The sequence below is a fragment of the Musca autumnalis genome, unplaced genomic scaffold, assembly GCF_047663935.1.
Source record: "Musca autumnalis isolate F117 unplaced genomic scaffold, ASM4766393v1 scaffold_3, whole genome shotgun sequence".
Classification (NCBI taxonomy): Eukaryota; Metazoa; Arthropoda; class Insecta; order Diptera; family Muscidae; genus Musca; species Musca autumnalis.
In genome coordinates, this window is record NW_027411866.1 from 69,752,601 (window position 1) to 69,896,779 (window position 144,179).

The 144,179-nt window shown below is 35.1% G+C and overlaps 1 protein-coding gene across 1 annotated transcript; it reads right to left on the minus strand.

The window, feature by feature from the left end:
• Positions 1-17,110: 17,110 nt before the first annotated feature.
• On the minus strand, positions 17,111-99,554 carry Cph (BCL11 transcription factor chronophage). Its single transcript, XM_073979559.1, has 6 exons — positions 96,851-99,554; positions 96,211-96,701; positions 26,934-27,086; positions 26,678-26,866; positions 26,368-26,616; positions 17,111-20,973 (listed from the first exon to the last, which is right to left on the minus strand). The coding sequence occupies exons 2-6, from the start codon at positions 96,245-96,247 to the stop codon at positions 18,479-18,481; spliced, it is 3,123 nt and encodes a 1,040-aa protein (XP_073835660.1). The 5' UTR covers positions 96,248-96,701; positions 96,851-99,554; the 3' UTR covers positions 17,111-18,478.
• Positions 99,555-144,179: the final 44,625 nt, after the last annotated feature.

Below are 144,179 nucleotides of genomic sequence, written 5' to 3' on the forward strand. Positions count from 1 at the left end.
CCGAAGAGTTTGGTACCAAATAGGTTTCAGACAAGGGAACAGCCTTTCGTGTGACCTCTTCAACATCCTGCTAGAAAAGGTTATACGAGAGGCAAACGTCAAAAGAAGTGGCACAATCTACACTAATAGTCACATGTTACTTGCTTATGCTGATGATATAGACATCTTGGGCCGATCAGTAAAAGAAGTAACTGATACCTTTATAAAGGTCGAAGGAGAATCTGCTAAAGTGGGTCTGGCGGTAAACGGTGAGAAGACCAAGTTGATGGTGTCGACGCGCAATGTGTCCATTGAGCTCGGACCGACTGTGCAAGTTGGTTCCTATAATATTGAGGTAGTAAAAGACTTCGTCTACCTCGGCACCTCCGTAAACACAACAAACGACATCAGTTGTGAAATAAAAAGAAGAATTGTATTGGCCAACAGATGCTACTTGGTTTAAGTAAGCAGTTTAAAAACAAAGCCACATCTCGTCAAACAAAAATAACGCTCTACAAAACACTGATACTACCCGTGCTGATGTATGGCTCCGAAGCCTGGGTACTTGCGCAAGCAGACATGGCAGTGCTTAATGTGTTTGAGAGAAAAATTCTTCGAAAGATCTACGGACAAATCTGCGTTGACGGTGAATATCGACGTCGCATGAACCACGAGCTGTATCTGCTATACAACGACATCAATATTGTTAAACGTATCGAGATGCAGCGATTGCGTTGGCTAGGCCATATCATAAGAATGAGCGATGATGAACCCGCTAAAAAGGCGTATAAATACGGACCGCTTGGCGGTGCACGCAGAATTGGCAGGCCAAGGAATAGATGGCGCAAACAAGTGGATAATGAGATGAAAAGGCGCGGTATTCCAGAGTGCGAAGCATCAAATAGAGAGGAATGGAGATCTCTTCTTAGTTCGGCCTATAGAACAAATGTTCTGTAATGGGCCAGCTAAGTAAGTAAGTAAGGCACCAATAAGTAATTTTAGAACTGACATTTAGTCTGGACCTAAGTTTTTGCATATTTTGACATATTTGCTAAACCATATGCAAGACTTTGTGTCCTAAATATCCCATCGAATTGGCTAATAGTTTGTATTAAGTATTCGTTCATCACAATTTTCGATCTGAAATTTATCGGTATAGGTCCAGGTCTTCATATAGCTCCCATAGAACCGTACCTCTCGATATCCAGTATTTTGAAGGTTGTGGCCTCAATATCAAACTGAAATGGCTGATATTTTGTATTCAGTCTTCGTTGGAGGTAAAAAAAAACTTTCCACCTGAAATTTGTCGTTATATGTCCACGTCTTCAGACAGCTCCCATAACCAGAACCTACCGATTTTCTGTACTTTGAAGGTTATGGCCTCAATATCCCTCCGAATTGGCTAAAATTTGGTATTAAGTCTTCATTGGGGGTATTAAACTTCCCATCTGAAATTTGTCGGTATAGGTCTAGGCGTTCATATAGCTCCCATACAACGAAAGCTCCCCATTTTCGGCATTTGGAAGATTGTGGCACAGGTTACAGATTTCTCTATTTTATTGACTTGTCTGAACTGAATTTCAAACAGAAAAATGTACACATAAACATTTTCGAAGATATTATTGAAATATATGTAGCATACGAAAATATGTGAAATACAGAAATTTTCCATATGCTAAAATAATATTTGCATATATGCATAATTTATACATTTCGCATATTTTTGCATATGTGATATATTTCCATTGGAATTTAATTATAAGCCAAAAATATGCAAATTTTACAAAAATAGGAGTTGCATAAAATTCCGCTGTCTACATTGAGCTGATATTAATCTGGGTGCTCTCATTGATATGAGAGAAGGCTCCATTGTCCCTACTGGGATGTTTGTGGAACAATTATATACAGTACATTTTAAGAAATATTCTTAAATTTGAAAATTGGCGTTGTTTAGCAATTTCTGCTACATATTTAAATTTTGGACAATTGGACAGGTAATATGATAGGGTTCCACGGAATTTGTAAGAACTGGGAATTTGTCTGTCATGATAGAGACAATTTGTAGCATGGGAGGAAGATGTGGTTCTCTTCACAAAACTCATTATATCTTAGGTAGTAGGACCGTTACCAAGCACACATATTATTGCAATTTTCATCAGAGGAAAGATCGTTAGTTTATTTTTCATATATAGGCGACTTTGCCGGTATATTTCCTCCAGGGATTCAAATATGGACCAAAAATAAAATGTTTTTATTTAGCATACAAAAGTAATGGTCCATTGCACCCGCTAAGTAATATCAGATCATCATCAAAAATTGTAGGCATCTTCTTCGGCCTAAACCCCTACCTCGTGCAAAATTTCGTGACTATTGATCTATAATTGCGACCTCTAGTATGCTTTTGATTACATTACAAGCAAAACACTGGATATATTAGGCTGTAACTCTGTTATCTGACCACATAAATCAACATATGTAATTGGCATTAATTGAAAGGGCAAGAGTTGTCCTTCCAAATATTATTTATGTGGGCGGAATGTGTGGTCCAGGAATAAAGATATTACCGGTATAGTAACAATTTTCACAATTTTCACACAAAAGTTGTTGTCCATTTAACCCTCTAAACATCATCCGATCACCATCTCAAATTGCAAACTTCTTCTTTGTCATATAATCTTACATTATTTAAAATTTCGAGGCGATCGGACTATAATTGAGACATACAGAGACGCTACAAAATCGGATAAAAATTTTTTTTGTCCATTTCACCCGCTAAATATTTCTCGATCATCACCAATAAGAATAGAGATCTATTCTGGCCTGAACCCGACCTCCATACAAAATTTCGTGACGATCGGTCCATAATTGCGGCCTGGAGCGTGTTTACAATTTATAATGGACAGACGGACGGACAGACACACATCTCAAAATCGCTTTATCTCGTCGAGATATGAAGATTGGTATACCACATTGGGGGTCTCCGACGAATATTTCGCGGTGTTACATGAATTTTTACCAAAACAAACTTATAATACCCTTTCCACATTGTGGTGTAGGGTATAAAATTTGTGAACACTCAAAGTCAGAATTTCGATTTTAAATAAAAAATGGAATTTTTCGCACTAAATCCGTCATTTTTTTAAGTCTCTCGCTTAAGTACAAGCTTTTTATATGTATAATAATCCCACAAAAACATATGACGATTGGATCATCCTTTTTCGAGATACAGTGGGCACCGCATTCAAAATGCCATTTCGAGAAAACGACGGTGTTACATACAAATCACAATGAATTTTCTCTTTCTAACGCTCATATCACAGCTATTATTTGTCCGATCGACTGGAAATTTTTGCAACATTTGCTATTCTACCTACACTTTCAAATGAGCCAATAAACATTTTGAGATTTTGTAAAAATTGTAAGTGGCCATAACCCCTTAAATAAATTAGTTCGTGCCTATAGTCGGTAACTATTATCCAATTGGCATGACACAAACGTACACACTTCAAACTATAACTAATATACCCTAAAATCGCATAAAACTCATTTTTATTAAACTTATTTTTATTAAATAGGCTTTTAACTAATTATTACAAAACTTTCAGCAATTTCGAGCTAATAATGATAGACAAAACGGCATTTTTTCACCCCATGCCGACTTCTGGCAAACTTTATATTTTGTTATCCCTAAAGTCGGGATCAGCAAAAATTGCAGAGTTACAATAATATTTTTAAAACATAATTTCTTTTTCTTGATTATTTTGATTATTCTCTACCAACACAGCAACAATTCTGTTGATCATTTTGTCACTTTAATATAAATATAGACTTTATTATGTTGACGTCTCCACTATTTTTTAAGAGGCATGCATTTTCGGTTGTGGTGGAATACGCTTACCGACAACGAAATTTTAAACAAAGTTAGCTGACACTATGTTTGAAGATTTTTTGTGATTATTTTCATATCTTATGACAGTAATTTTTAGTTGTTTGAGTTCCAATACAAAAAATGCCGACTATTGGTACATGTCGGACTTAGGTGCATTTTCCCTACAAAAGTTATTTCTGGGTATCACTTAGAATCGCGTTCTGAATCAGTTTATGAATTTTGTTGACCCAAAGACGATATTATTGATAATTATTGGATCGAGCACATCGACAACTTCTTAAGCCCAAAAAATATTTTTCGCGTCCAAGGATAATGAAAATCTGGGTAAAAATCGAAAAAACCTTTTTAGAGTTTATCAAACTCTAAAACTCTTCAAATCATGGTCTTGCACAGAAATTTAGCACTGATATCTGGCTAGCTGTTTACAATTAATGGTCCAAGAGGTAATTTTATTTTTGTGTAATAATCGTTTTAACTTTGGAAGTCATATTTTAATCGGCAACATAGAACGCGTTTTTCTCTAAACTGAATTTTTTGCTACCCCCTTTGAGTAAATGAGCGATATGTTCTTATATACATCCCCGAAAGGAAAGGGGAGTCTTCCCTCATATTTATTGGTGCACGCCGATTCATACTAGCTTCATGATATGAGACTTACTTTTCATTGGCTAGTCCGAACGGCGTATTTTATGACACCACTTGAAGATAAGTTTTTCATGAATATTCAAGAATACTTTCATTAAAAAAAGAAAAGTCTAATTTTTAGTACCAAATATGTTCATATGTACTCCTAAAGGGTTAAACTTCTCTAAAAGAATAGTGTCATTGATTAATTCTAACGGTAGTCTTCAGGAATAACACCAACGTAGAGAATTAATTAGTTGATTTTTAATGTATAAGTCAAGTGAAAGCAAAACATTATCAAATTAATTAAAGTTATATTAATAAAATCTAGTATGAATATAGAATATTAGTACCAAATATGTTCATATGTACTCCTAAAGGGTTAAACTTCTCTAAAAGAATAGTGTCATTGATTAATTCTAACGGTAGTCTTCAGGAATAACACCAAAGTAGAGAATTAATTAGTTGATTTTTAATGTATAAGTCAAGTGAAAGCAAAACATTATCAAATTAATTAAAGTTATATTAATAAAATCTAGTATGAATATAGAATATTGAATGAATGTTGTTATGCTGCTGGGTTCATTATTTAAAATGTGTGTTTTCTAATGGTTTCTGTATAGCTTTTATACCCCACATCACATTGTGGTAAGGAGCATTATGTCTTTGTGCATTTGTATGTGACATGCAAAAGGAAACGAGATAGACTCATAGTTCGTTTTGGGGATGTACATAGAATAGCTTTCTAAGTCGATTTATGCATGTCCGTCCATGTATTTTTGTGATCAAAGTGCAGGTCGCATTTATTGTCCGATTCAGATGAAAATTGGGGAAGACCATTTTTTAGCCATAGGAAGAACGCTATTGCTTTTGGTGAAATCGGTTCAGATTTGGATATAGCACACATATTTCTAGACCGAATTCGGTGCCATTTTCCAAATTCCAACAATATTGGACATAATTTGCGTGTTTAGTGCACCAAATACCTCATATCGGGCGAATATATATATATGGGAGCTATATCCAAATGTGAACCGAATTAGTACAATTTGGCACACATATTTCTAGACAGAATTCGGTGACATTTTCCAAATTCCAACAATATTGGACAGAATTTGCGTGTTTGGTGTACCAGATACCTCATATCGGGCTGGAAGCTACATATATCCAAATTTGAACCGATTTTCACCAAAAGCAATAGCGTTCTTCCTATGGCTAAAAAATGATTTTCAGCTGAATCGGACAATAAATGCAACCTTCACTTTGAGCACAAAAATACATGGACGGACGGACATGCATAAATTAACTTAGAAAGCTATTCTATGTACATATATCCCCAAAACGAACTATGAGTCTATCTCGTTTCCTTACAAATGCACAAAGACATAATGCTCCTTACCACAATGTAATGTGGGGTATAAAAACTATACAGAAACCATTAGAAAACACACACTTTAAATAATGAACCCAGCAACATAACAACATTCGTTCAATATTCTATATTCATATTAGGTTTTATTAATATAACTTTAATTAATTTGATAATATTTTGCGTTAAATTCAATGTAAAACACTTGCTCTCAGTAAGAACTCACTGGCTATCTCTATAGTATACACACAAATGTTTTGGTTTTTTATTGAAAGCCAGAAGAAAAAACAAGCACATAGGTACATACAAAATTCCAAAGAAATACATAACACACTTTAATAAAAGAAAAACTGATTGAAATAATTTGTAAATAGTTACACTTTTAAAAAGCAAAAATATATAGAAACGTAGTTGAACGCTTCTCCTTAGTTGTGAAATAAAACAAATTGTCCTCATAGTTGAAATCATCAGCGGGGAATCGGCATCTAGAATTAAATGATTATGTAATGTAATAAATAAATATGGATATGCCATATTTCAAATATACATAAGTATGTATGTATTTACCAATATTAAATGCGATTTCTTCCTTGTCCAATAAAATAATTCCATTCAACTTTCCGATTCAATTATAAAATTTATTGGGCATTTAATTTACTAAAAAGCACAATTTCTTTAAGAAAACACAAAACACTGATTTATTCACTCACTTTACCGTCTTGACCCTACAAAGGCATCTAAAACACTGAAGAAAGAAAAAAATATAATTCATATCATTTCTTCTTTTCTTCTTCGCCTGCTAAGTTGGTTAACAACAACAAAACTAGAAACACACGAGTTTGACGCATACCTGCCACCAAAGCCCCCTTCCTCGCTTCTACGTCTTCTATTATACAATACACACAACTCTTTATTATAAAACAGCACTCCACAGCCGCGAGAGCACTATTATTACTCTCGTTGACAAAAATCCTCTCTCCACCCATGAAAAAGAATGTTCTAACATAAAAAATATGTTTTACCCTAACATATCAAATTGAGATATGTTACAAAATGTTGCAAACATATAGTTGTTTGGACCCAAACATATTATGTTTGGATCCAAACATATATTTGTTTGCAACCGGTCCCAAACATATATTTGTTTGGATCCAAACACATTTCTAACATAAATTTTTCTGCGGGTATAAGCAATTAGGACCTATTGATAAAAATGTCTGTTCGATTTATTATCTAGAAGTATTTTTGTCACATAAACTAAACTTAATATACACAAGGTGCGTCAATGTTTTAAATGTCAGATACGTTTAAATGTGAAAAATTTATAAAATTAATGAACATGAACGAAAATTCCCCGTGAATTCCCCCAAAAATGCGTTGCTTCAGTTATTACTCGTGCTTTGTAAAAGTATTTTAAAATACACACTGTTGCAAAATCTACGTAATGCTTCAGTTTTCTACCTGATTTGCAAATGCGGAATATAATACTTACGATATTTACAAAGCAACTGACGTTTTGGAAAACAGGCGTACTGTATTGCTTTAACTTAAAAAGAATTTTTGGTCCAACATTGTCATTATTCAAAAAACAGTCGAAATATGTTCTGATGCTGTCTAACTTTTAAAAGGTTAAATGTAATTAGCCAAAGTCTGTACATTATGTAAAACAAGTTAATCAAATTAATATAGGAAAAAGAGAAAGAATATCGAAAATAGTAGATTCATGCAGGTTCTGGAACATACCAAATTAACACGATTTTTACTCGAATGCCAGATTATTTATGTTTAGTTCAAACAAACATTTATGTTTGGTTTTATCTATGGTGTAATCATAAGTTGGCGTAAATAGACCAGCTGATTTCATACAATCTGCCAAATTAATTGTTATTATGAAGTATACATATCATATAAAAAAGTTTTGTCTTTACTTGGCCTTTTTAAATAGACATTGGTTCAGACATTTAAAAAATAATAAATAAAATATATATAAAACTAATAAATTGAGGTTTACAAAGTATTTTTGGACACCCTATCCCGAATATGTAATATGATTATTCCACAAACATCCCATAAGGGACAAGAGAGACTTCTCTTATATCAATGAGTGCACCCCGATTCATATTAGCTCAATGATATGGGACCTACAGTTTATCGCCGAGTCCAAACGGCGTGTCTAAGACACCACTTTTGTAGAGAAGTTTTACATGGCTGAAATACTCAGGAAATGTTGCCAACATTACTGAGGGGTATTTTGCCACCGTTGAAAAGTGGTTGATGTTGCCTGGCCGGGGAATCGAACCCACGACCTTCTGTGTGCAAGGCGGGTGTGCATACCATTGCACCACGGTGGCACCCGCATATGTACACACAGAAAAATATATGTTAGAAATATGTTTGGATCCAAACAAATATTTGTTTGGGACTGATTGCAAACAAATATATGTTTGGATCCAAACATAATTTGTTTGGGTCCAAACAAATATATGTTTGCAACATTTTGTAACATATCTCAATTTTATATGTTTGGGTACCAACATATTTTTTATGTTAGAACATATTTTTCATGGTTGGAGAGAGGATGTTTGTCAAAGAGATAAACAACAGGGCTCTCGCGGCTGCGGAATGCTGGTTTATAATAAAGAGACGCAGAAGTTTTGTGATGTGTATGCGTAAAACACGTGTGTTTCGTGCTTTGTTGTTAACCAACGTAGCAAGCGAAGAATTTTGTCTTTTCTTAAAGAAATTGTTTTTTTTTAGTAAATTAAATGTCCAATACTATTTATAATTGAATCAAAAAGGTGAATGGAAATATTTTATTGGACAAGGAAGAAATCTTATTTAATATTGGTAATTACATCAATACATTTTTCATATACATACATAAATACATACATACATATGTAAATTTGAACAAGTGAGCCAAGGCTATAGTCGGGTCGGGGCCGACTATGTGATACCCTACACCACTTCCCCTGTGCATAAGCTTTTGACTGCTAAAATTCAAAATATTAAAATTAGCGCCTTTGCTCTGAATGTCTTCATTAATACAGGTCAATTTTATTGAAACGCGTTTAAGTGCACCGTCAGAATAACTCAAATAAAAAATGGAAAAGTGGGATGTATGCCAACCATCAACCATCACATTCCGACCCCTGAATAATACCCGACCATTACCAAAATCAATAGGTTTATTCCTCTGTGGGACCCCCATTAACACCCAAAATTTCGTGACGATCCAATCAAAATTACGACGTGTAGCGTGATTACAAAAAATTAAAAAAATAGGACTTATTACCGACTATTGCTATATCTCCGTTATTTGGCCACATACGCCAACATGCTTTACATCACTGTAAAGATGGGATTTTTTACTTTCATAGTCGGACTTTGCTTTTGGAAGGTCCCCAACCAATGCTGTGCTATTCGTCATTATTATTAAAATCGCAAATATGAGAAGTTGTGTTTTAATAGCGGCTATTGCGATATTTCCATTGTTTTACCACCTACGACACCACCTTCATCAGCAGGTTTTGCTTTTGATATACCCTTTATAGAAGCGGAGATATTCGTTTTGAAATAAAACGTTGACTTTTTCTCCAAATAAGTTGTTTGCCCATTCCGACCCCTGAATATTATCCGACCATCACCAAAATCAATAGGCTTCTTCCTCTGTAGGACTCTCATTAACCCCCAAAATTTCGTGACTATCCGATCAAAATTGCGACCTGTAGCGTGATGACAAAGAAATGGAAAAATGGGATGTATTAACGACTATTGCGATATCTCCGTTATTTGGCCACCTACGCCAACCTACTTTGCATCATTGTAAAGATGGGATTTTCTACTTTCATCGTCAGACTATTTTTTAAGGAGGTTGGGTTCGGGCCAGAATAGAAATGATTAGTTTTGCTGATGATCGTGAAATGTTCAGGGAATGAAATGGACCAAAAACAAAATTATAACCAGTTTTGTAGCGGCTCTATAGGTCAAAATAATAACCCGCAAAATTTTAAACAAAGTTTGAGTTTATGATGATGAAGAAGCGTACAAACCAACGTGAAGATCAGATAACACTTAGCGGGTTAAATGGACTGAAACTTTTTTGTGAAATTGGTAAAAACTTCAATAACGTAGCGGTTTAACAACGGAAGTAGTAGTACTACATAAGTGGGTTTCATTACATTTTAGTTTGTGTGAACTAAATTTTCCTTTTCTGCTACAAAAATGTCTTTGTCATGCTAGGTAACTTTTTGGTTTTGGTCATAAGTATTATACAATTCATCTCTGATATTTGATAATTAAATTTTCACAATCATTGAAAAGAAGTTCCGTGGAGAGCGATTGTCCAGGGATGGAGGTATAGGGTATCCCATGGTCGGCTCCGTCCGACTATAGACTTTTCATACTTGTTTTGGTATATATAAGTATGGATCTACGACCATTATTTCGATGCGTTACAAACTTTTTGGCCAAAACCAACTTATAATACCCTCCCCACATAGTGGTGTAGGGTATAAATATGGATGTACCTTTGTATTTATTACATTATATAATCATTTGATTCCAGATGCCGATTTCCGGCTGATGATTTGAACTTTGAAGAAAATGTGTTTTATTTCACAACTAACGAGAAGCGTTCAACGATGTTTCTATATATATATAAATATATATATATATATATATATATATATATATATATATATATATATGTATATATATATATATATATATATATTTTTTTTTTTCTTTTTAAACGTGCGACTTTTTATAAGTTATTTAATTCATTTGTTTCTTTTATTAAAGTCTGTTTTGTCTTTCTTTGGAATTTTATTATAAATGTGTGTATATATCCAGTGAGCGCTTGCTGAAAGCAAGTGAGCACACATTTCAATGTGTTTGTTTTTTTTTTGGCTTTTGGGTTTGTATTTGTTTGCACCCAAACATATAATTTGTTTGCACCCAAACATATAATTTGTTTGCAGGACCAAACATTTGGGACTGCTTGCAAACAAAAATATGTTTGCTGCAACATATGTTAGAGTGACCTTTTTTCTGTGTGTACATACATATATTACGTGTCAATTGACATATAAAGTGCACCCAAGCCATAATACACATCCGATAGGTAACTAGATGTATAAAATCGTATTCAGTAAGATGTCCTATTTCCAAAGCCATGTGCTTTGAGTCGAATTTTTGGGAAAGTATCAACCAGGGTTTCGGAGTCGGAGTCGAGCAATTTTGCTGGACTCGGAGTCTGAGTCGAAAAAAATAACTACTCCGACTGCTGGCAATTTTTTCTACATTATAGAAATTGTACTACGAAAAGCGATAGAAAATAATCGTCGATAACAAGTTATCGGTGATGTAGCAGAGCGTTTTTTGCTTTGGTTTGAATAAATCAGAAAAAAATATCAGAGCAAGTTGTACACAAGAGTTATAGTTTTCTAAAATGATAAGCTCAGTGGAACCATTTTTTGATGACAATGAAAAATATATAACTAACGTAGTATCTATCAGGCGACACTTAAGAGATAAATCGAATTCTTTAGAATTTCCATCAGTATTGTAAGTTTGTTTGGTTTCCAACATTCATCAATATAATTGTTAATTTTTTAGGTTTAAAGCCTATTTTCGGCTTCCAAAAGACGTTGTTATTTATATAGTATAGGCATTAAAAATGACTTGAAAAAACCCACAGATCAACAGCAATACAGCCACTCCTTAAAGTGTGTGCTGCTTTAACATTTTTTGCAGAAGGAAGCTTTCAAAAATCCCATGGCAATGACTTTAACCCAAGGATGGCTCAGCTCACATTGTCAAATGTGTTAAGTGAAGTTCTGGAGTTAATAGAGGAAAAAAGCTAATTTGTTGTCGCCGAAAAATGAACTTTATGGCGACAGAATTTGACGTCGTCGGGCGATTTTTGCCATGCGTAATGGAAAAATTGCAACTGGCAACGCGACACGGCTCTCGTCGCAATACGGAATCGACCCATAAATTCGGCACACCAAATTTTTTCAAAAAAACATTTTTTATTTGATAAGAAATCTATAAGAAAGCATATAAGCGAACGGTAGTTATAGGACGATTTACAGGATATTTATTATCCATTGAATTGTAGACTTTTTCAACTCTATTTTGATTACAAAATTCGTGTGGAAAATATTTTTTGGTCCAATTGATCCTTTATTATACCCTACACCACTATGTGGTAAGGGGTATTATGTGTTAGTGCATTTGTATGTAACATACAAAAGGAAGCGAGATAGACCCATAGTTCCTTCTAGGGATATACATAGAATCACTTTCTGAGTCGATTTATGCATGTCCGTCCGTCCGTCCGTTCGCAACATACAGGTCGCATTTGTTGACCGATTTCGCTGAAAATTGGGGAATACCATTTTTTTAGCCGTCGGAAGATCAAGTTCGAAGATGGGCTATATCGGTCCAAGTTTTGGTATAGCCCCCATATATATTTTCGGCCGATTTCACGTATTTTCTGTAACACACACGCTATATATGTCCGATTTCGATGAAATTTGGAACGTGTGACTGAATTTGGTCTAAAAATAAATGTGCCAAATTATATCGAAATCGGTTCAGATTTGGATATAGCTCCCATATATATGTTCGCCCGATTTCACGTATGCGATGTACCAATCATGCTATATACGTCCGATTTTAATGAAATTTGGAATGTTTGACTGAATTTGGTATAGAAATAAGTGTGCCAAATTATATAGAAATCGGTTCAGATTTGGACATAGCTCCCATATATATTTTCGGCCGATTTCACATATTTTCTGTACCAAACACGCTATATATTTCCGATTTCGATGAAATTTGGAATGTGTGACTGAATTCAGTCTAGAAATAAATGTGCCAAATTATATCGAAATCGGTTCAGATTTGGATATAGCACCCATATATATATTCGGCCGATTTCGCGTATTTGCTGCTCCAAACACGCTATATAAGTCGGATTTCAATGATATTTGGAATGTGTGACTGAATTCGTTCTGGAAATAAATGTGCCAAATTATATCAAAATCGGTTTAGATCTGGATATAGCTCCGATTTATATTTTACATATTCACAGTGGTGTAGGGTATCATATAGTCGGCCCCGCCCGACTTTGATCCTTTCCTTACTAGTTTTTTGCAAGCAAAAGTAAAATCTATGACAATCGATTTATAATTGAACATTTTACGTCTTCTATATAAGTCCTACAAGACTTCTGTCAGAAGACCTACTGGTCTTCTCACAAAGGTCTACTGGTTTTTCCATCTTGTCTTTTGTGAGAAATCATCCTTGTCTTCTATTAAATGACCTGTTGGACTCCGTCGAAAGACATTGTGGTCTCTTCGGATATCCCACTGATTACTCGTACACTGTGACACCAAATGGAAGTCAAGGTCTGGGGATAAAAAATTCCCTTTGGGAATGAAAGCCAATATTGAGTATATTAAGTAATCCAAAGGATCCCAAAGCCGATATTTCGGAGTTATGGCGTAATGATTTTTTTTTTTTTTGATTGGCCCTGATAAAATGCTTTATAATATTGTTTCATTATTTTGAGATGGCATGTTTTCAGTTAAGTAGAATAAATAACCTTTTTGCAAAATATTTTGCCGTTATATGTAGCTCAGTTCTACATGAAAAAATTCTACAAAAATGTTCCTCCGAGAATTTTATGTTGGTTCCAAAAACCGATATTGTCACGTTTTCATTGCCCTTTATCAGTTTTACCCTTTCCTTTCTCAAAAAATCCCTATGTTTATGTCTTTCGGTACATTTCGTATAAGTTATTACCTATGTACGAAATACGGATGGTTATTACGAGTATGATTATGATTTTTTTACAACCTGATATTCCTGTATCATATTTTGAAGAACTTTTACATAAGATTACATAAGCTTTTACATAAGATCAATATAAGACGATTCCATAAAAATCTAGTAAGGACAGCAAAATCTAGAAACTCGTTGATAGAGTTTACTTTTCAATTTTTTTTTGTCCAAAAATGTAAATTTTTACTTTTTCTTTCAGAAAGCATATTTAGTTATACTCTTTCAAATGAAGAAAATACCAAAAAAACAGTCTCGTAGTTTCGTAATTTTTACGAAAAATGGCTTTTCAACTGGGGGGTCATCATTAAGGCTCTAGAAGCACTGTAAAATTTTGGCTTACATCCATTTTAAAACCTGGACATGACTTGCTTATAATTTTGGCGGCATGCAGTTTTTGATTTGTATTGCCCTTCATTTTCATATATTTTGAAGGCGTAAAGATTTTAGCACGGGGACAAGTTCCTTCCAGAATATACTTAAGAGAAAAAGTAAAACTGACAAAAACTTTCTAAGTTGTATTTTGTTGCTATTTTTCAATATAAGATTCAGTAGAAATAATATAAATATGAATGTTACCTTATATCTATGTTCTGTAGTTAAGTATTAATGAACATTCTATAAAATATGTTAAGAAAAACAAACAGATTTGCCTATATGGGCCTAAATATAGGAAAAAGTTAAACATTTGTCCACATTTGATTCGTTTTTAGTGGTATAGGAATTTACCCTCGGAGTCGTTAAAAAAAACTGGCCTGGAGTCGGAGACAAGCCAAAAATAACTCGACTCGGCAACCCTGGTATCAACGACGCAAAGCGAGGCCTTGCTGTTTTCCAAGCACGAACCAAATTGGTGTTTGTGAAAATCAAATCAGATTTAGATATTGCTACCACATGCATTCCATGTCCGAATTTTTCAAGTTGGGTATGAAAATAAGTTCTCAGTTGTGTGGAAATATAAATATGAGCACTTAGTTTCATTAATTGTTTTACCCTTGGGTGGTCTCGTTTTGGCTCAAAAGTTTATAACACATCGAAAAAATGAATGACTTTCTATGTATGTATGTCCGTCCGTTTATCCATCTAACCCTTGCACAGTGGATCCACCCATTGACCAAAAATAAAAAAAATGAATGTCAAAATTATGGTACAACATCTGGCAACTCTGACAGCTATGACATAGACCTTTTTCAACATATATTAATTTTTCTTTCATTCGAACGCGATCTTCTTAAAAATAGCTTCAAAAGTCAGAACATTTGACTAATATCTTTTGTTGTGAGTACAACCTATATTTTAAGTGCAAGTAAATGTATTCAAAATATCGCGAAACTAATACGTATAGCAAAATATTATAGTGGATTTTGAAGGGGGAGGTAATAGCTTAATTTTCAATAAAAAATAGTGTTTTAGCGTGTTGTGGAATTCTAGTTAGCTGCATATTTTCTTAGTGTATTTTGTAATGCCAATTCGATCATATACTTAAATTTGACCTAAGGTTTTAGTCATGATGCCCACCAGTGCCCACCACGGGAATAATTTCCCAAAGTAGCTCATATGTTTGAGATTATTCAGTATTAAAATCAGCTGCCATCTAGTGCCAGACTATAAAAGGTGGGCCGCTGACTAAATCTGCCCTAGAATAGGGTTTCTATGGATATATTGGCGTATAACTCTTTTATCTGACCACCTACATTAACATAATTTGTATCAGTGGCAAGATGAAGAAATCTTCTTCCAAATTTGTCTTACGTTGGCGGTACGCGCCTTCCAGGAAGAACGCTATAAGATCTATATTAAAAATTTTACGAATTTTCAGACAAAAATTTTGATTTTTTTAATCCGCTAAATTAGTTGGAGATTGTATTGTTTTGGAGATTATTTTGTTTCCCCAAGCCTATTTTTGCATCATAAGATAATCGGGACCTTTGTTCATGTCAGTTTGTATTAACAGCGTAAAACAATTCTTACCGTATACCCCCTCCCGAGGGGAAGGGGGGAGAATGTTACGCTAGTGGTTTCTTAAAACACTCTCCGCAGCAGCACAAAGCTGTAACCAGCGCATTGGCTTGATATTTACACGGGAAATATTTTTGGCCACTTTCTCCATACAAGTGGATCCACTGTGCCTTGTAATTAAGCTACCGTTCACAATATTGAGCGGATCGTCACGAATTTTTAGTGTTGATGGGGGTCCCAGAGAGGAAGCCTCCTGATTTTCGTGATGATCGCATAATATTAAGGGGTCGGAATGGGCAATGCGACCGACGAGCCATACGAAATAACACGTAAACGTAAACTTTTCCATGTAAATTTGGGTTTATGTATTTCGAAAGGACTGTCTTTTATAGAAAGAGAATGTCAAAATCACTCACTTGCTTTGTAGCTGTCGAGTAGAATGTAAACTCGCAAATAACACCGAAAATCTTAAAACTAATTTATGCAACACATTCTTGAAACAAAATACATATTTTATAGACACAATTTAAGGGCTGTTTCATTATTTTTTTTTGAAGAAATCAATTAAATAAAATAATTTAAAATACCGACACATTTTATTTTCTCAAACAAAACAAATCACACACATTTCAATGTTTGTATGTATATGTGGATTTTGTTTTTATTTCTCATTTGGCTCTCATTTATGGAACATAGTTGTACAAATGTACATTCAAATTAGTAGTATTTCGCATAGGATACGTAACGGCAGTCGCACGATAGTTTGCGAAATACATGAACGCCTTTTTAGACGGAAGTGAGTGACGGCTTTCCTTTCGTACGGTTTTTCGTGCGACATACATGAACAGGCTGTTAGTTTTATTCGTTTTTGCGCATTCCTCGCTACAAAAACTTTTGACATCAAGGAAAGACTAACGCTGAATTTGCTTTCATGGTACCCTGGAGTGGACTTTACGAACATTGTTGATTACAGAGACAAACATTTTATACAAAAAAATAAAAACTCAAACTAAATTTTTGACATTTTCAATATTTTCTATTATTTTCATTTTTTATTTTATGAAATTTTAACACATACATATATAAGGTTTTTCGCTTTTAGATATTTTTGTAATAAGAAACTCTTAATTCACTACTTACTTCTTATGGAATAAATAATAATTTTATTATTAATAAATACATTTATAAACTTGCACAAATATGCAAACGTTGTCTTAGTTTTGATTTCAACGTTAGAGCGAACGCGATTTTAATTACAGGGTCGGTATTTTACAAAGAGGAAAATGAGGACACCGACTATCGTACCCCTTCTCTTCCCTGTGGAAGAAAACAAATGGGATAGAAAGAGTGAAAAACAGGCGGATCTTTGGAAAGAAAACACAACAGTCACCTTATATTTGGGATATAAATGGGAAAATAAATGAAGAACTCCAACAGAATTTTAAATTTCAAATATTTGTTTATTTTTGTAGTATTATTACTATTATACGTTTATACTAAAATCAATTTTTATTACAATATAATTGTGTATACAGAGAAGGTGATAGATAAGTGCAATGTCTTCTTCCGGTTTACTTTCAACATCTACATACATATCCAATTAGATTTATAATTTAATTAAATATAATTACGAACTAAAAAGGCAAATAATAATATTTTACAAAAGGCTTAGTTTAAGTGGGCCATGGGGGAGACAGGGGCACAGGTAAAACATAGAAATCAATCATAGTGGCAATATAACATTCGCCAGTAGGAGTGACTTCTTTTTATGGACAATCAGGGTGCAAATGCGTGTGGTTGACCTCCTCCGGCCGGCCTAATTGACTCCCTTTTCATATCAGAAACAAGGATAAAAAACAATTCCGTGCATATCCGAATATGCACAGCATGTGATCGCAAACAAAATAGATAAATCAATCAATCAATAAACAACACAAAGGTAACGAACTAACGATTATAACGATGATCACAAAACAAGATCTGCCAAAAGCAAACATTTACATGTCAGTCTTTTGGTGGGGTTTGTCGGAAGTGAAAGGGGAACATTTCGTTCACATATGGGGTTTATAAGCTAAGTATGTCTTCCTATGCCTTCCACCAATGATGGAAGGCTAGAGTGAGGACTACAAATTATGGATTCTAAAGTTTTTAGATTTGTCTAAGTTGATTTAAGGTGTTCAATTAAATTTAAATATGATACAGTTACAATTACTACTTAATTCGAATTCACTGGATTACACTGGGGAATAATGTTAGCTATATTTCTTAGTTGCAGGAGAATGATAATGGAATGAAGACAGACATTTTATCGCAGGTAACTGATCATGTCTTCAGCCAATTCTGCTGGAGGTGGAGGAGCACAACAGGGATTAGTGAGAAAGAGACGATGGATGTATTGCTTTGGTATATGTGGTGGCGTCGACAATGGTGATGATGACAGCAGCATTTACACTAGTTGCCCTGATAAAGACGATGGTGGGTTGATAGATGTATGTACAAACGCGCGAAGGATCATTCTTTTTTAAAGAGACCTCTGGGTTTGGTGGTAATAGACGTATTCACAATATGCGACATTATTATTACTATTATTATTTACACGGGTCATCCCAACATTGGGTCTATCTTTAAAAGATACGCGATAAAATTCGATTCACAGTTGGGAGGCGATGTTGGTGGTGGTGATGCTGAGCATGCGTCAGTAGGAGATGCTGTTGTTCTTGCTGTTGCTGCTGATGCGGCGGCGGTGGCGGAAGAACTGCAGTGGGCGAATTGAAGCAACTGGTAGAGTTGTTCCAGTTTGGGTAAAGTCATGCCTCGTGCTTCAGCGATATTGTGTGTTGTGACGAGAGACTTGCAGAGGCATTAGAATCATTATCGCCTATACTGCTGGGGAGGGATATGGAGCCGGGACCAAGGCCGAACTGTGGTGGAAAGGAAGCGTTTGTCGGTGGAGATAGTTGCTGAGCATTGGGTATGTGATTTTGTAGTTGCACGGCAGCAGCAGCCTGGGCAGCAGCTACAGCGTTGGCTGCATTTGCAGCAGCAACTTTTCCCTGATTCACCACACATTTCCGCATGTGTTTTTCCAGAGTGGAGGGTACACTGAAGGGCATATCACAGAAACGACAGCGGTACACATCTTTACCCATGCGGCCATGAGTCTTCATGTGGCGTGTCAATTTGGAACTTTGGGCACATGCATACGAGCAAAGCTCACATTTGTATGGTTTCTCACCAGTATGGCTGCGGCGATGTACAGTAAGATTTGAGCAGTTTTTGAAGACTTTGCCACAGAATTCGCATGTGTCGTTACGTTGCCGGCTTTCCTTTTTCATTAGGGAATTCTGAGCCAGTAAAGAATTGGCAGAACCCAGGCCCAATGGTTTCAGTTTTAAATTCTCAAAAAGGGCTTCATTGCGGTGTAGCGCCTGCATGTTCCACCAGTCATTACCGTCCATTTTTATCCGTTTCGATATTTCAAAAGGATTTTGGAAGGGATTGAAAATTGGAACTTGGGAGGGTTGGGAGTTCCCATCTTGTTGAGGTGGTTTCTGGAACATATTTTTAGCAAATTCTTCGCGCAAACGCAATGCAGCGGGAAATCCATTCATTTTCTCATTCATTTGATGCATTGGCGAGCTGGTAGCATTGTTATTGTCGATGTCTTTGGAAATGTTTTTGAAGTTGCCAGATTCTTGTAGAGCCTGTTTGTATGCCTCCGAGTACTGTGCAATGTTTGACAAGCCAAATTTGTCCATTAGTTCACCAACTAATGACGTGGAACCCGTTGCAACTTTAGGGCTTTCTGTTTTCATATCCATTCGGTTATTGCTGACACTTAGATCTTCTGCTTCATAATCAATTTCATCTTGTTCCTGGTCCTCCAGATCGTCGTCATCCTCTTCCATGACATCTTCATCTAGATTTTCTTCTGGATCCTGCTCGCCATCAGAGTCCCCCTCATTAGTGTCTGCAGAACCAGCATTGCTGTTTCCATCCTCGGCAGGGCTTCGATGAACACGCATGTGTTTCATGAGTTTTTGAATGTGGGAGCATTCGAATTCACATGCGGTGCACTTATACGGCTTCTCGCCAGTATGTGTACGTTGGTGGATAATGAGGCTGTTTTCGAAACGAAATTTCTTATCGCAATATGAACACGTGAAGACAGGTGCATTTGTCGTTGAATCCTGGCTGGGTTTAGTCGGAGGTGTCGAAGCAGATCGGGGCGTACTATTGATGAGTGCACTATTTTCACCTGTTAGTGTTTCACTCTTCTCGGGTGGTGTCAAGGAATGCGGACGAGTATTATTTGTGACCGGAGTGGGAGGAAGTTGATGAGAGGGTGAAGGGCTCGCAAAATGCGGCGATTGCTTTTGTCGTGGACTCGGCGAGCTCGAGTTAACAATGTTTCCAGCTCCAGGACTTGTTGTTCCTGCAAGCTGACGCAATCGCTGCGAGTAAAAATCCATCTGGGGCTCAATGTTAATGGAATGATTTGTTTGAACGCTGGAGTTTGATCCCTGCTGGCCGGACATTACGGGAAGTGAAACCGGGGTTGACGAACCTCGATGACTACTATTCGAAGATGCCGGTCGGGGTTCCACAGCTCCCCCTGACGATATATTAGCGTTTTGATTAAACTGGGACGTTGGTGTGTGAGGAGCAGCCAACGAATTAGCTGCAGCAACTGCGGCCGCGGCTAAGTTTAATCCATGGTGACGGAACTGTTCAGATACTAGTTGTTCCATGCGATAATGTTCTGCATGAGGACGCGAAAAAAGTGGATTTACACCAGGAACTACTTGTGACTGACCAAGTCCAGGTGGAAGAGGCATTCTTAGCAAGTTGAAGGGATTTGAAGAATGCATTTCCGGTGGTGGCAAAAGAGGATGGTGGCGCATGCCAGCTGCGGCTGCCAAATTCTGGGCATTTTGCATAGCTGTCAAATTTGATTGGTGCTGTTGCTGTTTTTGTTGCTCTGCCACAGCGGCGGCAGCAGCTACGGCAGCCGCTCTGTGTTGCAATTGTTGTTGGATTTGTTGCTGGTTGTTGCTATTGACAACTGGTGACACCGTACATATGGAGTTATTAGCACTGCTGTTGTTTGAACTATTGTTGCTTGCATTATTTTGCTGGTGCTCACCACAAGCTAAGCCTTCGCTCGTCGACTGTGAAACTTCTCCCAAGAGAGAGGTTTCCACATATATCTTGACTCCGTGTGAATGCTGTACATGCTGAATTAAACGCCAGGCCGAGCTATATCTCGTCTTACACGTCGAACATGTGTAATTGCTAGGTTCTGAAAATAAAACAAGAAAAAAACGGTATTAAGAATATATTCGTCTGTAAGTGATGATGAAGTCTCCTAGAGATTAAAACGCAAGACAAAAGAAAATCACATAAGCCATACTGCCTTCCCACAGATTGAACGACTATCTTCGTTGTTTTATGCAAATGATTTGCACAACCTATCCCTAAATTAAGCACTCTTCCATTCTGTACGAAGTTTCATTAAAATAATTAATAGTGTGCGAAAACGCAATCCACTGCTACACTCATATAGATCACAACACAAACACACACGCACAACCACGCGACAATCGATGTTCGTCGGTCGCTACGAAAGCGCACCTTTAACCATGAAGATGCGAATCATCGTCGGATCGCAATCATACCATATATTGATGCAGCCAGCAGCAATGGTTTCTCTTTCAATTGTTGTTCAATTGACGTTCATCTTCGTTGTTCCCTTCCCACCCTCAGTATTTTTAATTGTTTATTACATATATACATGTTGTTGGTTTTGTTCATGTGCCAATGCATGCATTATGAATGAATCTTAGGTGCGGACGGTCTACTCTCCACAATGTGTGGGCCGTAACAAAGAATCCCAATACCATTTTAAGTCGCCTTAAGATTCAGTCATTGTTGCAGTTGCCGTCGTCGACGTTCTCGTCTTCGTTTAGGTCGTCATTATTGATGTATGTAAGTGCCCCCTCTCTCGCTCATCTAGCTTTAAACGTGAGCATGTATTTCTTTAGACAATATCAGTAATGTTTAAGTTCGCCAAAATAAACGTCACGCAACACACCTTGATTCTCAGATCTAGACTGGGCACATCCAAGACAATTATCGCGCATATGAATGGAATTGTCTTCTACCCACAGCATGGCATGGAATAACAGAAACACTGCATTACATGCCGCATTTCCGTTTTCCCCAAGCCGCATTTTGGCTTCCAGTAACAAAATCAAACATTATCAACAGTGTGACAGTGCGGCCGAGCCTATCCCTTCCTCCTTGTCTTTGACTCCACGAGTTGTGAAGAATTTTGGTAGTCGCTACGCATACAAATGACCGCCATTGGATGCCAAAGCTAACTGAAATTGTCTAAGCGTAACGAATGCCAATAAAAAAGCATTTTAAATAATCAACACGACAACATACCAAAAAATGACATCCCTTCCATTTTTGCCCCATATGTGGTTATTTGGGATGATAATGTTAGTTTGTGGTGTCTCCCAAATGAATGTCCATGTGAGACATGAATGCGTTGAATGGGACCCTGAGAGCCTTACAACTGTCAGCAACGCAACAACAACGCACCGAAAGAAGCAATAACAAAGAAGCTTGGTGTTTATGCTTCTAATTTGATGGCCTCGCCATATGTTGTTCGAAATGAAAAATTGCAAATTTTGTACCATTCGATTAAGAAAAAATTCGCAATTTTAAAAACCGAGCGAAACTGTTACAGTTAAAAAAATAAATTTCCCATGTAACCGACCGCACGTAGAACAAATCATCACTTTCACCCAACCACAATAACAACCCCATGAAAGATTTTTTTTAACCGTCAGGAGGGGGTTGTAAGTTTACAATTTTAATTTTACGTGTCTATAAGCGTTTCTAAATAACATTTTATCTCAAGTCGTACGTGAACAGCTGTGAGAGGATGTAATGGTCATAGAAAAGTAAACGGAAAGGACAAATGAGCCAACATATGCATATCGAATAACTACTCTAGCGCGAGGCAACGTAACATTAAAACTGACTAGTTTGCTTTTACTTTTCAACTTTGTCTCGTGGACGCATTGTCTCGTAGAAAGGATCTATGTTATGCCATGATCCCTCTGAAAGACTTGCACATCTATGACTACAAATGCAAATGACGCCGAATTAGAGGTAATCCTGCCAAAAAATAACAGAAGATAACTCGTTGAAAAAAAAAAACAACTTCCTGGCTTGTTTGTACCTATCTACCTGGATAAATAGTAAGGGTTGAATGGGAATAACAAAATGGGTTAAACAAACAGCTAGCTAATGGCGTGTGTATATATATCACTTTTACTTTATTATTAATTTTCCACAAAAAATGAATTAAATTTACGCCAAAAAGAGATAAATAACGAAAGATCAACATTTTCGGGTTCTGCACAATTTGTCGCATGCTTAGCACGAGCCGACTATTTGCCTATTAACCATTCCACAGGAAGTCCTCTACATACACATCAAGGAAGTCCTCTACATACTCAACTTAAAAAGTAGTGTAAAAAAGACGGGCGACTTACGGTCTGGTGCATTTGCAAAGGACTGGGAGCGTATTATGCAAGCAGAAGATATTATTATTTGGGGCTCTCTGCAGGTGCCCGGTCCTAGTGAGATTATATTCTTTCATTCTGGTAGCTGATTGTGACCACTGAAATATGAACATCGACTTACATACACACATATGAATTTAGATTTCTTGCCAAAACAATGTGTATAAAGAAGAAGAAAACCCAGCAACAATGACAGAGACCTACTGTTTTTGGCAGCTCAAGACGACGTAAACAAATAAACAACAACCCTTTGAAAACAACAGCTAAGATAACAGCGAGCGTCCATAGTAGTACTCCCCCATTCCACTTATATGCCTCACAGGGGATAAGTGACCGCATTTGACAAGAAAACCATAAACAATACAATTGGCCGCCCGCTGATATGTTGTCAAAACCCTTCAGTTCATGATGTGATAATAATGTCTATTCACTCTTCGACGCTTTAACTCGTTGTTCGCCAGCAGTTTCTTCATCCAACCGTCCATCTCAAATAAGGATTTCGTCTGTTTTTTAGAATTTCATAATCTAGCTAACATTCTCTTTTTTGTGTGTTTGCTTTCAAATTTTCGTGAATAATCCTCTCACTCCAGACAACAAAGGACGTTAGAAAGTAAAAGTGTTACAAGCACACATACAAATGTATCTATGTATATAATATGGAAAAGGGAAGACAGTAAGTACGTGAACATGCATAATCACAGAATGGATACATGAACGACTACTATTCTTTCAAAAAATCCAAATGTCCCTCTTAATACTGATAAAGTCGATATCCGCTTGTATTTCACTCCCACTAAGAAGAACGTGTATAAATTTATTTCTAAAATCATCAGCTTTAGTCCTTTTTACCTGTGGCCTCCTTCTGAAGCAGGATTTATTCGTGGGTTAAAAACCAACCCACCCCACCTGTCACTCGACAATCGAATAAACCCTTTTTGATTATATTTATACTCGGGTCATACATATGTGTGTCGCATATGTTCATCAGATCCGATTTTCAGTTTTTATTCGCTTCGTCAGTTTTCATACAATAAACATGACAATTTGCGGATTACGTTCGCTGTGAAGGTGAGCCGATTTTATGAAAATGCGAGAAATTACAATTAGAGATGCCAAACTGATGTCCAGTCAATGGGTTGGGGAGAGGCATGTACATATAATACATAATTACATAATTACAATTGAAACCACAATTCATTTAAGCGATCTGATCATCATCACATTCAACGGAATAAAAGTGACAATTGTCACTTTGCCTGGCTACTTGACATGGAATTGTAATTACGCCGGAGACATCATTGTTTGTATTCAGAACAAAACAGTGAATGACATCATATGTCCTTTACTGTGTCAGGAGTAGGAGTTTGTTTTTAGAGAGAGATAGAGGAATTTAATTTCGTGTTTAAGTGAGTATAGGAATGAGGATAAAACTGTATGTATGTTTGAAAATAAATTATCGAGCAACCGTGAAAAAGCAAACATAAACTTGACAACGTTGATATAAAAATGTTAAGCTTTAACTAAAGGATAAATACGAATACAAGAAAACAATGCCAACATATGTCGGTCCTTTGGTTTCTTATCAAAACTGAAAGTGATTCAGCTTGAAGAACTTTTATGAATGCCAGCATCAGTAGCAAGCCATAGCAAACGTCCAGACAAAAGTTGATTAGAATTCATAAGAGCCACAGATTTACTTTAAGAACTTACAATGGCATGTGTATTTCCTTTAGTAGTCAGTCAGCCAGCCAAGTCTTAAGTGTCTTCAATTGAAGGTCATCCAAGCAAGAATGTAATGACAATCTAAAGACTGAAAACAATAGGACCTTGTAACCACGCACTGTACTTCCCCCACACATTGAATGTGTGTGGAGATCTTTAGGATTCGACTTTTACTTCTCATCTACACATTAATGTTAATGTCAAATTCTTTCGTCCAGCTTTTCTTTGTGTTTATTGTCATCTTCCAATTCCCCCTGTTGCAGCTTTACTCTTTTGTTCGGTCAATTGTTCGAATTCATGACGAATAATTTTTGCGCAATTTACTTTTCATTATTTGACGTACATACTCGTATATGTATGTATGTGCACGCAACCCTTTTAGTGACAATGTAACAAACTACTTAAAATTATTCATACTTTGGCAGTTTTATGTGTGTCCACTGACGTATGTCGTGACAACTCGGCGCGTGTCCCTTTTTTTTCTAAGAAATCAGGCAAACGTTTTAATGATTTTTACTGACCTCTTGGCCACAGTCCATTGACGCCCAGTTGTTTGACCAGTCACCTCTAATAGATTTTCATTTAACTTTTCCTGTGCTATGAGGAAAGGAACACGCATAGGTGTAAAATGTTAAAGGTCACTGAGTGAGTAGCTTGTCAAAATATTATCAGAATGACCTTCCAGCATCCACGCCACGTCCGAGTGAATGGTCACTCTTTGTTGTTAAGGAATTTATTTTCCTCCCTTTGTTATGGAGAAGCAACGAAAGGGTTGAAATTTATTATTCATGTTTACGTTGATTTGTATACCGGAAATGTTTGATTTTAATAGTCGAGAATTTTGTTTTGCTTTGCTTCAATTGCGAACATTCGAAAAAACACCCCATGTTTGCACAATAAACGTGGGGACAAACGGTCATATAGTGAATGACATGTTGATGTCAGCTTATCTTTGGGCTTTTGTCCTGGTGACAGCAACGATTATGAGGCAATAAGGCAAAGTTCCTTGTTCGCTTTGATGTTGCTGATGGATGGACTGTTGTTGATATTTCAGCTTTTTATCAAAGGACTTTTGCTTTCGGTCAAAAATGGCATTGTTCTAGGCAAAAATATGTATATTTCGAGTTGCAGCATAAAACACACGTCACAATGACATTACAACAGACATAGAGAAAGGACATGAAAGTCTGAGCCACCTCTGGCCCGAAGGTCTGTATACACTCATCTGCAATACTCACTCACCATCGGAACACATCAAAGCCTAGGTAATGGTCATTGTGGAATTTTAATTAAATTATGGTAAGGCATTTCTGCATGGCGTTCTCCCAAGCCCCCTTCTACAAAACTATACATGATAAATATCAGTTGCTTACCTGTTTGCAGTGTATTGGATTCAGCATCAACAAACTCGATTTTTGGTCGTTTAGTCTTAGGCTGGCAATCATCGTTATCGTTGATGTTATCATTGCTGTTGCTATTGTGACACTCAACGGTTTCAGTATCGTTATCATCACGATCAAGTTCCTGCTTGATCGATGTTGTTATGGTTGGAAGTTCTTCTGTGGTAGATGTTGAGGATTTGGTATCTTCTGTTGCCTCCTTAGGTGTGGTATTGTCATTTTCTGTATAATACAAATATGTCAACTTGGGTGCTCTTACTTTACGATGCAAAATAAATCTTACCATCTACAAGTCTTTTGGGTGTACTTGAGGCACCGTCGGCTAACATGTCCGCTGGGCTTGGTGGTGGGGTATGAATGCGGGAGCCTGCCGATGTTTTGCGCACATTAATATTTGCCGATACCGATGGTCTTCGATTGACAACACCCAACGGCCTGCCATCTTCGGTGTCGGCTCTATCATTCGATGGACCTGTGGAATACATAGCTTTTTCAATACAAATCTGCACAAATCAATAGAACTATTACTGAAAACTTACCTTGATTTGAACATTGGCCATAATTTTCCTTATTACATTGCAGAACTTTGTGTTGTATAAATTTTACTATGTCGGAGAGAGCAAAAGCCTTCTGGCAGGCACCACATGTGAGTATATCCTGAGCTGTGGCATCACCTTCGGTGGAATCTGAATCTGCAAAAAAATACCATATAATACCATGTCAGTTCTTGTAAAACCACCATAATGACAGATGTGGATATCCATGACAAAGCAATAGAAACAGTTACTGTCTGCCATGGAACCCATAATAAATTATTCAATAAATTTTATCTTAATACGCTTATGGCCTGACCTCTAAATTGGCAATTACCAAAGAAGAAAGAAATTTCCATTACATAAATCTGGCATAAACATATGAATATTCCTATTTTGGTTTTTGGTTATTGGGCGTCTTTCAGTCTCACGCCACAACATTAGCGGGCTTTATGGTTAAACTCAATTTATAGCACAGCATATACGCCTTATCCTTAAGCACACATGCTCCCGAAACTAACTAGCGTTTTCAGTTAATGTTGCTCGATAAATTTTGCAAGATGCGTGCAAGTAATTAATTCCCCGCAAATACTTGTATTGATTAGCTTTGCTTGCTGGTAATGAGATGCAAACTATTATAGGCAGAACTTGTGATGTTGGAGTGCCGGAAGCCGTAGCGAATAGTTGCTCGATTTGCCCACAGACTTAATCCTCTGCCCAGCCCATTAAATCCAAACCAATTTATCCTGCGGAAATTTATTCATAACATTGCCACAAACACTCAAACACACACACATAGATAGTTATATCACCACATTTTCATCAGAACATGAAGGCGACAATCGAAGGTGTTTGTTGTCGGTCCAAACAGTAGCAAATAAATATTGGGCAAACTTATAAATTCCAATCAATGTTTATTAATGGACAATTTACCCAATATCTAGTGTGATATGCTAAAACATTTCGTCCTTTTCATTCTATGACCGTTCGCTGAATCCATTGTTTGTGTGTTTGGGATACATAAATGGATGAGTGTGCGTCCGTATGTGAATCGAGGGGTTGTTGTTTTCATGTCCTTTTTTCCATCTTTTATTCGCACTTCGGGGCATGTGCATGTCTATATGTGTTAACATAGCATAACTCTATAAATACAATTTCCACAAAGTTTTCCTGCAGCTTTGTTTGACTTTTGGTTTAGTACTTGTGTCCACATAAAAGCAGGACGACCCACCCAAGACGCAGGAAAAGGACTCAACATATGTAAAAGTTTTGTCATTGTGATCCCATGATTGGCCCCATAACTGAGGGCAAACACTTTGGCACATATTTTCGACTTTATAAAAAATCACTCACCAGCACACACAACTATACTGACCAACATAATTTACGCAACTTCTGTCCCCTGACAAACAAAACGAGGATAATCACATTAAGAAGCGTAACAATAATCCAGTTGTCAATTAGGTGCTGTAAAACACCAATACAAAAAAAACTCAAGAATTATAGACAGTGATGATGATCAATAAAAAAAACGACAACAACCACACACAAATAGATACATACGGATAAACAAACGGACATATAATTTGATATCCTGAGGCTGTGTGGTCGGTCTGTGCTGGCCGTTCTTTCTGTGGTGTTTTTTATACCAATCTATTTATTGTTCACATATTTTTTGTAGTTTATTGTGTGTCGGTGTAAATTGCCATATCCTGGGGGTGACAACAAGGGAACACAAGAACAAAAAACATAGTTGACTTATTAATTCCTGATTGTCTGGGACGAGCTCAACGATTCAGTTAGTCAATCAGACAGCGATATGTTGCGGGGATTGTGTTTTTATTAGTTAGGGTTTATTATCATCATGTTTTTGGTGATTATTGTTTCATTTTTTACAAAAAAAGTACAAATAACCACATCGTGAAATATAAACCGCAATTCATTTATTTGTGGTGCGCGTGTGCTCAGTTAGTTTTATTGATTGGGCGTTAAATAGCCAGGGGACATCGAAGTAATTAATAAGGACATAACATATTGTTAACTAATTACTGTTATAAAAAAGGCTTTTGAGACAAGTAAGGCGGACTAATGAAAAGCAATAATTCTTTAGTAGAAGACATTTATTTGACCAATGGGTAGTCTAAATGATAATTTTGTAGTATGTATTCGTGTAAACGGCCACGTTGATTGGCTAGTGACACAAAGGAATGCAGAATATATGAGTTAACAGGTAAAAAAGAGGAGCGATCTTAAATCTAACCACCTATCGTATGTTTAAGCGAGACAAAATATAGTTCTTGTGTGCGACAAACAAGCAAGAACAAAGTTAACAGTCAGGTTGTTTCTGGCAATAGATGTGCCAACCGCAGCTGATGTTTGACGACTTTAAGTAAATGTCAAATGTCAGACGTCCACTTAACTCTTTTGGTGTTATAACATCCTGACTTCTGTACCGCATTGAATTGTGTCGATTTCTATCAACCCTTTCACCCTCATCGCGTAGCCAATGTATTTTATTAGCAGTGAATGGAACATTTGTTACGGCACTTCTAATGCGTGATATTAGCAACGATTACCGAGATTTGGCTATTGTGTCATTGTTTGCCAACTGACTGTTCAATATTTGTTGTTGAATCAATGAATACGATACAAGTAACGTATGAGGTGACTTAATCCGAAAGGCTTCAATACTGAAGTCATATGGTTTTGACTGTGTCATACGCTGTCCCGGCATATTGGCCAAATTTTATATTGTGGCCTACGAATGACATATGGAAATATGTACATATGTATACTTGTTCTGCAAACGCCAATCATAAACGACTATGTAGACGAAAGTATGCAATTAATGCGTATCAATGTGCTTCACATCAATTGGGGATAGAGTTTTATCGCGAAGAATATATCGCCCTCTATATTTCATGCCTATCTCTATAACATATTATAATAGTTTTGTCATAATTAACTTTATTCTGCAATATTACCAAGTAAGGACTAATTTATGCTATTGGATGTATTTTGTACAACAGCGAGTGTTTATTATAGCCAGCCCACTGGCACCCAAAGTATGAATGAACATACATTCCTAATAACACCATTCGCCATTAGCTGGCTGCCAAGCCTCAAATTCACATTTTACGATTATCCTGAACTGTGACTTATTTCTTCTTCTTTGTTTTTCTCACCGCCGCTGTTACTGTTGTCTTTGTATAAATTGGATCATTGCTAATTACTCCACGTACTTGGATACGTCAATCGTTTTGGACAATTTTGAGTGAGTGTTGTTTGTAGCCAGGTCAAAATAGACTACACACGTGAATTATCCATAAATCGTATGTATGTAAGCGTTGTCACACACACACACTCACCCCTATATTTCCATCCACAAAACCAGTAAAGTAATTTGTCTTATTTGTTATTTGGCCATATCCCATATTTAAAAGAACGTTTTCCTATTGTTGTCTTAAAATTTTGTTGTTTGTAAAAATATTCCAGCTACACAACCATCCGAACAAAAAACATGTGAAATAAAACATTAAGCTTATCTAAAAAGACAGACAGACGTGTCCCCCACCTCTGCTCGTCGAACGAAACAAAATAAAACGACTGTGCAAATATTTGAAATAGCGGGCCACAGCTTAATCACTCGTGCATTTGGTAGTTAAAAGTGGGGAGCCTATGTCCAAGTAGAGTTCAAAATTAATATAGGACCTTCTTTTGACACTATCAGTGGACATTTGGATTATTTCAATTCATCTTAGTACATGTCATTGTAGCAAATGTGAAAATGTTTTACTTGCTGATTCAGAAAGGGTTATGGCCCCGATCAAGGCACTTTACACAAGGCGCATGTTGCTGATAGGAACAGTTAGTTAGTTCACCCACAAATTCCGCCTAACCCCTGGTTGGTGGTAGGGAAACGCTGTTGCTTTGCAAACCGTTCTTATCAGGCGGTTATTTGGTTTGTAGTATATTTAAGCATATCAGGGGCAGGCATATGTCCCATCCAGCCTGTACATGGGCTTGGATATTTGGGTTAAACACCTTTACGATATGTGAATGTTCGTGTGTGTGATTAAAGCGAACCGGTACGTCCAAACCAAATGACACAGATAACACCACCCGCATACAGCTGACAAGTCATATGCAAATAAACGACTTTGCGGTATGATGATAATTGTAGAAGTAGACTTATCGAAAAACGACGGTGTGGGGAGGTTGCTGACAATGTGACGATACACTACAATACATTGTGGAGTCACTCTATTTACCTGATAAGACACCATTGTGAGTTCAGATATTCCTGTGCTCTGAATTCATTCAGGATGGTCACTGGGAAAACACACATAGTTATATGAAAGGTAAACAAATTAGCTTAGGCTAACTTAGACAATTATTGTAACCCCACAATATGGAGTAAATAACTCTGGGCCGCATGCACGCACAACCCATTAAGAATGAACATATCAATTCACTTTTGTATTCAACTGTCATTATGTTTTTAATTGCAACTCTTTTTATTGTTGAATGTAAACTTACGACTCAGTGAACGAAATCCTTGATCCTCGCTTATCGAAAGCATTTTGGTGTACATTTTGCATAAACGACCACGATAGGAATAAAATGACGATCAAACAAAAAAAACTTTCTGTCTTTGAATTATTTATATTATTTTGCACTTGCAGAACAATTATCTTTATTTGCGTTTTTTAAATAGTTTTAATTTTTTTAGTCTCACAAACATATGCTAAGCATAATCTGCAATATTATTCAATCACTTCGTCTTATAATTGATTTGTCAGTTATTACACATAATAGAATCTGTAAAAATCGAAATTATTTTAGAATTTTTCTTTTTGTTGGTTCACTTTTTATGTTCGTATTAAAATAGACAGTGTTGTGTGGTTCTTTGCCGAGTGTCGAGTGTGTTCACCCCACAAAGACTTCACGTGGACTGACGATAGAGTTTCTTGCACGATGCCTTGTCGGTCCTGTTGACTATTTTGACGGTGACTGAGACTCACACGCATAGAGTGGCTGACCCTAACGTTTGAACAAATAAAAAAAATGTGAGTCCTCACCAATACACGCATACACAATCACACCATAAACATTCTAATGTTTTGTAGTCTCCCTTATTTGTTACCGGTTTGCTTACAACTGCCACTGAAGATCTCTATAGCCGTAGCACACAGACACACACAAATACGACTTTGTAGTGAGTTTGCAAGGATGTTGATACAAATCAAAGCACAATGGGGATGAAATCGGCTATTGTATATGAATTGGTCGTGTCGAGCAATGCTCTGCTGCAACAAAATCATTGACCACCATCAACAGAGATGCTGTGAACGGACTCAAAATTCAAATAGGAATTTGAACACATTGAGATGATTGTCTATGGAAGGAAATTTAATGCGCAGTTGTCTTGGTTTCTGTGGAGCAGATCATTTCGCTCACTTACAATAAGTCTGGTACGCAACAGCTTTAAATAGAGTAACTATTTTTTACATACATAGGGTAAGTGCAACAATAGTCGGCACTTTAAGAGTTTGCCTAACTTCAATCCTTCGCCATTCCGAGACAATTTGATCAAATGTAATGAAATAAAGCTTATTTGCTTTGAAATTTAGTTTACTTTCCGATGACATAAAGAAATGTTGAATTATTTCTTTTAAAACTTGTGAAATTTGCAAATTTGTTAGAATAGTGCTAGTAGTCGGCACCATTTTCCAATAGTCGGCATCACATGTTCCAATAGTCGGCACCTTGTATTTTAGTATATAAATGTTCTTTTTTATTATTTTAAATAACAAAAAGCACACTTTAACACAAATAATACATATTTTAACCGTTATTGCTTTTAAAAAGTAAATAAAATAACGATTTTGTTAACATTTGGAATTCATTTAAAATTGTTCGTTTTAGATTTGTTTTAAATATAAACTAAATTATTTGAAAGGTCAATAGTATCTGCAGTATTAGTTCATATTCCAAATAATTGTGCATCATAAAAGTAGGAAATTGTAAATATATTGCATAAATAAATTAGTTGGTGCTATAGTCGGCAACTATTACCCAATTGCCGGCATGGCACAAATGTACGCACTTCAAACCTTCAAATCACTAAAAAGTCATTATTTTAATCAAACTACTTTTATTAATTAGACTTTAAAGTATTTATTTAACATTTTTGTACAATTTTGAGCTAAAAATAACGGACAAATCGCGTGTTTTCAATCTCATGCCGACTTCTGGCAAACTTTACATTTTGTTGTCCCTAAAGTCGGCATCGGTAAAAATTCCAGAATTAAAATAATTTTTTAATAATTTGTCTTTCTAAAGTGTTCTTTTGACTATTCTCTACGAACACAACAACAATTTTGAATTTTTTACTTTGAATATAATTACAGGCATTATTATGTTGACGTCTCCACTATTTTTTTCTTAAGAGACATGCATTTTCGGTTGTGGTGAAAAACACTCACCACCAAAAAGTTAAATTTTACACAGAGTTAGCTGACAATATTGCTTAAACATTTTTAAGATCAGTTTCATATTTTGTTATAGTAATTATGAGTTATTTGAACTAAAATACGAAAGGTGACGACTGCTGGTACATGCCGGAGTTAGGAGCACTTACCCTACATATGTACATACATGTATGTATATTCAAGCGTACTTATGTATATGTATGTTAATAAATATATAAAAAAGTTGAAATCGCTTTTAACGACGGTCATGGGACCGGCGGAATCCAGAAATTCAACACTTTTAGATTTCGTCGTTATAACCGATATGACGTTATAAACCATGACGTTATAAGATATTTCGACGGTATAAATAAATACGTACATATATACAGCATGGTATTAATAAACCGGACATTCGTTATTCCTGACAACGAGGTAATACGGGCACTATAAAATAGGCTGGATTACTGAGATTTTACTATTCGACAATACGGACATAACTTTTCTTTTACATTTAGAGCATTTTTTACTTCGGTTTTAGCAATTACAATTAAAAAACATTAATATACGCCTACCACGAGTGACATTATCATAGAAAATCGTATAGTTTTGTTATCATTCGGCAATCCGAACAATTCGATAACTCGGACACTGCCGAAACATGTGGTGTCGGATTATCGAGATGATACTGTTCATATATATGTATGTAGATTCACATACATTTAAGGTTTACAATAAGAGAAACTATATTGGTACAGAGTGTTGTCGTTCATGGACGAACTATTTCGTGAGTGAAACATATACAGTTCATTCGTTTATATCGTTCATTTAGCTCATCTCGTTCGTACATCTCTTATAGTTTAATAAGTTGAACAAGTGAATAACATTTCTTGAGGTCATTTCAATCTATCTCTCCTTTACGTAAAAATGAGAAATGTCATTGGGTAGTTTTTGATTTATATTAATTAAAAAGAATACATATATTATTTTCAAATAAAAATAATTATTGTTTTATAGTGATCGGAAAGTGGATATTTGAAACCTTTATTTTCTTACCTTTAATACAGATAAATTGACTATTGATGATGAGAAGAGCAAATGCGAAAGACAATCACTGAAATGTAATATTGAACGAAAATGAGCCAACGAACGAAATGAACGACCCCGATCCTTTTGGTGAACCAAATGAAAAAGATTGATCCGCTCAATGAACAAGATTGCTCAACACTAATACTAACGTTATTACTCCGTTAAGACCCGGAAAAAGAAAGAGGTACGATATAAATTGTCAGAATACTGAAATGGACAGTACTCTTTGATATGAGTCAATTGTTCCATTGCCCTTTTTAGTACGACGGAAATAGTTTGGCAGACTATGGTGAATAAGTAAAGTAACTGAGATCTAACGAAAATATATTATAACATCAGTGATATACTGCCGTCTAGTTTATGTAAACCTAAACTCCAAAATTATTCAAATAGCTTATAAACTGCTGCACTATGTTAACTTATATTTGTATGCAATTATTTATTTTGAAAAATATGTGTATATTTTCCAAAAACAGTGCATAATTGGAATTTAGAATAGAAAAAAAGTTACTTCGCAATGGAATGGCAAAGTTTCGCGCAGGTACTAAATAAAAAAAATAAAAAATAATTCCAAATTCAAATGGAATGTAAAATGAAGTTACAGTTGCAATTTTTAATGTACTTCAAATGCAATAATAAAAACATGTGAAAAATTATTGTATCTACAGCTTTGTTTATTTGTGTCTATTTAATTTTGAGTTTAAAGATGTACTATTTCGGTTATGTTCTGAGACACACGTTTACATATCGTCACCATAAATGTCCGAAGACGTAACCCACAAAAACAAAACTTTACAGGAGAAGCAAAAACGTTAAAAATGAAAAACTGTTTTATAGAATATCAATCTTATGAGGGGTAGTTTTGAATAATGTATTTTAGCTTTATGTATCAAATTCCATCAAAGAACGAATTTCGATTTACATGTGGGTTACGTCTTTGGGCATTTCAGGTGACGATATGTTTGTACATACATACATATTTATACCCATACGAGAACGACATTTGTTATAGTAAAACATTATACTATTTTTTAGATCATCTCATCACGTGTATGTTGTTGATCATTTAAAACTGTCTCCGCTCGCTCTTCAATTGGCGGACTCAGTCTCATAGACAGGAAATGTGAACTGCCTTCAACATTTCTAACCTATCAATACATCTGAATCTCTACTTTCAAGTGCTTCGAAATTGGAGCTCTTTAGAAGAAGGTTCCTGCAAAATTGTTGTGTTTTGTTTGCTGTTAACCAAAACAGTGTCTATATTTTAAGCTAGGAGACCTTAAAAAACACAAATACACAATAACCCTTATTGTTAGTGGACGTTTTTTCGTCATTTTTCAAATTTCCTAAATTGTTTTGTTGATGTTTTCTACTCGTATTACCGGGTGATGTTACAGCAAACGAGTGAACCTAATAATAGTAGTATGCTATAAAAAATACAGACACATACAGATTCACAGCTTGCTTGGCACGCATGCAGATCGTTCATTGTCTTCGGTATAGATTTCTTTGTTTCCTTCAACGTCTCCTTCTTTTTTAGTTTTCGTTTTTTTCTATCAGGATAACGACTACCCATCATGACCCCTGAGAATGTACGCAGACGCTGTGTGAAGAAAGAACAACAAAAACAACAATTTAAGCAGCCCATCATAGATATTCCCTTTTCTCTATTCTTGTATTACCCTTGGCGTTTTTTTATTAAGATTTCAATTAATAATGGAACGAAATAAAAAGCAAAGAACAGCAAAGCTGCGTTATGGACAAATACGTTCAATGTTTTGAAAAAGGATGCTGCTAATGTCCTGGAAATAAATGCCTCAAAAGAACGTTTATCCTTTCTGCTGGGACTTCAGACAGTACCCATGTGTTTAGAGATATTCACGTATGAGAGAAGTCTTGTCCTGTATGTGTGTGCTGGCCTAATAGCGCTTTTGTGACCCCTTGCATAATGTCTTAGGGAGCCTCTGTCATTGTACGTGTTTATCCTTGCGAATCCAAAATATTGCATTTCTTTTGTGTGGTGTTTTTTAGGGATCATTGTTTTTTATTATTTCCTTTGTATGCTTCGTTTTTTGGCAATGTATGTTCAAGGAGTAGCACAAACGGGTGACTAGATGGCTCATAACGAAATTGCGTTACACACAAGCATGCATCAGCAAATTCTCACCCCTCAGAATGCGTTGATGTTGTCTTGCGTGATACACACGGAAAATTATTACAACAATAAGATTTGGAATGAATCTTAGGAAAGGACTGCACACGAAATTATTACGAGTGGCGTCCGTTTTCAATCACATCCGTAACATCATCGCCTAGGTAGTGGTTATTTAAGACACCCAGTATTTTTTATTTTTGGTCGCATCCTCCCTTTGTAACGGAATTTTTTATGCAAATACGTGTGTGTATTTTTTTATTCTTGTCCTACCACCAAAGACAACAAAGGTAAGAAAATTGTTTTTTAGGGCGCCTTCGGATGCATATGTCACAAGAAGTGTGTGTGTTTTTCTTTTTATTTTTTATTCATAGTTTCTTTGTCTTACGTTTTTGTGGGTAAAATTTTCCCAGGGTCTGTTAAAAAGACACACGTCCTCCCCTTGAGAAGGGAGGGTAAGGGAAAAATGTCATGTGAGTGCTTGCGGAAGTTTTGCATAGAGCATATCTTGTGTTCTACAATACAATGCATTTATTTATTTGGGTAGTAGAAGCAGCAGCAGCATAAAAAACAGATACTCTGACAATTGCTCATTATCCTTTGGATGGTTGAGCAAACAATTGTTCTCTTCCTTTGCCATAATAAATTGCATTGATTTTGTATTTTAATATCGTGCATATCTGTCATGATAAATGTTGCTTTTTTAAGGAGGCTGCGGCTGCTTCTTTTCTTAAAAAATAAGACAGTTGGCAAGAAAAGGCGCATTTAATTTGTCTACCCCAGGTAAACCACCCAGCCCGCCAGATGTATTATATTAAAAAATGCGCCTAAATAAGAATAAAATTGTTGAAAAGTAACAGTCTTTTCATGGGCATACGATAAGGTGAGAAAAAGCGTGTAATTTTTGGTTGATTTTATCTCAATAGATGTCTTGGATATCAAGTGAACAATTTGAAGTAATAGGGGATATGCAAATATATCCCTTGAAAAAAAACTGAACGTTTCTTCACCTTACTTTCGATTAAACCAGTTCCTAAATGTAATGTTAAACCAAACTGTTTATTGGTGATTGTCGGTTGAAAAATACCCTCCCACAAATATTAATTTAATCCATCATCAAAGTCTTATAATTAAGACGCTTTTGTAAGTTACATTATAGGAAATTGAGAGGGATTTTAGAGCTTCTGGCTTGATTTATGTATAGAATATGTATAATAAGATAAGTGTAGTGGTTAGCCTCCAGCAAGACAACATCCATTTATAAACGGTTTTCTTATATAAACCAATATATGGAGCTAAATGTCACTACATATTCATGTCGGCTACCATGTAATACTCTTATATTATGACATTTCAGAATCCAAAAATGATTCCCAATTATGCTTCCTGCAAGAATCTTAGAAGCAAAAGTTTGTGCACAATCAAGACGACGGCGAATCAATTGAAAATGATTTTTATAAATCGCTCATTTACTCAAAAAGTGACACATCTCAAAAAATGCAGTTTCGATTAAAATGCGTTTTATGTTGACTTCCCAACTTAAAAAGATTATTACACAAAATTAAAATTAAATAACTACTGGGACAATATTTTGCAAAGAGCTAGCCAGATATCAGTGCAAGTTTAGCATGATGTAAGGTGTTTTTGTGCTTTATAAACCAAAAAACGGTTTTGTTGACTTATGTATGTCGACTTCCAAGTAAATCCTTTTAGAAATATCAACAGGAAAATTTTACACAATATAAAGTAAAGGTCGTAAAAATAGAAATTGCTAACTCAGAAAACGCATTTTTTGAATTATGCCACTCTTTGTGTAAATGAGCGATATGTATATTCTTACAATGTTAATGATAATGTGTTAGTTGCGAATATACACTAGGAAACTATATAATTACAGTCGACCTTCTCTATAACAAACTTCCCTATAACGAATTTTTCTCAATAACGAATAAAAATTAAAAACACAACTTTTTCCAACTCGTTTTCACCTATTTGAATCTCCCTATAACGAACATCCTTATGGCGAATAGTTCTCTATGACGAAGTTTTTTGATGCACAAGTAGAAATTCTCACACTAAATAATCTCTATAAAGAATTTTTAAAAAACGTATTCAATTTATTTTACTCTATAAATGTGAAACAAAACACATTCATCAACGGTCTCTTTTATTCAAGTTCAAACTAAAAAGGAGAAGCAAAACTCATTCATCAACGCTCTAAGAATAAAAATTGATTAAAAATACGTTACATTTCCAATGAATACTATGCATAGTTGAATTTCATTGATTAAAAATTGCTGTTTTGCCATTTTGGCCTGGTTTCTCTATAATGAATTTTCTCTATAACGTAGTAATTCGTCGGTCCCCAAATGCTACGTTAAAGAGAAGTTCAGTTGTATAGGATTCTAATTTGGCATTAAAAATGTATTTAGAAAAATTTCCAATATTGGCTTTGAGTAAGTACGTATATTAGGTCGGGGCGATTTGAAAACCTTAATGGGCCCTTCGCGTTTCTTCTTCCTGGGATTGAACTGAGCAAAAAAGTCCACTAGACCATAGGTCTACGGTGAAAATCGAGCCTCCCGATTTTGACTTTAAGTTTTTAATCCACATTTTTTGGACATTTTGGCATATAACAGCCAAACCATTGAGATTTTCGATCGAACACAAGTTCAAAAATTGTAGCCAAGATAGTAATTAGGAACTTTCTCTCTAATACATCGCAAAAGCATTGGAACGCTCCTTCAGGCAGTTTTGGCATTGAGAAGGTGAAAACTTTTTGAAAAATGTCGATAAATGGCACTGTGCTACAAAAGTTTACCAGAAAAAGATTCAAGCATTCTGATGCAAAATTATATCGTGTTGGGATCCATGGACAACGACAATGTCTTTAGTTCGTTTGGGTCACTTCGTTTTATTTTTTATAACGGTAAAAGTAGTGAAAATCTGGATTTCTTACATCTTCAAATGTAAACGGACATATCTTCTTTTTTTTTCAAAACGGATTTCTATTGATCATTCTTCCTTTTAAAGGAGTGAATAATATCTTTCGAACAGGATATTATTTTTTTTTAAATCGGTTAACAAATGGCTAAGTTATAGTGGTTTAAGTCTGAAAAAGCCCACAAAAAACTATAACTGAATTTCTCATAAAACATTTCATTTCTCAAAAACATTATATTTTTGAAAATTATCGGAAATTTAATTAATTCTCTTTCGAGTTGAGATTATTAGACCTATTATTACATTGAAAAATTAGGAGTCTACCGAAGTCCCACGCATTCAACCATTACGCTACGTTCCACGGGTGATTAAGCCGATCATCAGGCGTATTGAGTGTGGTTTTTTGTGGCAGACGAAGGCAAAGCTTGGGAACTAGTATATATATCGCACTTCATTAGATAAATGCATATGCGAAATTATGTCAGTTAATTGAAACTCCAAACTTTTCCTATAGTCCTGCTTGGTAATCCCATTTTTCAATGTTCACAAATACTATGGTAAGTTTTATTCCTACGTCATTAGTAATTGCTCTCCTATATCAGAAGATTTTTGATCATCATGAGAAATTCAGTTATAGTTTTTTTGTGGGCTTTTATAGACTTAAACCACTATAACTTAGCCATTTGTTAACCGATTAAAAAAAATATCTTGTTCGAAAGATATTATTCACTGCTTTAAAAGGAAGAATGATCAATAGAAATCCGTTTTGAAAAAAAGAAGATATGTCCGTTTACATTTGAAAATGTAAGAAACCCAGATTTTAACTACTTTTACCGTTATAAAAAAATGAAACGAAGTGACCCAAACGAACTTAAGACATTGTCGTTGTCCATGGAAACCCAACACGATATAATTTTGCATCAGAACGCTTGAATCTTTTTCTGGTCAACTTTTGTAGCACAGTGCCATTTATCGACATTTTTCAAAAAGTTTGCACCTTCTAAATGCCAAAACTGCCTGAAGGAGCGTTCCAAGAGAGAGAGAGAGAGAGTTCTTAATTACTGTCTTGGCTACAATTTTTGTACTTGTGTTAGATCGAAAATCTCAATGGTTTGGCTGTTATATGCCAAAATGTCCAAAAAATGTGGATAAAAAACTTAAAGTCAAAATCGGGAGGCTAGATTTTCACCGTAGACCTATGCTCTAGTGGACTTTTTTGCTCAGTTCAATCCCAGGAATCAGAAACGCGAAGGGCCCATTAAGGTTTTTTTCCCTTCCATACAAATCGCCCCGGCCTAATGTATATGCGAGAATACAAAACAACCCTCTCGGACTTTTATCAACCAGTTTAGAAAATCGTTGTTCATAACTGTATTATTCTACAACTGATTATGGTTAAAATATCATATAGAGTTAACCAAATTGAGTAGAATATATTGACAATTTGTTTATCCCTGCATTATAATCCAAATTGATTGAATAATCATCTAGAGATCGATCAAATTGAAAACAAAAATATGTTTGCTTCTTTAAAAAAAAAATAAGTCGGTAAAAATAAGCTGCATTTTCTAAATTATGTTGCAACATCTTATAACACAAGCTGGTGTTGATTAACTGAACATACACGAACATTTAATTCACATTGTTGTTGTATAAAAAAAATAAGGAGCATGAAGGAAATTTCCAAATTACAATTTTCACCTAACAAAACAAGAAAGGAAATACCTGTTAACCAAAGTATTTTATAATTCCAAAATAATATACACTATAATGTTTATTGAACCCTCCTTGACTTCGATCAAATATGTTAAATACTAAAATTCTTTGAGATAATTTAACTGTCATCCGCATCGCAATTGTATGCGGGACATATGCAACTATGCAACACGCTCGATATTCTTATAGAGTAACATTTACGGTAGTGATCGCAGTGTGACCCGCATAACCCTTTTCCAGCTGTAAATTGATTTGTTAGGCAAAATAATGTCATCAACACTACAAATTTTATACAATTGAATTAGACTGTTTATCGTGACTAATGGTGATAAATGAATTGCCGGATATAGAAGTATTTAGAAAATGATATTCATGAAACTATTAAATCAAAATAATCGAAATTTCATTCCTAAATTACATTTTTGCTATTGCTCTACACAGTTGTTCAGTTTTTTGCTCTACTTATGTAAGCTGCATCTGTGTATTTACTAAAACAGTACTACAGGTACATAGTTTTCAAGCTATTGACATAATGACGAAAACAAAGAACGGTAACTGCTGGTTTTACTAATTTGTGTGTTCAAGTGTTGACAAAACAAAAACTGCCCCTTACTGTGTGTGGACCCTAGAATAGACAAAAGAATTTCGCTACGGAGGAGAGTTAGAGTGCCGCCTCTGTCTGAGACATAACACAAGTGTCCTTTAACTAGCGGCAAATGAGAAAGGATATGTTTCTGGCAATATTTTGTCGAAGGCGTTGACATTCCCTGTTATTTTCATTTGACAAGTGGAGCAAGTGTTCTAAGATCTTGGGCTCTCCCGTTCGGCCGTTCTGATCTTACATTGCCGATTATAGAACTGGACGCATTTTATTATGGTGGTTTATCAACAGCTTGCTTTGCAAGGGAATGTGTTGGCTACATTCAGAGATTCACATACGTTTGCAGCATTTTGAGGTTCACACCCGTTTGATGGATTAGCTCGATAATGGAAACGTATTTATCAGAGCATCACATGTAAATTCTTCATGCTGGACACGTAGGCAGCCAACGAGAAGTCTTTGTCTTCGTCAGCACCAAAAGGTAAACAAAGCACACACAACTAAATATTACAATGTGGAAATCTCTGACTGTCCGTTTGTCAAATAACATAACGTAACGACGATGCGTTGTTCAACTAGATTTTACATAAATATGTCACATAATAATTGTCAGGTACAGCTTAAATTTTGAATGAAACCAAACAAAACGACATCAACAGAGGCTGGTAGATGGATCATTCGTATTGGCGATCTCAGCGCATGGCCAATACACGAATGGCCATGTATGGATGGACAGACGGGCGGACATCAGCATGTGCATCATGTTTCATTGTTTGTTTTAATAACTGATGAGTAGTTCGTTGCACAATCGGTTTTTAGCCGCAGGGAGTTATGGAGAAAGAGTTGGTATGATTCCCCTGAGATAGTGTCTCAACACAATGGTCAACGTGATTGTGACAACCATTACAAATAAACACTAAGAATCTTTATCTTTTGTCTCGTCTTCTCTTTGTCACATTCCACAGAAATTACGTTACAAAATTTGCGTCCTATCCCATTCTAAAACTGCTTAATACTCATTCATCATTTGTCTTTTTGAATTCGTTGGAATAGATTACACAAAAATATGTGTATACGAAGGAGAAGTACATATGTGCTTCCAACCAAAATATTAAATTTGATTGATTTTAAGATATTGCTCATTTTGTTAATTGCGTGAGAAATGGCTGTAATAAAGGGCCACAAAACAATGTGTAAATAAAATATTGCTAACTCGAGACGGACAGAAAAAATATGGAAATAAAATCATGGTACCTCAAGATATTCTCCAAATACGAGCACACGAAACAATCGAAGATTTTATTTTCTAAATGCTGAATGCATTAGTAGTGCACATTTTTCATCTATCCTGGAAGACAATACCAGTTCGTGAATTTTTGAACTTCCAGCATTGTCACAGTCTTTGCACTCATATCTGTTGTAGCTACTGGACGACGGTTGGATGAAGCTTGTAAAAAATACAACATTTAGTTCTCTTAGCCACTCTTGAATTGAGCCTGAGACAATAAGAGCCATAAACAGCCGTGAGAAATAAGATTTTATCACCATATATTGCTGCTGCAGCATTGCAATTGACCTTTACACAGATAAACAGAAAGGACAATATCACATTCATTTGCGACAAGTACTGCCAAAGGAAATTATTGCTGAATTTGTTTGAATTGTTCTTAATCCTTTAACGATTGTCGATTTTGAGACTATCATCAAACCATAATTTTTTCTCACGCTCCTTACCTTTTAACATACATTTTCGCAAGGCAAGTGTAGCTATGTGTAGGTAAACGAAGTGTAAAAATATCTTCCCGGCAATTGCTCAAATGATTAACGGTACAATTTAGATCAATTGTTTGAAGTGTTTATTCCATCAAATCCATTTGGAGTACAGGTACATGAGCGCACCCACACGAACACATTTCAACCACGAAACAACCCTCAGTCGATCATAAGAAATAGAATTTGCAAAAAACGCTGAGCAGATTTAATGCCAAACAATAGTTCATCACGGCAAATTCCATTAGATCGACGAACACAAATTCAATAGAAACTAGGATGACGAACAGAAACAAGCTACTGAAAAGAAATGGCACCGATAGTTGAAATACAATTTGAAATTAAATCCAAAGAAGGAATTAGGTTCGTTTTTTCGTCCTATAAGAACGCACCTGTCTTGTGTTCCCATGATTGTATTTTGGAATACGAATTGTCATCAAATCATCAATGACACGGTATGCGCATAGAACCGAAGAAAGTGCACACATGTGTGTGGGTCTGCTTGCACATTACTTGAACAGAGATTGCAATTGTTTGGAGGTTATTGTCCTTTAATCCTAATCTCAGTACTTGCTCTATCCACTGACTCATTCATTCTTGTGCCAGGATATTTTCTCATGAAATTTGATGCTACTAAGATCTGAAGGAAAGACTCTTCCTTGCTATTGTGTAAGGAAGAAAAGTATTTGAATTCGACATTCATATCTTAGCAAAGATCATTCGTACACCTTGAGAAAAATTTGGGGCCTCAATAAACAAGTATGCAACAATTCAAAAAATACATATGTGCAATTTTTCGAATCAACTAAATCTCAACCAATGTCCACAATTATAGGTATAAATACGGGTTCATCATATTACATACGATATTTCCCTAAAATTCTCCGATATAACTATAAAAGTTGATTCAGAACAAATTTAAATAAAAAAACATAATTTTGCGGTAGTCTTGAAAAAATACATTAGTTTAAATTACATGTTCTGTTGAACGAACCTAAAGGGAATATCATTAATTCAATAAGTAACGGATTAGGTTGCGTTCATTGTACTCATGTGCTACAGTTCTCACCGTGGGACTATCCCAAGATGGAACATTCATTCACTTGGCGACGATTTAACTTATGCTGCCAAGTATCGGTATAGTGTTGGTCATGTTAGCAAACATAGCCACGTACAAATGAACAACAAAAAACTATAAATAATTTGCAAAGTAAACGCTATTTTCACCTTAACCAAAAACCTAATAACTGTTGTGAACAAGTCATAAGGAGGGATACAAAGAGATGTGGAAAACAGTAGATGTAATAAGCCATAGGCAACAGTAGTCACAGCATAGACGCAGTAGCCTTATGTACATACATACATTAGTAGTGTTAGAGAAATGTACAATAGCATTCGGCAAAGGGAATATTTAGGTTGTAAACATCCAGCAATGTGGAGGATCATCATCAGTCGATTTGGAAAAGTGCACGGCTAGTTGTGGTGTCCAAACATAACAATTGTGAGAATGTTCTCATGGAAACACGATTACACTTAAGAGCAATATTTAGTGCAAGCACCTCGCGGTCTCGTGTCTTCGTCCGTCTAAGTGAACCAAACTGAACTGCATTACAGCACAGTACGGTGAACTGAGTGTACATATGTATGCCCTGCTGGATGGATGAATGAACGACTGTATTACTGCATTTGTAATGTGGTGGCAGTAGCATGTCGTGTCCAGAAACTGAACGCGAACCCAAAAGCTGTGGCATTAGTTGCTTGCAGCTTGGAAAAGTTCAAAGCATTAGAAAATCAAAACAACTTGTGTTTATTTTGTGCATCTCCAACAAATGGATCTAGCTGGCAACATTCATAGGTGTATGTGTGTGTTTTATTTGGATAGGTCGTCTAGCTAGCTATGTACCCACGTATGTCGATCTCGTGAAAATGAGGTGCAGTCTTACGATAGTAACACGGCTCGAGCAACTGCAGCGGGCTTCGGCCATAGCTACATCATTATCATCGAGATAAATAAAAAATATTCGCTTTACATTGCCACGTTGATAAAATCATGTGGCGGTGGCCACTTTGTCGTTTGGCGTAGGCGCCCTTTGAGCATTCGCAAAAACTGTAGAGTAACAAAACTGAAATTGGCTCGGATGAGGGAGGCAGTTCTAATTGTCGGGTGTCGTCTCCCATGTCCGCCAATCACATGAGCCCATGTATGTATGAGTGCATCCAAACGTCTCCTGATTCCTTCCATTTATTTATGGAATATTTTCTAACTGAGTAATCATAAAAAATGAATTCATTCATTCACGTTCTTTCATTCATCACCAAAATACCAGAAATTGACAGCTCTCGATCCCAGGCTCTCCAACATACTATGCATGTATGTATTTACTAGCGAGCGGACTTGCTTTGCTTAGCTCATCGACATGAAGTTAGTTTGCCATTCTGCAGCTAACCTCTCGGTGCAAAAAGAGTGCAAAAAAAACCAATAGTTTTTCTATGGACGAGGAGGGAATACTGAATGCTCCCGTCAGTGGTTTTAGTAAGCTAACAGGCAGAAGTAGAGGATCTATTGCAAATGCTACGTGTAGTACATGCAGTGAGCCAATTAATTAGCAAAGATTCTCACGACCTCAAATTAAAGAAACCCCATAAAAAGTCGACACAACACAAAAGCCAACAACTCAAGTCCGATGGAAAACGGGACGGTTGGACGAAGACGAAACAGACACTGTTTAACGCCACAAACGAAAACCTGGCGACCACATTACCGCTATGCCATACATACCTTCCGTTTTAAATTCCCTCTGTTCTTCTTTCACATATGCACTACCTACCAGGTAGGAGGCCAAATACTGTAAGCGGAGGTGTTCCACGCTTTGTGGATAGCAGTTGGAAGCTGGAAGTTGGAGCTTTGATTATGTTTTAACTTGGTCTCTGCTATTGTTGTTGTCACTGAGAGATCTGATTTAAGGTGAAATTACGAATAATGAGTATTGCCATACTAGACACTAATAGTAACATCAGCAAACCAAATAAAACCACTAACAAAAACAAACTCACATTCCCGTTCACTTGTTCGCGATTGCAGAGGGTGGAGTATGCATTTCCTTGGAGTCTTCGACATTTCATTGAAATGCCTAATTGACTATCGTGTTTATTCACAGACATTTAATATACGAGGGCTGAACGAAGTACTACGAAATATACATATTAGCATGTTGTCCTCATTCCTAAGGACTGCGGAAATGGTAGCAAACTTCTATTGTAATTCGCGTAATTCGCTAATGTCACAACAAGAGAACATACAACACATATATTAAAACGTTTGTATAATTTAACCACCCTCGTAGTTGTTTCAAATGTAACAAACAAAAACAATTCCTTAGTAGTTCGCCCTACGTGGTACACTATCTCTAAATGCGGTATCATCATCTGCTCCAGTGGCGAACAATGAAATCTCACTACACCTGACTAGTTTGTTGTGTGGTTATTTGGTCAACGAAAGGGCATTGTGTTCCCACACTGTTCGGAATGATATCACAAAAGGTAAGGGCGATAATAGTTGAAAAAGTTATTGGTGACAACTGTACCAAGCATTTAAGTGTCCGCGTTTTTCATATTCATTCATTTCTTGTGAGGATATGGTACAATCATCGAAACATATAGATCGCACAGAATACTCCAGTCTAAAAGCAACATAGGGACAGGACAATGGGCACAAGCAGATACACATGTTTCAACTTAACATACCGACTGATGTCAACGAGGATCAACCATACGGTAGATCCTCTTCGTTTGGCGTTGGTGTTATCCATACAAGTGTTTAAATGTGAAGTGTCGTTACCGTCATGTGCCCTTCACCGCAAAACCACGAATTTTAATAATAATTTCGAATTGTGAGTTGAAAATGACTCACAAAATGTTTGCACTGAACTCACAGCCAAATCAGTCGTGTCCATTCGTCGTGATTACCTTTCAATTTGTATTTGCGGTGGAGCATGGATTGCATTGCAGCGAATGGATAGGTGGACTACTGCTATATGGATGGTTAGGTGGATGGATGGATGTACATCAGACGAAGATGACTGGATGAATGAATGTGCGGCCAAAACATGTTGTCACTGTTTTAAACGAGACCTACTGTTTTCAACATATGCTGGTGAAGAGGTTCCGCTTTGTTGCAATCGGAGTTAAATATGAATATAACTGATGTTGTGTTCATTTCTAATCAGTTGTTACCACATATCTATGTGGTACGCGATTAATCTTACTTTACGTTGTTGGAAAGTTAACACACAAATGAAATTTTTGAAGGTCCTTGTTTTTATGTATAAAATTTAAGCAACAAAACTGTTGTCAGTTTTACTCTCTTAATAGTTTAACTGTCCGATATATGAAGTCATAAATGTATGGATAATAAATGTTTTCTCATCAAGGTTTTTCTTTAAGTTGACAAGTTGTATGAACTAACAGACTCCTTCTATACACGAATATAGTGCATTTGAAATCCAATGATTTTCGGACATCCAATGCCACCTGTAGCGTTAAACATTTTAAATGTGGAATTTTACTCAAACATCGACACAAGCACAGACCAAAATATCCACTCCGATTGAAATTGGTCCAAATTAATGTCAACAAAGTGAATCAATTCATGTCGTCATTACGCAAGGGGACATATCATTAGCAAAACAACTACATCACGAATGACATGTAGCGGCTTCATCAAATCATTCACTTCTAGATAACCGCGAATTGAAGATCGTACGCATCAATTCTTGATCTTATGCGCTAGTGTGCCTACTGCTCCATTGTCGGCAAAATGCCGCCTAAACAAACTTAACTGCCATGTTCAACTAAAATTGGTAACAAGCTATTGAAATGTCATTAATGTCCAAGCTTTGATTGAAATGAGATGATCAACATATGGTGGAATCCTCTCAAATGTGAGACAAAGAATAAACGCCACCACAGTATTTTCCAATGACAGATAAGAGAAACATTGAACAATGTCCATGGCAGTTGACCAAAAGTAAATAATTGTCAATTGCCTGAATTCATTGATTACATCAGTAGACGGACTCTTCAGTTGATGATAGCGATTTGGCAGTGGCTAATTTCGAATGGACCATTCCCATATACGTAGGTATGCATGTATGTCCTAATGTCAACAGCATAGATGGCTTGCATAATGTAAATTAACAACTGCAGTTTGAATGCAAAGACACCACTGCAGGTATTCTGCAACCCAAGGAATGGGTAGAAATTAAAACATGAATAAATTAACCATTTGAATATAGGCAAAAAATCCTACATGAAAACTAAAATTCCTTTTTAAATTTCACTAATTAATACATTGTGCATATATGATGATCTTTCACCTGTTAAGGTTTGACATTACCATCCATAAGATAATCGCTTCTTGGCGTATTGCCCCAGTCGCGAAAACTCCCCATTCTACTCTACATATTTGGACTTACCGGCAATTGTCATTTATGTTACTGAATCACAGCGATGGTATTTTTACAAATTACGGATACCGAATACCACCAGTATCATATTTACCAGTATCATATTTAGTCACCCAATTCACAATCTCTATAGAATCATTTTAAAGCCAGATTTTATAAATAGATGACACTGTTTTTGTGATGTTTGTGTTTTCTGAAGAAACCTTTTAAATGTGTTATAATGTTGAGTAATCATCCATTGAGTGGTCGCATGCCACAACAGAACATCAAGACCACATCATGACATTTATCAATGTGAGTTTTATATTAGGGTTATATCTTTTCTTCATTTTTCACATACATATATAAAAATACTACCGCGTTGCCATGTGCGTGGAAGCATTAACATCTCAAATTATGCAGATTGTAAGAAAAATAAGATTTAAATTAAATTTACTATTCAGTAATTCGTACTTTGATTTATTTACGACACATGCATATACGAGGGGAACTAAATAAGTTTATAGCAATGAAAACGCAAATATTTAGCATCAAACATAGTTTTATTGTATTCTTAAGTAATGATTTATACACCAATTGTTGAAGCACTTTTTCCACTCCGATTGAGACACCTCAATGGGTTTGAAAGCTTTTACAGCATTTTCTGACGATTGCTGCTATTTTTCGGGCTCATACGCATAGTTCTATGATTCGTCACCTGGATCCAACTTATAAAAGTCTTTTGAAGTTCCGTCATCATATTTCTTGCACCGATCAACACGGGATCTAACGAATCAAATGTTAGTTGGTGGAATAAATGTCCAAGGATGCCTCTATCTCACGGTATATAACATGGCGATCTTGCATTATGCGTTCACGACATAACGGCCGTTTTTAGACGACCCTTACGATCTTGTTTTTTAGCGAGTGTCGGACACGATTGAATTACCAAACCAGTTTTTCGTAGAGCCATAGGATGGTCCTTTATCGACATACAAATATTTAATTTGTCGTGATTATCCACGAAGAAAGTTGTGCAAAATGATCGGACGAAAATGGTAACAAGTAAATTCCATATTTTTTTATTTTTTTAAGTCCCTGTAAACAACACAAACTGTCCTGAGTACGTTTAGGCTAAAAACTGGCAAACTTTCCCAAAAAAGTCAAATGGCGTCTGGCAACACTGCGTGATGCCTATGCCAGAATTTTTTTTAGTTTCCCTCGAAAGTATATCTCAATTTTATACTTTTGCTATTAGAGCATAATCACGAAAAGTTCCACTGCAACACATGCCGACTTGTACTGCATCTTATGGAACGTTATGGACGGTTGAACCAGAATCGTCATAATTTCTTTAAAATTTAGACTTATTTAATCAATTTTTATATATGTATATTTATTTTTTTTTTAATTTTCTATTCCATCTTAGCCGGATACTTAAATAAAATGGGGTTAATTTAATCATTGATTCAATCCTTAATCAATTGCCATTTCTATTTCTGACGTTGCATTTTTTTTTATAACCCTAATGTGCATACATATCGATTAAATGACAGATTTAGACAATTTGCATTCGAACCACACTTACACACTTTTCCAGTATGCAGCACGTAACCCAAGACGAGACTTATCGATCACCGCTGCTGGGGAGCAAAACGTAAACGATCTCTTATCTTCATTATGTTCGAACGAAGGAAAATGAATAGGGAAATTTGGTCTACTTCACATAAAGACTTTTTCGTCGTTGTCATAACCATTAAGTAGCTGAAGGTGAATGGACCGTTTACACAACAGACTTGCTTCTGAAATGTTGGCAACATATGAAGCGGGCGGGTGTATGTATACTATTTACCCGAACAATGAACTTTTGTGGTAATTACACTCGATATATTCTGTGGTTGATGTCATGCTGAAGAAAACTACTGATCGACGAACGATTCAATCGATCCTACTCCGATCAATAGCCAAATACTAACTATGCTATGTTGTTGCAGCAATATTGTGGCGAGTATTATGACGGTTGGCAGTTGTTGCTTGCACTGCATTGCATTGTTTGACTAAATCTGTAAGACGCTTCGTAGTAAACAAATGTGTGTATAGGTTCGTATATGAATGTGGTTAACCAATGTTGTCAATAAATTCTTAAAAATGTCTCATTATTCATATTTACCACAACGGTGGAGTTCATGGAACTTACAATTATTGTCTAGTAGAAATCAATACTTCAGCGTGGGTCTCCTGTAATCACTTCCAATGACCGCTGTTCTATGACACATACGTGCACACGACCACTGCCCATCTTAGAAATTGTGGGAATTCATCTGAATTGAAGTAGACTATTATTATAAACTATTAGTGTGTCTCAGTAGTTTTGAAACCTAAGAGGGACTGGGTAGCTGTAAGAATTCCTGTCCGATGTGACATCATACCACATTCAATATACAAATGAGTCTCATTCGTTGAATGGGTCTTTTGTTTGTTATTCTGGTAAATTTGAAGGCATGAATACATATGCATATCTGCCTAAACTTAGTCATGGCAAAGTGAATTCATGTACCTTTGCCAAACACGACCAAAAGACGAAACCAACAAACATTCATGCTCAATTGGAAAATTCATCTATCTTATGTCCTTGGAGCTAGCTGAGAAGGGGTATGTTTGTATGCTCAACTTGCGCGTTTGGTGACAAATGAACAAAGAGAACCCACAGGCATAGTGAAAATCATTTTAACTGTGATAAATGTCGAAAATTCGACACTCATTCACCATTCAACAGAACCACCATGACAAATTTTCACACTAAAGAGCATTAGTTGGTGTACGGGTGAATATCGTTTATTGTCACTGTACTGCACCCAGACTCTGGATCCAGACACAGTTGGCTTTCGTTAAACTATGTCCTGGCTAAATTCGAGAGGAAGGGTATTGTAGCAAGTTCGAAAGTTTGAGTATCAAACCCCATTCACACAAAAATTTATTTAAATGTCAAACATAGGTCTTTGCATGAATACTTGTCCTTGCGCCATGCGGCATTCAATTGATATAGGTGGTATTGGAGAAAATAGCGACAACAATTAGACTCCTTTCCTTTATCATTTTAGTAAATCATAATTCGTGTAGCGAATCAATTTCAATGGCAAGTCCACTTTCGAGGACAAGTGATTTTGTGTACACCAGCATCTTGCTTACGAAGGAGCAGCCCATTGTTGTCATGCATATGTCGTACAACGATATAAACCTACATTCATAGATACTTGGCATGTGGTTACTGTTTTTCTATTTTATAAAAAAGTCGTAACTTCTTTCTAGTCATTCTATCTTCACATGAGTATGCGGTCCTTCCTAAAGTATAAAAAAGTATATACGAGTATTATTATCTTGCCTTTGAAAAAGATACATGGATGCTGAATCCTGAATCCCGACATCTTCGTGTTTTATCGCAAACGTATCTGCTGTAATGGCTTTCGTTTGGACTGGCGAATCTTCAAAGTTAGAAGGCAAGACAAACAAAAATGCCCGGTCGAATGTCTGAAATGAATAAATGTATCCCCGCAGACCCCGCACATACGAGTGACTATATCCTTGTTGTGTCCAGAAAAGCCACAGCAATTGCAAAACCCAATGCCAACCATCACAAACTCCTCGATTCTCATCTGAACTCTTAAAACTCAGGCTCAATACCATATACGCTGCCATAGCCCACTGCCCATTGACATTTCCCTCTTTCACTATTCCCCGTTCGACATCAACGACTACGAATGGAAGGAAAAGTTACTCAAGCAAACAAATGTCTGCTTTCATCTTCCTCTGGTGCTCCTCCACCTTCTTGGCTTTCCACTGCCAGTACTACTTCTTCTCTTTCAAATTGTATTTCCAACGTTTTTGTTGTTTCTACTGGTTCTTCAGCTTTTTGCTAGGATACTATTGCAACATATTGCCATAAAAGTTTTCATTGTGGCCGCAGGGTAGTTAAATCTGTTATAGAGTTTTCATTTGTATATATGCTACAACCGCACACACACACACTCAAAGCAAAACACTCATGGACATGAGTTGCCTTTGCTTGTTATTGCACAGGACAACGGATATTCAATGTATACACACGCACACGTGCGACCAGACTAACACACACTCGCTCACATACAACATGTAACATTTCACATGCTCCATATCTCCAGCACGTTGAAATGCTATCCCCACCACATTTGACATTCCAACAAAACTGAAAAACAACAAAATCAACGGACAAAAGCACCGGCTGCTGTGTCCGTCTCCTATACTACGTACATACATAGCCTGAACGGGTGGAAATGATGTTAGCGATGTTAGTGCGCCACAATGTCTGCTCCAATACGGCGACCACGGCGAATGTGGAGATGTTAGTATATTTCAACAAATCACACACACTACTATGACCAAATACATACATACATATGTACATATATACACATATTGATTTTAACAAGGCACACTGTTTTTTACTAAAATGGTCAACATATCTTTGTAGAAAAACAACACACATTCATCCATACAGACGTATGTATATTTGTATTCCCATCTGGGTATGTACAAATGTATATTTTAGAGGACATGTGTACTAAGTAGACTCCGCCCACACACACTAAAACCCAGACATATTGGTATGACCAGTTTCGTAGTTTCGGAAAAGCTTCTATTTCGTAAATAGGAAATTCGTTCGATAACATTAAATTGTTGGTTGTAGTCATTAAGGCATCACCAATTCCGCCACTTTTTGCTTACTACCTATTTAGAAATAAGAGATACAAAAGAATATCTAGAGCTATCGCAGTTGTAGAAAAAATGCTAATTATTTCATTTTATTTTGTATCTATTATTATGCCGCAACCATAGCCTATATTGATAAATATCCGATGAACAAATGATATGTTCATATGTATGTGTGAATGTGCATGCATACAAATACATACATATGTATGTATATTATATGCGTGATTATTTCGTATTTGTATGTCGCTTTATTAAAACCTTCATCACATCGCTGTGGAAAGCTATTTAGTGTAGTGGGAATTTATTAATGTTATTTAAAAACAAGTAAGAACGGCGCACAGTGGTTCAGGATCGTTTTTTTCCTGGTCAAAATTCTGTAACTTTTGAACGGATAGAGATATATTCATAATTCTTTTTTTGTTAGACAGATAACACAATCAGCTTTCAGACGAATTATAAGCGGTAAAGTTCGGTCCGGTAGTTGCAGAGAAATTCACGGTCAAAGTTAAACTTTTGAGTTTTTAACTATTTTTCATCAAAATATGAGTGTTTTTGTGGTTTTTATACTTTCCTATGTATTAAAGATGGTCAAACACCAACAAATAAACAAAATAATTACCAAAAAAAACTAAAAAAAAAAATTCGAAAAAATGTCGAATTTTTTTTTTCAAAAATTTGTAAAAAAAAATTTTACAAAAAAAAAATTAAAATTTTTTCAAAAATTAAAAAAATTCTCCTTTGGTTTTAATAAAACTTATATAACTCGTATAAAGACTCATATACTCAAAAAAGTATTAATTTGTGTCAAAAAACTGCAATTCATATGGAAACAGTATAGAAAAACACACATTTTTACCCATGTAAATTGAAAAAAGTGTTAAACGGACGGAACGGGACGGGTACAAAAGTATATATGGGCTGGAAGAGGAGAATTTCGGGCATCTTTCTGTGAAAACAGAACTTTGTTCCATGTTGTTCCACAAAAGTTCTAGGCCACTAAATTTGGAATTTCATAAAATTTAGTACCCGAGGAAAAATAAAATAGATCATGGTAATTTACTAAAACGATTTTTAAAGGCCACAATCCTACCTACCTTACAAAAGAACAATGAATACAATAGCTGTTATAGTTTCAGAGAAATAACTTCCTCTTTCTACAGAAATTTGCAAAAATTACGTATTTCTCAAAAAATGGGAAAATGCTCGTCTTTAGGGGCACGCCACACCCACACCTTCCAATATTTGGGCCTAATTTTTTGGTTTCCTTAGTTTCAATATGTTTACTATCGAATCCCATATAGAAATTAAATATCTTTGACAAAACAAAATTTTGATTTTTGGCCAGGAAAATCGATTCCTGAATCATTGTGCGGCGTTAACTTCGGCCGGGCCGAACTTGTTATACCCTCCACCACAAGTTGTATTGAAGTAAAATGGAATAATTAGTTTCCTTTCGTGTATGAAGAAGACTTAATACTAAATTTCAGCAATTTCGGTAAAACAATGTGAGGCGCCATTCTATGGGGGCTATTTCAAAACGTCGATCTATACCGACCAATTTCTGACGGAAAGTTTTTAGGCTCAAAGAAGACTAAATACCAAATTTCCTATATTTCGGTAAGAGAATGTGGCTAAAAATAAAAAAATACAGAAAATCAAGAAGTAAGCTTCTATGGGGATATATGAAGACGTGGACCTATACTGATAATACTCTTCTGGAATATTTTATAACTCTTGGAAGACGAAATAACGAATTTCAGCCATTTCGGTTGGATATTGACGTCACAATCTTTAGTATTACGAAAATCCGGAGGTACCGTTCTATGGGGGCTATATCGAAACGTGGACCTATACCGACGAATTTTAGTCAAAAATGGGGCAATATGAAAGCGTGGACCTGTACAGACATATTTCTGGCGAACAGTTTTATATCACATTGAAGACTAAATACCAAATTTCAGCCATTTTGGTGGAATATTGAGACCACAACGTTCAAAATACCGAAAATTGGGAGGTACCGTTCTATGGGGGCTATATGAAGGCATGGACCGATACCGACAAAGTTCTGGGGGAAAGTTTTATACCACCAACGTAGACTAAGTACCAAATTTCAGCCAATTCGGTGTGATAATGAAGCTAAAACCTTCAAAATACCGAAAATCGGGAGGTACCGTTCTATAAGGGCTATATGAAGGTGTGGACCGATACCGACAAAATTCTGGGGGAAAGTTTTATACCCCTAAAGAAGACTACGTACCAAATTTCAGCCATTTTGGTAGGATAATGAAGCTAAAATCTTAAAAATACCGAAAATCGGGAGGTACCGTTCAATGGGGGCTATATGAAGGTGTGGACCGATACCGACAAAATTCTGGGGGAACGTTTTATACCCCTAAGGAAGACTACGTACCAAATGTCAGCCATTTTGGTAGGATAATGGAGCAAAAACCTTCAAAATACCGAAAATTGGGAGGTACCGTTATATGGGGGCTATATGAAGGTGTGGACCGATACCGACAAAATTCTGGGAGAAAGTTTTGTACTATTAAAGAAGACTACGTACCAAATTTTAGCCATTTTGGTAGGATAATGAAGCTAAAACCTTAAAAATACCGAAAATCGGGAGGTACCATTCTATAAGGGCTATATGAACCGATACCGACAAAATTCTGGGGGAAAGTTGTATACCCCTAAAGAAGACTACGTACCAAATTTCAGCCATTTTGGTAGGATAATGAAGCTAAAATCTTAAAAATACCGAAAATAGATACCGACAAAATTCTGGGGGAAAGTTTTATACCATTAAAGGAGACTACGTACCACATTTCAGCCATTTTGGTAGGATAATGAAGCGAAAACCTTAAAAATACCGAAAATCGGGAGGTACCGTTCTATGGGGGCTATATCAAAACGTGGACCTATATATCCCATTTTCTATACCAACCATCCTGCAAGTAATAAAAACTTCTGTACCAAATTTTGACTCTCTATCTTTAAAATTGCGAGCTGTATCTTGATTTCAACAGACGGACGGAGGGACGGACGGACAGACGGACATGGTCAAATCGACATAGAGTTTTATGCTGATCAATAATATATATACTTTATAGGGTCTCCGACGAATATTTCCAAACGGAATGACAAATTTAATTATACCCTCCATATGGTGGAGGGATGATTATTAAGGTCAAAAAGGTTTTGCAAACATTGAACATTTTCTAATTTTCGTACCACAACTTCATTCCGAAATTACACTGTGGAACACTGAAAATGCAAACAACGTCTAATGGGCATTTTCTGAAAGCACATATTGAAGCTACAAACACCCTAGTTGGGGTTTGTGTTCTTAGATCGGGTTTGGATTTTATAGCCTCATTTAAACCGGGCTAAAACGACCCACTTTTACACTATTGTGTCTTTATCTCAGAAACTAATAAGAATTTTACTTTGCGCTTTTCAGCAATATTGTAGCCCTAAAGTAGAAGTACTTACGTGTCAAACAGAAGAACTAGGAACAATGGCATCTAGCGCATCAAAATCGATAAAATATATAAAAGTTTACATAATTTCTGCAATTATGGTCAGTAGCAGCTTAACGGTTGGGAGTTGAACCAAGTAACCTTTCCCCAACAATGTGCTCAGCAATCCTTCAGAACATTCTGAAACTCTAAAATACTTATTTCATGTTGTTTAGGCCGTATTTCTTACCATACTTTCTACAAAACCTATTTCAAACAACGTTCACAATACCTGTTTATTTTCAAATTTGGGATTTCAATGCACTGTTCATATATTTAACAAATTTCCTTTGAAAAATGCTAGAAACAGCGTAACAGAGACATTTTACAAGAATGGAATGTTCTGGAGAGTTGTGAATTATTGGAGCGGATATTTCTTCCAAAGAAAAGTTAATGAAAAATGTAACAGTTTTGGAGATATGATGTGAAATATACGAAATAAAAGAATTTTCAGATATATTATGAATTTTGAGGCAACTAATGCAGTTTTTCGAGGTGATTATTTCTCCAAGCATTTTCTTCATGCTCTTAACTACAAGTTTGGTTCAAAGGTTGAAACAAGATTCGAATTAATTTCAGAGATATTGCCTCGATTTACTCTAAAAAGTCAATATTTAGCCATGTTTAGAAGAGGCCATAAAATCTAAACCCGATCTAGCAACACAAAACCCAAATAGGGTTTTTGTGGATTGGGTCTGTTCTTTCATAAAACCAGCATTAGAAGTTGTTTGCACAAAATTACCTTGAAAATATTGCACAGTGTTATTATTCAATGTGTTGTTAAACAAATTGCACACATATTTACATTTTTTTATTCATAATTTTGTTTTTTTGATTTTTGTTTAAAAATTAAAATAGGTAAAAAAACTTTTTAAGTTAAACGGTTTTATGTTAAACATACATTGCAATGTTTAAGATAAATGTACTAAAAACCAAAAAATAATAAAATAGATACAGTCGTGGGAATTATAAACATATGCATAGACTAGACTAAAATAAAACCGTGGGGCACGTCAATTGTCTACAATCGTTGATTAAAATGTTTGTTTTGTAATGTTACACTATAATAAGGCAGTTGTTCAACCGACAACGATGGACGTGTGATGGACGACTATTTCTATCACCTTCACTTTCTTTAGCTCATTTTGTTTTATACTTTTCTTTCGCTTTTTGAAGCCTTCGTTTACGTTGTGTTGCAGTTTCTGTTTTATTTGTGTTTGTATTTTTTATATATTTTTTTACCATTTTGTTCCCACGAGTAATGGACATTTAAACGGTCGACCCCCCAGAGGTCCAATAATGGGGCAAGGCTATGTACAACAAGATGCGCCTGAGTCTTGAGGGGAAAACGCTAACGACATATCATTTTTATCCACCCTAATGCCATACAGTTCTCGGCGCGTTTTAACCTTTCACCTTAACTTGGGTGGTGTACCGCTAATGACGTATCATTTTTAGCCAACCTAACGCCACACAGTCCTCAACACGATAAAAAATCCTGACTTGGGTGGTGGATTCAGGCTGGATTAATCAGATACCTAAATTACAGATGTAATTTCTAAATTTAAATCATAATTATACGCCATTTTAAGTATTGAGGTTGTATAGTGCACTGTATTCTTCTTGTCAAGCCCTTTTATTTGATACCCATATTGGTGGGATTGATAAAAAAATTGTTATTCACGAGTAAAGGTCCGATCAAATCGAATGATGTAATTAGGCCCCTGATTTGACAAAATCGCTTGAACAAAATGTCTACTTTTGCATTAAAATGTTTACCGATCAGTAGGGGAATTCTATAACTCAAAATTGGTCAAAAGAAAACGCCAAATTATGAATGAATAGTGCCAATAAAAGTTGACAACACTGTTGCTATCGGAAGGACTTAGTAACAACTTGTTTTGTTCGTTGTCTTAGGCGGTGTTTAGACTATCCATCAATGTCATATGAGATATCAAATTTGCTACCTGCGTTTGTTGTACACGTAGTGTGACCACTATGAAAATTTTCATCTATCAAAATGATTTGGCAACTCATATGTAAATTTTTCATTTAGGGAGCGCTCTATTCGGCCATGTATTTTCGTATGCAGTTGAGAAATAAATTGTTGGAAGAAAAAAAATGGAGCACATACATAGGTAGTGAAAACGAAAATGTGAGATTAAAGTTTTTAACAAAATAAATTGTGTTTGTTGTGTGATTTATATTTTGTGGTCATACGAAATTGTATGCTAGTGTGAACGCAAAAACTAAAAGTGGTATGGACTTTGACGAACATAAAGGATTTCGAATGGATAAAAGAATTGACAGTTCATATGACATTGATAGATAGTGTAAACACCCCTTTACCGACAAATTTCGTTAAATATCGAAATTATAAGCATTTTAATTTTAACGATTTTTGTCAGTAAACAAAAATGATTTAGAGAATCCCACTACAGATATCCCTCATTGTCTTTGTAGATACCTATAGCGGAATTCTGTAACAATTTTTTTTTCGTTGCTGACAGGAACCGGTGGAAATAAAAACGCAGCAGTCGGTAACTTATCGAAAATATTCGGTATTAATACAAGTTATGGACACTTAAAAATTACACCCACTGAGATAGTCGGTAATTCTGTAGTTAACTAGTTACAAAATAGCACTGCAGGTACTAATTGTACCAGTGCTATCCTACACTTTCACAGCTCGTGCATAATGTAAAGATCCTAGCTTCCGCCGTTTCATCTGGTAATTGATGATAATTCACTCATACATTTGCATGCCTATATACTGGTATGTGGATCTCAGTATGTCCTCTCATATATTCAGTTTTTGTGCAGTATTGGCAAGTTAATGTTATGTTATTTGAACGATCACTAATTGTGGCTTCGATATCTAGATGTTGTTATTGTTGTCGTCGTTATATTCATCATCATCGTCGACTTTATTGCCGTTGACGCCTCCCCTTTTTAAGAGCGTGTTTGCCTTTTTATATAGCCCCAACGACGCTGCGAGCACGTAAACTGATAACTTATGTCTGTCTGTATGTCGTACGAATGTGGATGTGGGTATGTGTTTATTCTGACGTCTATTGTGGCCGGTGCTTGCCATTCGTTTACTCGTTAACTGGTCTGGCATTTTGTAGTGCCGTTGCTATTGTTGTTTTTGACTTTGCTGTTTGTTGTTGTTTTTATTTACTCCAGTCGAGAGTGGATGTCGAATCTGGTTTGTCGTTGGATATTTTGCGTATACAGCTGAGCGCATTCAATATTTCTGTTGTAGTTGTATAGTGATTGCTACGCCTTTCTCGATATCTACTACGGTGATCCAGTGGATAACTCCACTCTCTTTCGTCGAAGCTGCGTCATTTGGGTGCGCGCATTCTTATGAGCTTGACTGTGTGCGTACGAGTAGTGTTGGTTTTCACGATCATTCCCATTGAAATCCTCGCTTTTGTTGTTCTGTTACGAGACGACGAAGTACGAGCATACACCGGAGTTTAATCCGAATCAATTCAATTGTGTGTATCGTAAGTGTGCACGTATAACTTGCAACCTCTTGCCAATGGTAGTATCACCTCCTCATGTGGACGTCTCTCACAATCCTCGTACAAAGAATTCGTTCCGCTATAAAAGTCATGGACAAAGGTTTTTTTGGTTGTGTGACAAGCTGACAAACTGGAATTTTTATTGGCGCTGTTGGATTTATTTGTCTGGCGCTTTTTTAAGCGCGTGCCTAACTGAATGCTCGTTGTCTAAAGCTAAAAAACAAGTGTTAGCAAGATCAACACATCAACATTTGCTCATACACACGTACGTACATATATGCTGATCAATTGCAAGTTTTGTGTTTCGTGCAAACAGGCATGCTACAAACCCTTTGCAAAAACAATCCATTCGCATGTAGTCTACATGTACAATTATCCGCACCAATACAAGCAAGTGCTCAAGTATGCCTTAAGACTCAGACAGGCATCATACCATCCTCACCACTTCCAGGTTTACTCACTTGTTGACGTTGGTCTCAGCATTTATAAAGCTCTAGTCTCCCAAATGCTCGCTGAAATGCAATAGGTATTGTCCGTGAGTAGGAATATTTATCTATATATTTGTTCAGCAGGCAGAAACAGTTTTCATTCATTTTGCCAATAATGGACCAACCGATCGCAAAATGAAAAAAGCTGAGCAATATAAACAAACATATGTACGTACATATAAGATAGATATGTACGTGAAGGTAGGAATTTGATTGGCTATTGTAGATGTGCCACATTCATACATATGTACATGCACAATATCGTGAAAGAGGGATAGGTGTCTAGCTGTGAGATGAACACAATCTATACGAATATTAAAACCTCAGTATGGCAATAATTCATTCAAAAATCTGCATAAATATTTTTACAGAAATATGTGTATGCATATAAAAGATGTCGAAGCATGAATCTAGACATACATATGTATATATTAGATCTTTAGCATTTGCAAAGGGTCATCAGGGTATAAACATACAGTTTGTCAACCCGTTCGTTGTTCAATTTCCAATTTCCATAAAATAAATGACTCTCTGAACGACATATAAGAGCAGTTATCGAATAAATAATTATGACAGGCCAGCTTCTCTTGGTGGAATTTTTCATTCATTGTGAAGTTTATTTTTGAAGAACAATTATTAAAGGCATTTGGGGTTCTTTCCCTCAAACACCACAGTAATTAGATAATGAAAGTCCTAACTACGCCTCAGAGAAATAAAGAAATTTTCAAATATTGGGAGCTCGAGTGAGCTCCCGTGCTTGAGATGTCGACACCGTTTGCGCTTAACCCAACCACTGCGGTGGTTCCATATGGAACCACTTTTAGTGTTTTACGATTCAGCGAAAAAAAACACTATAAACACAATATTTTGATATTGTTGAAATTTTTTTCTAACAGTAAACACATGCAGCTAACTTTTTCTCATTTTCGTTTCGGACATACGAGTTACAGGTTCTAGAAGCAAGTTAAAAGTGTATAAAAAAGAATTGAACAAAAAAGTGAAAAATGAGTTCTCGCAAGTGGCAAGTGAAAATTAAAGATATTTCTACATATTTTTCAAACAAAATATTAATACATAATGAAAGTAGACAAAAAAGTCACAATATGTGAAATATAACAATTTCAAAAAAAAAAAAAATAGTTTTAGTTTTTAAAAAAATATGTTAAAAAAGAGTGGTTCCATATGGAACCACCGCAGGGACACACTATAATACTGTCAAAACAATAATATTCCTATTTTTTCGGGTTTTAAGTGTATAAAAGGGATTGTTTATATATTTTTTGGACACTTATACCCCCATTATTATAAGTCTTCTTTTGTTATAGTTTGGATTTACCGAACAGATTTATAGCGTTCCGGTTAACTTAGAATTAAAAGTGATGATTGAATTTCAAGGAGGAGCTTCAAGTCATTAACTTTCAATGTGAAAATTATATTTTTAATGCCTCCAAATTAGTTTATTTTGCATTTTCAAATCCATCAGATAGTAAAAGAACACATGTAATAATGGCCCATAAAGATTTTATTTCATTTTTATTTATTATATATATACAAGATATACTAGACTTTTTTGACACTTTGAGTGATTTTAACATTTTTTTTATTTGATCCGAAAACCTTACTTGCTAACCCGTGCCACCAGAGCGATCTTTGTGTCCATAGTAATTTGTATGGGGCCAAATTTGCATTTTCACAAAAATTTTCTAAAGGCCGTTTTTATAGCCCAATCGATGTTGGAAGAGGGAATCGACGAAGAATTGCCCAATGTTGAAAATTCCGATATATCGCAGGTTCCATCGGAATAAAGAAATAAATAAATATTCCGTCAAATGTGCCAAACTTGAAAGACCAATTCAAATGGTCCAAGTCTGCATTTTATGCCACGAAGCCTTTTTCCCAGAGCTTTGGGGATTGCAGCCAAGAAGGTCATTTCTTATTTAAACAAAAACGATTTGAACAAAAAGATGTCAAAACTAAAATTCCATACGTCGTTCACGTACAAAGTGCTAAAAACGCGATGTGGCCTTATGAATTTATCCATGTTTCGAAAAATATCACATTTTCAGCCAACAAAATTGATTGAAAAGCGCAAAATTCGTTTTTTCCTCTTTGTTTAATTTGAAAAATCTTTGAACTCAAACACTTTTACATAAGCTATATTATATTTTTATTTTATCAATAAAACTCTTTGATTTACGCAAACAAAATAAACATAAATTTTATTTGAATCTTTTTATAAGAAGTCCCTGGGGTGGTTCCATATGATACCGGGCAATAACGGGTAAACGGATAACAATACAGGATTTTCATTGTGATTTTCGGACTCAGGAGGTCAAAATTAGTTAATGAGAGAATTTTCAGGAAAAAATCGAAAAAGAAAAATGTCTTGGCAGGAATTGGGTTAATTATAGTACTCTGTTAAGAAATCCAAAAATTCTTTTGCATAATATAAAAAAATGTCTTTATTTCGAGCAATAACATACGCAGTGAAGGTCAATCATTTTGAACATTTGCTTTTAATTTGTTTAGTTTTTTTTTTTTGATATTTGAAATTTTGTGGCAACAGGCAATTTTGTGAAGGATAAAAGGAACATTAAAAATATCCTTGAAAAATAAAATCAAAAGTGAGCATTTTGGCAGGCGCATATCTTCTAAACCGCGAAGAATTTTAATTTGGGTTTAGGAGATATGCGCCTGCCAAAATGCTCACTTTTGATTTAGTTTTTCAAGGATATTTTTAATGTCCTTTTTATCCTGGAATGCAATAATTTATAATTATTATATAAAGCCTATACTCTCATCTTTAATATGATACCAATACCAGCATCGTACGACGAGTACAAGTATTTAAAATATTTTTTTTGAAAAATGTTGACCTTTGAAATTTGTTTGACCTCTAAAAGGTCAAAACGATGAGGAAACGAAAAATATAAAATACCATTATACTCCATTTTTCCTATACTTTCAAACGTATATAGTCCGGTTCAAGTGTAACAAAATTTTTTGAAAATTGTCGGATGGTGTAATCAATAAATTTATAGTATTTTTCCACAAAAATAAGAGAAACATTTTGCAGCTGACCATTAGCAGATGATTAAAAAACAGCTGATCGAACTTGCTAAATGTTGCTGGGAAAAATTCTTTCAGCAACTTTTAGCAATTTCTCAGCAAACAACTGTCAAAATTGTTCTCTCACTTCGCTCTCTTTTACTGAACTTTTGTGTAAAAAGACAGCATTTAGTAACATTTCGTAATAATTGTTACAAATTATCACGTAAAAAGACACACCTAATATCAAAAATGTTTTCATATTCTGAAACAACTAATTTATTAGTGGAGAAGATATGACATTGCTTTCAAAGAGTTGAGTTTAGTCTTGCTTTGCAGACACGCTTGATGGAGTTAGAAAAACTTCTCATGTAGATTGATTCTTTGATCACTCTTATATTTATTTTATTATCCTGCACAACAAGAAAAATATCTTATAAATTAAACTATAAACATACATATCCAGCTTAATCTAATTTGAATTGTAAACAATTTATAAATATAAACATATTTTGTTATACCTATCATCGTCTTAATTAAATATAAATAAATTATAATTAAATATAAATAAATAAACAATACATCTGTTACTTAAAGATATACACACTGCTGATACATCGGGTATTCCAGAGACGTATTGTTCCGATAAGAGGGATTATTTATTTCCTCGATTGGATCTCACAAGTTGTAACCAATCGAGCCAACGACTGGTGTTTGTGTATAAATATTTTTTGTTGAAAAAGTTATTGGCGGAGAATATCCGCAAACAAAAACCAAGGGAACTGAAGAGATTCTTTGGCGAGAACGGAAAATATAGTTTTCCCTGCCTTACCCCTTAGCGAGCAATGCCAAATCTTCTCCACAAATAAATTTAGAATATTAAAAAAACCACATTGGACTTTAGCCAGCCTATTAAAAAAAAAAAAAACAAAACAAAAGGAAAGGAAAGAAAAAATTGTAACAGTCACACCAATAAAAACGCCACCAATAATGTTCTGTATTAGGAATTTTAAAACGAACGACGCACACTGGTCGAAATCACTGGTCTAGCGGCGCGAAAGTCAAAAATCGAACGATAAAATTGCGAAATATTTTTCATTGTATCGATTACAGACACTTTGCAGACAAAGATTTTGTTTTTTCATTTTTGTTGTTGTAAATATTCACTCAGTTATTCACTATCAAACACAAGAGTTTTTGTTGCATCAGATTTTAAAAAATTATTGCAAAAAATTAACTTCATATTTGTTTAAATGATAAATAAATTCGTAATGAAACTGGACATAATTTATTTTTAGTTAATAGCAGAGGGTGTGATTTAAATTATAAAAATTAGTTTGGGGTCTAGAGGTACTTAGTTATAGAGCAATAAATTTTCAAAAAAATAAATTTTTTAGTGTTTTTGTGAGTTGTACGCGCTTGTTCTATAGAGTGCATCTTGTAAACTTGGCCGAACTTAGGTTCGACTATTTTTTGGGGAATGAAATTGGACTCTCTGGATACGGAATAACCACATTACGGCTGAAAATATCTGCAAATCTGTTGATGACTGCACTTTTAAAATAAGGGATTTAGCATGAAATTCATACAAATTTAGCTGTGCATTTGTATGGGAGCTAAATCAAAATATGGACCTATCTTGAGAAATGTTTGCAAGGAGGAGTTCTACCCCCGGGGACACTATAATACCATATAATAGCTAAATATGTTATTAAATATGGGATAACAAGTAAAAATTCAACGAAATATTTTGTGACCACTAGGAACCCTAAGTACCAAATTACAGCTAATTTGCTACGAAATTGTGGCTTAAATCCTCAAAATACCGAAAATCGGAAGGTACAGTTATATGGGGGCTATACCAAAACATTAGCCGATATTGTTCATAGTTGGCCCATTATTACCTACAGGTACAAGCTGTGTTTGTGCAAAATTTCAGTGACGTATCTCAATTCGTTTGCAAGTTATTAATTTCGCTCCGCTAGATCAGTGCTTTCGACCACCGTGCGACGGGGCGAAAAATAATAAACATATTTGTTTGCTGCATTTTTTCTCCGTGTAGAAGGTGTGGAATATGCTAACTGAAGAATATAACTTTCTAGTAAACAAGGTTTAATACCAATGAGACATTGATGTTTTCTATCCATTCAGAATCCGAAATACAATTCCATTTGGACGATGCGTTTACAAACAATAGGGTGACAAAGTTTTTTATTGGAACTCCACCTTCGGCCCCATACATATTACTATGGAAACAAAGATCGCCGTAATATTTCAATTATAAGGTTTTTGGATCAAATCGAACAAACTTAGGTTTTCCAAACAAGAAAAAAATATTTTTTTATCGCCCTGGTGTACGCTCTGCGAAATGCGTAAAATCTAGAGGTATCTTTATATTGGATGATTACTAAAATATGAACCCATATTGATCATTTTCTATGTGGAGTTTTTCTACCATTAAGAATCCGAAATACCAAGCTAAAGTCACTACAGTAGACAAATCCTTCCGTTATATAGGGGTAATAACAAAATTTGGACCTATGTATGTATGGCTACAATTTTTGTGGATAAGTTTTTTAAACACTAGCAACCCTAAATGGCCAATTAGAGGTTTTTTGATTGAAAAATAGTAACTAAAATCGTGAGGTACCGTGATATGGGGGTTATCCCAAAAGTATGACATATGATGCCAATTTTTCGTAAAGAAATTTAGTGACCTCTTGGAACTTAAATGCCGAATTACAGCGATTATTGTATGAAAAGTTTGCTAAATCGTCATAATTAAAATCATAAAAACGATTTTTTTTGTAGGCGTGTTTTATACCCATATCGAATACTAAATACCACATTTCATTAACTTCGGTAGGATAATGTGGCTAAAACTATCAGAAACCCGATAATCGGGAGGTACGTTCCATATGGGGTTACACAAAAAAATCTATGCCGATAGGTTCTTAAGGTGGAATTTTTTGTACCCACAATGAAGACTAAATAGCAAATTTAAGCCATTTCGGTCAGATAATCTGGCTAAAACCTTCAAAATACAGAAAATCGGGATGTACCTTATATGGGGGATATATCAAAACATGGACATATACCGACAATTCTTTGCAAGAATCGAAGACTATATACAGTATTTTACACATTTCTGTAGGAATGGATAGAAATGTTCAGGAAACACGAAATAACTAATTCAGTAGTCAAATGGGACTAATAGCGTCAAGATTCCTGAAAGTGACCTGTACGTTACATTGGAACTATTCCAAAACGATGACCTATATAAATTTTTTTTAATAGAAATGTTGTTTGGCTTTTGGAAACACAAAAATACAACCAACTCGGTAGTTAAATGGGGGCTATACCAAAACGTGGACCTATATAACCCATTTTCAATACCAAAAGTACAAACATATGTACACTGAGGGTAGGCCCGACACATACAGGCAGATCAGGAAGGATATCCATGTTCTAGAGGGAGAGGTCCAACGATACAGGAGAGAACCCCTAGATCAACAAGCGTATCAAGCAGGTTTAAATAGTATTCACACGGATGCAGTTGCCAAGGACTTAAGCAATTATAGTGTGAATAAAGTCCTCGAAATACATCCCCCATCTATTGCAGCTGAAGAGGATCAGCTGCCACGACAAACTAGAGTAGTTTTGCCTCAACTACGCTCGGGATATTGCAGTCGCCTAAATTCTTATTGGGCGGAAATCGACCGCGCCGTGCAAGACATCTGCCCAGTATGTGGCATGGGCCCGCACGACACAAAACACCTTTTCAACTGCCCAGCCAAACCTACTCATCTAACTCCAGTGGATCTGTGGTTATATCCCATCGAAGCAGCCACTTTCCTGGAACTGGAGATAGACCCAGAGCCAGATTGAACAAAAGAACGAACATACAAACATAATACCAAACACTGTTACAACAACAACAATACCAAATGTTCTACGACCAGACAATAGATTTCACCAAAATTTGGTCCATCTACTTCAATCCTTTCGGACGCTAGAGTGATTTCCACAGACGGACGGACATGGCAATATCGATGTAGAATTACATGCTGATCAAGAATATAAATACCTTGGGAGTTACAAACGGAATGACAAACTTAATATACCCTCCATAGTATGATGGAGGGTATAAAAATAAAACAGAACTAAAAGGACATTTTTGATTTTTACAATACAATAATTTGTTTTGAAATACCAGCTGGATTGACACGGTAAGCTTGCTAATCTTCGAAGGGCAGTCGATAGACAACTACATACAAAAAAAAACAATAATGCCCCGTTTCACTAAGACGATTAGAATACAAATTCGTTCGAACTACTACCAACCTTTTTTTTAATAATATTTGAATTGTTTTTATTTTCAATTAACAAAACATTTCCTACGAATCGTCTTAGAAAAACAGGCCATTAGTTCGCATGACCGTATTCATTCCGTTTTCAAATTCGAGTGACTACTGTTTCACTAAAGGTTTGATTGCGAACTCGATATTGTGTAACAAATGTCACAAAAGTTTAGTGCAAGTTGTCTTTTTAAACAATTGTTTTAAATTTTTTTTTTTATTAAATTTTTGATAAATGTTATGTTTTTTTTGTCATCTTACCTTTTATAATGAATATAAAAAATAACAATTCCGGTGCTGTAGCTCCCGGAATGTTTTGAAAATTTTTCATACGATCTAAGATAACTAAACACATTTGGAATAAAGTATATGGTGGCCAGCGAGTTAATTACATAAACTATATGTACTTACAACTGCATGTACTGTTCCTTAGTGTCCACAAATGAAATACACCTACATATGTACATCAATGCACATAACACTAGGTGTGTACCTTTAATATCCTGTCCTCAGAAACGGGCTAGCCAGCCTCTCGTTTAAGATACACCATCAAATTGACTGTACAACAAATGAATTAATGAACGATAGACCGTAAGACAAACTAGATCTTAGATCTTTTGGAAATAGCACAGCGAGATCATCATTAGCGATATTGATGTTGTCTGTCTATGTCATACGTCTCCAGCATTCAATGGAAAAGAAAACCGCGTCTTCCGTTTTATTGCTTGATTCTATAACGCGTGCCCAACTCTTTTGGTGCGGCCTGTAAGTTGCGTGGGTAGATTCCAATCACGGATTCATGACATGCTTGTGTATGGTGATCTTCATTGACTCATCTTGCTATAGAGGAGAGGCTTGAGCTTACGACTAACAAACTATGAATGAACATCTTCAAGTCTGGCCAAAAGTGTTTTGTACATTCACTATCGCAACATACATACATTTCTAAACGGGTATGTGTGTATTTTGTATTTTCTCTGTAATTGCATTGCTAGCAATTAAATAATTCTGTTAAACGAATCTCCGACTGAGACGATGACACGTCCGTTGAATTTGGACCTCCAGGTAAAATTAAGGCGAGGGCGTTTGTGACCACAAAAATAAAACAACGAAAAATCTTCAATAATAAAAATCGAACAGAAACGAAAGAGCAAACACATTCAATCAAATTAAATCAGTTACATATCTGTCATATCCACGTCTCTCGACGTCCAACTATTCATGGGTGCGTCTCCATTTCAAGCATATGAAGGAGAGGTATGGACGAACCTTAAGAGACATGATCTTCTTGTATCTACACATCTCAATTTATTAGCAAGGTTCGTACAATCATCGCGGTCGGCCGTTGATCATGTTACCTAATTTGTATATTTCGACCTAAATACATTCTCTTGTTGTTGGGGTAGTTTGTACAACAACAGATGGTCACACATTAGAGTGGATCGTATATACATATACGCGTAAGAAAAACTAGAATTGTTAGTTATTTTGTTTAACGTCAGCTCTTTTATACATTCGTAACTGAGTCCAAATATTATGGAATTATAACTTTGTAATTTCAAAGAAATATTTGATATACATAAATACATTACGACTTCTTCACTAGGAACGCAATTCGCTCTTCATTCGTTGATTTTGTGATGTTTGTTCCTGATTAGTCATCGTTAACATATCGTCTGCTCCGTCGGAAAAAGTCGTAAGTCCACTTTTTTGGGAAATCGCGTTTTTGTTACAGGATGATAGTACAAGTCAAAACACGTCGTATGCTACAAAGAAAATGGTAGTATGTCGCGTTTTTCTATATGTTTTGCCCTTGTCGGAAAAGGTCGTAAGTCCACAAAACGTACAAATTTTAGTATGAAAAGGTCGTAAGTCCACAGGAAAATGTATACTTTAAAAGAATACTACAGCTAACGTAGTTCAGACATAATGTTTAACGTCATCCATGGTTGGGGTACAATGTAAAGAACTAGCCCACACCTTTGGATGATAATCGGATGATATTTGGCGGAGCCTGTGGACCAAACTTTTGAACAAAAATGTGATTATTTCTATATTGCAACGAAAACTTACATTTGAAATCTATTTTCCCCTATAAGCGAACTGATTATGAAAGATGGACTTCTGGCCTTTTCATTGATACAAATTGGGATGCTGTATGTGTTCAAATACCTCATATATTGATAAATTTGTAAAAAAAAAACAAAATTTTTACTGTTTTTACTGTCGTATATCTTACTTAACTTTATCAACTGGTAATTTGTGGTTTCTCTAGGGACATTTATTCACATAACGAGATTAGTTTGTATTCTGAATTCAATAAAGTAATACCTTCTAACGGACGGGTAAGTGTAATGTTTATATTATTAAATGATTCTAAAATTATAATTGATTGAAATGTTATTAAACTAAGAAGACGTCATGGTTTTTGCTAACAAAGAGCAGTATGAATTTGGAATGGAATTAGACGATGGTGTCATGGGTCTAGTTCCCTATGGTTTTTACGGTGATTCTGAAAGCTCTGATGATGAACTTCCTAAACGCAGGAAGACATTACATGCTGAAGATTCTACATGGTTTGCAGACAAAAACAAAATATGCAGTGAGTTGGGACAGAAATACTTGGGAAGACAAAAAAGGACATTATTTGGGATTACAATGTAGCTAAGAAACCACGTACATTAACGTAATTAATCATGAAATTTAATTAAAGGAAAAGGTAGTAAGGCAAAAATACAAGGTCGTAAGTACAACGTGTCGTGTTTTATATTAAATATTAGCCGAACCGGTCCACGTTGCTGGCCCTTGAAACAGTTTATGTTACCTTTTCTTATGTGAATTAAATTTTTTTGCATCGCAAATTAGTTGGGATATGCAAGTGAATATCAATAACAAGTAAGAACGTCGTTAAGTTCGGCCAGGCCCAACTTGTTATACCCTCCACCATGAGTTGTATTGAATTTTACTTCAATTAGTTTCCATTCGTTTATGAAGTAGACTAGACTAATCTTCAAAATACAGAAATTCGGGAGGCACCGTTCTATGGGGCAATATGAAGGCGTGGACCTATATAGACAAATTTATGGGAGAAAGTTTTATACCCGAAACGAAGAATAAATGCCAAATTTTAGCCATTTCGGGCGAATATTGAGGCCACACCTTCAAAATACCGGAAATCGGGAGGTACCGTTCTATGGGGGCTATATGAAGGCGTCAATACCAGACATCCTGGAAGTAATAGAAACTTCTATACCAAATCACGAAGATCTATCCTAAAAATTGTGAGCTGTATCTTAATTTCAATAGACGGTCGTGGTTATACCGACTTAGAATTTTACTCTGGTCGGGTCTTATTGCTAAAATATGTACCCAGGATTGTGGAAACGGAATAGTTCGTAAGTTTTATATATATACGGCGTTTAAAAAATAGGGCACAGGTGTAACCCGCTCCTCCGAAATTTAACAAAATATATAGCCTACTTCTACCAACGGACATTCCTGTGCATAATCTGAAAATTACTTAGGGTCGGAGATTCAACAACCGTTGCCTCGCAAATTAATTTTCTGACCGATACCTTCATAACTTTTGCAAAAAAACATTTTTTAAAAAATAGCACCCGCCCCTTCCTTAATTCAAAAAATATAAAGCCTATTTTAACCTCGGATGTTCCTTGTATTTTCTCTGAAATTTAAAAAAAATCGGTTCAGACGTTTTTGAGTCTATGCGGAACATACAAACATAAACACATTGTCTTTTATATATAAGATTTCACACAAAAGTTTTGGTCCATTAAACCCGCTAATAATTATCTCATCACCATGTTAAATTGCAAGCTTATTTTTTGACTAAAACTCAAATCATTCTTAAAATTTCGCTCCGATCGGAATATTACTGCGATCCACAGGACAGCTACAATGTCGGGTAAAAATTGTGGGTTTGGTCCATTTCACACCTTTCGATCATAACCAACATCTAATGGGGTCACTTCCGGTCGGAACCCGACCTCTCCACAAAATTTTGTGACGATCGGTCCAAAATTGAGGTCTAGATTTTTATTACAATTGTTAATGGATGGACGGACACACATAGCTAGATCGCTTTATCTCGTCAAGATATGAAAAAATGGCCACGGGAGGGGGTCTACGACGAATACTTCGCGATGTTTCACGAATATTGGACAAAAAACTTATAATACCCTTTCCACATTGTTTCGTAAAGTATAAATATTTTATTTTAAAAACGTCCGTAAATTGTAGGAAAAGGCCGTAAGTCCCTACAAAAATACAAAACTGTACAAGGAAAAGGTCGTAAATCCAAAGACATCCAATTATCTCCCAAACGCGACGGAATTTTACCAAACAAAGTACAGGTATTGAAGCGGAATAAATAAACGAAAAATAATGCCTTTACCACCATAATAAAATTTTTAATACAGAAAGCGCTGTAATGTTTTTTCTTCCTCCTGAAAAATTTATTGTGAGGGACTTACGACCTTTTCCGACGGAGCAGACGATATTTGGTCTTAAGCGAATAGAAGACCTTCGCCCAAAAGTACGAGACAATAATTGTGGAAAACGTCATATACTTGTATGAAATGTAAAAAAATAAAAACTAAACTTTTCTTAAGATCAATCAATTCCTTTCTCGGCTAGTTTAAATATGGAAGTTTTGTCAACGACAACTGGTCATTATAGAAGTCCAAAAACGACCACTAAAACGATAAACCATGACAGCCAGAACTCACGGTACACTAGATGGGGAGTAGTATGTGCAAGAGTAAGGAGCTACAAACAATAGTCCAAACAGGCAGATCGTCATTCCCCCACCGTACTATGTAGGGCAAATGTTAGCAGATATACACATGATTAACAACAATATTATCTTTTTTTGATGGTCAAAAACTCAAATATTTTGATAGGTTACGACGTTGTATGTATGTATATACAATGTATACATGACATATGTGATGTACATTACAGTTTCTGCGGACCATCTCTGGACACACACATCAAATACAAATAACCCTATAAAAATTATTTATATTGTTATGGATATAGTTTCATTTTCTATATTCTGAAAAACTTTGGATAGCTCTAAATACTGCAGATAATTTTTTCTTCGCGATATTGAATATGAGGGATTTGTGGGGGCATTTTAATTTGGCAATATAATAAAATACCATGAATTCTATGTATATTAGGGTTATGTCTTTTTGACCTTTGTTTCTCAAAAATGATTTCCTGTAGCTAGGATGAATGAACTTTTGCCTATTAACGCCTACAATAATATTCATTCCATTTAATTATTAAAAAAGGTTGCGTACAAACCACGTTCAAATAATATATTTGTGAAAAATACTATGAGATGAAAACAAATCTCCAAAAATTATTTCCTGTTGCACGAATGAATGACCTTTTTCCTATTAATGACTAAAATAACTTTTATTCCATTTAAATATTAATATAAAATGATATATTATATATATGATACAAAACGATATATACATTAGGGTTATAACTTTTTTGCAATTTTTGCAAATATCAAAAACACCACCGCATAGCCGTGAATAGCATGAAAAACTACTATGAAATACAGAGTCATTTTTTCTCTATCGCGAAGAAAATTTCCACACCAAATGCATTTAACCCTTCTTTGCACATAGGTGGAAATTTCCATCATTTTATTAAATCCCTAAAAAATATATAAAAGAACAAGTTTACTCTATGTTTATCGTGTCAAAATATCTTTTTAAGGTCCTCTGTATAGAAAAAATAAATAACTGTTGAAAAGAGCAACTGTAATTAACAGTAAAACGAGAATGAAGATAAAAATCCGCGGTATGAAAATAAAACGTTAAAAATATTATTTTATATTTATTTAAATTTTTTTATATTAAAAATTCTGGAGATAAAAAAGCGATAATGATTTGAAATATTGTTAGTAAAGAGGGTTTATGACTTTTTTAAAATAATACTTCCTGAAGGAATATTTTAAAAAATTTCGTATTTTGCTCAGATTATACTAAAAATACATACTAAAAATTTTTTAACTATTTTTCAGTAATTAGGATCTCGAAATCTATCATTTCCATTAATTTCATCAAAAAAGAAAAAATCATGCAATAAAGGGTTAAGTTCAGTAATGCATTATTTAATTTTATTTCTCATAAAGACATACACGCTTTTTGTAATAACTTATTTATAATTTTAGTCTAATTTAAAATCAATATCAAACCATTCTGGACCAATTTTTTATGAAATCGCGATATTCCAGAGCATTTAATGCACCTTTGACAATATTGCAATATTATGTTTTTCTTTATAAACTCGCGAATTTTATGTTCGTATTTATTGTACCCATTTGCAACGAATTCGCGAAAGTTACAGACTGTTTTTAATGACTTTGCCTTTGAGAATATTATTTGTTTTCTATAAATATTAATTGAAACAAAGCAAATTCAATTTTTGTTTTTTTTTTTTTTTTTTTTTTTTTTTTGAAATTTTGCCTGTTAGGGCGAAGATCATTTTTTTTGTTTTTTTTTTTTAATGATTTTATTAATTTTCTCGTTTAGAGTTAAGCTTAATGATCTGAAATTATTTGCAAGTGAAAAAGGAAAGCCATGGACTCGAACCCACATAGTCACCAAATTACGTTACCTGGTTTCATTGGTGGTAAAGCAAATCTTCGGACGTATCGACTATGTAATGGCTTCTCTGTCCTAGAACTTATCGTTTTTCAAATGCAAATGTGTTTTTATACATTAACGGATATTTGGCCGTTGAAATTCAATTTTTTTAATAGAAAAAATATCAAAATTGCTTTAGTAATCGCAGTCGGTGCGGAAACTTTTTTCACCAAATCAAACTAAAACACGCGTTTCCGTTATCAGGACAATATTCCGCACATGGTACTGGCGTGGTATTTTTTTGGTTATATCCCTAATATACATATGTAATGACATGATGATAAAATTCGTAAAACACAAACGGTTATGTATGCTTTCAGCTTTATCTCTGCGTAAAGTGACTACAACAAATTCTCCAAAGTTATGATAAATACAAATTTAAAAACTTTATTATTAAGTTTTTATGTAATCATAGGTCGAAATTTATCAAAATATCATTCAGGGATACGAGGTTGTAAAAATGTCATAACCCTAATGTACATACTTTAAAAATTTTCTACAGATATATAGTGCGTCAAAGAAATATGTATTATCACTAATTTTAGAGGATTTTCAAAATGTATTTATGTTTTTACTGAAAAAAATTTGAAACGATCCTATTTTTCAATATTTTCTTTGACAATTAATTATCAATAACAACAATGTTGTTTTTGTAAATTTGTTAATTGTTGTAATTCATGCATATATAAATTTGCGTTGCATATACCCAAATAGAAACAGAATCAAATCAAAATATGTATGAATGAAAACTAAAACTAAAAAGCTAAACGATTAATATATGTATGTTCATAAGGAATTCGAGAAACGTTACCTGTTCATTGTTTGAATTTTCCATAACAATTTATATTGTGAATATTATTCATAAAAAATATGAACTGACATGAGATTTGGTTCAAAATAAACAGAAAACAACAATAAGAAAAAAATGAACCATAAGTCGCACCATCCTAATATTCACATATGTATATCGTTAACGCTTCGAAATTACCAAAAATACAAGCTTAGTAAGAAGTTTTAGCTTGCGTTCATTTCTGCGTTAACGTGAGCGCGTTGTCTTTATTTGTTTTTGGATATTCTTGTTTGCTTTTAAATTTGTTGTAGATTTCACGGAATTGTTGTATCTTGTCTTTCGTTTTACCGTCATTGCTCTCCTCCATGTGCCATAAGTTTTCAACTGGTACTGGAGGGAACAGTCCTCAACGTTAAATGAAACGTATCTCCTCGTAGAGGTTTGGTTACGCGCATATGTATGTATGTATGTATGTGTGTTGAATATAAAGTTAACAATTTGGCACGTGCTGCCTGAGATGAGCATGTGACGCTAAGAGAAATGTAAGCCTAAAGGAATACTGTGGTGTGGTGCTAAAATCAGCAAACCCAAGAGCAACGAAGAAATTCAGTATTTCTATACCGTATAGGTGTATGTTAGTTAGGCCAGGTGACAAATCTACATATTCACATGCATATAAATAAGTATACCATAGTATGTGTATATAATTCACAAATTTGTAAGAGCGACAGTTTGAAATGTTGTAAGAAAGAAGAAGGTACAGAACAGTGTTCGATTTAATTGCCTACTAATTCACATACATACTCATACTCTAAAAGATAATATTACTGTGACTAGTGATTGAAAACGGTTGCCAAAGAATTCATTCATAACAAAAAAATCCATATTCCGAAATTACCATCCGTTGGTATGTTAGCCACTGACACTGACTAAATCATAACTTAAAAGAGCACACATACGCACAGTTTAATTTTTGCTCAAGTTTCATCTTGACTTTTATTCCGTAGAAATAAGAATAGAAATAAGAAAATATTCAGTTAAGGACATTCTCGCCACTGGTTATGTTAGTTAGACACACATACACACACAATATACCCAGCAGTCGTCGGCAAAGAGAATGGCGCGAAATAAAATCGCAAAGGATATTGAATGTGTTGACTTCCAGTTGAAAGTGAAAAGTTCAGAAAGTGCAACGCAAGAATAGAAGAAAAATCGCATAAAATCAAAACATAAAAAATACAAAAAAGCAAACAAAATAAAAACATTAAATTTATTATGCTAGACTGACAGGTAGACATGTCTATACACATAGCGTTTTTATGCCCGTAAGCTTACCTTTACCGCACAATTTTGGATTTTCAGAGGGTAAAGCAGATAAAAATATTGTTTAAAAAAGATTTCATATTATTATAAATATACACCAATATATTTTCAATTGAAGTGAAAAATAAAATAAATGAAAAATATCGGCTAATTTTTAGCTTAACTCTACCACAGGTCAAACTGTTATATGGAAATAAATTGACCACTTCGAACATCCCATAGAACCACACATAGTTGTCTTAATAGAAAATTTCTGTTAGGCCATCAGTGCAAGCGAATGAAATGCCCCAACACCCATCCCCTCGGATAGGGCACAAAGAAAACAAAACAACGGAGACAAATCTTTGTAAGGAAACAAAAGAAAGTGGCAAACAATCGCTCATACTTGGTTGAATCACAGTGTGGTAAAGCTGCAAGTCGCCGCAACGGAAGTAATACAGTTTGCAATGTGCTTACCGGCTGATTATGATGCAGCTACAAAAAACCGAAGTACTCTTGCCGCAAACATTCTTCAGCTCGGCATGTTCGTCGGCGAGTGAGTGCATACATGGCGCGTATCTATCCACCAATCCATATGTATGCATATATGTGCATACGTATCTGAGTTTGTGGCCGAGATGCCACATACAGAATACATAGCGCAAGGACAGCAAGCACAATGTGAAATAAAAAATTAAAAATATACAGCCGATAGCAAAATTATTGGTACAGGTGTTACTTAAATTGTTTTTTTGTACACCAATATATTCGCCCTTTGCTGTACAACAAATCCTTCTTAGATCCTGTATATTGTTAGTCACCTCCACATCTTTCCTATTTCCCCATTTAATTATCCGTTTGTCAATTAAAATTCAGTAAAATTCAATCGCTTAAGGTAATTCATTCTGCTTCAATGTCATAATTGCATGGCAATATACTGTTTTAGTGACAACATACTCAAGAGGATATCTCCACTCTAGTAGCTTCCTTAGCCTCAAACAAATACATACTAACACTCATTTTCAGCACAGCAGGGTCCATGTGCAGAAGAGGGAACTACGGACATAAGCAATTGTCTGCCAACCATGCTCTGGGATTCTACATCCAGTCGTTTACCCCAAAACTAAGCACGACCCTATATCCCAACTAAACATAACTATATACAGTATGCCCATGGTCCATATTAGGACATCTATGAGCACACAAACACTAAGTATGTATGTATATAAGCATGTGGAAATATGTATGCAGTATGCATATATGAATGTATATGTTTGTATGTGTCTACAATTGTAAATACCATAACGTGTATAAAACTGTATGACTTCGAAAAAAGGCATGAAAATGTGGAAAAAATAAGCTATTTTTGGTGCGTAACAAAAGGCTTTAGCCCCTCGAGTCCTTCCCATAATTATGCTTGCTGCAGCAGAAGTATACTCAGCAGCATCAACATGGTGGTACGAGAATGTTTTGTTGTATTCACGTGTAGTTATTGTTCAATCGAGTCCGAGTCCGACAGGAAAACAAAAATGAAGTTGCCGAGTCGAGTCGAGCTTGACAGGACTCAGGATTCTTTTATTGCAGTTTAAGTTGACAGCTCGTGACAAGTTTATACATTACTGGCTTTTAGATGCTTTTAATTATAATGTTATTGTTTGGCCAGTAGCCGTAGTGTGAGGATTTGTTTGGTTGTACATGTGAATTTGGATTAATGTGAGTGAGTTGGTTCGGTTGTGTTCTTTGAACACGTCAGAATGACGTGGTGACAGTGACTGTTGTTATTTTTTTCTAACAACGCTATGTGGTGCTTGGCACAGTCACCTCACATCTGGCCATTTCCAAAGCAACCTTGGGTCAACAACGTCGTTGTCGTCGATATCTTGTGAAAGTCGCTGGTTTCGTGTACCAACAGCGTTTATGCTCTTATTATTGTTATTATCCTTGCGGCTTTGTAATGTTTTTTCGAATAAATAGACAGGAGTTGTCATGGCTACCAACAAACCAGAACCAAAAACTCGAACAGCAACAAATTTAGCCAAATGTGTTCTCGCAAGCAAAGCTTAATCGCGAAAACAATCATAGGTATGGTATACTAATGGGCATCGTTTGGTCGATAATCAAATTAAGTCAACAACGTTGTTGCTAGTGGTCGTTGTGCATTCAGTCATTGAATAAGACCATAACACTTTGGTCATGCTATCCAAATACAATAAATTAAAAGAACATCTGCAATTTCACCTGTGCAAGGTGTGGGTGCTTAACATTCGTAGTGTTGGCAACCAATTATTTTTTATGCGTCAATAACACCTGATTTGTCCAAACCCCAACCTTACGATCTGCAGAATGATATAATGAAGACATTTTTCTCTGTTGATCTGTATATGTCAGTCGGTTATAATTAATGTTTCGGTCTACGAACGAACCCTTTTGAATGTGATATTATGGAAATATACATTACATATCGTCACCATAAATGCCGGAAGACGTAACCGACATGAAAATCGAAATTGGTTTTTTGATGGAATCTAATATATTAAGCTAAAATACATGATCTGGCAAAATTTCAAGCGTCTACGTTTAAAAATAACGATCCTATTTAAGAAATGCCAAAAGACGTAACAACATACTGTAATTTTCATAAAACACAAAAGGCGTAACCCACATTATTTGTAAATTAAACAGCAGTACAAACAATGTAGTCTTTAATTTTTGCAGCAATTATAATGCCCGAGAGAGGGTTTATTGAGTATAATGTTAATTTCCACGGGGGGTGGATCCGGTTGTCCTGTTATTTGACCCGAAAGTCCAGGTTCAAAACCGGGTTAGAGCCGGGTAACGTATGAAAGCTTATGGAAATACCTATCACACGGTGTAGTTACTTTAACAGTTATATGTGTACTTTGACTCTTAGGTGACGATATTTCAAGGATGGTAGCTTTTTCAAAAATCACAAAGACCATCCTTTTAGTTAATTTTGAAATCAACTACTTTTACTTCGAACCGTTTTTAATGATCTTTCAAAAAAATGCATAATTAAAATAATATGGAAAGCAATATGTTAATCGGACAATAGGAAGTGGTTATTCGGAGGGCAATGCAAGACAAATGAAACCCGGATCTAAAGCAGGTCGTATCGATATTGCTCATTTTTCCAAGAGAAAGAACGAACGTGAATATTCAAAACATCTGACAGCAAAAAACATGCACGTAACGAGAATATTGAGGCATTGATACGGAAACGTGTATATGCTCAAAATTCTCGTCAGTCTAACGCAAAGATGTTTTTTAAAGACAACTACGATTATAATGTAAGTTTGCCGAAAAATGTTCTTATCAACCCGTGGTTTAACATTTATAATGGTTTGAGATTGGTATATTGATATAGGTCCAGAGAAAAACTCAACTTTTCTGTATTGTCTACTTATGCAAATAAACAGGAGATCCAATAAACTGCAAACAGTGGCGTTTGATCTTAGCGGTGTAATCTATTTTAAAACTGATATAAAAGATAACTACCAGACTCTACCACAGACAATTTCTGGAGATTTTGGAGCAGTGGGTCTTCCTTAGTTGTACGCACAGAGGCTAAAAGTTTCAAAAAAAGAAATTTCAGCACCTGCTAGACTTAATACACTTAATTCCAAGTGATTGTCATTACATTTATAGCTACATTCCTTATGAGAATTAAAAGTTACATTTAAATTGTTACAGATCACTTAATATATATTAACTATATTTTGTCGATATATTGACTTAAATAACACAATAAATATAATATTCTGGATCTGATGTTTTAAATATCGTCTAATACACTTGTAATTGTAGTGCTGGTTGGAATAGACAATTCACCTAATTTTGGTCCATTGAAATATCACCGTTAAGACTGGGAATTGAACCCAACACCTTCAGATTGCTAGTTTAAAGTTAGTTTAACCGAGTAGGACAATAAGTCAGTTCTAATTTGATTATAATTTTTCATTTATAATAGTTTCTTTAAATTTATGCTCAATAAACTGTGGGTTACGTCTTTTGGATTTTAGAAAAATACTCGTACAATACCAAAAGACGTAAACCACACAGCTTCTGAAATTCTAAAAAAAAATCATTTTTTTCCAAAAATAAATTTCCTCTCTGTCTTAAAACACGATTCTAAAAACTTTCGATATTTTATAACACCGTTTTCATTTTTTAACGTTTTTTGTTTCTCCTGTAAAGTTTTAGTTTTGTGGGTTACGTCTTCCGATAATACCGAATGCATTGCATATTATTTTTTATAATAACACATACGCTTTTCTTAATAATATATATTTTTAGTTTAAATCTATCAACATAAAAGCAGTCTTATTAAAATGTTTAAACTTCATTACAAATTACTTCTGTGTAGACAGTAGAATAAATTAAATATTGTAAAAGCTTTTGCATTTATGGCTATAAATTCTCTGCTTTTCACAGAAACCGCCTTTAGTTTAAGTTACAATTTCAAGAGTACATCATCATTGCATCTTCGTGTACCTACATTTCCAAAAATTATACCAATAAATATATACATGCATATCACTCATTTACTCAAAGAGTGTCATAACGCATAAAATTCCTTTTTTACTACGACTTCTACTTTATCTTGTGTCAAATTTGCATCCATATATCTCTAAAACTCAACAAGATACAGCTCATTTACTAGAATTTGGCATAATTCAATAAAAAGTTTATGAAACACTAAAACACTTCAAATCATGCTTGATCTTGCACAGAAATTTAGCACTGATATCTGGCTATCTGTTTAAAAAATATGGTCCAAGTATGTACTTAGTTTAATTTTTGTGTAATAATATATTTATGATGGGAAGTGATGGGCAACTTAAAACGCGTTTTTCTGGAAACTGGATTTGCACTCAAAAAATAGATTTATTTCAGGGTTTTGTGCCGCTATTCGAACAACCCACGATCCAGTGATTATTATCAGGACATGTACCATTATTTGGTTAGATAGTTTAGAATGTGGGACGAAATTCAATCAAATACAACCGGAATCGAAATATGATTGTTTTTAATTAGATATGTTTTTGGCATTCAATTGACGGTAAGATATAATAACTAATCGAGATGGAGATAAAAGGAAACAACACCAACAAAAAGAAATTCAATTTTCTTAGATACATAAATACTGATTGAGTCAATGTTCAACTGACTGATTGGCTGTGAAGAGGGCCCATTCGGAAATTATAAAGTTATCATATGAAAACAAACAATTAATTATGGACGTTTAAATAAAAAAACCAATTCTCTATCGACAAGATAGACCAAAATGATTGTACCAATTGTATACATACAAGTTTGTGCATATGGATCCGATGGGTTTTGAACACAATACTGAGATACCAACTGAAATAGATTGTTAGGTTTCCATGTCATCTGAATGAAATAATATGAATGTACATGCTTGTATATATGTCTATACCTTCAATCGAACAAGAGTAATTTGGAGTACAAACCCCGATACTACAGTACTCGCTCCCAAGCACCACTCATTTCCAACTGATGTTTGTTTCTTCCAGAACATAGTGATAAGACAACGCAGCTAAACAAATACCAATACTCCGACATAACATGAATCTAATGGAATGTTTGAATTTTTTTCGAAAGACCAATTGTATAAACGGACAGACAGACGTATATTTATCAAATAAATATGAAATGTATGCACGAGGGTTCTATGTGTATTTTTTGATACAACAAAAAGTGGACATAGGACATGGAGGCAAACGAATATAAGAAGGAAGAAGGCATGGGTGGGTGGCTAGCAGTGCAAGGTGTTATTTCATTCGTGTGTGCAGCATATGTGTCCCTACAAACATTTCAATTTGTTACATTTTAGCGATAAATCGTTGTCGTCGGCACGCAGTGATTCTAACGTGTGCTGTTAGTTGCGTTTATCTCAAATTGTACAGTGTTTGTGGTAATTTTATTGTTGGCTTTGGTTTGTAATGCAAATAGAATAAATAAAGAAAAAATACCGACTGTGCCTGAGCGCCCCATATCTTATTTTCATTCGATAAGACGTTCACGAAGAACAATGGTTAATTAGTTCAACACCTTCTCAACACAACTAATGTAATATGTTTTATCATGAAACATGAATGGACACAAAAATTCATTACCAAGCCCAATAGAGTTGTAGAAGTGGAAGTAAATAATTCAATATACATATGGCCGCTTTAACAAAACGTGGAAAAATACATCTCCAAATGACTTACATATTTAATTTAAAATTCAAGTTGTACAGATGCAAACTAACCCTCAAACTAATGGAAATTTATGACCTGCTTCTATAAGACAATTCGAAACAAAATTAGTTTGAATTACTACAAAATTTAAGTAAATATTTATAAATAAATAGCAAATATATTTGATATTTAGCAATATTTTTACATGGGCAGAAATTATTTTTGACACTGAAAGAGTTAAGACCAAAAGTGAAGCAGTTAGCAGACATGATTTGCAGAGTCTTGCATTAACTTTCGTTTGCATAAATTTTAATATAGTCTTCCCCAAAATTACCAAACATAGAATAATTGTACTTAAATATTGGTTAGATACCGAGATGTACCTCTAGTCCTGTTTTCATTATACAAAATTTTGAATAATATTTATTAAAAACGTTTTTGACCCGCCCTTGACAACAACAACAATTTTCTGATCATAAATGACTCCTTTGTCGGGAGGAAAACGTAACTTCAGGCGACTCTTCTAAACAAATCGCAAATGAGTCTTCCTCTGCATTAGTTTCGAGTAATTTTTGCCCATTTTCTGATGGTATATAAAGTCTTTTTCGAGTCGTATTTTAATCATTTATTGGTGATTTGTTGATTAATTTTTTGAGTCATGTTTATAATCATTTATGAGTCTTTTTATCAGACGAAAAAATTAAAAGAATTTTTTTTTTATTCTTTTTTGTTTTTTGTTTCTTTCCTTTCCTTTGTTTTGTTTTCTTTTCTGCTTTGTTATGACTATTAATTATCCCTTTAGTATACTGTTTCTTCATTTCACTTGGCAAAACCTGGACATGTGTTGTCTTTCTCAATATTCATAATATTATACGTGATATTTATATCAAAGTTTTGTAGAAAGTGTATGTAAGAATTATATACAACCAACCCGTTATGTTTGAAAAAATCAGTGTTTAATCACCTAGCTCTTCAAAATATGATTAGAAGATACATAACTCTAATCACTTTTCAAACGACTGCATGACCCTTTTTTGATTAAGCATTTTTCAATCTTCAGTAGTGGAATTCTGTAACTCATATTTTGAGTTACCGACAAAAATCGGTAAAATTAAAACGCCAAATTATGAATGGCAATTGTAAATAAAAGTTGACAACATTGTTGGTATCGGTAGGACTAAGCGACAGCTTTATTTTCGTTGTTAACTTACCGACATTTTTCGTTAATTACCGAATTATAAGCATTTTAATTTTACCGATTTTTGTCGGTAACTCAAAAAATGAGTTAGAGAATTCAATAATAATAACAATAAATAACGAAAAAATAGTCAAATTTAAACGCCTCAATGATTTATTTGTGATTGTACTTGTTGTTGTATTTTAAATTGAACTCTTTTTAATCATTACAGGGAGTCACTTTCGAGTCCCTTTCTGATCATACAAGCGACTTAATCAGTTTTTGATCACCAAAAGGACTCTAAAAAGACTCCGCAATGTGATTTTTGAAAAAACAATCTTCCAAATGCTAGCTGGGTATTTTTGACTGAAATTGTTTCGCTACTAGATTTTCAATTTGCTGATCTTCATACTTAGGTAGAATTTTTATTCCGTAAGAAGACCCAAGAGTAGTTTTTCAACTTGATCCGATCCATTTTGAAGCCATGCTATGCTATGTCAACTAGCAATTGGTCAACCACAGGAGTTGGTATTCAAAAGCAAAACCCCAATTAATGCCATTCGGAATACTAAAATATGGTAACATGGGACGGCTTCGCCACTGGGGCGCCTACGCCAGCGACGATTTTCTCGAAAACTACTAGTGCTAGAAAAAATCCGTTAAAGAGAAAATTATGAATTTATTGAAGATCTATCGTCTCCTTTTAGGTGGCATTTTGTGTCACAGATTGATTGTGGATGCACGCGGCTATGTGTTTTTCAGGGTATTACGAAAAATTCATGGTAGGTATATGTTGTGATATCTTGTTTACGTTTTGTGATATCAAAAATATATTCTATACCGTTAAAAGACAATCACTGAAGAATAGAAATCACAATAATTTACAAGGAAAAAGTAATTACAAATGTCAATATATTCATATTATATAATATGGTGGGTTAATGTGAAAAATTTGTCAGGTCAAATATTGTGGTAAACGTATCTAATTTTAGTAATGTTATGTTTTTTGTACCTAAATTAGCTGCAATTAACTGCTAGAATGTGCTTCATATTGTAAATTTTAGAATAATTTTTGATTATTCAATAGAAAACATGTTCCTTTTTTGCATAATGTTGATATTTAAGGAAGAAGTATGGTATATTACAGTTTTAGAGTCCGTTAGTGATTGTCCCATATCGATGGCGAAGCCGCCTCATGGTTAACGAGGCTTTACTTCACTTCACTTTTTAGACATTTTGTAAATTTTCAAAAATAATATTTTAAAACAAAATTATAACCATTTATATATCAAAACTTATAACCAAGATATGCTAATATTTTTACTAAAAATAATATTTGAAAAAACTTTAACGGTGTCGGTATGAGAACATTTTATGTTATTATATGTATGTTACTATATATGGATTTTTATACCCTCAGAATTTATGCTAATGAGGTATATACACTTTCATACGGGCAAAATGTGCCTCATCGAAATAATAGCTTTAGACCCCTAGTATGTTTGGACGAAATGTGTTTCAGACAATTTGGAGTCGATCTAGCAATGTCCGTCCGTCTGTCTGGCTGGCTGGAGCGCACGATAACTCTCGAACGGATCAACCTATTCGGTCCAAAATTTTGCTTTCGTAATATTTTGTCCAAACTTAGTTTAAGTTCGAAGATGGGTTATATCGGTCCACTCCTTCCGGTACCTCCCCCACAAAAGTTCGAAAATGTTCTTGAAGGGCTTATCCGATTTGGTCCATACTTTGCACATCGTGAAATGTCTACCAGATTTACATGAATTGGTCCACTCCTTCGGGTACTTCCCACACAAAATTTCGGATAAGTTCAGTTTAGGACCTGTTCTCGAATCGCTTTGATTTTTGTTGTAGCAACTTGTATTCACTGTCCCCCCATATGACGGTACAACTTTCATCACGGGCAAGACCAAACTTCCTGAGAAAATAGCCTGAAGGTTGCAAAAAACCCCTATGACATCGTGTGTAGTGGTTGGAGCGCAAGATAATTCTCGAACGGATCTGCCGATTCGGTCCAAAATTAGGCCTTAGTAATATTTTGTCCAAACATTGTTTAAGTTCGAAGATAAGCCATATCGGTACACTCCTTCAGGCACCTCCCCCACAAAAGTTCAAAAATGTTCAAAAAATTGTTCGTAGGTAACTCTTAAAGGGAGTGGCCTATTTGGTCCATACTTTACACATCCTAATATATCTACCAGATATAGATCAGGTTTAAATATGGACTATATTTGTCCACTCCATCCGGTACCTCCCACACAAAATTTCGGATAACTTCACTTGAAGACCTGCAATTGAGTCACTATGATTTTTGTTGAAGCAACTTGCGTTCGCTGCCTCAATTACGATGGGCAAGTCCATAGTTCCAGGCCTATGCCTATCCATTCCTTTAAGTATATCCTCCGTAAAACTTTTGATCTTTAATCCTAATCAACATTTTTGTCGCTGCATGCGCCCAACATTTTTTAAAAACCCCTACATTCGTTTTTTTGGAAAAAATTGTTTTAATATACACAGGCTGAGGATATATCTCTGTCGGCAAAGCCGACTGATACTTTTTTACTTGTTTTATTTCTTTTATTAATTATTACTGTCCACCAGATAAAATAATCTTATAAGTTAAAGCACAGGATTATTGTTGAAGATACATATCCTTTTATGATTAAAATATAAAGTTTAAAATTTATACAAAAATTTTAATAAAAATTAAAATTAAACATTTGCCACGCAAAATGTATGCAGTGAACTAAAAAATATACAAAAACACGTATTAAATAATAATAATGAATAGAAAAATTGATGTAGGATTAGGTGATTGAATCAATATTCCGGAAGTGATTTAAAAGTTTAGTTTTAAATGTATGAACGTTGCTGATGCATTGCAATTGACTTGGTAGAGAGTTCCACAAACGTATGGTACAAATAAAAAATTGCCAATCCGATACTATACTACGGCGTATTAGGGATGCTATTTTTCTGCCTCTATTAGATCTGTTGAATTTTAATCTTTTAAATAGGCAAATGGGTTTTTGTTTGACTATGACATTATGTAGGAACATTAGAGCTTTTATGTTTAGAAAGTCACTGAAGCTAACGCGAACGAGTAAAAGGTGACACATGTTCTGCTCTGCGAATCCCGTGGACATATCATACAATGCTGTTGTAAGCTATATTTAATTTGCGTTTGCTCGATGCGTCCCAATACGCAAAAAGCTCGGGGCTATAACTTAAACTAGGTACCAGGAAGGTTTTCGCTACGAGAGCACGTATGTGAGGTGGAGTGAACGAATGGGTTATCCCCAGGTCACGCAATTTAGCAGACTTCCCAGCTAAGAGTTAGTTAAAAATTACTCCCCAAATTTTTGGCACTGGATACAACTTCAATTTTTTGTTGATCCAGTAGTATATCTACTTTTTTCAAGGACATGTTTTTATTTTTATAACAAATAATGCTTTTGGACTTATGTGGATTTAATAAAAGACCATTTGCAGTGGACCACTTAAAAATATTTTTGAGGTCATCATTATACCCTACACCACTATGTGGGCAGGGTATTATAAGTTGGTTTTGGCCAAAAAGTTTGTAACGCATCGAAATAATGGTCGTAGACCCATACTTATATATATCAAAATGAATGTCTCGACGAGCTGAGTCGATTTGGCTATGTGTGATAGATATGCTAATATTTTTACTAAAAATAATATTTGAAAAAACTTTAACGGTGTCGGTATGAGAACATTTTATGTTATTATATGTATGTTACTATATATGGATTTTTATACCCTCAGAATTTATGCTAATGAGGTATATACACTTTCATACGGGCAAAATGTGCCTCATCGAAATAATAGCTTTAGACCCCTAGTATGTTTGGACGAAATGTGTTTCAGACAATTTGGAGTCGATCTAGCAATGTCCGTCCGTCTGTCTGGCTGGCTGGAGCGCACGATAACTCTCGAACGGATCAACCTATTCGGTCCAAAATTTTGCTTTCGTAATATTTTGTCCAAACTTAGTTTAAGTTCGAAGATGGGTTATATCGGTCCACTCCTTCCGGTACCTCCCCCACAAAAGTTCGAAAATGTTCTTGAAGGGCTTATCCGATTTGGTCCATACTTTGCACATCGTGAAATGTCTACCAGATTTACATGAATTGGTCCACTCCTTCGGGTACTTCCCACACAAAATTTCGGATAAGTTCAGTTTACGACCTGTTCTCGAATCGCTTTGATTTTTGTTGTAGCAACTTGTATTCACTGTCCCCCCATATGACGGTACAACTTTCATCACGGGCAAGACCAAACTTCCTGAGAAAATAGCCTGAAGGTTGCAAAAAACCCCTATGACATCGTGTGTAGTGGTTGGAGCGCAAGATAATTCTCGAACGGATCTGCCGATTCGGTCCAAAATTAGGCCTTAGTAATATTTTGTCCAAACATTGTTTAAGTTCGAAGATAAGCCATATCGGTACACTCCTTCAGGCACCTCCCCCACAAAAGTTCAAAAATGTTCAAAAAATTGTTCGTAGGTAACTCTTAAAGGGAGTGGCCTATTTGGTCCATACTTTACACATCCTAATATATCTACCAGATATAGATCAGGTTTAAATATGGACTATATTTGTCCACTCCATCCGGTACCTCCCACACAAAATTTCGGATAACTTCACTTGAAGACCTGCAATTGAGTCACTATGATTTTTGTTGAAGCAACTTGCGTTCGCTGCCTCAATTACGATGGGCAAGTCCATAGTTCCAGGCCTATGCCTATCCATTCCTTTAAGTATATCCTCCGTAAAACTTTTGATCTTTAATCCTAATCAACATTTTTGTCGCTGCATGCGCCCAACATTTTTTAAAAAACCCTACATTCGTTTTTTTGGAAAAAATTGTTTTAATATACACAGGCTGAGGATATATCTCTGTCGGCAAAGCCGACTGATACTTTTTTACTTGTTTTATTTCTTTTATTAATTATTACTGTCCACCAGATAAAATAATCTTATAAGTTAAAGCACAGGATTATTGTTGAAGATACATATCCTTTTATGATTAAAATATAAAGTTTAAAATTTATACAAAAATTTTAATAAAAATTAAAATTAAACATTTGCCACGCAAAATGAATGCAGTGAACTAAAAAATATACAAAAACACGTATTAAATAATAATAATGAATAGAAAAATTGATGTAGGATTAGGTGATTGAATCAATATTCCGGAAGTGATTTAAAAGTTTAGTTTTAAATGTATGAACGTTGCTGATGCATTGCAATTGACTTGGTAGAGAGTTCCACAAACGTATGGTACAAATAAAAAATTGCCAATCCGATACTATACTACGGCGTATTAGGGATGCTATTTTTCTGCCTCTATTAGATCTGTTGAATTTTAATCTTTTAAATAGGCAAATGGGTTTTTGTTTGACTATGACATTATGTAGGAACATTAGAGCTTTTATGTTTAGAAAGTCACTGAAGCTAACGCGAACGAGTAAAAGGTGACACATGTTCTGCTCTGCGAATCCCGTGGACATATCATACAATGCTGTTGTAAGCTATATTTAATTTGCGTTTGCTCGATGCGTCCCAATACGCAAAAAGCTCGGGGCTATAACTTAAACTAGGTACCAGGAAGGTTTTCGCTACGAGAGCACGTATGTGAGGTGGAGTGAACGAATGGGTTATCCCCAGGTCACGCAATTTAGCAGACTTCCCAGCTAAGAGTTAGTTAAAAATTACTCCCCAAATTTTTGGCACTGGATACAACTTCAATTTTTTGTTGATCCAGTAGTATATCTACTTTTTTTCAAGGACATGTTTTTATTTTTATAACAAATAATGCTTTTGGACTTATGTGGATTTAATAAAAGACCATTTGCAGTGGACCACTTAAAAATATTTTTGAGGTCATCATTATACCCTACACCACTATGTGGGGAGGGTATTATAAGTTGGTTTTGGCCAAAAAGTTTGTAACGCATCGAAATAATAGTCGTAGACCCATACTTATATATATCAAAATGAATGTCTCGACGAGCTGAGTTGATTTGGTCCGTATGTGTGTCCGTCCGTCCGTCTGTCCATCTAAACCTTGTAATCACGCTACAGGTCGCAATTTTGATCGGATCGTCATGAAATTTTGGGTGTTGATGGGTCTCGGAGGGGAAGAAGCCTATTGATTTTGGTGATGGTCGGATAATATTTAGGGGTCGGAATGGGCAAAAAACGTATGTGGATAAAAAGACAACCTTTTTTTCCAAAGCGAATATCTCAGCTTCTATATGGGGTATACCAAAAGCAATACCTGACAATGAAAGTAGAAAATATCACCTTTCTAATGATGTAAAGTAGGTTCTTGTAGGTGATAAAATAACGAATATATCACAATAGTCGCAAATAAACCCCAAATGTTCATGCTTGCGATTTTAGTTATAATGACGAATATCACAGCTTTGGCTGGGGACTTTCCAAAAGCAAAGCCTGACTTTGAAAGTAGAAGATTCCACTTTTACAAGGATGCAAACTAGGTCGGCGTAGGTGAACAAATAGCGGAGATATCACAATAGTCGGTAATTCATCCCATTTTTCCATTTTTTTGAAATTCACGCTACATGCCGCAATTTTGATCGGATCGTCACGAAATTTTGAGAGTTAATGGGGATCTCAAAGAGGAAGAAGCCTATTGAATAATATTTAGGGGTCGGAATGGGCAAAAAACTTATTTGGATAAAAAGACAACGTTTTTTCCAAAGCGAATATCTCAGCTTCTTTAAGGGGTATACAAAAAACAAAACCTGGCAATGAAAGTAGAAAATATCACCTTTACAACGATGAAACGTAGGTTGTAGTAGGTGGTCAAACAACGAAGATATCGCAATAGTCCCTAATAAAACCCAACTTCTCATTTTTGCAATTTTAATAGTAATGACGGATATCACACCTTTGGTTGGGGACCTTCTAAAACCAAAGCCTGACTAAGAAAGTAGCAAATCCCATATATGAAATTATGCAAAGTAGGTTGGCGTAGGTAATCAAATAATAGACATATCGCAATAGTCGTTAATGCATCCCTTTTTCCACTTTTTCTGCAATCACACTACAGGTCGGGATTTTGATCGGATCATCACGAAATTTTCTCACAGAGATAGAAGCCTATTGATGTTGGTGATGTCGACAGTAGTTAAATATAAAATTAAATATTAATTAATTTTTTAATTCGCCTTAAGTCATTTGGTATAAAAGCCAGATAGGTGAAAACTTTCGTATCTCCATAAACGAAATTTTTTCGAGTGAAAAGATTATTCACAGAGGTAGTGGTGTAGGGTATCACATAGTCGGCCCCGTACCGACTATAGCCTTTTCCCACTTGTTTAATTTCCGTATGTGCTGTGCACCTGATAATGTGTATCCATCATCTAGTTAGCTCCATCTGGCAGGAAGAACGCGTACCCGACGATTGGAACCTGAGCATCCTGTGTCCCGTCCATAAGAAAGAGGATAAGACTTTATGTTCCAACTATAGGGGCGTAAGTCTTCTCCCTATAGCCTACAAGATAGTGCCAGGGATATTGTGCGAACGACTAAAGCCCATGGTCAACGAAAAAATTGGACCATACCAATGCGGCTTTAGACCTGGCAAGTCCACCATTGACCAGATATTTACCCTGCGGCAAATCCTGGAAAAGACCCAAGAGATGCAGATCGACACCTACCACCTTTTTTGTCGATTATAAAGCAGCCTTCGACAGCCCGCTACGTTCAAAGGTATTCCAAGCCATGTCTGAATTTGGTATCCCCGCAAAGCTCTTTCGGGTTTGTAAAATGACTCTAACTGACACACGATCTTCAGTTTAAATAGGAAAGAACCTCTCCAAAGAGTTTTGTACCAAGGGAGGTTTCAGGCAAGGAGACAGCCTTTCGTGTGATCTTTTCAACATCCTGCTAGAAAAGGTTATACGAGAGGCAAACGTCAAAAGAAATGGCACAATCTACACCAATAGCCACATGTTACTTGCTTATGCTGATGATATAGATATCATGGGACGATCAGTAAAAGAAGTAACCGATACCTTTATGAAGGTCGAAGGAGAATCTGCTAAAGTGGGTCTGGCGGTAAACGGCGAGAAGACCAAGTTGATGGTGTCGACGCGCAATGCGTCCATTGAGATCGGACCAACTGTTGAAGTTGGTTCCTATAAACAAAACAAACGACATTAGTTTTGAAACAAAAAGAAGAATTTATTGGCCAACAGATACTACTTTGGCTTAAGTAAGCACTTCAGAAACAAAGCCACAACTCGTCAAACAAAAATAACGCTTTACAAAACACTGATACTACCCGTGCTGATGTATGGTTTCGAAGCATGGGTACTTGCTCAAGCAGATAAGGCAGTGCTTAGCGTGTTTGAGAGAAAAATTCTTCGAAAGATCTACGAACCAATCTGCGTTGACGGTGAATATCGACGTCGTATGAACCACGAGCTGTATCTGCTATACAACGACATCAATATATTTAAACGTATCGAGATGCAGCCCGCTAAAAAGGCGTATAAATTCGGGCCACATGGCGGTGCACGCAGAATTGGCAGGCCAAAGAATAGATGGCGGAAACAAGTGGATGAAGAGATGACAAGGCACTAAACAGAGAGAATTGGAGGTCTTTTCTTGAATAACCTTCTAAGTTTGAAACCGAGGTTGCGGTGACAACTGTGTCAAATGCTTTAGAATGATCGAGGAGAACATGAAAGCAAACTTTGTTATCATCTATCGCACATGTTATAGATTCCGAAATGTCCACTAATGCACTCACATAGCTATGATCGGCCCGGGAACCAGATTGTGTATCAATTATCAAAGAAAAACTGTGGATATGGTCAGTTATTTGCTTGTGCAGTATTTTTTCGAATATTTTAGATATATAGGATAGTCTGGGATAATCTTAGCATGTTTCCACTGCATAGGATATGAGCTGGTTATAAGAATAGTGTTGAAAAGGTGTGTAAAAAACGGCAGGAGACAAGTATTGATTGTGCCGAGCGCTTAAGAAAATATGAAACGCAAGCGCATCACAATACAGACTAACCCCCCTGGTTAGCTCCATGCTGGACAGTCAAAATAGAATAACAACTGCTTTTTCTGAAAAAATCGATTTTTAGGCACTCTTTGATTAAAAGAGTGATATTTACAGAATGACACTAGTATACTTTATGCCAGAGATGCTGAAAATAGTTCGTCCATTAGTAGTGGAATGCGAACAATTCCATTGTTAAAAGGCTTTAGGGTCAAGGCCTCGGCACAGGCACATACGGGACGCTGAGTGTCCCGTTACAACAACCACATGAAAACTTCAAGAACAAACTTGGCTCATCTTCACTTTTTCATGTGGTTCTTGTTTTCAGCGCGTGACGTGACATACAACGAATCGTCTGTGCCGAGTACATTATGGTTTGGGGACAACTATAGAAAACTGTTAAAGACTTGGGTAAATTTTAATTATTATTATTATTATTATTTCACAGTCGAATTGTTACTAATACCACTAAGCTTTCGTTCAATTCAGATGTTCTGCTAAAGGAAATATTAATTACATAATCCTGTTACTTTAGAACCGATACAGATAAATATCGGGTTTGAATTACAGGGGAATTTGTAGGGCCAAGGGAATATTTGTTGCGGAGAACCGATGGTTTTGATTAAGCGGCATTATATTCAGATGGAAAGGGAGGCGGCAAGAAATCAACAGTTTTATGCAAATTATTGAGGTTTCCCTTTTTTGGGACTGTACTCTATTATAAATAGGTTTCAATGTTTACTTTTGAACGAATCTTCCTTCCCAGAAGAACATAATTTTATTTCAATAACAATTGTCCGATTACTAGTTTATCGAATTTTTCACGTCACTAAATGCGTCAGTCTGATAAGAACTCCGGTGTCATCGTGACCAATACACACCTTTTGTCCTATTCATTTGCTTGGAAAATACTAGGTGTGCTAGCCATCATAACGCTTTTTTAACGTTATTGTTTTATTATTATTTTTACGACAATATGTATGAATTGGTACCAATAGTATCTTTTCTTTGATATGAGGCGATTTCTTTTATAAAACGAAGCGTTTAACTCCAACAACAATCATGTGTTCTGTACGCCAAAGAGATTTACTTTTATTCCCCTATAATTAAGTTTGGCGTGATTTGGATATAAAAACAAACACACCCATTTGAGTATCAGAGCAGTTGTCAAAATTAATCTATGGCGTGATCGTGGCCTGGATGAATACATAAAAATATACTGTGAATTTGCGAAAACATGATACACCGACGGCGTTCAGGATTGCAGTACAATCGAATCGTCTTAGTGAAACAGGTCATTAATTAAAATGTGAATATGAAATAAGGCAAGTCCGAACAAGCCTTAATTCTTAAGGCACCACTTGTAAGAATTTTTACATGGCTTAAATACTAAGGTATTTTTGCCACTTTTGAAAATTTGATATAGCCTGGCTTGGGAATCGCATCCAGGCAATCAGCGTGCAAGGCGAGTGTGCATACAATGGCACCACCTATTGAGCTAGTAAGAATCGTGATGCACTCATTGATATGAGAGAAGTCTCCCTTGCCCTTTTGGAATTTTTGTGGGACAATTATGCGATTTTTTTATGTCCGGCAGAAGGTATATAATTTTTAGTCGATATTGGCGGCTTCGTTAAAGATATCAAGTATTATGGTTGGATTTATGTATTGAATTTATAATTTGATAAGATATCTTAATACATACTAATTAATAATCGTACATTCAAGATAAATAGTATAGTTATTATCATTCTATTCTTTGACCATGAACCTTTATTAAAAGTCATCTCTTATTACTTTATAGTGCGCGAATTTTGAGGTTTTATAACAAAAAGTTCGTATTAAAATGTAAAGCTGTTATTCCTTTAAACTAAAACATCATCTCATAACTATAAAACTATTCGTAAAATCCAATAAGCAATGACAAAGGATTACTTGTAATAACGTCCGTATTTCTCTGTTTATGTTGCGATAGTAAGAAATTTGAAATGTTTCCAAGCAATGCACTTATTGATATTTATAAGTGAATCCATATATATGTATGTATGAACATATACATATATGTACATACATATGTACATAATTTAAATTAAATTTTAATTCGTAATTTAAGAAAAATGTGGGTAACTAACCTTGCGCAATTCTCACTGCAGGCATTTTAATTCGCATGTTTTGTCGCAACTTGAAAATGGATCTGCGAAACTGTCACTTCTTCACTAGCAGCAGCTGGGCGAGGGAGTGAGGCGAGGACACCTCAACGTTTTATTCATCCAAACAACGTGTTACAACGTGAATGCAGTTAACGAATTATGATATGGTCAATGAAATTGCACAGGTAAACGCAATGCTATTAGACTTTGGCTGATAGTGTCTGCGACGGCACTTCAGATGCGTATGAAGATTTATTTCTTGCGTTATTGTTGTTTCTATTTCTATATTTCCTGGGCTGTTTTTTCCTTTTTTTGAAAGGACATTGGTTTTGATTTATTTTTGTTACTTCGATTTGAATGTTATGATTGTTATAGTAATTATTGCATTGTTAGAAAAAATATATTATTCTTTTATTTTTTAGATTTGTTTTGTTTTTTTTAAGTAAGAACAGAGACAATAGGAACCTTGCACACTTTGTTTTTATCCATGTAATATTGGACGACGATGTGTTAGAAAAAATATATTCGAAAAAGTTATTTTTTTCAATAGATTTGCTATTTTGGATTTTTATTGTTGTTGCTTTGTTTTCATTTTGCACACTGAATATGTAATTATTTTTACCACTTAAAATTCAAATATATTCGTTTAAAAAGGGCTGTAAATCGCGAATAAAAAACTGACTGGCGACGTCGTGATTATAAGTGAAACATCGTCTAAAACTCACGGACAAAGAGGACTGTGAAGCGCGGAGGAGTGTGCGAGCAACGAGTTGAGATGTGTTGGTGTGTGGTGATTATTTTGCTATTTTTTGTTTATGGCAATTTTTAATTAATAAACAATTTGTCACTTGGTGGTTTTGTTAGGTCCGAACACGTCGATGTCCTGTGAGTGACTGCGGACACATACGTGAAGATAATTCAATTTTATTTTCGGTGTTTAAGAAGCATTGATGCGAATTTGTAAATGTGACTTTGTTTTGTTGGTTACGCGAGGGGGTTGCGTTGTTGGGGCAGCTGCGGTGGGGTTGGGCGGTTAGGTGGATGGCGAATGCGCGGGAGAGGGTTGTGTGTTATTTTAGTGTTCACTGCTGCTCCTAATGCTGATAAGAGGAATTTAGGAAGCAACGAACAGGCAGGTGTTATTGTTCTTTCCATATGAGAACGCGTTTTGAACAAACGGATGTGTTATTGTTGTTGTAATTTTGTTTTTGTCTGCGTTGTGTTGTGCTTTATTTACTACGTTATTGTGGGTGGACACAGAGTCGCGCGCGCTCTTCTGTCTAAAGCACTTGGCGTTCAGAACACGAATGTCTTTTGATTGCGGCTAATATGACTGTGTTGTGAATTGTCGAGCAACTTGACGGCGGCGGAGGGTGGTGGTGGTGTTAACGTTTGCAGTGACGCTGGTTGTACTAACAGCGTCGTAGCAGCGATGCTATCAAAACTTTACGTATGTGATGTGGATACTACTGTGAGTTACCGTTATGCGTAGCGTGGCCACCGCAATCGTCAACGCCAATGATGAACTTCACAACAAAACGACAAGTCGTTGAGTAAACAAAAACACCGACTGAATCGCAGAGCGGCGGCAATAGTGAGTGCCAATCTTCAATATTGCAAATCCAATGTGTTCACAAATGTACCCTTTGAGGAGTGCGTGCCATGTATGTATGTTGTTGGGTGTGTGTATTTATTTTATCGTTTGTGTTGTCACAATTGCTACGGATGCTGCCATGATAGTCGGCATAAATTTTAGAAATTCCGGCGCAGTGTTCCTTTTTGTAGGTTTGTTATTGTTTTCGATTTGAAATGATAGATGTTTTGGTTGTAAAGCGCGAGTCCGCGTGTATGAATTTCCTATTGTCTGAAGAGAATAACGGAATATTAGCACTTCAGTGCTAGTGGGGGAGTGCCGAGAATTAACTTGTGATGTGTAATAGAAAAACTCGAGATGAAAACACAAAGCACTAAACGCGTCGGTTACAAACATTTGAAATAGACAAACTCACGTCCTCGCAACGCGACCAACCGTTTGCATCTAAGAAGCTCTTAGCTTGTCCATCCAATCTATTCGATCCAACCAAGCAACCAATTCATTCATCCGTCCACACACGTATCCGTCTGTCCACACAAAGTCCGCACAAACTTACAAACATACATACGTTCGTAAACATTTAGCCGTTGCTACTTCTCTTCAATGTGAATCAAACAAGCCAAGCAACTTACAACGCGTTTCGTCGGTCACAATGCTTCACTTAGTTTAGAGAAGTTTGTTTTTGTTCTGTCTCCTTTGTGTTGGTTCTATTTTGTTTTGGTTTAATTTCGACATTACTCTTTTATTCAATACTTTGTCTGGGCGGTGAGGATGACAATCAGATTCAAGAGAAAAAGAAATATTAACGCCGACGTAGGCGACCAACCATCCTCTCTGGAGCTCTCTTTGTTCTCTCACTCATTCGTTATATGACTAGCTTTGGCCCAAAGACGGGGAGTTTGTTTGAACGGTGGTGGTGGATAGTGGTGGTGGTCTTGTGTAGTTGTTTGCGATGATGGTATTGTGGTAAGTGGTTTGCAATTGTTTTGTTTTTTGTAAAGTTTCACTGTCAGTGCGTTGCTCCGAAGTTTGCGGCGACGTTAACGTCCAAGCTTCCACATATGTGCGATGGTACAACTGTTTGGGTGGGTGATGGCAGCGATTTCCGCAGTCACATATGAGTATCCGTTCCGTAATTTACATACACATGCATGCATACAATAGGACATTTTTATATGCAAATACATACATACATATGTATGTTGAAAGGATTGTCTGCACATACATACGTACATGCATGTCAACCTTATTTACCTAATATTTTTCTCATATAGAGAAACCTCGATTCTGTTCCAAATCTCTTGGATTTTTGATAATACATATCAGATATTCTAATTTGTTCGTTCCAACTCTAATTTCTTAAGAAAATGAAATATTTCCTTTTGCATTTCTCCTTCATATTCATATGTATGTACTTACCTATGTATGTATGTATATCCGCGTTATGTATACGTTTCGCCTACTGTAAGTCAAATACTACACTTTCCACCCCAACAACAAGCTTGACCATACAAAGAGTAAAGTTCATCGATACAATGATTTAACTCTTTCTGGTTAGGTACTATATGTAAAACCGTCCACACCACGGCCACTAAATATATCTCTCTGTCATGGAAAAGAACACAAACTCATACAGTCTCAAATTGTACGGACTTAACCTGGTTGTTGGTGAATTCACTTGTGTTCCAATCTAACCCCCATCAAATCGCTATGTTACTCCGGTCCATCTGTCTCTGACAGTAATGGTCCACCTTTAAGGTATGTTAATGTGCATGGACCTATATACATTTGTACATGCATACATACATATGTACGCAAGAAGTCCACTCTTATCACAAACATGCCACCACCATCATTAATATCACCACTGCCTCCGCCGGTCACATCCACCGTCAACGCCATCACTTTATTAATTATGTACTGAATCAAAGGGTAAATTCTCTCACGTCTAGTGAATCATGTACGCAATCTTTCTCTTTGTCTGCTGCTCTTTAAGCTCTGCATAAACTATTTGGGAACACTAACACAACGAATGGATAGACAACAACACCACCATATGAGAACTTGTTTTCTTTTCTACTCTCTCTCAGTCATCCAGGTGTTTTCGTCGTTGCTGAGCTGTCAAATGTAAGTTCGACAGAACTTTGCTTGGTGTTCTTTGTGTTGGCTTCATCTCGACATTTAATGTTGTACCGTACACTGAATAGCTTAAATCGCTCCATCTCCGAGTAAAGCAACAAATCCATACATTCATATTTAATTTTATGCTATTGGTATTGTCCATTTACTATTTAAGTCAATTAAAGTTCTATACATACTTACAGTGACTATCACTGAAAATGATGCAACCTGAAATAAAAAATGTAAACGTTGATAATTTGGAAACGAGTGGAGTTTTTTTAATGATCCAAAAAACAATTTTGTAGGCTAAAAATTTGTCTTTATGACGGCATAAATAAATATTTCATTTACAGTACCGTTATACTAACATTTTCCCGGAAAACAAAAAATGGGAATTTTTAAATTGAGCATTGAAAATGATACACCACAATAATTAACAATCAGAATGGTAGAATACTTGGTTTCATATCGTTTTCAGTAGTTTTGTCATTGATTCCGACAAAAAGAATGATGTTCCTTACGCAATTTTGGCATGATTCTAATTAGTGTCCCCTTGTAGGCAATTTGGCTAGAAATGTTTTTTGTTTTCCGGTAAAAATTTAGTATAGCGGTACAGCAAACGAAATATTTATGTTTGCCATCTTAAAGACAACTTTTCAGGCTACAAAATTGTTTTTTGAATTGTTAAAAAATCACAACTCGTTTCCAAGTTATCAACGTTTAAATTTTTTTATTTCAGGTTGCATAATTTTCAGTGACAGTCACTGTAGTTAATTTGGATTTTTATTATAAAATAAGTATGTCGGAATACTCCATTTTTGTACACAAAATTTTAAGCTAGTTTATGAAAAAGGAAACGATGATTTGAGAGATACATAGGTATGTAGTAGGATTCTGTGCCGTTTCCGATAAAAAAATTGTTAAAAATTGCCATAGTGTAAGAAGTAAGGTGTATGCATAAATTACAACTAACAATTTTATAATAACAACATAGTTTTATAGAACAACTAGCAAATGCCTGCTACTTCGTATGCGGAAAGGAAACAAAATATATATAAACAATATTTAATACCGGAATGGTGAATACTGCAGATTCTGTTGTACTAAGACGTATTTTTATTACCAATATTTTTTTCGATTGTAGTCAGAATTTACAAAAAAAAAAAAAAATCTGCCGTATCGCATCCCTACACAACTACCATATTTTTTATTTCGAATTTCCAAAACTACGTATCATATTGCAAATTTCAGATTTGACTCCTGGTTTTAACCCTTCACTAACACAGCATTTCCTTCCAGTACGAATTTCCAAACACTAAACTTTATCTCACCCTTTCGCCCAGAACCCTAATAGGTCCGTTAAATTTTCGGCATTCAAAATGGTCATAAAAATCCACGTTTTCGTATATCCCCGTATAACGGTACCTCTCGACTTAGTGTATTTTAAAAGAAGAACAAATCTATATTGTCCAATTTTCTTTAAATTTGGACCTTAAATACTCAGAGGATATAAAAGTTTAATTTAAAAAAAAAATTGTAGTTAATGTGACACGGGTAAGTCAACCGTATATAACGTAAAATTTTTTGGAGGCATTTCAATTTAGGATTTTTTAATATCAGGGGGTAAATACCTTCTAGTTAACAAAATTGTAGCATTGGACCACGTTTTCAAATTTACATACCAAAGCGGTCAGAAAAAAAAAACATTTTTTGAAAAGATACTTCACGTTTGACTACTTAATCTCAGTACATTATTTGGAATCTCCTTGGCGTTAACATCAAATCAATGGAACAATATTCAGTACAATTTTTCAAACTCAGAACTTTGTCTCAAATTTTAGAGTGACAAATATTTTTCCATTTCGTATTTTTTGTACAAATAGCGTATTTCCATATTATATAATCCCAGCTTTGTTCCTACACCCAACACCAAATTTAGTACCTTAACTATTTAAAATGGTTTTGGTACCAACATGTTACCCAACTTTTCGTACACATAGGTAAACGTTTCAAAAATTACTTCCTTATATTCAACATATATCCTAACCCTAATTCACTTTTCCAGTCTTACCAGTTCCCCTAAAACCCATTTGAGGACTATTTAGTAGTTTTTGTATAAATAAGTACGAATTTTCAAAACGTCCTTCCTACCTCTACTCTAAACACCAATTGCTACCCTAATACCGAATTTCAAAATTCCAGTTCTACCCTTTACAAAATCACAAATTGTACAAAATTCTATACCATATAGCAAATACCAAAAGGTACCAAATATTGTACCATTTAGCACTTTTCGTACACGATTTTCCAAAATGTACTTTCATATCTCAGCTCTATCCGTTCACCTAAACCCAAATTATAGCCAATGTAATTCCATTTAGCACTTTTCCATAAGTACGAATTTCCAAAACAACGTCAATCCTACACTCCAACAATAATTTGTTCACGCAAATACAAATTATAGCGAATTTCGTACCATTTAGTACTACTTCGTGCACATTAGTACGATTTTCCAAAGCTACCTCTATATCTCAATTCTATATTCCAACAGTAATCTTAATTCCAAATTTCAGGATTCCAGCTCTTCAAATCCAAATCATACTAAACTCACTACCATTTACGAATTTTCGACCTTTGGCACATCTTTCTTTTTCTTCATCAGTGACCCCCATTCCAAATTTCAGGATTCCGGCCCTATTCGTTAACCCATATCCAAATTGTACTATATTTAGTACCATTTAGTATTTTTCGTATACTTTTAATTCGAATTTCCAAAAAACCTTTCTTTTTTACTCTCCATCAGTGACCTTCATTCCAAAGGTGATTTCAGGATTCCAGCTCTATTCGTTCACCCAAACCCAAATTGTACTAAATTTAGTACCATTTAGTACTTTTCGTGCACTTATAGTTCAAATTTCTAAAAACCTTTCTTTGTTACTCTCCATCAGTGACCCTCATTACAAATTTCATGATTCCAGCTCAATCCGTTCACCCAAATCCAAATTGTACTAAATTTAGTACCATTTAGAACTTTTCGTGCACTTATAGTTCGAATTTCCAAAAACCTTTCTTTGTTACTCTCCACCAGTGACCCTAATTTCAAATTTCAGGATTCTAGCTCCATCCGTTCACCAAAATCAAAATTGTACTAAATTTAGTACCATTTAGTACTTTTCGTACCCTTGTAATTCGAATTTCCAAAAACCTTTCTTTTTTACTCTCCATCAGTGACCTTCATTCCAAATTTCAGGATTCCAGCTCTGTTCGTTCACCCAAACCCAAATTGTACTAAATTTAGTACCATTTATTACTTTTCGTAACTTATAGTTCGAATTCCAAAAACCTTTCATTTTTTCTCTTCATCAGTGATCCTCATTCCAAATTTCAGGATTCCAGCTCTATCCGTTCACCCAAATCCAAATTGTACTAAATTTAGTACCATTTAGTACTTTTCGTGCACTTATAGTTCGAATTTCTAAAAACCTTTCTTTGTTACTCTCCATCAGTGACCCTCATTACAAATTTCAGGATTCAAGCTCAATCCGTTCACCCAAATCAAAATTGTACTAAATTTAGTACCATTTAGAAACTTTCGTGCAGTTTTAGTTCGAAATTCCAAACACCTTTCTTCACCAGTGACCCTAATTTCAAATTTCAGGATTCCAGCTCTATCCGTTCACCCAAATCCAAATTGTACTAAATTTAGTACCATTTAGTACTGTTCGTACCCTTATAGTTCGAATTTACAAAAACCTTTCATTGTTAGTCTTCATCAGTGACCCTCATTCCAAATGTCTGTATTCCAGCTCAATCCCACCCAAATCAAAATTGTACTAAATTTAGTACCATTTAGTACTTTTCGTACCCTTATAGTTCGAATGTCCAAAAACCTTTCATTGTTACTCTTCATCAGTGACCCTAATTCCAAATGTTTGTATTCCAGCTCTATCCGTTCATCCAAATCCAAATTGTACTTTATTTAGTACCATTTAGTACTTTTCGTATACTTTTAATTGGAATTTCCAAAAACCTTCCTTTTTTACTATCCATCAGTGACCTTAATTCCAAATTTCAGGATTCCAGCTCTATTCGTTCACCCAAACCCAAATTGTACTAAATTTTGTACCATTTATTACTTTTCGTACACTTATAGTTCGAATTCCAAAAACCTTTCATTTTTACTCTTCATCAGTGACCCTAATTCCAAATTTCAGGATTCCAGCCCTATCCGTTCACCCAAATCCAAATTGTACTAAATTTAGTACCATTTAGTACTTTTCTTTCACTTATAGTTCGAATTTCTTAAAACCTTTCTTTGTTACACTCCACAAGTTACTCTAATTTCAAATTTCAGGATTCCAGCTCTATCCGTTCACACAAATCCAAATTGTACTAAATTTAGTAGCATTTAGTACTTTTCGTACCCTTGTAGTTCGAATTTCCAAAAACCCTTTGGTACATCTTTCTAGCTTTCCATCAGTTACCCTCATTCCAAATTTCAAAATTCTAGCTCTTACCGTTTGCCTAATACAAAGGGTACCATATTTAGTACCTTTTAGTACTTTTCGTACACTTCTAGGTCGAATTTCCAAAAACCCAGCCTTATCTCACCCCTACACACCAACAGCAACCTACACCCAAAATTTCAACTTTCTAGCTTCAGCGGTTTCGTCTGGGCGCTGATGAATCAGTCAGTCAATCAGTCAGTCAGTCACTCACCTCACTACTCTTTTATATATGGCGAATAACAAAATTCCTTTACAATTCCATTTGAAAAAAATTAAAAATTTTTTTTACGAGCACATCTACGATTTTTGGTACAGAGGTAAAGGAAAAAAATCCGGTTTCAAATCTGCTCGCGTTCACGAAATTGGCCAATGCGCGCAAAAGTTATAGCGGTTTTTATTCTCATATAAAGAAAATATATTTAAAAATATCTTTTTTGTTGTTATGAGAAAATGTATGCATAAATCGTTAACAGCAGTCCATATCTATTCGTAGATGTTTAAATAGTTATTAAATTTATTATTATTTTCGCGGAAAGTTAACAAATAATAAAAAAATTTTGAAGTAAATCCAAATTATCCTGTCCCAGAATCCGTACAAACCCTTAAAAAATAAATTAAAGAATATATGCGGAATCTAGACAATACGTAGAAAAATATGATACCAAATTTATAGAGATTGGGTACATAAATTGCATATTATAGCAACAACAAAAGAGAAAAACTTATTGTTGGAAAATATTGTTGCAAATATTTTTTTTGGTTTGATTCTAAAAATTAGAAAAAAATATTTGGGAGTTCTCCAACTATTTTGCTAAAATCCCATAGAATAATGAATGTATACAGTTAAAACTTCATCAAAACATATGGTTTACCATCGCGAGAATTTAACTGATTACTGTGATAACTTATAAGGGTAGGAAATTAAGAGTAATATTGAAATTACAATCATTCAATTAATATTATAATTAAAAAGCCTGTTATTCGCGAATTAGTTAAAGTCGGTTGATGCGCATCCGTTTTTGGATACAGCGAATCAATCTCTGTCAAAATTTATGCATATTTCGATGTTTCACTCAGTGGCCATTGTGTGCCACCAGTTGCATCATACACTGCAAAAAACTTTAAAGTTGGTAAAAGTCGCGCAATGTGCATACGATTTTGATGCGCATCCGGTTTCGTCAGCGCCTATCAAAAATGCGTCCAAATATACCAATTTTAATTAGATTCTTCAAGAACCGCGGATGTGCCTCCACATTCTATTTTTGGTGAAAAACCCATATTACACGCGAATCTCTGTAATTTATGACACGCGTTTTCGCAAATATTATAATCGCGTATAAAGGATTCCATTTACGTAAAAAAATTTCAAGAAAATCGCGGTTTAGTACGCGGATTTGTCGAAATAATTTTTTGCTGCTTTTTCTATTTTCAGGGTATCTATATCCGCGGTTTTAGTGGATGGATTCGATCGCGGAAGGTCTCATTAGATCCGTCGCATAAAAAACCTAAATTCACGCGGGGTACAAAGGAAATAGAATAGCACTTGTAAATTTTAAACGCAAAAAATAGGTTTTTTAAAAAAAATCACGCATCAAATATTGGCCTTTGGACTCCAATTACTAGGATGCTGTAAGGAGCACACTCATGAGATATGCATTAAACGACGTAGAATCACGAGTTTTATAATCCTAATGTGAGTTTTGAATATTATCTTGTTGCGCGTCCGAATTATTAAAACAATTCAAAAAACCCCGAAATTCCGGCTTCAAAATGTCAGCATCAATTTTAGGTGGATGCAGTGGATATATCGAAAAATGACACACTAGTATCATATTGCCCATGAAGTATTCTTTGAGTCTTTCTTTGGGCATATGTCTATAAAATGTAAGGTTAAGCCTAAAATCGGAAGGGAGCATAAAAAAACTTGTTGGCTTCAACCCATTTTTACCTATTTTTCTACATTGATGCCAACACAGCTTCCACGTAAATTAATTTTAATGGTCGACCTTATGGGATTCCTCCTAAAACACTTCAGTTTAAAGAATGTATATCATACTATATAGAATATGTTAACAGTTCGCGAATTCTGAAAGGGTGAAACTCGGATTCATCGATTGTAAAAAATTTTTGTTTTTCGCCATATATAGATAATCCAGCCCCAGTATATAAATATAACGATTTGAATTTGTACCTCAATTTGCTCCGTTTTTACTCTAGATACAGAGTATCGTGCAAAATAATAGCAGTATGGAACTGCTATGTACGAAAATTGCAATAATAGGTGTGTTCGTTTACTCAATAATTTGTACAAGTCCAGTAACTTCTTGTAAACGACTAAGGTCTTTTGAATTGTACTGTAGAGTAAACGAACGACGTTATACGAGTATATGCTTAAAGCAATTTATTTATTTTTCTACCTTAGTAGAATGCGTATAAGGTGCGAACCCTCGCGGCCTAAAATACGTTACATTAATATACAACTATTAAGAACCACCGTTAAAGTTTTTCTTCCGCAAAATTCGGCCGTTTAAAGGTTTGGAAATATCTCCAAAGCCACTCGTTGAACCCTTGGACTTTGAATGTTCTATGTGAAATAATTTCGGTGTCCACAACTGTTCCTAACTGTATAATGTTCTTATAAGAATGGGCCAGCTCATGCTCTTCATTCCTTTCACGAATATAGTTGTTGTTTTTTTTTTAACTGAACTCATCGTTAAACTACTGTTTTCGTTGGAAAATACATTCATGGAAATTGAGGTTTTTGAGATATCATCCTCTAAATATGGAGTATATTTGATACCTTTAAATATTCCATCCGAGGCATGTGAAGAAATACTCAAAGGGTGGCATAACAAAAAAATGTGTTTTTTGAGTAAGCAAATTATTATTTTTCTCCTTGAAAGGGTTGAATGTTACCTTTCAAACAAGCCATATATTTTAAAAATCTCTTAAGAAATGACAGTGTTACAGTAGTCACATAAAAACAGGAAACTGCTTTTCGGCTTGCTCTCTTCTTTTTAGCTACAATTTCAGACCGAAGTTGCTATAATTTGACATTTCCCAAACAGACATGTCATGTTCGAATTTGGACTATGTCGGTCCCAGTTATGTTTTAGCCCCCATATAACGGTATCGCCCGAAAAGGGGTGGGGCTATATATTGGTTGTTATATAGCCCCATCCCATGTTATATAGCCCCATCACATTTGCAACTCTGATGCCTATATCACATTTAAGCTATTTTTAAGGATATTTTGTGTGTTTGAAATATATTTATTTTTGTAAATTGATTCATTATTGACCCTACACACAAGATTTAAAAATTATTATACAGTTTTTAACACTTATGTTACAAAAATGTGTGAAATATCGGAGTATCACGTGCTTTAGCCTGCTCAAAACATTTGCAACTCCGTGGTTCGAATATCTATTACTTTATTTTTGATGAGTTTTTTGTAATGATTGGCATAAGATTGCTTTTCATCAGGCGAAGGGGGCAAAAACCTTTCATGAGGAATACAATTTATCCCGCTTATGTTTAATTTTGACAGACAATTATACCGAAAACAAGACGTGCCTAATTTTTTAAGAAAAACAAAAGTTATGGCCCAAAATTCGTATTAAAGATTTGAAAAAAATTTATTTCTGAATTGTGGATCCAACGCAGTCCAAAAATAAACATAAGAACAGTACAATATTTAAAATTGAGCAGGATACCGCGTACAAAGTATTGACATCGCCATAAGATGGGAGGGAGTTGAATGGACAACAATATCTACTGCAGGGGATAATCAAATAATGATGCAAATTATTAAGCAAATCTCTCAGAGGTCATCAACAGTTGTTAATTAAAGGCTTTACATCGATAAATCTACACAAAACCCTCCAATACATACCATTGATACCGGTGTACCAATATAGGCAAATTGTAGGAAAATAGTAATTTCCAGGAAAAAATCAATTTATTCATATTAATTTTGCAATATAAAGTAGTCGAAAAGTTCTGCCGATAGCAAGCAGTGTTGTCAACTTTTCTTTGAACTTTTCGTTCATATTTGATTTTAAAAATTGTGATTTTAATCCTTTAAATTCCTTAATCAGACGCTTCGATTGGGTCGATATGTTTGAAGGTAAATCATTGTGGCCAAATTCTGTAAGAATTTGCCATTTATTAAATGTCTAATCGCTAATTTTAAATATAACTAAAAGAATTCATGAATTAACAATTGAATTGCCAACTTTAACTATTGTGAATTGTATGCTAATGTATCTAGATTAAGTAACTGAAATGAAATATCTTGTCATTGATTACTCTCGTTAAAATCCGGCCACTCAACGAAAGTAATTTATCTTAGATTTGTAAGATCAACATGTTTTAAATGAATTCACTTGGTTAAAACATATTGGCCGGTAAGGATCTCTCCTCATTTCTTGTCATCATATGCAAATAAACCTTTACGTTTTGTAACGTTATTAGAAAAAATTCTAACTTTTGGTTTACCTCCCTTCTCTCTTTATTTTGAATTATTTCTCATTTGCTATGAGAAATAATTACTAGCATAAAAAATCATTACAGTCCACACACAATCATTGGTCGTTTGCTGGAGTATCGATTCTCATCATTTACTCTTCCATTCCAAGCTCTGGTAAACAAGAAGGTCTGATCAACTAGCCAAGGCAAACTTTTTTCACATTGAATGAGAGTTTTGATGTTTTTTCTCTCTACTATTAAGAGAGTCTGTTCAGATAATGTTCCTACTGTGAATCCTAACAACTATAAAGCGCCATGTTATACACCTGGTTGTAAAAAGCTAAAAAAATTGCGAAATAAATTCCATAAACGCTATATATCCACAAACTCTTTGGAAATGTATGATAAGTTTAAGCATTATAATAGAGAATTTACGTCTCTTAACAAATTCTTATACATTCTGTATATATTAAACTTCGACTCTAAAATAAAAAGTAACCCAAAATCTTTTTGGTCATTTATTAAGCAAAAGAAATCGTCGAGTGACTATCCGACACCAATGTTTTTGGATGGTGGAATAGCTACATCTTTCAAGGAAAAGGCTGATTTCTTTGCAGATTTTTTCAATTCAAATTTTGTGATAGCTGATTCTTTTGATGAAGCTTCTTTGTTGGCTAGTGTTCAATCTGTAGTTAACATAGGTAATATAAAGTTATGTGATGCTTATGTGTTATATGGTTTAAAGTTGATTAAAGATTCGAGTAAGATCGACAATGATGGTATCTCAGCTCATTTTCTTGAACAATGTTCTGAATCTATATGTTTTCCTTTAATGCTAATTTTTAATCTTTCCCTTTCAAAAGGTATATTTTTGGATAGGTGGAAAGTTACTCCTGTGCACAAATCAGGTCTCAAGAATGACATTTCAAATTATAGGCCAATTTCCAAACTAACAAGAACTTATAAATTATTTGAAAACATCATTCATGATAAGCTTTATAATACCGTTAAGCAATTTTTAATTCATTCTTAGCATGGTTTTATTAGAAACAGATCAACAGTAGCGAATTTTAGGCTTTTTATTAATTATTGCATATCTTGTTTTGAAAAAGGTTATCAATTGGATGCTATTTATTTTGATTTCTGCAAAGCCTTCGACAGAGTTGCGCTCAATGTTCTTTTAGCCAAACTGCACAAAATTGGTATTCATTCTTTCTTCTTAAACTGGGTCAAGTCCTACTTTTCGGACAGAAAATGTTTTGTTAGTATCGAGATTTATAAATCGGATTTTTATATTGCCGCTTCTGATATCCCGCAGGGTAGTATATTGGGGCCCTTATTCTTCATACTATTTTTAAATGATATTGTTTCATGTTTCCATTTTGGAAAATTTCTTCTTATTGCAGACGACATCAAATTGTTTTCAAAAATATCCATTTGGAAGACGGACTAAAATGATTAATAGTCACTAATATAATGCTTTCTAAAGTTAATACTAAAATTGATCTAGGTGTTGTTTTTGATGCCGAACTGTCTTTTAGGTATCATATTGACTATACTTTGCCGAGTGCTTATTCAGTATTAGCCTTTATACGCCGAAATTGTAAAGAATTTCCAGACCCGTATACTCGTAAATTATTATATACTACGTTCGTTAGATCAAAACTCGATTATGCTTCAATTGTTTGGAATCCGTATTACTCAACTTTGTGTTGTTTTGTCTAATCTTCTCTAATCCTTTGTCATCTTATGAAGCACGTTGTAAATTAATTCACTTAGATTTGTTATGTGACCGAAGGTCCAAAATGTCAATGGTTTTTCTCTATAAATTAGTTTGTGGATATATAGACTGTCCGGATTTATTGCATTTAATTGGATTCAAAGTGCCGACAAGAAACTTAAGATTTGTTGAATACTTCAATGTTACAACCCACATAGCAAATAAAGCCAAAATGAACCCATTACGAGGGCTTTAAATGAATTTAATTTAATGAATTTAAAAGTAAATTTAGATTTTACATACTCTCTTGGTAAATTTAAACAATTGTTAAGGCCTCGACACATGGCATTCTTGATTAATTCATATCTGGTAAATGACTAAAGACCAAGTTCGACCTAAAAAAAGATTTCTGAATCACATTTGAATTAGGTCGAACTTGGTCTTTAGTCTTTTATCAGATATGACTTTTTCTAGAAAGTAAGAAGTCTGTAAGGATTGTAATTCCATAGACTGAAATAAATAAATAAATAATTTTGCGTTTTAATGTTACCGATTTTTGTCGGTAACTCAAAAAATGAGTTACAGAATCGCACTACAGGTCGAATGATAATCGAATTTATCCCCTAATTCAAAATAGTTGACCCAAAACGTAGAAGGTGTTTTATATTGATCTGGGGGTATTTTTATGGAAAAAGATGTACTGAAGGCATGAGGTCGATATATTTATTAGATTTAAAAACTAACCGGACATATAACATGTCAAAATCGCACCATGTACACACCACGGATGACGCATAAGAGGGTGTTTTGGCATAATACCGCCACACCACCACGAAAAGCTGGTATTTTTTTTTTGCAAATATTGTTTGTTTTCTAATCGGGCCCGATCAGCTTAAGTGATCTAAATTTATTTATTTAGTTAACTGGATACCTTTATGACGTGTCCAGATAATAAATAAAAGGTTTAACTCAAAATATAATGTAAAAACAGAAACAATTTCCTCAGATTTTGAATCAAATTTTGTCAGTTGTAAATGTTTTCAGCAGGACCAAAAGTGAGTCTAAACTTTGCTTTCTACATTTTTGTAAAAGAAGTGCAATTATTGCAAATTATTTTTTTAAATCTTTAAAAAGGGGTCAATAAACAATGAACCTACAAAAATATCTAAATTTCAAATCCATAAATTACCAGAGGACTATATAAAAAGTGAAGTAGTCATTCGAGTTGCAAATGTTTTAAGCAGCATTGCATGTCCTTAATTTTGGTGGAGAAGTTTCTTGATCACTGGGAACCCTAAATGCCATAAAATGCCGTGAACTGTTATATGGGAGCTATACTAAAACGATATAGTCCAACTTCGAACTTGACATGTCTGCATATAAAAGACGCATTTTATTTATTTTTTAAAACAGTTTACATTTTCTTTTTACATGCTAAGCAATATACATGCATATGTACATAAGTAGCAACTAGATAAATAAAAAATAATAAAATTGTGTTTTTTGTAATTGAGGCCTTGACTTATTGTCGTCTGCCTACTATCTGGAAAACTAATCAACAAGTTTTTGAAAAAAAAAATTAATTTAATCTATAAGTTGAATTCAGATAGATAGAGGTAGATCAACAATTTCTAATTTAGCTGTTTTTGTTGATTACTGTCTGTCGTCTTTTTCTTCGGGTTACCAAGTTGAAGCGATATATACGGATATTTCTAAGGCATTTGACACTATTTCTCATTCTTTGCTGTTGAATAAACTGTATAATTTAGGCATTCATTTCTCATGTTTAAATTGGTTTAAGTCATATCTATATAATCGGAAATGTGTGGTAAAAATAGGTGAATATGAGTCAATGGCATACTTTCAAACGTCTGGCGTTCCTCAAGGAAGCATCCTTGGACCCTTACTGTTTAGTATATTTATCAATGATATTCATACTTGCTTTGAACATACAGAATTCTTACTGTATGCTGATGACTTGAAGATATATTTGAAAGTTAATTCAATAATGGATTCTTTTAAACTTCAAAACGATCTTAATAATCTTAATCGATGGTGTTGCCAAAACAATTTAACTCTCAATGTTGATAAATGTTTTCATCTCAGTTTCTATCGTTCTAGAAATCCAATTCAACTTACATTTATGATTGGTAGTCACAATTTTAATAAAGTTGATGAAAAAAATGACTTAGGAATTCTTTTTGATCATAAGCTTTCGTTTACCCCTCACATTGATTCATTAATACCTAAAGTGTACTCTTTACTCGTTTTTGTTAAACGTAATTCTGCGGAGTTTCGAGATCCTTATACGTTAAAACTCCTTTATACTTCTTTTATCCGATCTAAATTAGAATACGGATCCATTATTTGGAGTCCCTATACTCAAATTCAAATAAACCGTTTGGAAAAAATACAAAGAAAATTTATTAAATATGCCTTATCGAATATTAATTTCACTCAGCCTTTTCCATGTTACGAGTCCCGTTGTCTCCTCATTCATTTGGATATATTGGAGTGGAGAAGAAAATTGCATTCCATGATTTTTATCTATGACATTGTCAACTATAGTATTGATTGCTCTTGTCTTTTGGAAAAAATTACCTTCAACGTGCCAATACGACATCTTCGGAACTTTAACATGTTTCATATTGATTGTCATCGATCCAATTATACCTTAAATAGCCCTATAAATAGGGCATTAATAAACTAAGACAATCTTATTCGATCCTGCCTTATTGAATTTAGCGCATCAAAAAACACTTTCAAAGAGACTTTAAAAAGATTTTTATTGTAATTCCCATTCTTATGTATGTATGTATGTATATAATAAGTAAATTATATGTACATATTATTTTCATTTTTAATCCTAGTCTGTAAGGAACATTGTTCTATAGACTATTATGAAATAAAGATATTAATTGATTTCTGTATTGTGTACAAGTTTTTATAAATTTTGATAACTGATTGCAGTTTATGATATATCCATTTAATTTGTTTAACAATTCTTCTTCATGCAACAAACCCTTTTGGAAGAACATAATTTTAAATTCCTTCAATGATGGACAACGACATAAGAAATGTTGAAGAGTTTTTATTTCCATCATATTACAAAGTAAGTAGCAAGTAGATAAATAAAAAATAATAAAATTGTGTTTTTTGTAATTGAGGCCTTGACTTATTGTCGTCTGCCTACTATCTGGTAAATTAATCAACAAGTTTTTGGAAAAAAAAATTAATTTAATCTATAAGTTGAATTCAGATATTAATTGATTTCTGTATTGTGTACAAGTTGGACTATATTTCGTTCAAGCTTTACCGATAGTTTTTATTCCCAAACTTGGCAAGACAAAGGTAAGTTTAACCTCATTCCTACTGAAGGCGATGGAACGATCGACACCATGATAAAGAGTTATATTCCCAACGATATGCTTCAATACAAACAACATCCATACGTTAAAGGCAGATCAGTGGAAACCGCATTACATGAGGTAGTACATGATATAGAGAGAACCTTCCAAATGAAGATGTATACACTCGCTGTATGCATCGACATCGAAGGAAACTTTGATCCACCCTCTAGAAAACCGTATGCTAAGGCGGCAAATTCAAACTGGTGATGAAGGACGTAATACCTCACCTGACCAAAGCGGTGGTATACGTCAAGCGGTATGACTGCAAATTCCAGACGGAGCGCCTGCTCGAGGTCTTGATAAACAAAATAAAACTTTGAAAGTAAGTATTTCATAGGGAGGTGAAATATTGTGGGACTTGATGACATCTCACTGGCTAGTTTAATAAAGATAAAGAGCAATCACCTTCAAAAAAATTGGATGACATGAGGAGGATGATGCACAATACGCCAGCCAAGAGTTTAAACCACCGAGAAACACGCACAGATAATCAGAAAGTACGAGGGCTGCACGAAAACTATCTGGCCTAGGCAACACCGCATGTTGCCTGGCGCCATTTGTTTTTTTTGCAAAGTTTGACAGTTTTTAGTCTAAACTTACTCAGGATAGTTCGTCATACCACCATGTGTTGTGCTGTTTACAGTGACTTGAAAAAATCAAAACGTCAAAATACCTGAAATTGGGCGGCACGTTATATGGGAGGTACCGTTATATGGGGGTTATACGAAAACATGGACCTATGTCCATAATTTTGGGAACATAAGTTTTGTGGTCACCAGAAACTCTAAATTTCAAATTATAGCTAATTCGGTCTGAAAATTTAGCTAAAAACTTCAAAATACCTTAAATCGGAGTACAGTTATATGGGGGCTATACCAAAACGTGGACCGATATAGCCCATCATCGAACTTGACCTGTCTGCAAATAAAAGAGGGCTTTTCCCAAAATTTCAGCGTCCTATCTCCATTTTTGTTGATGCTAGAGTGATTACCACAGACGGACGGACGGACGTGCATATATATTTCAATGCATTACAAACGGAAAAACAAACTTAATATACCCTCCATACTATGGTGGAGGGTATGCAAAAAATATTGTTGTTGTTTTAATTTTGATCAAATTTGGAAAATAATTTAGGCATAAAACACCACTAAAACATTTTTGTATTTAATAAAGCAAAGCTTCTGTACATGTACATGTGCACATAGTTACATATTACAAAACACATTTTTATGTAATTTTTTGCCAACATCGTCGGCAACTTGTAAGAGGGTTTAATTGAAACGATAGCAAACCCCGATGATGCAAATATGGACTCTTTTTTTCAAAAGTTCTGCTCACAAGTATTTTTGGCTTTTGTGAAACATTTAAGTGCAGCCGAATGCACATTGGCCAATCCAGTGTATTTTATAACACAAAACATACATATGTTTGGTGTAGAGCTTTCCCTAAGTGTCGTTGTTACAATACACATCAACTCACTTCAAGGTAAGTAAGGAGCTTGCATATTATATCGGCATCTTTGTTGTTCAAAACCATAATTGAGTGTAGAAATCTAATCTTCACAGAAAGAACATTTGTTGTGTGCTACCCTGATCTGCTACATTGTTGCAGTCTAGTCAATAATTATAAATTTTTTTGCAGAATAAAATTCTGATTCGATCCAAAGATGCCTATGTCTGTAATCACTCTAGCATCCAAATGAATTGATATTGTACAAATGTGTGCCCTTTGTCTGCAGGTAGGTCAAGACGCGCAGTTTCAATACAGTGGACTGTTATTTAATGTTGGTATTCTTGAAAAATAAGCTATAAGCTACAGAAAAATATTTTTTATTTTTAGAACAGTTGAGTTGGAATTTGTTTTCAATTTCAACGCACTTCATATTTTTATTTTATTTCACTGTTAGCTGATTTTGGACACACGAACTTCTGCTTTGTAGCCGAGCACACGATATCACACACACGAACATTAAGGGTTGTTTAAAGGCTTACATGTGTTCCACCAACTGTTCTTTGTTTTTTTTTTTTAAGTGAGCGTTGAACACACAACCCTCTGTTTTGAAGTCGGACACACACGCTCTGTGCCACAGTACTCATTACTTCGTAAGAAGTAATAAAAGTAGTTATTTTTGTTTACATTACATAATGACTAACATAATAACATACATAATGACTAACGGATCCGAATTTTTGCTGGCAATTGTTACCGGTTCATGGCGACCTGGATATATGTACAGTGTTGTGCATATCAACAAATAAAAGATTACGTATGAACTCAATTTTTGGATCCGTAACAATTTTATAAAATGTAATATTTTGTGTCCAGTTGTGCTTTGTTACGTACAGAGACCTTTCAACAAGTTGTTTCTGTACTTTGTAGTTGCATGGGATAACATGCTCATACAACTACAAACATATTTTGTTATTGTGTTGGTTTTGAAACACAAACATTTTGATAGTTTCCCAACATTCCATTCAGTCTGATTTTATAAAATTTACAAAAAACAATTCGTATAAATGCATTCTACACTCTAAATTTTTTTCCAAAAATTACAGTGATAATCATTGTGATTTTTGTTGATTTTTTAAGAGGTGCGTAATAATCACCAAATAATCGTGTAATTTGAAGAAAAATTAAAAATAAGGGTGGGTTTAAGCATAAAGTAGTGCAAAAACTGCAATAAAGATAAAATGTGCGTAAAAGTAAGCACAAACTGTAGTAATTTCTCACTTTTACAACAAAAAATGTTTGAAATTCATCAAGGAGAAAAAATCACGTGCTGAAGCTCAGTTGTTTGTCGTTCTTTGCATTGTGTAGACGGCATTCTATTTGTTTGTGAAATATTTTACTTTGTTAAATAAAACAAATAACAAAAATGTATGTTTGCAATATTAAAAGAAAGTGCTTGAAAATATTGATGAATATAATTCGCATTTGTGTACGCATAAAAAGAAAACAACAGTGTATTTCAGTGTTTGTTCCCAAAATGCAATAGAGAATGAGGTGGAAAATGCCAACAAATTAATGTCAGACAGTTTTGCGACGCAGAGAGCATACTTTAATAATGTATGTAGAAAATATACCAACAATAAAAGATATTTTGGAGAACTGGCCAATGATAAGGAATGCCTTTTTGACCATTTTCAAAAACTGATGGATTTGGAAATACCAACACATCACATCTTATTTTGAAGCATCTCAATGAAAGCTTATTCGGAGTTTCAATATTGAGAATGCAGAAGATATTGTAAAGGCAATATGTAACTATTTTCGTGAGAAAGACACAATGCCTTTTAAAAAATATAAGGTACTATTTTGAACTATGAATTTGTAAACTATAACATGTAACTAATGAGCTTCATTTTATTTTGTTTGTTTTAGTTCGGCACCACAATAGATGAGGTTAAGCGGGAAAACGTAACGGCCACTCCATGGGCTTCCATAACTTGTAAGTTATTGCTATATATGTGTAAAAGACTGTAAACATATTTAATTTTAACAACTGCAGATACATAACCTTCAGAGGAGGAGAGTAACAGAGAATCTATTGCATCCATTTGGTTAGAAGGGGAAATGACATGCATAGAACTAAATTGTGACACAATTACTTTAATCTTGCAAATACTGTGTTATTATTATATAAGCGGCATTTTATCCTGTGCAAGTTGGAGGCAACAAGGAAAATATAAATAATATGAAACGAATAATAACTCTGATAAAAAACTTGATGAAATGAATTAACTTAATATTCTAATAAATTTTAATCTTATTCTACCAATATTTTTTATCTAATTTCTAAACTAATAATTAATTTTTCTCTTGGATTCACATTCGTAATGAAATATGTTACATTTTTATGAAAATAAAATATTTTTCGTTCTCCTTCCAACAAAAATACATTTTCATTGGATAAATTAATAAATTACGCGCAAATTTGTTTAATTTCTATTGCATTTACCAGCAAAAGTGTGTAAAATCACGACAAATTCGTGTGTAAAATCACAACGAGTTGTTGTTTAAAATCGCAACTCAAATGTGTGCAATTTTAAGCACATTCTGACTAAAAATCTTACAACAACAAATACGTTGAAAATTACGCACATTTGTGCGGCATCCCGTTGCCTATGATTATCATTGCGATTTTCAACAAAAATAATTTAGAGTGTTCAATTACACGGATAAGCTTATAATTAGCATATACATTCATTATTTCCAAGAGAATCAAGTTTCGTTTATTCTCCAGTGGCTACACAAGAATTTTTAATTCAACTACGATGTTTTATTCCAGTAATTTTGGTTTGTATCAATTTGTATCAAAACGTCGACTTGTACCTAGAAATTTCTAGAAGAAAACTTTGTAACTCCAACGATTTCGCTTTGATAATGACGCTGAAGTACCGTTCTGTGGGGGCTATATCAAAACGTGGACCGATAAGCCCATTTTCAATACAAAACATCCTAACTATTACTCATCGCCGCAAAAGGCAAAATTTTCAAATAAAAAAATAAAACTTTTGTGAGAGAGTTATCCTAGGGAGTGCACCGATATGACATATTTTCGAAGTTAGAGTACGTTTTGACAAACTCTTACGAAATCCAAAGTTTGGACCAAATCGGTTGCTCCGTTCAAGCAATATCGGGTGTACCATTTGGTAACTTTTGTTTGCAGAAATATTACGATATGTAAAGTTTGGACCAACGCAGTATCCGGTTGAAAAGTAATAATGCACACCAGCCGGTACTCATGGCTGTATAGGTTTTTACAGCCTTTAGGAATGTTTTCTAAGCAAGTACGGACTTGCCTCTCAAAAAAAGTTTGGGTTGAAGTGCGATTCTCTCTTTAACTCATTTTTTGAGTTACCGACAAAAATCGGTAAAATTAAAATGCTTATAATTTCGGTAATTAACAAACTTTTTCGGTTAGATAGCGACCACAATGTAGTAGTCGTTAAGTCCTACCGATATCAAGAGTGCTGTCAAATTTTCATTAATAATTTTGCGTTTTAATTTTACAGATTTTTGTCGGTAATTCAGAAAATGGATTACAGAATTCCAATACCACCAGTAGTTCAATTTTCTAATTCCTTTTTTGAGTTACAAACAAAAAACGGTAACATTAAAAGCAAAATTATATGTCTATTCCAGAATCTGCAAGAATCTACAAAGTTTTACTACGATAACAGTTTTTCCTTTATGATATCGAAAAATGGTACAAATTAGTAGAATCTTGCAGTTCGGGAGCACACCATATAAATGAAAAGTTCATTTGTTGTTGGTAGAATTTTACGACAACTTTTTGGTCGCTAACTAACCGAAAAATATCGTTAATTACCGAAATTGTAAGCATTTTAATTTTGCCGATTTTTGTCGGTAACTCAAAAAAAAGTTAGAGAATGGCACTACTGTTGTAGTCTTATTCGAACCTGATTATAACGAGTGGTTTTGACTAGGGTTGAGGTAAGCTCAGTCGCTGCCAGGGTCGACATAAGGTCCCACAAACCAAAAGTATACCCCCAGTGGTTACAATTTCAATGTTTATTACAATACATTTGGTGTTTGACGTACGAATAATATGTGTGAGGAACATAGATGGAATCTGAGCTTCATAGATCATTAGGTGTTTTTGGCTGGATGACATTTGGATTCATATAGTCAGCTAGATGATAGTCGGGTCATTGATTTCGGCTCAATGACAATCGATGGTGATCGGGCTGATTTGGACGGTTTGATGGTAATCGGGTTATGTGATGTTGGGTCGATGAGAATCAGATCAGAGGTCTTCGGATGTGTTGTTCGACTCTGAAGTGTTCTAACACTGTCGACTCGGAGGTAATCGGATGTTCTGTGCTATTTGGTGCCTGTCGGCTCGGGAGTCGTCGGTTGTGAAGCTCGATTGAGCACAACTCGGGTTGCTGACGACTCGGCAGTTGTGGGGTGTGGCTCGACTCTACACTACCCGTCGGGTGTTTGACTCGCCTCTGTGGTATTCGGATTGCTGTTGCTAAGAGCTCAGAGATTGCTGAAAGTTGGGAGCTTTTTAAGAGCCGGGAGCTTGCTAAGAGCTGTGAGCTTGCTAAGAGCGAGATCGAATCGTGCCTAACAAGATCGAGTCTGCGGCTGAGTCACACGTATATTCTTTTTTTGTCGGCTGGTCATCGACCTCTTCGGTGAGGCAAAATTGAAATATACATTCGGGTGGTAACACGAGGTGAATGAGAATTATGGTGGTGCATTGATTGTTATTAAATACGTCGAAGTTAGAGATTTGACCGACCAGCGTTTAGTGCAGTGCAGAAATAGTCACGTTACATGTATATCATGTAACGTGACTCATTTACTCAAAGAGTGGCATAACTCAAGAAATGCGTTTTCTGAGTTAGCAATATCTATTTTTTCTACAACTTCTACTTTACCTGTGTCAATTTTTCATGTCGATATCTCTAAAACCCAAAAAGTTACAGCTCATTTACTACAAGTTTAACATAATTCAACAAAAAAGGTTTTTGAGTTTATGAAGCATTAAAACACTTCGAATCATGTTCGATCTTGTACAGAAATTTAGCACTGATATCTAGTTAGCTTTGGTCCATGTAGTTATTTTAGTTTTTGTGTATAATCTTTTTAAGTTGGGAAGTCAAATTTCAATCGCCAACTTAAAACGGGGTTTTCTCGAAACTTGATTTTTGAGATGTGTCACTCATTGAGTAAATGAGCGATATGTCTGGTAGAAGTATTACAAAGTGTATTTTCGGTGTGTTTTTTAACCACCTTGAACACTAAATGCCAAATTACAGAAAAATACCTTAAACATTTGGCGAAGACTTTTTTTGTTCACCACGAACCCTTAATGCTAAATTGCACCCAATATAGACCGTCGCCCAAAAACTTAACAATACCTGAAATCGTGTGATTATCACAGACCGGCGGACATACATAGATCGACTTTGAATTTTACCCTGATCAAGAATATACTCTGCCGCTCACTTCAATTGAACCTCCTACCAAATTTGCAAATTTGTTTCAACCTCCGTTATTTTCCGTTTTTTTTATATTTTGTTTCATGTGTTTGGAGTAAATTTAACCACTCACTTGTATTCAAATCCGATTTATACCCTAGACAGACGGCAGCGTTAATTTGCATCAACTGCCTTAATTCAAATTAATTCGTGCATTATCCACATTCTTAATGCACAAAATCAAAGGGAATTTAAACTGAATTTAGGTATTTCAATATGGCAATGATGTAAAAGAGAGCCCATATTCATACTCTGAGACACAATTTGCATTGCAAGCAACAACAAAACAGTTGTTTACCAGCAAACAGCTGTTTCGTAAATGTAGAAACTGTCGTCTGTCAGGTTAAAATTAAATGCACATCTTAATGCAAATTAACGGTGCCGTCTGTCTAGGGTATTATATAAGAATTATTCAAGTGAGCGGCACTGTATATACTTTATAGGGTTGTTATTGACTCCAAATTTTTTAAATAAAAAAAAAATAAAAAAATATTGTTTGGGAGTACGAATGTCACTCTCTTCATATGACTCAAGTTTAATAAATCCCTATCACGTTCCAATACTGCCACTGTGTTTTTGTGCCAGTGTACTACAGGTTCTCCTTAATATTCCTTATTTCGTAAATAAAATAACCACCCGACAGCTGTTTGTCGGTTATTGTGACTGTGACCCTAATTGTTCTATCATCAAACAGCGTATGCAGCAAAAAAACTAAGCATCAACAAACCGCCGACATTTTTTGCGACAACAACGGTACATAGTAGCTCTTGCTACATAATGTAATGGCATTAGGTCACCAGCGGCGTTAAGTACGCCATCACCCATCACCATCAATATAATCAGTGATTTTCATTTGTAATTGGTGGCCAATAGTGATGGATACGTTGCGATCTAAAGGCAAGTGTTTGGCTCGTGACCGAGAGAGGCAAATAAAACCTCCACTGGGCAAACACAACACCAGTACTAGCGCCCAGTCGGCTATCCACCCATTATCAATCCGGACAGGCAAATACATGCAGCCAACGTACGCATATCAGGCTGGTTGTTTGTTGCAGACGGGTTGCTTTCTTGTGTTTACATCAACTCCAATGCGGGCACTGCAATTTTGCCGATGAACGATCACGTTTTACATTTTACATTTCCCGGCAAGCGTGGTGTTCAGCAGAAGAATTTGATAACAATCGCCCCTTCTTGATTTTCGTAATTACATGTCTTGATTAGGAGATGTGAGAACAGTTTTAGCCAGCATCGTTTACTATAAAGTTCTTTTTCTGTTACTATTTTCTTTAGACGAAATAAACAGTTTTGCGTAGTCTGCCACCATGGCTCAGTACTTTCTGTCTCGTGCCCAAAGCAAGCTGAAAGGATGATCGAAAATTAATACGAAGTACCAATTCATCGGGATTTGTTGTACACGTTAAAAAATGAAACTACAAAAACAACATTTCTATACTACTCGTATTTAATCGAATAAAAACTAAGAATTCAAGAAATTTATTAAATTTGTGAACCCTAAACATAATCTAAAAACACTAAACAAATAATAAATCTATATTCGGGGCACCGACTTTTCACGGGTAAGAATTCTTTTTACGAAGGAACTGAAGTTATTCGCCACCACAATCAATGCTATGTCCAATAGAGTGTTCGAAACATTTAAAATCCTCCGAATAGCATAACTAAAGAATGGATTGTTACAAGAAATTTAAACTTTTTTTTAACGATGAAAGGCAAATATCTGTTAAATGTTGAAAAGTGGATCAGAAACAACATTTTTATACCCTCCATCATAGTATGGAGGGTATATTAAGTTTGTTTTCCCGTTTGTAACGCATTGAAATACTCATTTGCGACACTATAAAGTATATACATATATTCTTGATCAGGATGAAATTCTGAGTCGATCTATGCATGTCCGTCCGTCCGTCTGTGGTAATCTCTCTAGTATCCACAAAAATGGAGATAGGACGTGAACAGTTGTATTAAAGGGTTTGTCGAATTTCAAACAATACGTTTACGACAAGTACTAAAAGGCACCAAATGTGATACCATTTGGTATTATGTGAAAGATTAAAGAAAAATCTTGTAAATAGTTATACTAATCTTGGTTGGTATATTCTGTTACTGTAAGAAGGTGATTAAGAAATGTGAACAAATGTATACGAAAAGTACTAAATGGTACTAAATTTAGTACTGTTAGGCATTGATTAAATTGATAGAGGTGGAATAATGAAATTTGTTAGTTCGTCACTGATTGTGTGCACGAAAGTACTAAATTTGCTGTCGGGCGTTCGGAGAGCTGGGACCCTAAATTTGGGATTTGGGTCATTATTGCTGTGTAGGGTTATAATGTGGAGATGGTTTTAGAAATGTGTACTCTAAATGGACTTGTATTCTTGTAATGGACTCTTATATTTGGCATATTGGACGTCTGCTTCGAAAATGCGTAATATGAGTGTACGAAAAACATTTAATTGTACTGAATATGAATAATACTAAATTCGAAGATGGGATTGACCTGGAATTCTGAAATTTGGTATTTGTCTTACTGTTTGTGTGTAGGGTTGAGATAAGAAGGTGGCTTCAGAAATGCGTAGAGATTATGGAAAGTATTAATGGTACTGAATAATCGCTTTAGGAGAAGAGAGACAGCTGAAATTCAGAACTTTGGTAACTAGTTCAATGTTGTTATATATTGATGAGATAAGGAGATGGGGTTTTAAATTCCTACTACAAGTGTATGCAAAGTACTAAATATGGTACGATTTGGTTTTGGGTGAAAATAGAGATTTATAATTCTGACATTTGGGGCACTGTTGGTGCGCAGGTTCCCAGCAAAATGTTCGATGCCAAAGATGACATTCAATCATGGGTGCAAGTAATCTAGCATGTCATCTTTTTAGCATCTTCATCGATGAATTTTATATGAGCGTGGACCCCAAAAGATGACGTTCTTTTCTGGATCCTAAGCATGTCATTTTAACCAGTGCTTTGGCATGTCATTTCCACCAATGATTTGACATGTCATTTTCACCAATGCTTTGACACGTCATTTTCACCCATGCTTTGACATGTCATTTTAACCAATGCTTTGGCATGTCATTTTCACCAACCCCTTGGCATGAAATTTTCATGTCTTGTTTGGAAAATGGAAATGCTGTATTGAAATATGGTTTTCATGAAAAACAAAACTCTTTATTAATTCAAACGAATTCATGAAATAGCTACAATTAATTTATCAGTTTAGTTTTTCAAAAGTTTACATCCAAAATTGCAATGTAATCACCACCGCTGCAACGCAAAAGATTACTTCCTTCGTTCTCCGCAACTGATATTCTTTCATCTTACAAAAGGTTTTTTCAATTATCTTCCCATCACCAGTTCAGATTTCAACATGGACTCCAAATGCACTCCTTTAAGTATTTTTATTTCGTAATTTACTTTTATTTTATAATTTTGTTATTTTATAACAACATTTTGGTAATTTATACTCTTTTGTTTAGTGACGGAAATATGTAGGGATCTACAACCCGGCTTGCTTTAGGGATATCTAAGAACAAAATGTAACGAACGGGGAGGAGAGACTTTTTATGGAAAATACCATTTATGCTTAATTAATTTATTTTTATTTGTTTCTTTCCAAAAGTAGTTTCTTCTTTATTTTCAGATTCTTGTTCCTTTTCGTTTCGGACTTTTTTTTTCAAATTCCAAGAAGCGAGATTTGATTGATTTCATTCTATGTCAGATTTAGAACAGACAAGGGAACTTTTAAAATAGCAATGTGTGCAGTCCATGATGAAATAATAAGGTGGCGTAAAACGACCAGCTGATTGGTTTCAATCTGTCAGTTTTTTGTTATTGTGAATAAATTGTATGAAAATGTAAACAAACATTTTGACACATTGAAAAATTTTTGGCTAAAACAGAGTTGTATTTGTGCTACTTACGTGACCTGTTAAGTAGAACTTGGTGCAGTCCGATTCTATTTTTAGCTCGATGGTTGGGACTTCATATAGTACCAATTGTTTAGAAGTTTTAGTTGTTTGATATGCAGGAAATGTAAGACAACATCACGACGACAGTTCTACCAACTTTGGTCTGTTCAGAAACTGCAAGAATCTACTTATTTTTACTACGATAACAATTTTTCCTTTATGTTATCGGAAAAAATAGAAAAAATTAGTATATTTTTGCAGTACTGGAACATACCAAAATGAAAATAAACAGGTGTGTAAATAAAAACACAAACATCATCTCTATTGGATCGATGGAATGGGTACAAATGCTGATGAAAAGATCGGATCTTTCACGACTTCCTTTGCATTGGTTCAAATCCTAATGAAAAGATCGGATCTTTCACGACTTCCTATGAACCAATGCAAAAGATGACATGAAATCACGTCATCGCAAAGAACCCCTTCCGTCAAATTTTGCTGGGTTAAGATAAGGAGGTGATTTAGGAAAATTTTTTCAAAGTATTAAATATGGTATGGAGCCAAATTATAGAACTGAAATTCTAAAATTTAAGAATGCGAAGGATTAATTCAGAATTTATACTTTTATGTGGAGTTACCGGATTGAAAATTGTATTAAGGTAACTGTTGTTTTGTTGAGTCGGCAGATGGTTTTGAACATTTTGTGAAGAGATAGGACAGGAAATCTGAAATTTAGTATTAAGGTTACTGCTGTCGTTCAAATAATGAAGTGGTTCTGGAAATTCGTACTTATGTGCACCAATGTACTATATATTACTTCTATATGCGTTTGGAGCTATAGTGTGGTCAACTGAGTAGTTTTTGTTCTCAACTGTGAATGCAACAAACTCGTAACTTATTCATCAAGTAACAAAAATTAAAATTATTGTTAATACAGCAAACTTGTATCTCAATAAATGCACTTCATGCTTAAACTAAAAAAGAAGTCGTGCAAAAAAACTGGCCTGGAGTCGGGGTGAAGAAAAAAGGCTCGACTCCGTAGCCCTGGTAACAAGGTACATTGGTACCAAACGATAAATAGTTTTTTCTCTCCACTGAAAAGTTGCATTTCTAGGATACGAGCTCTTCAAGTAACATATTTAAGTACATTAATGAAATACATTGTAGTCGGAATTGTGAATCTAATTATTTTAATTTAGATAGCCTAAAGTAAAAAGGTAACATGGCGGGGAGTTTTCGTACTCTTTCTAAATCTAAATGTGGAGAAATCAACGAAAAGCTCATGTCCAGCGTTGGTGGGGGCAATAGTCTTTCCTCCACACAGCCATCTTCTAAGACATATTCCACAGTAAAAACCTTCTTTATAAATTCCCTTCTATCGTTATGCATTCCATATAAATATGAAATTATGTTCATTTTTATCAGTGTACTGTAGGGATGTACAAGTAGTGGACAGTTGAAAAATGAATGTTCGTTCATGGCCATGCTATACAAAATTGAAGTGATTTTTACAATTTTATTATTGCTTAAAGGTATTAGAACTCAAATTCTTCTAACAGTAGTTATTTATCGATTTTGTAGGCTTCCGCAAAACGACATCTTTCTAGCGTTCGATTCTAGTGAGAATCATGAAAACAAGTAAATAGCGAATAATAAAAGAGTAACAAAGTTCTCAAGGCACCTGTCGATTGAGTTTTACCAACGAAACACATGACAATGAAATGTTATTAAAAAATTATTATTTAAAACTACCTTCGTATAAAAATAATATTAATGAAAATGTACTTATAAAACTCTAAGTGGCGTAAAAATGGATCAATCGCTTCAAATGATCCGCGGCGCGATATATTATGGTTAACCCTAAAAGGTCTGCACACGTAACTTTCACTTTATGTCCTCACATGAAAAATTCATATTACTGTAAAGCGGAAACAGTCAAATGTAAAGATGAAGAAGATGGATTGTCTTTTAAGAGCGAAATCGCAATTATTATTGAAAAACAAGATAATTGAGTATAACTCCATATTGAAAGCAGAATGGCTGTATGGTATTCAGATATGGGCCACGACAAACAATTAATGCTTAAAAATCCTACAAAGATATCAAATAACAAGTAAGAAAGTATCAGTCGGCTTTGCCGACATATCACGTCATCGCAAAGAACCCCTTCCGTCAAATTTTGCTGGGTTAAGATAAGGAGGTGATTTAGGAAAATTTTTTCAAAGTATTAAATATGGTATGGAGCCAAATTATAGAACTGAAATTCTAAAATTTAAGAATGCGAAGGATTAATTCAGAATTTATACTTTTATGTGGAGTTACCGGATTGAAAATTGTATTAATGTAACTGTTGTTTTGTTGAGTCGGCAGATGGTTTTGAACATTTTGTGAAGAGATAGGACAGGAAATCTGAAATTTAGTATTAAGGTTACTGCTGTCGTTCAAATAATGAAGTGGTTCTGGAAATTCGTACTTATGTGCACCAATGTACTATATATTACTTCTATATGCGTTTGGAGCTATAGTGTGGTCAACTGAGTAGTTTTTGTTCTCAACTGTGAATGCAACAAACTCGTAACTTATTCATCAAGTAACAAAAATTAAAATTATTGTTAATACAGCAAACTTGTATCTCAATAAATGCACTTCATGCTTAAACTAAAAAAGAAGTCGTGCAAAAAAAACTGGCCTGGAGTCGGGGTGAAGAAAAAAGGCTCGACTCCGTAGCCCTGGTAACAAGGTACATTGGTACCAAACGATAAATAGTTTTTTCTCTCCACTGAAAAGTTGCATTTCTAGGATACGAGCTCTTCAAGTAACATATTTAAGTACATTAATGAAATACATTGTAGTCGGAATTGTGAATCTAATTATTTTAATTTAGATAGCCTAAAGTAAAAAGGTAACATGGCGGGGAGTTTTCGTACTCTTTCTAAATCTAAATGTGGAGAAATCAACGAAAAGCTCATGTCCAGCGTTGGTGGGGGCAATAGTCTTTCCTCCACACAGCCATCTTCTAAGACATATTCCACAGTAAAAACCTTCTTTATAAATTCCCTTCTATCGTTATGCATTCCATATAAATATGAAATTATGTTCATTTTTATCAGTGTACTGTAGGGATGTACAAGTAGTGGACAGTTGAAAAATGAATGTTCGTTCATGGCCATGCTATACAAAATTGAAGTGATTTTTACAATTTTATTATTGCTTAAAGGTATTAGAACTCAAATTCTTCTAACAGTAGTTATTTATCGATTTTGTAGGCTTCCGCAAAACGACATCTTTCTAGCGTTCGATTCTAGTGAGAATCATGAAAACAAGTAAATAGCGAATAATAAAAGAGTAACAAAGTTCTCAAGGCACCTGTCGATTGAGTTTTACCAACGAAACACATGACAATGAAATGTTATTAAAAAATTATTATTTAAAACTACCTTCGTATAAAAATAATATTAATGAAAATGTACTTATAAAACTCTAAGTGGCGTAAAAATGGATCAATCGCTTCAAATGATCCGCGGCGCGATATATTATGGTTAACCCTAAAAGGTCTGCACACGTAACTTTCACTTTATGTCCTCACATGAAAAATTCATATTACTGTAAAGCGGAAGCAGTCAAATGTAAAGATGAAGAAGATGGATTGTCTTTTAAGAGCGAAATCGCAATTATTATTGAAAAACAAGATAATTGAGTATAACTCCATATTGAAAGCAGAATGGCTGTATGGTATTCAGATATGGGCCACGACAAACAATTAATGCTTAAAAATCCTACAAAGATATCAAATAACAAGTAAGAAAGTATCAGTCGGCTTTGCCGACAGAGATATACCCTCAGCCTGTGTGAATTGAAACACTTTTTTTTCCAAAAATTTAGATGACAAAAATATGGATTTGGATTAAAGCTCAAAAGTTTTAAAGGGGAAGTACCTAAAGGGATTGACCAACCTGTTCAATTTTGGAAGTGAGCCTTGTTTTGGGAGTCATTTGGGTCGATAGATGTCTCGTCCACCTGCCGTTTCAGTAGGTCACCATATAATATATCACAATATATCAATATATCAGAAAATATGTATTTGCCTTCGAAAAACATTTTATTGCTGTAAACAGGGCCACTGGGAGTACCTTCTGTAAAAATTTCCAAAGGATCCTAGAACAGACCATAAACCACACAAAAATGTTCAACATTTTTGAGGGTGGTATCCCAAGGAGTGGACCGATAGGGCCCACTTTTGAACATAAACTAAGTTTGAACAAAATATTCCGTTTATGAGATATCGCGCATACCAGTTTAGCGAATATTTCATTTAATTTCATTTATTTCACATGTAATTTGAGGCGATGGGCCCATAAATAAAAAAATACAATATATGTATGTACGCATTAAGCTAAACCTTAAATAGGAAAAACTTTTTGTACAAGTAAACATTAAAAAAATCTTAAAATATTATTGTATTAAATAAAAATATAATTATAAAATCAAAATAAAATAAGAAAAAATAATTATACTACCTCTAAGAAAAATGCACATAAGCAAGATAGCTAATACTACACCACATTAGGCATAACCACAAAAAATGTTTTGACTACTCAAAGGCATTAACAAAAATTAATGTATACATATGTAAAATAGAAAAATCTGTTTCAATAACACTATTGGAAATGCTGAAGAAGTTTGTTGAAGTACGTAGTATACGAAACACCAAAATTTTTTTTATCGCAGAGCGCAAACAAATATTTAGACGAGCCACTCTAATTAGGAATGACGTATCCATTAAATGAACAACTCGGGGAATTTGCAACTGACTGTTTCTTGAATGAATGAGAAAACTTAAAAGCCCTTACCAGAAATTGCGGACATTGAGAAACAATTAACTTGAAAACCATGAGCAACAACCGACAGTTCAAAAAGGAGGAAAACGTACAGCCCTGAAATTTGTGCACATACGGCGATATATGTGAACGACTATTTATACGATAAATGTACCGCACCGCTCGGTTCAAAGACAGCTGTACCAAGTGCAAGTAACATTGTGCCGTACCCGAATAAATTTCAAAACAATACAGTATATATGGAAGAACAAGCGCCATAACTAAACGCTCTTTGGCAAAAGATGGCAAAGACAAATCAGTGCTGTAAAAAGATGTTAGGGTCCAATTTAATCCCGACGCTACACGAGTTATATGCTGCGTAAAGGAAAGCTTATTGTCCAGTATAACACCAAGGCATTCAAGCTCTCCAACATATTCAATAAGCGCACATACATTACATTTACATTTATACAACTACACGTAGAAAACAAAAGAGCTTTACTTTTTAATGGATTAACCTTAAGCTTGCTGTCATGTATCCACTTTTGCGACAAATCCATATCTTGAATCTCCTTTAAACACTAACTGAAGATGTTGCTGCACTTCTATTATTTCTAAACCCGCACTGAGAATCATTGAAAAGGTTATTACTTTCCAAATAAAACAAGATTTGTTTTTTCAATTTGTGTTCAACGATTGTAGAACATACTGATAACATTGAAATCGGCCGAAAATCTGACGCATTTTTTTCTTTTCTACTGGCAGGATTTTTAGAAGTCTTCCACACTTCAGGGAAAATAGAAGTTGTGTGTATTAACAACATGTAAAAAATATGTAGAAATTAGCGGATAAACTTTAGTGTGTAACCATCTAAACCCAAACTTTAGTGTGTAACCATCTAAACCCGCTGCATTCGATTTAATGGTCATTAACGCTTTGGTCAAGTCCTCAAGACTAACACAAGAGAAAGAAACCTGCATCAAGATTTCTGATATATTCAGCCAAGCTATCAGAAACATCTAATTGGTTGCTAACAAGGACATGATTTAACTCATCGGGATCCAGATCACAATGGTAAGACTTAGTATTTGCAAGCCCATTATTTTTTATTAGTCTCCAAAACTCCATTCGCTGCAAACATAGACCTAGCCTTATTTCTCGCTCTTCAGAAAATTCTCCAGTTCGTAGCAGTTTTATTTCGAGTATAAGATTTAAAAGCAATATCTAGCAAATATATATGATACTTTATAGCGGGATATGAAAACCAATTATTATTTTCATTTCTAAGTTTAAAACGCTTCCGAGGGAAAAGAGAATGCAAATATGACAAACAACGATCAAATATATCCCGCTGGACATCGAAATTGTGGAATAAATACGCGAAAAATCAACACTCAATACAGCATTTCTTAATGTATCGAAATCAAGAGCACTGTAATCGACATACTCAATAAAATCCTCCGTCCTATGAACTCTGAATTAAAAGCAATATAAATAAAGGAATGGTCTGAAACACCTGGACATATAAACTGGCCTAACACATTTACAAAAAAATAGTCTATAAGCGACGATGAATCATAAACTGCACTGTAATTCGATGGTTTACCGTTGTGCATAACAGACATGTTGAGTCTACTACATGCATTCCTAACAGCCATTAAACAATGTTGATTAAAGAGGTTACAATTAAAATCACCCATTATAACTATATTCTCATACTGGACCAACAAATCAAATATATCCACCTTAAAGGAAGTGAAGTTCCCATGAGGAAGGTTCTTAGAATCATGAACAAACTTTCAACTACTCCATACAAACTACTCTTATAAACGACACTGTACTTTAAAGTCTTTGGTATATACAGCGCTACACAACCACCCCTCTGGTCGGGCCTGTCCTTCCTTCAGCAAGAATACCCATAAATTTCCACTTTCTCTGAAGGGACCGAGGGCTTCAGCCAAGTTTCGGACACTTCGATAACATGTACCAAACTTTCTTCCAGCACATTTCTAATTTCCGACAGTTTAGACGATTTTTCCGATATATTAAAAATTCTGCAATTAAAATGCGCAAGTTTCAAACCTGAGGAAGGACCTAATGCAGAACGTAAATAAGAATTATCACAGACGATATTCCCAAGATTACAAGTATTCATAATATTTCTTTTACCGAGAAAAAAATAATTAATTATAACCATACACAAGTATTAAGGAATATGAAATTCGGTAAAAAATAAAACATACAGTCTGTCGCAAAAATTAGTATACACCGTTGAAACCAAAATGTATTAGGGATAAATATCACTATAACTTATTGAGAAAAACAAACAATTAGTTTTATTTGATAGACAAGAAGGTTGTCTTCCGTAATAACAATTAAAAATGCGCAATATTTGCATACATTAGCAAATGTACGGTTCGAATCCCAAAAAGACCAAAATTTATGTCGCAAAAGTTAGTATACAACGGAGAATCCTCGTGGAACTGTGTAAAAAATTCTTGATATTTTTGAACTAAATGAAACTAAATCTGTACTTAAGATCATAAAGGGTATATTAATTGGTTTTAATGGCAGTTATAGTACTTATAGTGACAAGTCCAACGTACACTGGATCGTAAAATCCACAAAAATTGGTCATCTACAAATGCAACAACTGTAGCGACAAAATTCCGAGTGTTATGTCCTGTTTATGAATTCTAAAGCCATGAAATTCTCAGAAAAGCTCTAAGCTCTGATCGAGTTCTGACTTGTCATGTTTGAAAAAACGGGAATTTCTTGAAGGAAACCCATACTTTTGAGGTCATTGTCCTTTTTAAACATGTAATAATCCTTAATCCTTACACATAAGGACTTTCCCTTTGAGTTAATTTTGTTGTTCTCAATAAGTTATATTGATATTTATCCCTAATACATTTTGGTTTCAACGGTGTATACTAATTTTTGCGACAGACTGTATTTAACAACAAAAACACAAAAAAAGCACAGTTTCCAAACGAAGCTGACTATATAACTCAAAATGTTTTATTTTAAACTCAAGATTAATGTTGATGTAATACTAGGAAATTCAAAAACAAAACGTTGCCACGGCCTTTAGGATGTCCCCATTTACCAAAACATACTTGGAGAGTTTCTTTTGCTGACGCAACTTCTTGCTCGTATTCATCAAGTTAAAAGCAGGAGGCGCGAGGTGGTCATTTAAATAGATACGGGAATTGACATCAGTATTAACCACATTATTCAAAGTAATGGAAGGGGCCCTTGAATAATTCGCCATAGCAACATCTCTTGTATGTACGGAATTAAATTTAACTAAAACGGACTTTCCACCAAAAACGTAGCAACAGTGCTGCACATCTAGTTGAGACAGATTCACCTTACACAAACTTGCAATTTTAACAATGTGATCGCGAAAATTTTTTACACCACGGGCAGCCTATTTATCAAAATGTCAGCACGAATTAAGCGCCTCTGCATCAGAAAATTATCCTGCTCTGCACTCGCTAGAGCTGCATTTAGCTCATTTTCCAACAAGTAGCACTAAAGTCCTTTTCAACTTCCTCGACTTTCTTTTGACAATCAGAAAGATCTCACCTCAACTTTTCAATAGCAGTATTCTATTCGGTTCTAAAACCACAAACAATCTTTTCCACCAACAATTGGGTCGCACTCATATATTTGTCCATTTGGTCATCCAATTTTTTTTCGTTTCTGCCGAGAGGTCATCAAATATTTTCTTAATATCATCAGAAAACCTGCCACCACCTCCAGCAGAAAGTCTGTTTCCGTCACCAGACGTTTCACAACCACCAATATCATATTTCCGAACTTTTGTGGGGAGGTACCGGAAGGAGTGGGCCTTTAAGCACCAACTTCAAATTTCATCTAATATTCTATGAAATTATAGGATATGCAAAGTGTGAACCAACGCAGTATTTGGTTTTTATAGTATAAGAGTTTTCATGAGCCCCAGCCACTACAAACGCTGGCCGTTTTTTACAGCTTTCGGGTCATTTTCTCAAAAAGTAGGGCTTGTCACTCAAAAAACTTGTACCATCGCAATGTGGGCTTTGAGTGCAACATGTTGCAAGAAACATCGAAACGATTCGAGAGGAGGTCCTAAACTGCACTTTTCCGATATTTTGTGTGGGAGGTACCCGGAGGAGTTGACATATAAAGTCCATATTCTAACCGAATCTATTTCTTGTAGAAATATTACGATGTGCAAAATATGGATCAAACCGGATACAACCTTTGAGAGTTATCGTGCTCATTATTTTAGTGAAAAGTTTTGAACTGTTGAAGGGGAGGTACCCGAAGGTGTGGACCGATATAACCCATCGTCGAACTTAAATAAAGTTTGGACAAAATATTGCAAAAGCAAAATTTTGGACCGAATCGGTATATCTGGGGCAGAACTCCGATTTACTCTCGAGTGAAAATTTGGAGGGAGATGGTAATTTTTTGGTGTATGTCTGGCAAGGTTATTTGAAGGTGGGGTAAGTTTTTCGTTGGTGGTGGGAAGGGGGCAAGTTGTCCCCTCAACTTGCTCCAATTCGAAAAGTGTTTGTGGAATTCGTGCGAATTCGAGCGAGTATTTGGAGCTCTGCATAGCGGGCTATTACAGCTTTCGGGCCATTTTCTGAGGAATTATGGGCTTGCCTTAATGGGAGCGGCGAATACAAGTTGTTACAATAAAAATTAGAACGATTCGAGAGGAGGTCTTAAACCGCACTTTTACGAAATTTTGTGTGGGGGGTACCTGACGGAGTGGACCGATATAGTCAATATTCGAACTTCATCTATGTCTGGTAGAAATTTCACGATGTGCAAAGTATTAGAGTGTCCGAAAACCCGGGTTTTCCAAACAAAAGGGTTTTCGGTTAACCGAAATTTTCAATTTTTCAAAAACCGGGTTTCAATTTTTTTCAAAACCGGTTAACCGGTTTAAACCGTTTGCTCATAATTGATATATATTTGATTACAAATGTGCGGCAAGGCGTAAATTAAGTGTAACGACTTCGTTATTACATAATTATCTCATACTATCCTTGTTATTTGACATTAAACCTTGCAGTAGGGACAGCAAAATTAAGACAAAAATTCTGCCCTAAGAATAGTAAAAGCTCTTACAAATATAAAATTGTGCACCAAAAGAATTAAGTTTACATTTTAATAAGTTCGAACTCTTCGTCTTGCTTTGCCAACCTCAAATTATCGTGAAATGCCTGAAAATTGGGCGGTCTGTTGAATAATGACTATGTTGGACCAAACATTCGTTTTAAATTGTAGCTACTATAGCTTCACTGTATTAGTTCCAAAATGTATGAGTAACTTCATACAAAATAACCTGTAATATTACGTGTACGTAAATTTTTCATACAAATAGTGTGAACCATTGAAACTGCGTAGTGAACTAGATTGGCACAAATCTACATTTTACACAAAATATTTTACAAATTTAAAGGTATCTGATCTGATATTCATAACTTTGCTATACCTTCCGTTAGATAAGTTTAGTTTACATTCAGGAATACAATTGTAATAATTATATAAAAAATATTACTATTTTTTTAAAACCGTTTAACCGACACACATAACCTGTTCTTTCGGTTAACCGAAAATTACGTTTCTGGCGAAACCGGTTTCGGTTTTGTAACTCAAAACTGTGTAACCGGTTTCGGTTTTGGACACCCTACAAAGTATGGACCAAATCGGTTAGGTTAGGTTTAAGGATGCGCAGCCCTCTATTAGAATATGTGACTGCTTCACTCGGAGACCCTTGGTCCATTGTGTTCATCCTGTGTAGGCTATTTAAAGATGATGTAGGTGGGTTGTTGAGATGATTAAAGATGAAGGAGATGATAGAGAGTTGATGCAGCTTGATGAGATGAGGATGCTAGGATAGAGATGATGAGATGATGGTGAGTGTAGGATATGTAGAGATTGACGCCAAGGAATTATCTGGAAAAGTGAAAAGAGTCTGATTATTAAGGGTTGTTAAGGACCTTTGCCAAGCCATGCTAGATGTCTGGCAAAGTTGAGTACGATCTATGTTAGACAGGAAGGTCAGAGTGTCTATCTCATATCTGCCTAGTGTACGGTATCTCCTTGTTTGCAACATGGGACACATACAAAGCAGATGTTCGAGAGTCTCTATCTCCTCCGCATCTTCACATAGTCTGCAGCAGTCAATGCCACTGTCGTCCCATTTTGAAGTTAGGGACCTCACTCTGCAGTGACCTGTTATAAGTCCCACCGCGATTTTCATCCCTAACTTATCAAGTGAGAGGAGGGATGCCATTCTTCGACGAGAAACCGCAGGCCAGATTGCCATGGATACCCTACAACGAGGTTCCAATAGCCATCTTTGATGTGCTTTCTCATTGAAGATCTCCCGAAGTTTCATCAACTGATAAGTCGATAGACCTAGAGCCACCTCGAGCCTTTAGCTCTACGATATCGTGTATATCCTGCAGAGCTCTCCTACAATCAAGAATGGCTCTTGAATTTATGGTCCGTGACTTGAGAGCCTTGAGGGCCGGTTGAGTATCGACATATATAGTCACCGGTCCTGTAAGACTGCCTTCAAGCCATTTCACCAATTCAGCTGCTTTCTTGATAGAAAGAATCTCCACCTGAAAAACATTATCGTCAAGCTTATATGAGTTTTTAATTAGTGGATTCTCGCAGTAGACGCTAGCGCCAGTACCTTCTTCCATCTTGGACCCGTCTGTGTAAATTGCCAGATCGTCCAGAGGAGATATGCACTCAGCCCATGCGTCTCTGCTTGGGAAGATAACAGTTAATGAGGTAGGCATATAATCGCTTACGCAACCATTGTCACCTAACTCAAGTCGACTATCAACTAGTTTTAGGACATTCGAGTGTCCAAAGTGTGAACCACGCCAACACCCTGACTCCCGGAGTCTAAAAGCAGTTCTAGCCGCCTGAAACTGGATTAGGATGTCCAGAGGTTGGACATCCAGGATGACGTTTAAAGCAGCTTGAGGAGTGCTTTGAATCGATCCGGTAATCAGCAGTGACGCGGTTCTTTGTACACTTGATAATTTGGAAAGTAACGCTTTGTTCCCAAGAGCTTGCCACCAGACCAGTCCACCATAGGTAAGTATGGGCAGGACCATGGTTACATACAGCCAGTGTATGATCTGTGGTCTCTAACCCCAGCTTTTCTCAATGCAGTTCTTACAGGAATAGAGTGATTTTTCCATGACAAGCGATGGTCCAGAATAGTGCCGAGGTATTTAGCTTCCGTAGAAAGTTCCAGGGCCACCCCGTCCAGGACTGGAAGCTCGAAATTGGGAATTTTGCGTTTCTTAGTGAATAGTACAAGCTCTGTTTTTTTTTCCGGGTTTACTCCCAGAAATTCTTCGAAAGATCTACGGACCAATCTGCGTTGACGGTGAATATCGACGTCGCATGAACCACGAGCTGTATCTGCTATACAACGACATCAATATTGTTAAACGTATCGAGATGCAGCGATTGCGTTGGCTAGGCCATATCAAAAGAATGAGCGATGATGAACCCACTAAAAAGGCGTATGAATACATGCCACATGGCGGTGCACGCAGAATTGGCAGGCCAAGGAATAGATGGCGCAAACAAGTGGATGATGAGATGACAAGGCGCGGTATTCCAGAGAGCAAAGCAACAAATAGAGAGGAATGGAGATCTCTTCTTAGTTCGGCCTATAGAACAAATGTTCTGTAATGGGCCAGCTAAGTAAGTAAGTTACTCCCAGACCGTTGTTCTGGGCCCAGTTTGCAAGTTGTACTAAGGCTCTTTGCATGAGCTCAGACAGGGTTGGCAAGAATTTGCCACTTATCAGCACAACCACATCATCTTCATAAGCAACCATCTTGATCTTCAGCCGGTCGAAGACACAAGTATTTCATTTATTACCAGAAGCCATAGCAGGGGTGAGAGAACTCCTCCCTGCGGAGTAACTAAATCGGTTACTCCCTTCAATACCCAGCAAAAAGTTTGCCTCCAAAGAGGCAGTTAAATCATATTCATATTATGCATTTCACTCATTCTTTTTACAAGAGCGTGACCCTGGATAGAGGCACTCCATTGCACTACATCTTAACTGACCCTTTGGCACTGCATTTTAACTGACCCTCTGGCACTGCATTTTAACTGACCCTTTGGCACTGCATTTTAACTAACCCTTTGGGGTAGAATAGAATGCAGTTCAAAGCACGTGTTTTGATATAGGCATTCTGCGGAATGTGTGCAAACCATTACAAAATATTCTAGAACAAATAAAATGCATTTATTATTTGTGTAAAACAAAAATATGAAGAACTTTATTACATTAACACAAATTATGAAAATTCACCATTGAATTCAATCGCAACCATGCGTGTTTCCTCCGCTCTCCATTTAATCCAAGCTGAACTGTTTTTGCTTCATTTGCTAAATGGATTTGATATAGTCTTCCCATTATCAGTTCAGATGTTGACATGTACTCCAACAGCACTCCATTGGGAAATTTTCTTCTCGTGAGATAACGAAAAAATGTTCGCAAATTAAATATTTTTTATTTTATATTAACAAATTTTTGGAAATGTTAACACGCTCATCGCTTTTTGGAAAATGTATGCCGCTGCCTGTAGAGGTGTACAAACTGATTTATGTACTTGTAGGGATCTCTAACAACTGCTAATAAAATGTAGCGAACGGAGTGCCTTTATCACGACTCCGTTGAACTTCATCCGGATGTTGTTAAACTGTGACAAGTGGATGTGATTCTTTGGATTGCATCTAAATGCGGTTAAAATGTGAGGAATGGAATGCCTTTTTCACGACTCCGTTTGAACTGCATCAAAACATGCAGTGAAAGAACTAGTCCAAGTTTTCGAACATTGGAAGGAGTGGACCGAACTTAAAGTAAGTTTGGACCATATATTACGAAAGCCAAATTCTGGACCGAATCGGTTGATCCGTTCGAGAGTTATCGTGTGCTCCAGCCAGCCAGACGGACGGATATGGCTAAATCAACTTAACGTTAACCGATCGCCATAAAATTTCATATATAAGGTTTTGGATCGAATGGAAAAAAATGTAGGGGTAGGAGTTCAAATTTGTTTTTAGGTCGCCCTATATATACACTATTTATGACCATTGATAAACCTGGTTAACAAAAGGAGATAATAATCTCTTTCAAATCACAAATTTATATATTTTTGCGCTACCACCTTGAAATGTCCTATGCAATCACAAAATCTTGACGAATACAGGTAAATATTCCTTTTAAGGCTATCACTAATACACAATTTTAGAATATTACACTGTGCAACACTGAAAATGCAAACAACTATATTTAAGAAACGAATAGGAATTTTGCAGTATTTATCAACATTATAGCCCTAAAGTAATAGAACTCACGTGTCTAACAGATCGACTAGGAAATGTTGCATCTAGCTCATCAAAATTGGTCAAATATATAAAATGTCTGGAATTATGGTGAGTAGCGCAAAACTATTGAGAGTTCAAGCAAATAACCTTTCGCAAAAATCTTCCAAATAATGTGCTCAAAACATGATAAAACTCTAAAATTCTTATTTCATGTTGTTTCGCCTGTATAGATATAATACGTCTCAAATTTGGGATTCTGAAACTACAATGTTCGAAGATGAGAAAAAAAAACAGAAAAACAAATTGCAGGAAGGATTTTTAAATAAATCGCGGCCAAAGGTCACATTTTTAGATTTTGAGCCAATAACTGCAGTTTTTCAAATTGTTGTTTATTTCTTCAAATAGTTTGTTTATTCTCTTAGTATCCATTTCAGATATATAGCTCCAATTTGCTCTAAACACTCAATATTTAATCATATTTAAATGAGGCCATAAAAATTTTGGATAGTCCTATTAATAATTTTAGGAGCTAGAGTCGTCGAAACAGTCCCGGAATTTGGTTAATTTTAACCACTCTGATAAGCACCTTATATTACCTCACTCAAATCAATATTAAATTTAGAGAAATGGTTCTATTGGCATACAGCTTTTTTCATTTTTATTATCATGAAACCTTACTTTTGGTAACGGGTACGCTGATTTTTTCTGTTTTTTTTAATTTTTATACAAATGTTTATATTTCCTAAAAGTGGTAAGTGCTACATACAGCTACTATCAACAATCGTTTGTGCTAATATTCAACTTACTTATAAAAATATCAGTAATAATCATTAATTCACAAAACAGAACTTCCATAGAAACAATATTAAACACACAGGAGAAAGTAGCAAACCAATAATAAACCCTATGTTGTTTGTTATCTAAATATGTAATGTAGTGAAAGCCGAATCGGTTTATTCGGGTTTTACAGTAAAATAGACACACACATATTATAGTACTATACCTACAGACACTTTAATGCTATAAGCTTCTCATCCCCTTCAAATTCATGTGCAGTTGTTTATCAAGGACATACGCTTCTATGGGAATTGCCAGGCAACCGAAAATTGTCCAACAATAAACACTGTTTTTATGCGAACCGTGTAACCTAGATTGGAAAACACTAATAAATATATGGCTCCGATTATTTTTAACTTTTAAATATAACTGCCAAACAAATCTTGTATAGTAGGTAACCTACTGATTTTTCTTTACATTTTAATAGCAACAATGCCCAGATTTAATTATATATATTACTAAATACATATTTATACATTAAGATATAACAAGTTATAATGTAGAGAGGAACAAATAAGCAAATGCTATAGTCGGGACAGGCCGATCATTTTATACTCTGCGCCACTGCCCGCGGAAACGAAATTGTACCTACGAAGAAATAAAACTGTTTTTGTGAAGATATGTTAAAGTAAATATGAAAATTTATTGAATACATATACCCTATGGTAGAAAGTTTTTCAGGTACATTGGATTCTTGAGGAATATAACACCATAACTACTGGCTAGAGACAGTTGTATATAAAAATAAATAGGATTTAAATTTAAATTATTATTTAAATTTAAATTTTATAATTAATTATAAATTTTATAATTAATTATAAATTGTATAATTAAGTAATAGTAGCACCCCAGCAAAATAAATTAGAAGTAGTGCAATTTAGACTAGTTCTTTCACGGCATGTTTTGGTGCAGTTCAATGAAGTCGTTCCCCACTACCAATCCCTTACCGCATTTGGTGCGATCCACCGATTGACATCCTTTTCTGACATTTTAATAACATCCAGATGCAGGCCAACGGAGTCGTGGATAAGGCACTCCATTCGATACATTTTATAGGGAGTTGCTTAGACATCCCTATAAGCAAGCCAGTTTGTAGATACCTACAAACAGCGACATCATTCTTCCAAAAACAAAAAAGAGTGCATTAATTTCTAAAATGTTTATATAAAATAAAAAATACAAACCAAAGTTGCGAACATTTTAGGGGTAACTCACGAGAAGAAAATTTCCTAATAGAGTGCTGTTGGAGTACATGTCGAAATCTCAACTGACAATGGAAAGACAATATGAAAACTCCTTTAGCAGATGAAGCAAGAACAGTTCAGATTGGATTAAATGGAGAGCGGAACAAACAAACTCAGTTGTGAATGAATTTAATGGAGAATTTTCATAATTTGTGTTAATGTAGTAAAGTTCTTTATGTTATTATTCTATACAAATATGTAGGTATACAAATAATATATATATATATATATATATATATATATTTTTTTTTTTTTTTTTGTTCTGAGACATTTGGCAATGACTTGCATTTTTATTGCATCTTGGAACTGATTAAAAACACATTCCGAAGAATGCCTTTTAATTCACCCCAAAGCACTGCATCATAATACGTGCTTTGAATGCAAATTGGACTGCATGTATTATTAGGTCTAGTTAAAATGTAATGCCAAAGTGTTAGTTAAAATGCAGTGCTAATGGAGTGCATCTTTCGGGGATCACGCTCTTGTGAAAAAAATGATTGATGAATTGATGTCACTCTAAATAATTTGTACATATGATTTAACTTAATCTTTGGGGGCAAGCCTTTTGTTGGGACAGAGTATTTCAAGTCTATGGGAACCAAATTGTCTGAGATATGATCGTTGAAAAGAAAAAATTAATTGTGTTTTGTAGAAACATTAAACGCATTTTTAAAATCGGTGTCCACTATAGCTCGAAAGCGGCTTTACCAATCATCATATACAACAACACATACATATGTAAATCATCATATCGTGAAAAGTAGCCATTAGTGTCTATTGCTGTATTACACTAATGGCGCCTGACTTTGCAAAGGCACTACATATTTCGTGTGGGCAAACAAGTGGGTATTTTGTTGTTCTTTAATGCACACAGTAATGGTGCTTTTGAAAAGTCTGTCTGTCCATCACTACTGTATTGGTATTAACCTAAATGCACTTAGCAGAAGCTGAGAAATCTGAGATTGGTTAGATGCTTTTGTCAAACCGCAAACTTTAGGCAACCTATTAGAACCATCGTAATGCTAAGATATACAAATTACTTGCATTAAACATTAATTCAAAATTTTTTACTGATATCAACACTGTTATTCGATCATCACCACTACCTCCTTTGCGAGGCCCACTAATCCATAAACAAATCACAATCGGATCAAAACTGTAGGGCGATTAGATTTAAGTGGACGGACACACTTAGGTAGATCGATAACCTTATCATGAATACATCTTTACAAAAATATGCTTATAAAATATAGATTTTTATTCACTGACCAACAGATGTTCCTAAACACCTTGTTAAGAAGTGTCCTTTGTGATCAGCGACAATCGAAAATGCCTAATCATTGAGTGCATTGCAGTGACCAGAAAGTACCTACTTGTTGATGACAGAATTTTTTTGTGTATTACTTCAAAGTCCCCAGCGAATTCAAAATGTGTAAAATGTGCTTCTTAATGTGTATAAGTGAATTATTCTGCAATTTTGTTACAGCGATTCATGTAATCATTCGTAATGTGTCTCTAAATAGGAAATGAGTTGGCGTTTTTTCGCAATCTCTTTTCGGCAATGTCCTGCGAGTTGGTAATAAACAAATTAATTTTATTCGGTTGTTCAAATTTGATTGATTGATTTTCATAGTATGTAGTTAAGAAGAAATGAGTGGATGGATTTAGAATGTAATACGGCAACAAATTTGTGTACATATAAAAAACCCTCAATATATTTATGAAATTCCCTAGATCAAATAGAGTTAAGAAACTTATACCCTTGAGATGACAGAGTCTAATATCAGAATGACAACGTGTACAAATAAGTACTACAAATCTTTAATATTTATTTTTAAATTTTGTTTTCACAATAATAATTTAATTTTCTTTTTATTATTTTAGTTTTATTTTTAATTTAGTTCTGTTTTAAATTCAGAAATGACCAAAGACGTAACCCATAAAACCATAAGTTTACAGGAGAAGCAAAAAACTTTATAAAATGAAACGGTTTTATGAAATGTTTGAGTTACGTCTTTTGGTATTGCTTTTTCTGAAAAGGTGTAACCCATAAAAGGCCTAACTAGAGTTTAGGAATTCCCGATTTTTTTTTCATTCATTCAGGAAATCGGGAATAAAAAATTCTCATTCCCGGAAACCCGGGAATTCCCGGGACTATGAGAAATCGAGTTTGTAGGGCATAGACTCTCTGTCACGTCTAACGAAACAAAAAGGGAATACATACTCCTTATATTTATATTTGTATCATTAGTTATCTCTTTGGAACAATATTACCGGTAAAAGACCTATAGAGTCAAATAGCAAACATCTTAAACGACGATGCGCCGAAATCTTGAAAGTACCAATAAATCATATACATCTGTTCAAGAGTATAAATATGTATGCGGTCAAAAACCAATTCTAGCTGACTAATTTACGGAGATTATATAAGATGTCTGTTTCCCACGAACATCCTCGCAAAGGCTTCCTTCATATCAAAGTATACTGTCCGACTTTATTTTTTAGATCAACAATATGGAACGTTCTTCTTCTGGTTCGAAGGGCGGGTCTATCATAGAACAAATCCGTTGATAAAGGGTTTTGCAAGGTCGACCTTTTGTGTACAAGGCTTGACATTGCACCACGGTGGCACCAAGGATATAGAGGCTTACTTATATCAACATACATTTCACAGTTATTACTGATTTCCAATCCTAATATACACGATTTGCAAGTTACACATTATACAGTTTTTAATATTACAGAGTTTATATATTAATATTACAGAGTTTATATTAGGAAAAGTCCGAATTTTTTAATATTCTATTTGAAAAAAATTAAAAATTGTTTTTGACGCTACATGAACAATTTTGGGTACATGGATTGAGAAAAAATTCCCATTCTCAAATCTGTTCG

Bases quoted from the DNA above. Each gene is read 5' to 3' on its own strand.
- Cph (XM_073979559.1), bottom strand. From the start codon at position 96,247: ATGCGAATTAAAATGCCTGCAGTGAGAATTGCGCAAG. The intron at 27,087-96,210 runs GTTAGTTACCCA...ATTTTTTTGCAG, and splicing joins TGCAGTGAGAATTGCGCAAG to ATTCAGATTCCACCGAAGGT. The intron at 26,617-26,677 runs GTAAGATTTATT...TGTATTATACAG, and splicing joins ACCCAAAAGACTTGTAGATG to AAAATGACAATACCACACCT.